Below are 137,220 nucleotides of genomic sequence, written 5' to 3' on the forward strand. Positions count from 1 at the left end.
GGAAGAGAAGAGAAGGAGAAAAGGAGAAGGGGAAGGACACAGAGAAGAAAGAAGAAGAAGATGGAGAAAGAGGAACAAGAAGAAGGAGGAGGGAGGAAGAGGAAGGAGGAGGGGAGGAAGAGGAAGAAGAAAGTAAGAGAGAAAGAACTAAAGGGCTAAAGGGCTAGAGGCGTATACGAGGAGAATCAAGAAGGCTCTGGTTGCTGTATGGGCACCGAGGTAATAGCCTCTAACTCAACAGAAACTTTGTGACCAGGAAGAAATTCCAGGAAGCAGGGCTCGAATGCTCAGAGGGCTGTTGAAACCACAGCTTTTATTTGGAACCAGAGATAAATTTAGGGGCAAGACTTTGATTCCTTGAAGATGAAAACAGGGAAGAAAATAGCCCTGGTTTTCATCTGGTGAACATAATAAAGGTGAATCAAATGTAAAATTGCACACATGGTTAGAGATGTGAGTGCTGTATTCACTGGGGTCTATTTTGCCAGATTATACTTTGTACCTTTATATTCTTTCACCCCGGTATCTTCTTAGACTTTGTTTTTGCCTTCTAAGTGACTGAGTGTGAGTAACCTATCGCAAAAAGACCCCTGTGGGAAGCACATGGCCAGGGATGTGGAGTATAATCATACTATATATATGCCTGTAGATATGCCTACACATGTAGATGTATCTGTATATATTAGATATGCATTTTATTGTGCTTTGCTGTTTTGCACTTCACAGACATTGCTTTTTTTTTTTTTTTTTTTTTTTGAGACGGAGTTTCCCTCTTGTTGACCAGGATGAAGTGCAGTGGCACAATCTTGGCTCACCACAACCTCTGCCTCCTGTGTTCAAGCAATTCTCCTCTCAGCCTCCTAAGTAGCTGGAATTACAGCCATCTGCCACCACACCTGGCTAATTGTTTGTATTTGTTTTTTAGCAGAGATGGGGTTTTACCATGTTGGCCAGGCCGGTCTCTAACTCCTGACCTCAGGTGATCCACCCACCTCAGCCTCCCAAAGGCTGGGATTACAGGCGTGAACCACTATACCTGGCCAGATATTGCATTTTTTATAAATTGAAGTTTTGTGTCAACCCTACATAGAGCAAATCCATCAGTGCAATTTTTCCAATAGCACATGTTTACTTCCTGTCTCTGTGCCATGTTTTGGCAACTCTCACAATATTTCAAACTGTTTATTATTCTTATATCTATTATGGTGACCTGTGTTGAGCGATCTTTGATGTTACTATTGTAATTGTTTTAGAATGCCAGGAATTGTGTCCATAGAAAACGTAAAACTTAATAAATCTTTATGTTTGGACCACTCTGCAGACTAGTCGTTCTTCCATCTCTCTGCCTCTTCTCTGGCCTTCCTATTCCCTGAGACATAACAGCATTGAAATTAGGCCAGCAAATCATCCCACAGTGGCCTCTAGGTGTTCACATGAAAGGAAGAGTCACATTTTAAATCAAAAGCTAAAAATGGTTAAGCTTAGTGAGGAAAACTTGTCGAAAGCTAGGCCTCTTGCACCAACCAGCCAAGTTATTAATGGAAAGGAAAAGTTTTGGAGGAAATTGAAAGTGCTACTTCAGTGAACACACACAAAAAAAATAAGAAAGTGAAACTGCTATATTGTTGATACAGTGGTAGATTTAGAGGTTTGAATACAAGACCAGCTAGCCACAACATTCTCTTAAGCCAAAACCTAACTCAGAGCAAGGCCCTAACTCTCATCAATTATATGAAGACTGAGAGAGGCAAAGAAGCCGCAGAAGCAAAGTTTGAACATGTCAGAGGCTGGGTCATGAAATTTAAGGAAAGAAGCCGTTTCCATAACATAAAAGTGCAAGGTGGAGCAGCAAGTGCTAATGTAGCAAGTTATCCAGAAGATCTAGCTAAGATCATTAATGAACGTGGTCACACTAAACAACAGATTTACAAGGCAGGCAAAATAGCCTTATATTGGAAAAATATGTCATCTAGGACTTTCAAAACCAGAGAGAAGAAATCAATGCCTGCTTTCAATGCTTCAAAGGACAGGCTGACTCTCTTGTTAGGGCCTAACGCAGCTGGTGACTTTAAGTTGAAGCTAATTCTAGTTGACCATCCTGAAAATCCTAAGGTGCTTAAGAATTATGCTAAATTTACTCTACCTGTGCTCTATAACGAAACATGACAGTAAATCTGTTTACAGCATGGTTTATTGAATATTTTAAGCCTGCTTTTGAGACCTGCTGCTCAAAAAAAAGTAGTCCTTTCAAACTATTACTGCTCTTTGACAATGCACCTAGTCTCCCAGGAGCTCTGATGGAGATATACAAAGAGATTAATATTTTCATGCCTGCTAAACCTTTCATTCTGTAGCCCATGAATCAAGGAGTAATTTTCACTTTCAATCTTATTATTTAGGAAATACATTTCAAAAAGCTATAACTGCCATAGATAGTGATTCCTCTGATGGATCTGGGCAAAGTAAGTTGAAAACCTTCTAGAGGTTTTAAGAAAATTTAAAAGAAATGATTTGCCATCCTAGATGCCATTAAGAACATTCGTGATTCATGGGAACTGGTCAAAATATAGACATTAACAGGAGTTTAGAAAAAGGTGATCGAACCCTTAAGGATGACTTGAAAGGTTCAAGACTTTAGTGGAGGGAGTAACTTCACATGTGGTAGAATTTCCAATAGAACTAGACTTAGAAATGAAGCCTGAAGATGTGACTGGATTGCCGCAATTTCATGATAAGATGTAAACAGATGAGGATTGCTTCTTATGGACAAGCAAAGAAAGTGGTTTCTTGAGATAGGATCCACTCTTGGTGAAGATGCTATGAACACTGTTGAAATGACGACAAAGGATTTAGAATATTACATAAGCTTAGTTGATAAAGCAGCAGGGGTTGAGAGGACTGATTGCAATTTTGAAAGATTTTGTAAGTTCTACTATGGGTAAAGCTATCAAACAGCATTGCATGCTATAGAGAACTTTTTAAAGGAAGAGTCCATTGATATGGCAAATATTATTATTGTCTTATTTTAAGAAATTGCCACGATCACTCCAGCCTTCAGCAACCATCATTCCGATCAGTCAGTAGCTATTAACATGGAGTCAAGACCCTCCACCAGCAAAAAGATGATGACTCACTGAGGCTTGGATGATAGGTAGCATATTTTATCAATAAAGTATTTTTAATTAATGTATGTACATTGTTTTAGACATAATGCTATTGCACACTTAATAGACTATAATATAGTATAGGCATAATTTTAATCTGCACTGGGAAACCAAAAAATAATATGACTCACTTTATTGCAATATTTACTTTATTATAGTGGTCAGGAACTAAACCTGCAGTGTCTTCAAGGTATACCTGTTTGGTTGTTTATATTTATTGTGTACATGGAATTCAGGGCCTCAGCAGGAAATAAATGGCACACTCAAACAATACTTGAGGAGAGTTGAATGAAGGGACAATTCACAAAGAAGAGGGCAGGACTGAGGTGACTCAGGGCGGTGGAGCACCAAGCAGCTGACAAACAGCAGGGAGCTGCCACCACCCCCGGGCCTGACAAGGCAAGAACAACAAGTATTTATAGAAATCCAGTGAGACCTAAAGTTGAAGAAAAGGGCTGTCCAGGCCCACCAGGAGCATGACCCCTGCTGACAACCAACAGCCCAGAAAAAAGAGTGCCTGGTAAATAAATACCCTGATCAGTTCCCTCCAGCCCTCTTATCTCTTGCTGGTGCCTCCCATTGGCTGAACTAAAGCAGATGCCAAAGGGCAAGGGAGCCTGGTGGGTTCAGTCCATAGATGTCAGCATCCTGAGACCCAGAGCAAGGGAGAGAGTGAAACTGGAGGGGGAGAAAAAGAACAGACAACACTGAGACACCTTCCTATGATCTCCTGCCATCCTGCATTCAAGGTGGGCTCTTTACTCTTTCTGCACACACCATCTCCCTGCTTGTCTCCATGCTGTTTTCTCTTTTTGGAGGACCCTGAGTGAGGCCACCTCCTTTGCATGCCTAAATCCTACTCAACCTGAGGAACTCTGGCTACACAGGTGATTTGCAGGAGAAACCTCCCATCTCAAATATAGCAGTTTTCTCCACTCAAATGGACAGTAACCTATTTAAAGGGAGGAATCATAATTGTCTCTAACTAAAAGAAGGCCATCTGTTTCCAGCAGCCTGTTCAGCAGAAACCACCAGGGCTTACACTCTGCATCCTAACAGTTTTCCATGAGACCAGAGAGAACAGCAGCATGCCAATGAGAACCCTGAGCTGCACATTGCATTTTTGTCCTGCATGCCTGTCCTGTATACCCTGCCCTTCCTAGCCATATGATTCTTGACCATTCATGGCACAAATCTAGCCTGCATCAGGATTTTTAATCTCTACAGTTCATCAACATTTGTAACTAGCTGTCATCATTTTAAATTCAGAAGATGCCACATAATCTGAGTGTACTGCTTATTTTTTAAAAATGTGACAACATGGGGTCTGTTCTCTTGTGACAGCAACCAGCTGGAGCTGAGCGGTGGCTTTCAGACTGAGCACATGCTGAGCAGTTGACTCACTACACACCCTATGCGGGATGCTTCACTCATGGACATCATCTGGCTTTTCCCTAGGACCATTCAACTTTCAGATCTATACTTTATAAGCATCAATGCTACAACTATCTCTTCCGAGCTTCCTGCTTTTTGAGTCATCTCTTACTAACCCATTTCTAATCCTTTCTGTTTAATTCTATGAAGTCATCACTCAATTATAAATAACTCACCTCTCCTTCAACCTCGTCATGCAATGTTGCTTCTATTCCTTTCTGCTGTAGGTTGAATTATATTCCCCAAAAATATATTTTGACATCCTCACCCCCTTCTATTTGAATGTAACTGAATTTGGAAATAGGACCTTTGCAAATGTAATCAAGTTCAGATGAGATCATACTGAATTAGGGTGGCCTTAAATCCAATGGCTAGTGTCCTTTCAAGGAGAGAGAGATTTGAAGACACAGAGGTGACACAGGGAAGAGAATGGAGGCAGAGATTGTAGTGATGCAGCTACAAGCCAAGGAATGCAAGGATTGCCGACAATCACCAGAAGCCAGGACGAGACAAGGAAAGGTTCTTCCCTAGAGCCTTCAGAGCAAACATGGCTCCACCAACATCTTAATCTCAAACTTTCAGCTTCCAGAACTGGGAAATAATACATTTCTCTTGTTTTAAGCCACTGAGTTTGTGGTACGTTATTATAGCAGCCCTAAGAAACTAATGCACCTTCCTTTAAGCGAAACTGGGATTTTCTCAGAGAAAATCCCAAGAGAAGGATGCTCAAGGATTAACCTCCTCATGTGGCCAGACTGCCTCTTGTCCATGCAGCAGTTTTCCTCATTCAAAAGCCCTTTTTTCTTCTTTTGAAGCCTGTGGCATTCAGCGCTTCTCACCATTGCTCCATCATTACCTCCTGGCTGTCATAGAGGATTTGGATCTCCTTTATTTCCATTCCAATTTTTGCCATTGCCTGTCTTCACCATGTGATTGATTGGGTCAGCTAACACTTGACTTCTGGGGTGCTGGGTACTTCCTTCTCTTCCTGTAATAGAGAGGCACAGTATTTCTTCCTCTGAGCTGTGGAGGTGAAGATGGGCACCTTAATACACAAATGTGGGCAAAGGATATAAACAGACACTTTACAAAAGAAGACATAAATGAGGCCAACAAACATATGAAAAAATGCTCATCATCACTGGTCATTAGAGAAATGCAAATCCAAACTATATTGAGATACCATCTCACGCCAGTTAGAATGGCAATCATTAAAAAATCTGGAAACAACAGATGCAGGAGAGGATGTGGAGAAATAGGAACACTTTTACAATGTTGGTGGGAGTGTAAATTAGTTCAACCATTGTGGAAGACAGTGTGGCAATTCCTCAAGGACCTAGAAACAGAAATTCCATTTGACCTAGCAATCCCATTACTGGGTATATATCCAAAGGATTATAAATCGTTCTACTATAAGGACACATGCACATGAATGTTCATTGTAGCACTGTTTACAATAGCAAAGACCTGGAACCAACCCAAATGCCCATCGATGATAGACTGGACAGGGAAAATGTGGCACATACACACTATGGAATACTATGCAGCCATCAAAAATGATGAGTTTGTGTCCTTTGTAGGGACATAGATGAACCTGGAAACCATCATTCTCAGCAAACTGACACAAGAACAAAAAATCAAACACCTCATGTTCTCACTCATAGGTGGATGTTGAACAATGAGAACACATGGACACAGGGAGGGGAGCATCACACACTGGGGTCTGTAGGGGGGAAATAGGGGAGGGACAGCAGGGGTGGGGAGTTGGGGAGAGATAGCATGGGGAGAAATACCAGGTATAGGCGATGGGGAGGAAAGCAGCAAATCACACTGCCACGTATGTACCTATGCAACAATCTTGTATGTTCTTCACATGTACTCCAAAACCTAAAATGCAATAAATAAATAAATACACAAATGTAAGGAGGCAGTAGTGCAAGAGACAGGGTTGTTGGAGGGAAAGAGAAGTGTAGTGGTCTGGTGGGCTATGGCAGGATGGCAAGGCTTATATACTTGCTGGGGGAGCAGCCAAAGAGAATTGACTCAAAAGAAATGGCCATACCTGGAGATGGCTCCTCTGTCTGCAAAATTTAAAGCCCCATGCCTTAATTATAATCACCTACTTCTACCATCACCTTCTTCCAACCAAGCCTGTCCATCTTCATTGAGACCATTCAGAGAAGCTTTTAAACCTGATCCCCTAGTTGGAGTTCAGGGGATCAGGGTTAAAACTAGGGATCTTGATTCCCCTACTTGGAGTTCAGAGAGCTTATGAATATCCCAAAATTATATGAAGATTTTCCCAAGATGCAGTCCACTGTTAGATAAAAATTATGTAATTCATGCAAATTAGAGCCACCATGACTGTGTGGGTGACTCACAGGGCCATCCAACAGTCTTCTAATTTCTTCTGAGCCAATTATCTTTGGCCTCTCCCCCAGCACATATACAAGCCTCACCACCTTGCCCAAGCCCACCAGACCACCACTGTCCCCTTTGTCTCCAACAATGCTGTCTCTTGCATCATTACATCTTTAAATTTGTGTATTACTGTGTCCATCTTTCCCTCCTCAGCTTGTGTCTCAGAGGAAGAAATGGCGTGCCTCTCTGCTGCAGGAAGAGAAGGAAGACGTCTGGTGGTGGTGGTCATCTCCTAGACAGCCTACTCACAGGACCAACTGTTGTGGTTGCCCTACAGAAGAAGACAGACCCTCCTACCCAAAATTTGGTTTAAATATTGAGAATAAGGCTGACGTGCAAGCACCAAGAGTATGAAAAGATTGATTACTCACATAATGAGGCTTTCTGGGCAGAGCAGGTCCAGCTTCCAAGAAGGTCTGAAACTGGCTTGAGAGGGCAGGGAAAGGAGATAGGCTTGGCTTCTATTTTGATTAGTAGCTGAGCCTGGGGTGAGGGCTCTCCTGAATATCCTGGAGCTTATGTGGTTTTAACTTCCCATCAACACCAAAGAAGGCAGCACCCGCGCTTTCTTACCAGCTTGCCCAGATGTGAAACGGAATGGAAAGGAAGGGTGGGAGGGCTTAAAAGTTGCTAGCAGGCCAGGTGCAGGGGCTCATGCCTCCAATCCCAGCACTTCAGGAGGCCAAGACAGGAGAATCACTTGAGCCCAGGAATTCGAGATCAGCCTGGGAAACATGGCGAGATCCTGACTCTACAAAAAAATTTTTTTAATAAACCAGGTGTGACAGCACATACCTGTAGTCCCAGCTACTCTGGAGACTGAAGTAGGAAAATCGCTTGAGCCTGAGAGGTCAAGGCTGCAGTGAGCCAGGATTGTGCCACTGTACTCCAGCCTGGGCGACAGAGTGAGAGCCTGAAAAAAAAGAAACTATCAGCAATTACAAATGGAGTTAGACTCCTTATTATACTCTCCAAGAAGAGCTGGACTGGAATTACAGTCTGTTACTTAATCACTGAATGATCATAAAAAGCCATTTAACCATTCTGAGCCTGATTTCCATACCAATTACATGAGACTAATAGCACCTTCCCATTGTATATTTATTTGTAGGAATTAAATGAAAGAACATATCCTCAGTGCCCAGCACATGGCAGATACTAAATAATGTTGGAGCTTTCTCCCTTCTACTCTCCCAGGCTAGCTTGTACCGTGTGCCCTAGATCCCCTTCCTTCGCACCTCTCTAACACCTCACTTATCTCTTTCTCTGTGTCTTCCATTTCTTCCTCTTCACTGCCTTCTTCTCTAACTATGAAACACATGTAGAGTGCCCCTATGTCCAGCAGTCACCTCCAACAACACATTTCAAACACAGACCGCTAGCTACCCTTCATGTTCCCATACTGCCAACTGCAAATCTTGTTAGTGCTCCAAAGATATTAGAGTTACCCTTAATATCTCCCTTCCATACTCTGAACATCTAATCAGTCAACTAATTTCATTAATTCCAGATCAGAATTTCTCCAACACTTTTATCTCTATTACCATTTCTTTGTCATTATCTCTCAGACTTTTCACTGGTCACTGTCACAACTTTCTTAAGATCCCAGTTTAGCTTAAACTACTCTGCTTAAAAAGCTCCATTGTTGGACCAGGTGTGGTGGCTCACACCTGTAATGCCAGGACTTTGGGGGGCTGGGGAGGGTGAATCACCTGAGGTCAGGAGTTCAAGACCAGCCTGGCCAATATGGTGAAACCCTGTCTCTACTAAAAATACAAAAATTAGCCAGGCGTAGTGATGGGTGCCTGTAATTCCAGCTACTCAGAAGGCTGAGGCAGGAGAATCGCTTGAACCCAGGAGACAGAGGTTGCCGAGATTACGCCACTGCACTCCAGCTGGGCAACAGAGCAAGACTTTGTCTCAAAAAAAAAAAAAAGCTCCATTTTTTTTACTGCTTGCATTATAGTACAAAGTGAAAAAGTACAAAAGCCTCATAAACAGGAGAAAACTGAAAGAGAATAAATTAAAATGCTAACAGTGATCTTCTCTGCATGATAAGATTATAAGTATTTTTTTCTTTGTGTTTTTGTATAGTTTCCAAATTGTCTACATTGAACATATGTTGCTTTCATACATGTTATTTTTTTTTTTTACTTTAAGTTCTCGGGTACATGTGCAGATTGTGCAGGATTGTTACATAGGTATACACATGTCATGGTGGTTTGCTGCATCCATCCCCACATCACCTACATTAGGTATTTCTCCTAATGTTATTCCTCCCCAATCCCCCCACCCCCTGCTATTCCTCCTCTAGCCCCCCATCCCCCAACAGGCCCCAGTGTATGATATTCCCCTCCCTGTGTCCATGTGTTCTCATTGTTCAACACCCACTTATGAGTGAAAACATGTGGTGTTTGGTTTTCTGTTCTTGTGTCAGTTTGCTGAGAATGATGGTTTCCAGCTTCATCCATGTCCCTGCAAAGGACATGAACTCATCGTTTTTTATGGCTTCATCATACTCCATGGTGTATATGTGCCACATTTTCTTTATCCAGTCTATCATTGATGGCATTTGCGTTGGTTCCAGGTCTCTGCTATTGTAAACAGTGCTGCAATGAACATACATGTGTGTGTGTGTGTGTCTTTATAATAGAATGATTTATAATCCCTTGGGATTATAAATGGGATCGCTGGGTCAAATGGTATTTCTATTTCTCAATCCTTGAGGAATTGCCACACTAGAAATAGGAATGTTTTTACACTATTGGTGGAAGTGTAAATTAGTTCATACATGTTATTTTAAATAACAAACTCCATTGACTTCCTCATGATTGCTTTTGAAAATCGAAACTCCCGAGCCTTACACACAGGGTACTTCACCATATGCTCTGTAGTAGCAGGTTTCCACAGTGACCCCCAAATGATTCTTGCCTTCTTGTATTCTCATATTATAGGGCTGACCCATGTAACCAATAGGATATTGTAGACATGGAAGTGTGTGACTTCCAAAACCGTTATAAAAGACATGGCTTCTGCCTTACGCTCTCTAGGATCACTTACTCTGGGGGAAGCCAGCTGCCACGTTCTGAGGACTCCTCAGCAGCCCTCTGGAATGGTCCCTGAGATGAGAAACTGGAGTCTTCTGCCAAAAGAACAACAATAAACTTGCCAGGCATGTGAGTGAGTCACCTTTGAAGCAGATCCTCCAGCCCCATTGACACCTTAAGGTGACTACAGCCCCAGCTGGTATCTTAACTGCAACTTCGAAACCAAAACACTCTGTTACGCTGGTCTCAAATTCCTGACCCACCAAAATAATGAAATAATTCGTTGCTCTTAAGCCACTAAGTTTTGAGGTAATTTGTTACACAGCAATAAATAAGTAATACAGTCCTCAAAATATCTTTCTAACTTCATCTCCCAAAACTCCCCTTTGTATACTATATGCCTACCATACTGAACTTATAACCAATTCCTAGATAATTTAAGAAATTCTTTCTTTTGCATTTGTTAATTCCACTGTTCAACCCTCTTCTTTATCATCCTTCAAAATATAGCTCAAACCTCACCTCCCCAGTGAAGCAGAATTAATTCCTCCCTACTTTGCACAGCCTTGACCCTTTCCTCTTAGCTCCATAATAGCATTTATCCTAGTCTGCTGTAATAAATCTAGGAGCATGTTCACATCTCCTTCTAGACTGAGAGGTATTCAAGGCCAGGGCTTTGTGTCTCCAGCACCTAACAGTGCCTGATACACAGAAGACAAAAATAAATGTTTGATGAATGAACAGACATCTGAAAGACTGACTGAATGAAGAATTACTGTACCAAGACGATTTTAGCCAAAGTAGGACACTCTTTGCATATTAGCTCTTACAAGACATTACAAAATATCTGTCAAAGCAATGACCCATAAATGAAGTTAACAATCCACAACCACTAAGTAATCAGGTTGATATTACTTGAGCTGTGAAGCTGGATAGTAAGGGAATGCCAAAAAATGAAATACAATAATTAGGCAAAATCTGAATTCTGAAAAAAACAGTAGAATCCTACTATAGCAGGGCTCATTCAAATGTAGATTTATATATCACTGAGACTGAGTTGTGTCTCGCAAAACACTGTAACTACCAAGGAAGGGACTAATATGACACATTTAGGCCACATGACTGATTCTGGTAATTTCTATGCAGTTTGTAAATATTTTGCTCTAAAACCAGTGGTATGAATTGATTAGTAAAGTTGGTTAACAAAGGACATATTTATCTGGAACACTTGCTCTTTTCAAACCAAAAAAAAAAAAAGAAGAAAAGAAAAAAGAAATGCTCCTGTGAGGTAGCCAGTACTTATTTTTAACAACTAAAACTGTGGCTCAACCACTTGTTTATGAAAATGCTTGAGAAGTCAAAAATTCAGTTATGTATCTCTAAGAGCCCACAGTATTATTTTTGAAGGGTTGAGAATTCAAGTAGGCCATGTCTAAGTTCATGCAGCCATGGCTTAATCTTGTCCACTAAGCAAGGCAATTTCCAATATGGACAATCAGTGTCACAGAAAAAGTGTGTATGACAACAGGATTATATGTTCTGTGTTTGCCAGCAGTCATCTGTAAAATCCCTGGGTCTGGTGGGGTGCCTCAGTCCATTTAGGCTGCTGTAACAAAACAGCTTAGACTGGGTAGGAAATAAACAACATAAATTGATTTCTTATCGTTCTAGGGGTTGGAAGTCCAAGATCAAGGCACTGGCAGGTTCAGTGTGAGGGCTCACTCTCTGCTTCAAAGATGATGCATCCTCACATGGAGGAAGGGTGGGAGGGACAAATAGGCTCCCTCAATGCCTTTAAAGGGGCACCAATCCCATTCATGAGAGTGGAGCTCTCACGACCTAATCACCTCTAAAGGCTCCACCTCTTAACAACATCACCTTGAAAATTAGGTTTCAACATATGAATTTTGGAGCCACACAAAAATTCAGACTATATCATAAGCTTTTGGGTTTTGTTTGTGTTTATTTGTCTGGAGGAGCTAGATATCAAATTCTTAACTACTGATTCAATTTTAGGTTTTTTTTCTTCTTTTTCTTTCTTTTTTTTGAGACAGAGCCTTGCTCTGTTGCCCAGGCTGGAGTGCGGTGGTGCGATCTCATCTCACTACAAAATCTGTCTCCCAGATTCAAATGATTCTCCTACCTTAGCATCCCGAGTAGTTGGGACTACAGGCATACGCCACCAAACCGGCTAATTTTTCTATTTTTAGTAGAGACAAGTTTTCGCCATGTTGGCCAGGCTGGTCTTGAACTCCTGACCTCAAGTGATTCTCCTGCCTCAGCCTCGCAAAGTGCTGGGATTACAGATATGAGCCATTGTGCCCAGCCTCAATTTTTCCGGTAGTTTTAGATCTATTCAAATTTTTTCTGTTTCTTCTTGTTTTTTTAATTTTACTTTTATAGATAATTGTCTATTTCATATTTTAAACTTATTGTCACAAAGTTGTTCACGGATGTTCTTTTTAAAAATATCCACTGGATCTATAGTTTTGTTCCCTTTTAATCCCTGTTATTGTTTGTTTGCTCTGTCTTTTCCTGTCAGAATAATCCTTGCCAGAATTTTATCCAGTTTATTAGAGTTTTTAGAGAACAATTTCAATTTTATTGAGCTATATACTTAAGATTTGTGCACTTTTCTGTACATTTCTTATAACTCAATAAACTTTTTCCAGAGAAAAAGAATGCAAGGGAATGCTAAACACGGGATTCAGAATGACAACTGCTCCGAGTTGAGGGAGCCAGGGGATAATGGGGATATCACATCTTTAGACTTAAGAGTGCTTCCAGGGTCCTAGCTTTTGATTTCTATTACATTATTAAAAATAAATACACAACTAGGCCATACAAAGACTAATGATGTCTCTGTCATGGGTCAAAGATTATAGTCACCCAGTTCTGTGAACCTAGGGTCCGAAGTTTGGTGAGGAGGCCTATTTGACTGGCGCAATAGTGATAGGGCATTGGTGCCTTCTAGCTGTGGCAGATGATGGAATGTGCCTTTTCTCTCTCTCCTGACCTGTTCTCTGGGATTCTCAGAGATTCCACTTCTGACAACATATATCTGCATATTGGTACACTGAGCAACCCTTCTCTAGAGGCCGCTCAGGAGACCCCTAGACCCTTGGTGTCTAGATTCTATATTCAAAATCTTCCTGCTGGAATTACTCCACTCTTCCAGGAAAAACCCTTTCTCAGATTTTCCTCACCCCACGATCCACATCTGGCCCACAAGAACATTCATCTTTACCCCCACTCCGTATATATGTACCTTCTCCCATTGTAACCACTATTTTTTCTTTGCCTCAGAGTGTCTGACCAGCCTCTTGCCATTCTATGTTTCCAAGCATAAATCAGATGCCAAGCATAAATTAGGACATTCCTACATCTCCTAAATTACAGATGATATGAGAAAACTCTCCAACTGGTTGTATATTTGAACCCTACCCCCAGCCCCATTTGGTTGAGAGAAGGAGAGGAAACACTTAGCTCATCTACAACTCTCTGACTCTAGAATTTCTCCTTATCAACATTCAAGCCTTCCTTTGCATACTCAGAGGGCAATTCAAAACTCGGCTTCATAAGTTTCACTTGCTCTTCATAGGTGCTATAACATGGGATGTGCTCAGTCTTGGGGGTGCCTGTCAAAATTCTAAGACAAAAGACATTGTGAACTGAACATGCTTTTATCTAAATTTGGATTGTAAGTTCATCTTCAGTGTGGCCTTATTTATGAGAATTCGGTGCAAAACTACTTTAAGGACTTGTCCCTCCATGGCACTCTCCGTTGCCATGGTATTACTGACTCCAGACAAATTTTTATGTTAATTTCTTAGCTGATGGCACAAATTCAAACCCCCAGTCAACAGGAAGCACAGGCTTGTCGTTAAAACTTCTCAGGAAGTTTTTCCACTCATGACAGGCAGTCTAGTCTCTCTTGTTGCCTCTCTGTATCTATGGATTATTTTCCTACTTCATACTTTTATTGACAGTATGGCCCTTCAAAGGTCTTGCTTTTATTCAAGAATCTCAGATCTAACTCATCCTCCTTCCTCATTTAGGCCAAACACTCATTGTCTAACCCCATGTGGATTCTAAAACACAAATCCCTAGATCACATAAACTGGCAACCGCCAGCTCCTCAACCCTATCGCTAAGACAAGGAATGTGCTTCTTGATCTGGATTTTAAGTTCCTCCTCATTTTTGGTCCCTCTGAATTTCCCTTACCTTATTCTAATAATGGTTCTGCCTGTAAAACAATGCCTGTCATCATTTCTTGAGAGCTGACAGGAAGCTAACTCACTCCAACCAATGATTCCCACACCCTGTAACCAGCCAGTCTGTTAGTGCCCAGTGGCCCCTCTCTGTAAGACATCTTTCCTCCCACCTGATCCTCTGCTGCAGAAAACCCAGAGCTCCCTAGTTCTGCTTATTAGTCTCTAAACACCAGTCTTCCCACACCCAAACCAGGCCTGAAGGTCCTGGTTAGAATTTAGAATGCAAAGGAATCCCTCTTCCCCCTCACCAAAATGGAGCAAGGCTGAACCAACCGGGGCTATCAGTGGACACTTTCAGATTCAACATAGTCCTGCCACTCTCTTTCCTACACTCCCCCAAATACAGATCTTATCCTTCGCTCAAGGCCAAACTTAGATCTCGAAACATCTGTGGAGTCTTTCCCCAATACTGGAGCCCACAGAGATGTCGCCTTTACCATAACCCTATGGCATTTTTTTATGCTACCTGATTATGTCTTGCCGTATACCATCCACTGTTTCATATGTTAAACATATAGCAGTTTAGTAATTTGCTTCGGTTTTAGAATGCATTGCATTCCAAGTCAAAATATTGTTATGAATTGAATGTTTGTTCCTCCTCCCCAAAATTTATACATTGAGATCCTAATCCCTAATGTGATGATATTAGTAGGTGGGGACTTTGGGAGGTGATTAGGACATGAGGTTGGATCCTCCATGCATGAAATTAGTGGCCTTGTAAGGAAAGATACCAAAGGTTTCTCTCTCTCTCTTTTTTTTTCTCTCTCTCTCTCTGCTCTTTTCTCTGCCCCTGTGAAAATACAAAGAAAAGATGGCCATCTATAAAACAGGAATCAGGCTCTAACCAAAACCGAACCATGCTGACACCTTGATCTTGGATTTCCCAGGCTCCAGAACTATGAAAACAAAATTGTTTAAGCCTCTTAGCCTATGCTAATTTGTTATAGCAGCCCAAACTAACTAAGACAAATGCAACTGATTTTTAAAGCATAATCAGAGCTTATGGATGTAACTAAATGTAGTTGCTTTGAAGAAAATATATATATATTTATATATGTATTATGTTCATATATATGTATTTTAACAATGTTATCATTGCTGACATTTTTCTAAATCAGACACATTTCTTTATGATAAAATCTCAAATACCTTAAATCTTCAGTAAAACTCTTAAAGTCTTAGAGGAAATGGGTTGGGTACTCATTTTTTAAAGCTACACACTCCTACCAGGCACACGCTGAAGTAGAGTTTAGGAGTGACATGCCTGGATGGGGCACGATGAAGGGATGGGAAACTGACGCAGGTCATCAAGGGACAAGGATCTGGCAGAGGGAAATGGCAGTAGGCAAGCTCTCATAAGGTGAGGCAGGTCTCAAGGAGGCAGATGTTGTTGCTGATGATTAAGTCTGTCTGTCTTCTGTATCAGCCATGTTCACCACAACATTGGAAACTGTTACCTAATCTTTGCTTACCTCCTTAGGGATCTCTTTTTTTATTTTGAGACGGAGTCTAGCTCTGTCGCCCAGGCTGGAGTGTAGTGGTGTGATCTCAGCTCACTGCAACCTCCACCTCCCAGATTCATGTGATTCTCCGGCCTTAGCCTCCCAAGTAGCTGGGATTACAGGTGCACACCACCATGCCTGGCTAATCTTTGTATTTTTAGTAGAGACAGGGTTTCACCATGTTGGCCAACCTGGTCTCGCACTCCTGACCTCAAGTGTTCTGTTTGCCTTGTCTTCCCAAAGTTCTGGGATTACGGGCCTGAGCCACCATGCCCTGCCCTCATTGGGATCACTTGAAAGACAAGAGCTCTCCGGGAAAATAAAGGGAAAGTATGTCCTGCTACTTGATCTTAGCCTTGTCGCTAGAGAAGACAACTGGAAGCACTCTGGCACTATGAGAAGACCAGGGAGCAAGTCCTCTGCTCAGATGTATCAGTGTAGAACACAGACTTGAAGACAGGCATTCATGAGAGTTTTGGTCCCTGCATCCCCAGCATTTCCACAGTGCTGGTACAGAGTAGGCATGTTGAGTGTTTGCTGAGTGAATGAATGTTAACAAGCTGGTGTCTTTCAGAAGCATGCTACCTTGTCTCTGGTTAACTGACCAGGGTTTGAGTACTAACTCACTAGACCTGAAGGTGATGTGAACTACATGCATGCTGACTTCAGTGGAAAATTTCATTTCTTGGAAATGCTGTGCACTGAAAAACAAGCTGCATGGTGAAAATACAGGAAAATTAATGGGCAGAATTGAATATAAAACAGTAAGACCTGTTCTTGAATGGACGGTTCTCTAATTTCTGCTTAAAACAGTTTTTTGTTAAAACACATTTTTGAATATTCAAATAAATACTTAAACACACCTTTAAGTATTTAAATAGACCTAGTTACCAGAAATGTCTTCTCTTCACCAAAGACTCAATGAATACACAAAGCCACATGGAAACAGGCAAAACCCAGCAGCAGGAGGAGGCTTCACTACGTCATCTGATAAGACCTGTGGCACTGAACCAAATACATTCCAAACTTAATTCCTTTGTTTTAGCTCATTACCAACTCTTTGGTAAATCTGAGAAGTCTTCACTACTTTCCAAAAGAATTATGAACACTCTATTAATTTAGACAATTTATTATTTCAGTATTTTTCGAAGCCACCAGCTTTGTTGTTATATATTCCATGGTACACAACAGAAAAAAACTTGTTCTTTCATAAGTATCAAATTGTAGTAAAAGGCATAAAATTCGGTGGTCTATGTAAGCATCAAGAGTTTGTAATATTGTAATAATATTATAACAAATATTCCAAAAAATATGTTTAATTGTGGATATTGTGCATAAAGTAAACACACTTTCTGCAGTACATGAAGGCGAGTAATAACTCTCTCAGAACTTATATTTGCATAGAATATAATCCCAATGGAAAGCCATGTTTAAATAATAAAAATAGTTTCCTATGAAGTTTTTGATAATGCCTAAGCCAAAAAGAACAGGACTCAGAGTGATGCAGCCAAAACAGAGATATTTTTCAAATACTTCTTAGAAAATAGTTTTAGTCCTAAATTCTGAATTTCTTTTATGTACTCTACTGTGACAACAGGGGTTATCAAGTGTTCCTGACTCTAGGTTCTGCTGCTGCAGACAGCCAGGCCTCCTAGAGGACTGGAACATAGAAAACTATTGGCTCAGATGACGATACCACATTAGATTTTGAGGACCCAAAAATGAGTAACAGCAATAAGCTTAATCCCTCTCCCTGGGAGCTGTCATACCTCAAGGGAGGATCATCCCCCTATGACGGCATCCTTGAAGAGACGTCAGGACCAGGCCCATCAGCCTTACACTACACTTTCTCTGTACCAATCCCTGTTTACCTAATTCTGACCTATTCCCTTCCCTCACAAATCCTTCAAATGGGCCCTTGGGTTTCCCAATCTGCAACTTACAAACTCTTCCATGTCATCTACTTGTTCTTGTGCCTTAAATTAAAACCTGGCTCTCTCCTGTAGACACACTCTGGTCCTCTTCCCTCTCAGCCCCTTGGAAGCAGCCTCACATACTCTAGTAGGGGTCTACTGGGTCTCCCATGACACTCCCATGCCACAACCATCCTTCACGTGTTCTTGATCTTGAGAAATGCTTGCTACTTTCTCTCTCTACTCACTGCTGACAGCTAATCAACCTGTAATCACATCCCTCATTTTTTTGAAGATTTGACTCCTGGCCGCAGAAACTTTTGGCATTCCAACTCATTATCATTCTCTGTGACTTCAACAACCACATGAGAGAAGCAAAAATACATGGCAAGAAGCTCAATGTGACTACTAATCAAGCAAATGCAAATTAAAACAAAACCTCATCAGTTTCAGTGCTCATCAGATTTGCAAACTTGCTAAAATTATAAGCTTGACAATGTCAAGTGTGTTGAAGATGTGGATGCACAACAGTTCTCACACACTGATGGAACTGTACCTTGGTACAGCCACAGTAGAGAGCAATTTTGCAGTAAAAGCCAGGTTAAAGATCAATATAGCCAGAAATATCTCTTCTAGTTACATGCCCACATGGACAAAGAAACCAACATTGCAAAGATGATTTCAGAATTGTATATTCATGCAAAACAACCCAAATATTCATCAACAGGTGAATGGAGAATTAATTGTGGCTTATTCATACACTAAAATAGTACATACAATTTAAATAAAATTAAAAGCAATAAAAACATAAACAGAGATAATGATTATCTCTGGAGTAAAAAAGAGGGTTGTGGGGCTTGAGACAGGCACAAATGGGTCTTCTTCTGTATCTATTTATTACATCTTATTTACTACATCGAAAAGGAGAGAAAGGGCCAGGCATGGTGGTTCACATCTGTAATCCCAGCAGTTTGGGAGGCTGAGGCAGGTGGATCACAAGGTCAGAAGTTTGAGACCAGCCTGGCCAACATGGTAAAACCCTTTCTCTACAAAAAAAAAAAAAAAAAAAAAAAAAGAGAGAGAGAGAGAGCAAGAAAAGAGAGAAAGAAACAGGAAACAAAGAAGGCAAAAGAATTCAACCTGAGTAACAGATAAATGTTTTTTTAAAAGATAAAAGTATTTAGCCAATTCTTCTTGGCAACAAGATTGGAAACCTTGGATAATGTAAGAATTTAAAATATCTCCTAGCAATATAAATGTCATATACATAGGAAAAAGGAAAGATATTTGGCAGTTATTCAATTAATTTTATTGGTATTAGACATCTAAAATTAAAATGTGCAGTAAAATAATTCATGTGAAGGATAAATTATTCTTAAATTTTTAATATTTGTCACAATTACCAAATAATAGTCAAATATCCACTACAAGTACACTTTGTAGTTTAGTTTATAGGGAAATGATCATATGCAAGTAAAAATCCTTAAAACGTTCAGCAAAAAGAAGCAATTTCTTTCTACACCTGGCCTTACTTAAGGAGAGTAATGCTTTATTTACTCAACATCATTGTGAAATGATATGTTTCAAATAATTTTACTCCTTTAAGTGCCAAAACATCTTTTTTAAAATAATTATAGACACTAGGATTGGAATCATCTTTGGAAAGCTATTACACACTTGGATATTTTTCTCTCTTTTTTAAGGCAATAGATAGAATATGATTATAAAGTTTTTGTGTTGACCTTGGATCAAGCTCAGTTAGACTGCTAATGTCATTTGTATCATAATTCCAAAGGACCCTTACCTTCATCTCCAGGAAATATACATAGCAGTAGTTCCCTTCATACTTTGGGCTATTAAACAACAGATGCTTCTTCTGACAATTGCTCTTTTTCATATCCAAGTTATTACTTCAGTCAGTTTCACTGAGCTTGAGTAATGTCTATTCACAAATACATATTTGCCAATATCCCTTTGTTTCCATGATGTTTCAGATTGATCTGGCCCAAACTTCATGATTACCTTCACCAAAATCAATAGCTGTAATCTGTACATAAGGACTGTTTGTCCCAGCAGTAAATGGCTGTAGGGTTGAAAGGTTTTAATTGTTGTGGTTTTTAAGTTCATGTCCTTCTTTAGTCTCATGCTGTCAGTTTGCAGCAACCACTTTCCTATTTCTCCTGTCTGATTTGCTGTTCCTGTCTATCCTGGACTAGGAAATCTATTTTAAAGTTATAATGCATGCACTGGGACTGACAGGCTAAAGTCTTTCCTATGAGAGGAGTGTGTAAACTTGGGTACAAGAACCGTTTCCTAAGCTCTGCATGTATGTCTATTTCTTGCTCCTCTGAAATGCCACAGAGTAATCCAGTTGCTAGAGGCTCCCTCTAAGTAGGCCATTGCTAAGGTTGGCACCATTGTCTGCAACTCAGAGGTGAATCAATTCTAGTGGCTTATTTGCACCATTATAGAATTTGCCCTTCTTTTGATTCCTCCTCTAGATGGATGAGATGGCATTAGACACCACTGCTTTTTTATTCTTGAAAAATTTCAGATCATATTTTGGTACTTGGGAAATTTTATTAAAGGACTCCTAAAAGACTGGTAGCAAAAGCACTCATTGTAATTACCACCCCATGCTGGATTTTGTAAGTGGCCTACCAGCATTCATCTAATTCCACTTATTTCCAAACCAAGAAAAAGTTTAAAGGAGATTGTTATAATTTGTAAGCCAGTTGTCAGCAAAGACCAGCCTGCAGGCCAAATGCTGGCAGTTTTTGCAAATACAGCTTTTTTCAAAACTCATTTCAATCGTTTACATATTATCTAACATTGCTTTCATCCTACAATATCAGGATTGAGTGGTTGAGACAAAGATTGTATGGCCCATGAAGGCTAAAGTACTTAGCTGCACCAATATAAGCTAACTAGTCACCTCACCTAAACAGGTTTACTTCCACAATGAGGCAAAGTCCAACAATATCTTTCTTCTTCTAAATGGAAAAGATGGTAAATAATCGATAGTCTACAAGTCAAATGCTTATTAATGAGCTACTTCAATGTTGTTGGTAAATTCTTAATGTCTGACATTTTTCCTATAGGATAAAGCAAGTTACAGGCAACAGTGGAGTTTATGCAAGTACCTCACAAGAATTCCAGTGATGACATCCTCTAATTGCAACAAAGTGCATTGGAGGGTGCACATCATAATTTTATTTGAGATATAAAATTAGATAAGAGATAGAACAATTCTTAAGTGATAATTATTATACAACACAAAGCATAATTGATGTAGTGTTAGACACACAGTTTGTAGAAAATTCTACAAACACTGAGAAATGACTGGTAATTAACAGACTGTAACGTCTTTAAGGCAACCTAAAGTTTATACTATTTTTAAAATAAGATATAAACATTATTTGGAACTACTTACATTTTGTCTGGGTTATATCACTACAATATTAAGAAAAGGAAATACAATTCCTTTCTAAATTTGATACAAGAAAATAGAACTAACCCTTATAATTTAACTATTATATTTTATGATGCATATCAAGGGCTTGCTTGCAAGATATAATTATAATGTTTGAGGGAACATGACTTGACTCATGTTAACCAAATCCATGAAATAACTGTTTGAATGTTATATGAGTTCCAGCATATTTATATATGTAGCACATATGTTTAATAAGCCCATTGGGTGGGATTTCATTAAAAATCAGCTTTATTTTTGTCTCCCAATGCCTTTAAAACTATGCAGTGAATTAAGCTTTGCTCCTGCACCAGATGAAAACTTAGCAGGTCTCATAAGTTTTCTATTCATTTTAAAGTAATGGAACTGCCACAGCCACTTAAGAACAAAATTCAGTCTCATTTCAAAAATTAAGCACCCAGGCCAAGACATTAATCAACATTTCAATCTTCACTAATAATTTCTTACACTCATGTGGTCCTTACTAAAAGCAGGTACTATATCAGGTATCTAACTTTAAAAACAACCTGAAAAGCTACAATAATCAAGACACCACATGATACCAGTGAAAGAGCAGAAACATGGATCAGAGCAGAGCAGATCAGAATAGAGAGCCTCAAAATAGACCCATGCAAAAGTGACCTTTGAAATAGAAACAAAGGCAATTCAATGAATAAAAGGATAGTCTTTTCAACAAATGGTGCTGGCACAATTAGATGCCCATATTCAAAAAATCAACCTAGGCCCAGACCTTATATTTTATACAAAAATTAACTCAAAAGGGATCACATTTAAATGTAAAATACAAAACTATTGAACTTTTAGAAAAAAATCTAGGTGACCTTGGGTTTGGCAATGAGTTTTTAGATTCATCAAAAGCAACACCCGTGAAAGAAAAAATAGATCATAAATTGTACTTACTTAAGATTCATAACTTCTACTTTGCAGAAGACACTGTTAGAGAACGAAAAGACAGCCAAAGACTAGACAAATCTTTGCAAAATACATTCTAATAAAGAACTTGTAAACAAAGAGCTCTTAAAATTCAGCAATAAGAAAACAACCTACTTAAATAATGGGCCAAAGATCTAAACCTGTACCTCACTGAAGAAGATATACAAACAGCAAATAGAATATAAAAAGATGCTCAACATCATTTGTCATTAGGGAATTTCAAATACCACTCCATACCTATTAGAATGGCTAAAATTTTTTTAAAAAATCACAATACCAGTTGTTAGTGAAAAGGGGGACAATGAGAACTCTCATTCACTGTTGTTGGAAATACAAAATTAAAGACAATTTGACAGTTTTTTACAAAGCCAAATATAGTTGCATGTGCTCCTAAGTATTACCCAATTGAGTTGAAACTATGTCCACACAATAACCTAAACACAAGTGTTTATAGCAGCTTTATTTATAACTGCCAAAAATTGGAAGCAACCAAGATCTCCTTCAATAGGTGAGTGAGTAAATAACTGTGAAACATTCATACAATGGCATAGTATTCAGTGACAAAAAGAACTGAACTATCAGAATCTCAATTTATGGAGGTGAAGCAAGAAGGAGGCATAGAAAGCTCCATAGATCACCCACCCCACCACTAGGACACCAAATTATCAACTATCTACACAGGAAAAACACCTTCATAAGAAACAAAAAGCAGGAAGTACTCATAGTTCCTGGTTTTAGCTTCATATCTCTGAAAGAGGGACTGTAGAGACAGAAAAAACAATACTGGGCCTCGTGTGGTAGTTCACACCTGTAATCCCAGCACTATGAGAGGCCAAGGTGGATGGATCATTTAAGCTCAGGAGTTCAACGGCCTGGGCAACATGGCAAAACCCCCATTTCTACTAAAAAAAAAAATTTTTTTAATGGCCCCAGGTGATGTGTGCCTGTGGTCTCAGCTACTCAGGAGGCTGAGGAAGGAGGATCACTTGAGTCTAGGGGGCAGAGGTTATAGTGAGCCAGGATCACACCACTGCACTCCAGCCTGGGTGACAGAGTAAGATCCTGTCTCAAAAAGAAAAAAGAAAAAGGAAAGCAATCCTGAATCTCTGATGCTACCACTTAGCAGCAGTGGCAGCCAAGTGGTGCTGAGGGCTTCTCTGGGCACTGGGGGAGGGAGAGCACAGCAATTGTGGGGCACCGAACTCAGTGCTATGCTTTTAGAGCAGAAAGGAAACCCAGATCAAACTCAGCTGATGCCCACCCACAGAGGAAGCACTTAAATCAGCCCTAGTCAGAGGGCAATCACCAACTCCAGTGGTCCAAACTTGAGTGCCCACAAACTTTGTCACCAAAGGCCAAAGTACTCTGTCTCTAAGTAAACTTGAAAGGAAGTTTAAAACATAAGGACTGCAATTCTTAGAGTCCTAGGACTAAACTAGGCTGAAAGACAGTGGGCGGGGTGGGGGCATGAGACATACTGAGACACCAGCTGGGGCAGCCAAGAGAGTGCTGGCATCACCCCTACCCCAAACCAGGCTACAGAGATCATGGCTCCAAAAAAGACCTCTGCCTGTAGCTTGAAGAGAGGAAAGTGAAGACAGGGGAGAACTTTGTCTTGCATTGTGGATACCAACTCAGCCACAGCAAGATAGGGCACCAGTCAAGTGAGGTCCCCCTTTCAGGTCCTAGCTCCCAGACCACACCCTGGACCAGAATAGAGCCCACTGACTTGAAGGAAAAAAAACCAGACCTGCCAGCATTCATCACCTGCTAACTAAACAGCTGTTGGACCCTGAATAACCAGCCGCAATAGCCAGGTACTACATCAAGGGGCTTGCTGAGCCCCTGAGACTTGCTGGCTTCAGATACCAATACCATCACATAGGGGTAGAGCACCAAGTGGGCTCTGGGTGTCTGCAGTTCCAGGATTTGACTCTTGGATGGCATTTCTAGACCCGTCTGGGCCAGATGGGAGCCCACTGCCCTGAAGGGTAAGCCCCAGGTCAGGCAGCACTCACTACAAGCTGACTCAAGAGACCTTGAGCCTTAACGGAACATTGGTGGCAGTCTGGCAGTACTCCTCTGACCACAAAGATATAGAACTTAAATTTAAAAACAAGAAGAATTTTGGAAAATATACAAATACCTGGATATTAAACAGTATGCTCCTGAATGACCAGTAGATCAATGAAGAAATTAAGAAGAAAATTTTAAATGTCTTGAGACAAATAAAAATGGAAGACAACATAGCCAAACCTATGAGGTACAGCAAAAGCAGTACTAAGAGGGACGTTTATAGCCATAAGTGCCTACATCAAAAAAGAGGAAAAACTTCAAATTAACAATTAAACAATGCCTCTTAAGAACTAGAAAACCAAGAGCAAATCGAACCCAAATTAGTGGAAGAAAAGAAATAACAACAGTAAGAGCAAAAATAAATGAAATTGAAATGAAAGAAAAAACAATACAAAATATCAATGAAACAAAAAATTGCTTTTTTGAAAAGTTAAACAGAATTGACAAATCTTTAGCCAAGCTAAACTAAGAAAAAAGAGAGAAGATCCAAAGAAATAAAATCAGAAATAAAAAAGGAGACATTACAAAATATACTACAGACATTTGAAGAATTATTAGTGGCTACTATGAACAACTATATGCCAATAAATTGGAAAGTCTAGAAGAAATAGACAAATTCATAGATATATACATGCTATCAAGATTGAACCAGTAGGAAATCCAAAAGTAAACAGACTAATAAACAAGTAATGAGATCGAAGTCATAACAAAAAGTCTCCTAGTAAAGCAATCTACAGACTCAAAGCAATCTCTATCAAAATACCAATGACACTCTTCACAGAAACAGAAAAGAATTCCTAAAATTTATGTAGAACCACAAAAGACCCAGAATAGCCAAAGCTATCCTAAGCAAAAAGAACAAAAATGGAAGAATCACATTACCTGAATTCAAATTATACTATAGAGCTATAGTAACCAAAACAGCACAGTACTGGCATAAAACAGACACATAGACCAATGCAACAGAATAGAGAACCCAGAAAGAAATCCTCACACCTACAGCGACCTCATTTTCAACAGAGGTGCCAAGAACATAGGATAAGGAAAAGACAGTGTCTTCAATAAATGGTGCTGGGAAAACTAGCACCCAAATGCAGAATAATGAAACTAGACCCCTATCTCTCACCACATACAAAAATAAAATGAAAATAGATTAAAGACTTAGATCTAAGGCTTCAAAACATAAAACCTCTACAAGAAAACATTGGGGAAAATCTCCAGGACATTGGTCTGGGCAAAAATTTCTTGAGCAATACCTGACAAGCACAGTCAACCAAAGCAAATGTGAACAGATGGGATTACATCAAGCTAAATAACTTCTGCACAGCAAAGGACACAATCAACAAAGTGGAGAGACAACCCACAAAATGGGAGAAAATATTTGCAAATTGCCCATCTGATGAAGAATTAATAATCAGAACATACAAGGAGCTCAAACAACTCTGTAGGAAAAATCTAATAATCCTGTCAAAAGACAGGCAAAATATTTGAATAAACATTTCTCAAAAGAAGGCATACAAATGGCAAACATGCATAAGAAAAGATGTTCAACATCATTTATCATCAGAGAAATGCAAATCAAAGCTACAGTGAAATATCATCTTACCCCATTAAAATGGCTTATATCCAAAAGACAGGAAACAAAAAATGCTGGTGAGGATGTGAAGAAAAGGGAACCTTGTACTCTGTTGGTGTGAATGTAAATTAGCATAACCACTTTGGAAAACAGCTTGGATTTTCCTCAAAAAACTAAAAATTGAGCTGCCATGTGATTCAGCAATCTCACCGCTGTTATATATTCAAAAGAAAGGAAATCAGTATATCGAAGGGATATCTGCACTCCTATATTTGTTACAGCATTGTTTACAATAGCTAAGATTTGGAAGCCACCTAACTGTCCATCAACAGATAAATGGATAAAAAACGTGGTACATTTACACAATGGAGTACTGTTCAGCCATAAATAAAAGAATGAGATCCAGTCATTTGCAACAACATGGAAGGAACTGGAGATCATTAGGTTAAGTGAAATAATCCAAGCACATAAAGACAAACATCATATGTTCTTGTTTGTAGAATTTAAAAATCAAAACAATTGAACTCATAGACACAGAGAATAGAATGATGGTTCCGCGTCTTTGCTATTATAAACAGTGCTGCAATGAACATACCTGTGCATGTGTCTTTATAATAGAATGATTTATAATCCTTTGGATGTACATCCAGTAATGGGATTGCTGGGTCAAATGGCATTTCTATTTCTAGGTCCTTGAGGAATTGCTGCACTGTCTTCCACAATGGTTGAACTTATTTACACTCCCATCAACAGTGTAAAAGTGTTCCTATTTCTCCACATCCTCTTCAGAATCTGCTGTCTCCTGATTTTTTAATGATCACCATTCTAACTGGCATGAGATGGTATCTCAATGTGGTTTTGATTTGCATTTCTCTAATGACCAGTGATGATGAGCATTTTTTCATATGTTTGTTGGCCTCATATATGTCTTCTTTTGAAAAGCGTCTGTTCATATCCTTTGCCCACTTCTGAATGGGTTTGTTTTTTTCTTATAAATCTGTTTTAGTTCTTTGTAAATTCTGGGTATTAGCCCTTTGTCAGATGGGTAGATTGCAAAATTTTTTCCCCATTCTGTTGGTTGCCAGTTCACTCTAATGATTGTTTCTTTTGCTGTACAGAAGCTCTGGAGTTTAATTAGATCGTATTTGTCTATTTTGGCTTTTGTTGTCAATGCTTTTGGTGGTTTAGTCATGAAGTCCTTGCCTATGCCTATGTCCTGAATGGTTTTGCCTAGGTTTTCTTCTAGGGTTTTTATGGTGTTAGGTCTTATGTTTAAGTCTTTAATCCATCTGGAGTTAATTTTAGTGTAAAGTGTCAGGAAGGGGTCTAGTTTCTGCTTTCTGCTCATGGCTAACCAGTTTTCCCAACACTACTTATTAAACAAAGGATCCTTTCCCTGTTGCTTGTTTTTGTCAGGTTTGTCAAAGATCAGATGGTTGTAGATGTGTGGCATTGCCTCCAAGGCCCCTGGTCTGTTCCATTGGTCTATATCTCTGTTTTGGTACCTGTACCATGCTGTTTTGATTACTGTAGGCTTGTAGTATAGTTTGAAGTCAAGTAGCATGATGCCTCCAGCTTTGTTCTTTTGGCTTAGAATTGACTTGGGTATGTGGGCTCTCTTTTGGCTCCATATTAAGTTGAAGGTGGTTTTTTCCAGTTCTGTGAAGAAGGTCATTGGTAGTTTGATGGGGATAGCATTGAATCTATAAATTACTTTGGGCATTATGGCCATTTTCATGATATTGATTCTTCCTAACCATGAGCATGGAACGTTTTTCCATCTGTTTGTGTCCTCTCTTATTTCCTTGAGCAGTGCTTTGTAGTTCTCCTTGAAGAGGTCCTTTACATCCTTTGTTAGTTGTATTCCTAGGTATTTTATTCTCTTTGTAGCAATTATGAATGGCAGTTCATTCTTGATTTGGCTCTCTTTAAGTCTGTTACTGGTGTATAGGAATGCTTGTGATTTCTTCACATTGATTTTGTATGCTGAGACTTTGCTGAAGTTGCTTATCAGTTTCAGGAGATTTTGGGCTAAGACAATGGGGTCTTCTAAATATATAATCATATAGTCTACAAACAGAGACAATTTGACTTCCTCCTTTCCTAATTGAATACCCTTTATTTCTTTTTCTTGCCTGATTGCTCTGGCTAGAACTTCCAGTACTATATTGAATAGGAGTGGTGAGAGAGGGCATCCTTATCTGGTGCCAGATTTCAAAGGGAATGCTTCCAGTTTTTGCCCATTCAGTATGATATTGGCTGTGGGTTTGTCATAAATAGCTTTTATTACTTTGAGATATGTTCCATTGATACCTAGTTTATTGAGTTTTTAGCATAAAGGGCTGTTGAATTTTGTCAAAGACCTTCTCTGCATCTTATTGAGATAATCATGTGGTTTTTGTCTTTGGTTCTGTTTATGTGGTGAATTACATTTATAGACTTGTGAATGTTGAACCAGCCTTGCATCTCCAGAATGAAGCCTACTTGATCATGATGGATAAGCTTTTTGATGTGCTGTTGCAATCGGTTTGCCAGTATTTTATTGAAGATTTTTGTATCTATGTTCATCATGGATACTGGCCTGAAGTTTTCTTTTCTTGTTGCTTCTCTGCCAGGTTTTGGTATCAGGATGAGGTTGGTCTCATAAAATGATTTGGGAAGGACTCCCTCTTTTTGGATTGTTTGGAATAGTTTCAGAAGGAATGGTACCAGTTCTTCTTTGTATGTCTGGTAGAATTCAGTTATGAACCCATCTGGACCTGGGTTTTTTTTTTTTGGTTGGTATGCTATTAATTCCTGCCTCAATTTCAGCCCTTGTTATTGGTCTATTCAGGGTTTCAACTTCTTCCTGGTTTAGGCTTGGGAGGGTGCAAGTGTCTAGGAATTTATCCATTTCTTCCAGGTTTACTGGTTTATGTGCATAGAGTTGTTTGTAGTAATCTCTGATGGTGGTTTGTATTTCTGTGGAATCGGTGGTTATATCCCCTTTATTGTTTTTTATTGCATCTATTTGATTCTTCTCTCTTTTCCTTTTATTAATATGGCTAGCCATCTGTCTATTTTGTTGATCTTTTCAAAACACCAGCTCCTGGATTTGTTGGTTTTTTGAAGGGCTTTTTGTGTCTCTATCTCCTTCAGTTCTGCTCTTATCTTAGTTATTTCTTGTCTTCTGTTAGCTTTTGAGGTTTTTTTTGATCTCGCTCCTCTAGCTGTTTCAATTTTTATGATAGGGTGCCAATTTTAGATCTTTTCTTGCTTCTCATGTGGGCATTTATTGCTACAAATTTTTCTCTAGACACTGCTTTAAATGTGTTGAGACAGGATTATGTTCTATCACACAGGCTGGAGTGCAGTGGCATGTTCTTAGCTCACTACAACCTCTATCTCCCAGGCTCAAGCAAACTTTCCACCTCAGCCTCCCAAGTAGTTGGGACTACAGGTGCTTGTCACCACACTTGACAAATGTTTGTATTTTTCTAGAGATGGGGTTTTGTCATGTTGCCCAGGGTAGTCTTGAACTCCCAGGCTCAAGCCATCCTCTCGTTTTTGCCCCCCAAAGTGCTGGGATTACAGGTGTGAGCTGCCACACCCAGCCGTGGAACTATTCATAATCATTGCTTTTGAAATCTTGTATTTTTTTCTCACACCTCATTTTGGCAAACCACATCCATTACCTCAGTTGAAACTTCAACTTTAATGCCTTGGCCTTTTTAATTGTTGTTTTTTAACTGCTACTTTAGGTTCAGGAGTATAGGTTAAGGTTTTTTATACAGCTAAACTCACATCACGGGGCCTGTTGTACACATTACTTAATCACTCAGGTATTAAACCCAGTACCCAATGGTTATCTTTTCTTTACCTCTCCCACCTTCCACCCTCCACTCTCAAGTAGACCCCTCACTCAAGTTGTTCCCTTCTTTATATTCATAAGTTCTCATCATTTAGCTCACACTTATAAATGAGAGCATGTGGTATTTGATTTTCTGTTCCTGCATCAGTTTGCTAAAGATGATGACCTCCAGCTCCATTCATTTTCCCACAAAAGACATGATCTCATTCTTTTCTGCATTAATGTCCAGTTATGTATGTACATAAGCACATATTCAGGGACCAAGAAATACTGATGAGATAACTTAGTTATTAAACAATGCTAAAGATAAACTTATAACTTTATATCTTACCTCTCTAACTATATTATAACCTCCTCTAGTGTTATAATCACATCTTCTACATCTTTGCAGTGTGTACACACATAAACACACAGGTATAGAAACATAATTCTATCCTAAAATTGACTCAATAAATGCTGGTAGTTGATTTGATGATGTATCTTTGTATACTTAATCCTACAAAAGCAATCAAGCATGAATCTGAGGTTAGAAACACATACTTTGGAGCCAGAATTTGAACTGCTGGGTTTCCAGCTAAGCCACTAGTAACCACCTGTAAAGCTGGCTTGGTTTATCATCAGCCACAGATTCAGACAAGTCAACCCTGAAGATCAATGGAATGCCAAATCTTGCATCCAGAGCAAACTGAACACCCAAATATACATCATAATACATCATCCAGGTCAAATATTATTTTTTACCTTGTAATTTATCTGAATCCGTAAAAATAGCATTATGAATTGGAAGATTATCCCCTCTAAAATTGGCCGCCACAGAGCTTAAAATTCAGGTGAAATGCATCATTTTCACCCACAAGCTAGCAAATCAGCTCTGTTCACTAAGTATGTAACAGTGGGAGTATGCCCATCGCTTCCCTGGTTTAAAGGAAAATCTTTTGTTTCTGAATGGTTCTGAACGGTTCTTCCTCGGCCAGTGATGCCGTTTTCCTTTCATTTCCTTTCATTACTTTGTGTAAGCTCCTCCACTATACAGTGTCTCAAGTTTTTCACCTTCTATGTAGGGCCTTACAGGGACCCAGCACTGTGAGACAACAGGCTGTGCATGGACAATGGATGGATTGGTGGGTATTGAGTACCACCCACTCACTCCATCCCCAGTTCTCACCAAGGCTGGGTTTCTTCCCTCCTCACTTCAAACACTCCAGTCTGCACTGTTTTCCCACCTCCTCTTAGTCTTCCCTATCCACTAGCTCCACGCTTACCTTTCCTTTGGGGATGGAAAATTCTAGCTAAATATAGGCATGCATCAGAGTTTTCTTTTCTCTTGTTAGGCCAGCAGCTCATAGGTATGTTTCTCCTTCTATACAGTTTGGGAGAGGACAGTTCCTAGGGCACCCATGAAAGCAGAGAAAGAAAGATACGCTGAACTTGGTAAATTCACAGATTAATACTTTGAACGATGGCTGTGCCATAAATGCTTTTCAATCAGTGCCTTCTCCCCTTTGCAAAAGATGCTTTCCTTATTCACTTCCCATGTTGTGTTCTTTAAAGGCAAAATGGTTTGAAAACAAAAAGTGGCACGATTTGAACATGTTTAACCAAGCTAGACAGCAGAGATTAATAAGCAGAGCCAGGATCATGGCCAAACAAGAGAATCTCATGTGAGGCTATGCTGAGAGCATGGGCAGGAACAGTACAAAAGGGAATCTTAGGCAGAGTTTAGATTACAGTTGGTGGCCAATGATCAGGCAAGGAAAGTAATCATCATGCAAGAGAAACTATGCCTGGTGCAACCCACAAGGTGGTAATCCACAATAACTAGGCACATTTTTCTGATTGAGAGAGGAAAAAGTGCTAAAGCTCTATAGCAATTTCTTAGATCCAAAAGAATTAACTGAAGCTCCTCTAGGTTGAATATTTGAACCAAATCAGTCAATACGGATATAGATTCTAGAATAGCTCCCAAGATGTTCCATTACCTACGTCTGATCTGAGAAGTTTTTAATAGACATGATTTTTGGATTCTTGGTGGACTTTGAGTTTACTCTAAGAAGGCAATCAATGGAAGTATAGACCGATAATCCTACGTCTTCATCTCAAAGTGCATAAAAATCTATTAAGACCCAACACGAAGTAATTTTTTGTAATTTGCTTCTGATTAAGACAGAACCTGATTAAGGTAAGAGGAAAAAATCTATGCTTTCATCCAGAAACTTTTACAACTTCTTACTGATAAAAGTAATTATCAGTCATAATTGCTTTTATACAATAAACTTTTCTTTTAAGGATGTAAGTGTCCCTTTCAGAACCAATCATGTTCAAAAGGTTTGTAACCAGTATATTGCTCTGTCTCAACTCAATGGTGTATGAACATGAAGCAGTTTCATTTTTCTCTAATTTGATTACTCCTTCACTCAAGCTCAGTCAGTTCTGCTCTTTGAATCTTTAATTGCATCCTAGGCAGATTTCAAAACTTTGTCCTTTGTTTTCTATTATTAAAACTCAGTCCACCACAGCTAACATCTTACTGAAAGAGGAAAAGCTGAAAACCTTTTCTCTAAAAACTAGAACAAGACAAGGATGCCCACTCTCACCACTCATTCAACACAGGACTGGAAGTTCTAACCAGAACAATTAGGCAAGATAAAGAAATAAAGAGCATTCAAATTAGATAGGAGGAAGTCAAATGGTCTTTGTTTGCAGATAACATAATTTTATTGACAGAAAAACCTAAAGATTCGACCAAAGAACTCTTAGAACTGATAAATGAATTCAGTAAAGTTGCTGAATAAAAAATTGATACACAACAATTAGTAGTATTTCTATACCTGAACAAATTAACTAGCTGAAAAAGAAGTCAAGAAGGCAATCCCATTTACAATAACTACAAAATAATACCTAGGAATAAATTTAACCAAGGAGGTAAAAGACCTTTACAAGGAAAACTACAAAACACTAATGAAAGAAACTGAAGAGGGTACAAACAAATAAAACATTCCATGCCCATGGGTCAGAAGAATCAATGTTGTTAAAATGACAACACTACCCAAAGCCATATACGAACTCAATGCAATCCCTATAAAAATACTAATGATGCTTTTCACAGAAATAGAAATAAAATCCTAACATTTGTATGGAATCACAAAAACCCCAAATAGGCAAAGCAACCCTGAGCAAAAAGAACAAAGCTAGAGTTATCACGCTTCTAGACATCAAAGTATACTACAAAGCTGTAGTAACCAAAACAGCATGGTGCTGACATAAAAACAGGAATGTAGACTGATGGAACAGAACAGAAAACCCAGAAATTAATCTACATATCTGAAGCCAACTGATTTTTGACAAAGATGCCAAGAATACTCACTGTGGAGAAGACAGTTTTTTCAATCAATGGTGCTGGAGAATTGGATATTCATATGCAAAAGAATGAAACTAGACTCCCCACATCTCACCCTTTACAAAAATCAACTCCAAATGGATCAAAGATCTAAATGTAAGACCTGAATCAATAAAGTTACTAGAAGTCAACACAGCAGAAGTACTTAGGCACTTTTGTCTGAGAAAAGATTTTATAAATAAGACCTCAAAAGCACAGACAACAAAAGCAAGAATAAACAAATGGAATTATACCAAAGTAAAAAGCTCTGCACAGCAAAGGAAACAATCAATGCAGTGAAAAGATAACCTACAGAATGGGAGAAAGTATTTACAAAATCCTTATCCAAAAGGGGATTAATCTCCACAATCTATGAGGAACTGAAATACCTTCATAGCAAAAAAAAAAAAAAAAAAAAAAAAAAAAATCCAATTAATAAATGGATCTGAAGAGACCTTCTCAAATAACATACAGATAGCCAAAAAATATATGAAAAAAAATGCTCAACATCACTAATCATCAGGAAATGTATAGCAAACCCACAGTTATGGCTATTATCAAAAAGACAAAAAAAAATAAATGCTGATGAGGATGCAGAGAAAGGGGAATTCTTATATACTGTTGGTGGGAATGCAAACTAGTACAGCCACTATGGAAACAGGATGGAGGTTCCTAACTACAAATAGAAAACTACCATATGTTCTCACAATCGCACTGCTGGGAATTTATCCAAAGGAAAAGAAATCATCATATTGGAGAGACATTCACACCGCCCTGCTTATTGCAGCCCTATTCACAGTATCTGGGATATGGAACCAAGCCTGGTGTCCAACAACACATGTGTGGATAAAGAAAATGTGATATATGTACACCATGGAATACTATTCAGCATTCGAACAGAATGAAATCCTGTTATTCGTGGCAACATGGATGAAATTAGAGGACATTACATTAAGTAAGCCAGACACAGAAAGTTAAACACCTCATGTTCTCACTCATGTGAAAGCAGAAGAAAGTTTCTCTCCTAGAAGTAAAAAGTAGAACAGAGGATACTAGAGGCAGGGAAGGGTAGGAGGAAGGAAGAGATAGGAGAGATTTATCAAAGGATACAAAATTACAGCTGGATAGGAGGAATCAGTTCTGGTTTTCACACCACTGTAGGATGACTATAGTTAATAATACAGAGTTTCAAAGAGCTAGGAGGAGGAAATTGAATATTCCCAACACAAATAAATAATAAATGTTTAAGATGAACATGCTGATTACCTTGATCTGATCACATTATATGTATTGAAAAATCAGTATATACTTCATGAAAACATAGAATTATTATTTGTTGATTAAAAATAAATAATTAAATTTTTTAAAAGCGTTGTGGACGAGGAATCAAGGCCTCAGATACAAAAAGTTCATCTCCTGAGTGAGCTGGTCAGGAAGGAAGGGCTAGTTCTCCAGCTAAGGAAATCGAAGAGCTGTTTAGGGGCAGGGAACAGATCCTAAGTCTTCAAGACCCTGGCACCTGAGGGGGATCATCTCAAAAATCCTGAGCTCATGTGAGACTTTATTTTCACCATTATCCAGTCCTCACTTACCCTCAACAGTCTGTCAAGAAGCCACTAACTGGAGGACAAATTGGAAGGACATAAAGCCCACGCAATTCAGAGAAGTTGGAGAGACCAAGAGTTATTATCAATAGAGTAGAGGTTACTCCCTCAGTAATTTTCAGAGTAAGCCCCTAAGAAGATGGGAATTTCATTTTAAACTTAGTAAAGGATAGAGGACCACTGTGTCCAGGGGACTGACTCAGTTCTCTCTTTTCACAGCTTGGTGCGTGTCTGATAGTTGCCCAGTGAATCAATGACTTTGCAGTCCCTACTGTTTGCAATGTAGAGATAGAGAGGAAAGCCAGTTCCCACCCCTAGACTGCTGGGAGGGAAGACACACACTCCAGTGACAATGCCCAGCAGATACAAAGCATATTGGCACAGTACCTGACCGTAAGAGCCACTGAATAAATGCTTTTAAACCAAACTGATTTCAAAGGTTTTAAATCAGAGTATCCAGAAATGTAAACCAGAGCAAAAATGCCAAGTTAGATGCACAATGGTTACAAGGGGAGGAAGAACCAATAGCAAGCTGATGGTGGGTAGGCGGGGCAGGGGGGCAGCCAACTTCTAGTTGGAATGCTGGAGTTAGAGTGTAGAGGTTCTGCCTCCCACTGAAAGAAGTTCAAGACCAGGAGAGCAGGTTAACAATCTTGTGATGGCTTTGTGGTCAGAAGTAGAAGCAGAGTTCTCCCGGTCCTGGAAGGAGAAGGCATGCCAAAGATCCTTCTTAGAGAAAGGACTAGAAAAGATGTGGACTCATATTCTGTCATGAGGGCCAGCAAGATGGCAGATGGAGCCTACCAAGGACCAAAGTTTGCTTGATTTGATCTAGTGTCTAATTGGATCACATAAATCTAGTGCTAATAAATAGCTACATCACAAGAATGGAACAATCCTGAGGCAGGCCAATGTCTTTCTCCCCATTTCTCAGATGAGGAAACTGAGGCATAGAGAAGTTATGTGACTCATCCATGTTCATATAGTTTATAAGGGGAACCAGGATTCGAACCTGACCCTGTTGATCCAGAGCCTGTGCCCTTACCCACATGGCTCTCCAAACTGTGGTAAACTAGAGAGTTCTGCATTGCCCAGACCACTCAGAGAAAGAGGCGCCTTCTCTATGAGCCAATTAGTTTGCGCTATGTAGTGATCCACAGCAAAGGGTGGGGAAAAAGAGTTGGAGGAATAGGCAGGGAAGGTCGAAAAAGGGCCTCCTTCTCTGCAACCATTCACGAAAGGAGCATTCAGGATGATGTCCACGATTTTCAGGAAGAGTACATTCCTTCCAGGTCACTGCAGTTCGCAAGAAAAAATCCTTGTTCTTGCCCAGCTATCCGGGTAAGCTTTTTGGTGAGCTGCAAATAGAGTTGAGGCGCCACCTAGTGGCTTAAACTGAAAATACTCCCAAATAAATGTCCCTGGTGAACAGAGGCAAGGAGAGAAATCGTGATCGGCCCAAGGCAGGAAAAGGGAATTGAAAGCAAAAACTACTCAGGTTCCAAGCCTCCTTTTTGTGTTGCTGTGTTCCCCTCTAGCCTACAGCTACGCATCATTCAAAGATGTCTTTTTTATGCCAGCCTGGTCAAGAACAATTACGTTTTGTTTTTGTTTTTGTTTTTTTTGTTTTGGTTTGGGTTTTTTGAGATGGAGTTTCGCTCCTGTCCCCCAGATTGGAGTGCAGTGGTGCAATCTTGTCTCACTGCAACCTCCACCTCACGAATTCAAGCGATTCTCCAGCCTCAGCTTCCTGAGCAGCTGGGATTACAGGCATGTGCCACTATGCCAGGCTAATTCTGTATTCTTAGTAGAGACGAGATTTCACTATGTTTGCCAGGCTGGTCTCGAACTCCTGACCTCGGCAATCCACCCGCCTCGGCCTCCCAAAGTGCTGGGATTACAGGTATGAGCCACCACGCCCGGCCAAGGACTATTGCTTGTACCCAGTGCATCAGGAACAAAGCACAAGCTAGAATCCAGGAGACCTAAGCCCCAGTCCCCAGTCGCTTACTCTCCAGCAAACTAAAGATTACTTCCTAAAATCTCCCCTCAGGATTTAGAACCATCCTGGATCTTTACCGACTTTAACCAGCCTCTGGGGAAAACTCAATATAGAGGTTGGTGGCAAAAAAAGGGGGGCAAGGACCGAAAAGAAAAATAAGAAAGAGAAGTTTCTTTCTTCTCAAAGAACAGATTCTATAGAGCTTACGCAGAAAATCAGAGTGAAGGGAAGGGCTGGAAAACGGCACTGTCACTGTGCCCTTCCTTCCATGTCGTTTGGAGAGTCGTTAGTGGATGTCTCGTCCCTGCCCCTTACTCAACACATTCAAGGAGCTGCCCAAGAAGACTAGACAAAGCAAAAGTGATGTAGTTCAACTGAGACTGGGGTCAAGCACTTTTTTGGTTGTTTTTTTTTTTTGAGACAGTCTTGTTCTTGGCGCCCAGGCTGGAGTGCAATGGCAGGATCTCGGCTCACTGCAACCTCCGCCTCCCGGGTTCAAGTGATTCTCCTGCCTCAGCCTCCCAAGTAGCTGGGATTACAGGCAAATGCCACCAGCCCCGGCTAATTTTGTATTTTTAGTAGAGATGGGATTTCTCCACATTAGCCAGGCTGGTCTTGAACTCCCGATCTCAGATAATCTGCCCGCCTCAGCCTCCCAAAGTGCTGGGATTACAGATGTGAGCCACTGCACCCGGCTGGGATCAAGTACTTTTATGCTAGAGAGGTTGGCAGGTCAGGTCAATGGATTTCAAGACCTCTGAAAGAACTATAGTCTAGATTAGGGATGTGAACAAGGAGAGTTATGGGAAAGGAGGGCAGCTAGGAGATTCAGTCTGAAGGAAAAAGGTTTAAACACAGCTTCAAGAACTCTGAACAATGTTCATACATTCATGTCAGGTGCAGATGAGGCTGTCGATTGGTGAAGTCAATTCAGGATGGTTGATAAGAAGGGTTTCTGCCAGGGCCCATCCTCAGGAAACCAGGCAGCTGATTGGGCCCCCTCACCCCACCTCTAGAAACCCGGGGAGATGAGGAAATTTCAAGCATTCAAAGGATCAGACAGGAGAGGTCTAAAACAGATAAAATCAGATCCAGGAAGTGGCCAAATTTAGTGTAACTTATGCCAGGATGAATGACGGTCAGTCTGTACAGATTTTGTCCCAAGTCTGTTGAGATTAGCAGCGTGCAAGGTGTGATGGAGCCCTTGACCCTGCAGGCATCGATATTCTGTTATGTTTCCTAAGAATAATACTGTAGATGTTCCTCTCTGCCCCTGGGCTTTGTTACATCTGCTTTCCAGGCACCCCAACCCCTGCAAGCCCTCAGTATTCAGATCAAGGCAGAAAAGTGCATTTCTTCTATTTGACCATCAAGAACTTGCCCTTTGGACATATCAGGACTGACATTGCAACTTCCTCCTTCATCTTTCCTTTAGCTTCTGTAACTCAGGTCCCTAAAGTTTCAGGCTCCCCTGCCTCTGTTCTCTCTTTTCTATTTTGGCTCACCTTTATTTTCACTTTTTACCGTTGGCTGTATTCTTGAATGACGTGTGACTTTGCCTGTTGTTCTAAGCTGAGCTCAGGACTCAGTCTCACTAGTGATCGGATAGTTTTGCTGGTTAGAGTCATGTCAGGAGCCTCTCCGCCCTATCTCAGATTCTTGTCACAGCTGCCAGACTGCTGTTTCTTCTCATTGCAAAGGCTCAGACCATTGAAGAGCTCCCTAAACTTATGTAGGCTAGAGGGATCTCCCTTGGGTCTTTGTTTATTTATCATACAGAACTGATTAGCATCCACAGAGATCAAAGAATGAGTGAGCCTTCCTCTGTCTATGTTAGTGGTATATTTATGTCATAACATAGTCATGTTTCCCACTGTATTTGCTTGAAAGGCTAAACTGCTGTAACAGAGGCCCTGAATTACAGTGCCTTCAAAATAAAGTTTCTTTATCTCTCATGTTACAGTTCAGAAAAATATCAAGCTATTTTTCTGGGCACAGTCACTTGGTGACTCTTTCATTTCATTTCTTCGCCACCTTTTAGAGAATTTTCCTATGTTCAATAAATATTTGAGCACTTAATACTTAAAAGATTCTGGGTCACATTTTCCAGGAGTTAGGTAGTTCAGCCTTCCTAGAACTCATGATCTAACAGGAACACAAAGCAAGTAAAGGAATAAGTATAGTTCAGAGAAGAAAAACAAGCATAATAGAGAGATCTCCAGAGATCAAATGAGGAAGGAATCACCTTCAATTCAGGGACAACAGGAAGGTCTTCACAGAGGACATGTGTATAAGAAAAGATTGGAGGGATAAATAAAATTTCAGTAAAGAATGGAAGAAAAGGTTACCAGTGGAGAAAACAGTATGAACTAAAGTTTGAGGATTAAAATATACGTAGAAATTCTCCTAAATGCCCATTAAGGACAGATTGGACAAAGAAAATGTGGTTCATATACACCATGGAATGCCATGCATCCATAAAAAGGAACAAGATCATGTCCTTTTCAGGAAGATGAATGGAGCTGGAAGCCATTATCCTCGACAAACTAAAGCAGGAACAGAAAACCAAACACCACATGTTCTCACTTATAAGTGGGAGCAGAATGAGGAGAACCCATGGACACACGTTGGGAACAACACACACTGGGGCCTGTCGGAGGCAGTGGGAGGAGGGAGAACATCAGAAAGAACAGCTAATGGATGCTGGGCTTGATACCTAGATGGTGGGGTGAGCTGTGCAGCAAACCACCATGGCACACGTTTACCTGTCTAACAAACCTGCATATTCTGCACATATACTTAAAATAAAAGTTGGAAATATAATAAATCAATGAATAATTTTGCAAAAAACATTTTAGGAAGAAATGAGGAAAACAGAATACGGCATTGGCAGAATACAGCTTTGAGAGAAGTTAGAGACTCGTTGTGGAGAACTTGGATGACAGGTGAGGAGCCCGTCCTTCGCTGATGGGCCAGGTGCAGTTGTTTGAGATTTCTAGTTGGGAAGGAAACGGTCAGAGCTCCAACATTAATCCAGATGGACTAAAATGGAGACTCTGAGCACAGGGAAACTGACAGAAAACCACCATCAGTCAAGGAGACAGCACAGGCTGGATTCAGGTCATGGGTGCAGACAAGGAACCTGAAGGGAAACCCACGATGAAGGCAAGACCGACAGCTGTGGAATGCTGGAAATGAAAAGGGGAAATTAGGCGTAACTCAGAGTTTTCAAGGTTTAGACACTCAAAAAATGGTGATGCTGCTAACTGAGAAATGGAAGTCAGAGCATGATCTGAGGTTGGATGAGGGTGGGAGGGTGAAGACTTCGGTTTCAAGCTTTAAATTCCTAACAGACACAGATGCAACTTTCTAGAAGCAGCTCAAAATGTACATCTGAAGCTGAGAAGATAAAGTTGTTTCTTGTATAAGATATGAATGTAAAAGTAGTCTGTGTGGGAGCTGGGCGTGGTAGCTCATGCCTGTAATCCCAGCACTTTTGGGAGGCCAGGGCATATCATGAGGTCAAGAGATCGAGACCTTCCTGGCCAACATGGTGAAACCCTGTCTCTAAGAAAAATACAAAAATTAGCCAGGTGTGGTGGGACACGCCTGCAATCCCAGCTATTCAGGAGGCTAAGGTGGGAGACTCACTTGAACCTGGGAGGCAGAGGTTGCAGTGAGTCAAGATTGCACCATTGCACTCCAGCCTGGGTGACAGAATGAGACTCTGTCTCAAAAAAGAAAAAAAAAAAAAAAAGTTCTCCGTAGGGAAAGAGGCATGAAGAGGAAAGAGGTTGCCAAGGAAGAGAACACAGAGCAAGGGACTGCGGAACATTAGAAAACTCTCACACATTAAATGTAGGGGAAGAAGCTTCAGAGAAAGAAGAAGGAAGAAACCATATCTGAAAAGCCAAAAAACCAGAAGTATGCCATGTCCTTGGAGAGAAAAATAATTCTTAACAAGGGTCAACTACGTCAGAAACAAAGAGAACTGACTAGGCAGATGGAAGAAAAAACATTGAATTTGATCACTAGTTTGTAAGTTACAACTTTCAGGATGGTAGTTTGGTAAGCTGAGAAGGATAAAAACAAACAAATCAAACAGTGGTTTAGGGAAATTAGGAAACAAATACAGAAAATTAGGAAAGGAACAACAAAATCAACCAAAAGGAATCAGAAGTGAATGATTAATAAAGCACAGATTAACGAATTAGAAAATAGCACTAATAAATACAAAAGCTGTATTTAAAAAATGAATTATCAGCTAGCATAGTTTTAAAAACAAAGCACGACATATCTAAAAAGAAATACGTGGCCAGGTGTGGTGGCTCATGCCTATAATCCCAGTACTTTGGGAGGCCAAGGTGGGTGGATCACCTGAGGTCAGGAGTTCGAGACCAGCCTGGCCAACCTAGTGAAACTCTGTCTCTCTAAGAATACAAAATTAGCCAGGTGTGGTGGCACACACCTATAGTCCCAGCTACTAGGGAGGCTAAGATAGGAGAATCACTTGAACTCAGGAGGCAGAGGCTGCAGTGAGCTGAGACTGCAGCACTGCACTCCAGCCTGGGCGAGACAGAGTGAGACTCCATCAAGAAAGAAAGAAAAGAAAGAAAGAGAGAAAGAGAGAGAGATAGAAAGAAAGAAGGAAGGAAGGAAAGTAGGAAAGAGAGAGAGAGAAAGAGGGAGGGAAGGAGAAAGAGAGAAGAAAGGGAAGGGAAGGGGGAAGGGTAGGGGAAGGAAGAAAATAAGTGAGGCACTCTAACACATAAATAAGAAATTAAAAGAATCATAATAGACTGCTTTGTTCAACTCTACACAAATGAATCTGAAAATCCAGATTAAAAGGATCATTTTCTATGGCTGTATAATCACCAAGAATATCCTCAGATGATATAATGTATATTTGGAAAACACAATATAAATTACTATAAAACTACTAGAAATAATAAGATATTCTGTACTGCAAAGGAATGACAAACTAATATACATAAATCAACCACTTTCATATACACAAACAATAATGAGTGAGAGTATAATGGAAGAAAAGACTCCGTTTTCAATATAAACAAAATAGACAAAATCACTGTAATAAATTTTCACTTCTGTAATCCCAGCACTTTGGGAGGCCGAGGCAGGCAGATCACGAGGTCAAGAGATTGAGACCATCCTGGCCAACATGGTGAAACCCCGTCTCTACTAAAAAAAAATTAAAAAATTAGCTGGACGTGGTGGCGCGCGCCTGTAGTCCCAGCTACTCAGGAGGCTGAGGCAGGAGAATTGCTTGAACCTGGGAGGTGGAGGTTGCAGTGAGCTGAGATTGCGCCACTGCACTCCAGCCTGGCACCTCGTGACAGAGCGAGACTCTGTCTCAAAAAAAAAAAAAAAATTAGTAAGATGGATAAAACATATAAATAAAATTTAAAAACTATGAAAGGATATAAAATAATACCGGAACATATTAAAAATCACTAATTTGCAAATATAACACGTACTCAATTAATGAATCTACTAGAAGAGTTGTTTTTTCCTTGTTTCTTTTCTCTATCTTTTTTCTTTTTGTCGAGACAGTTTAATTCTAAAGTTCATATGAATAATTAAATAAATTATTGGAATAGTAGGGAAAACTCTGGGAAAAATTAATGAAGAGAAGGGACTGGCCCTACCAGATATTAAAATGTTAAATCTCAGTGATTCAGTGATGTCATTTTGGTCCATAAATAGGCTAATGGAACAGAATAGAAAATCAAGATATACACAGAAATTTATGTGTGAATTTGGATTATGATGTAAGTGACATCTCAATCAGTGTGAGAAAGATAAAGTATTCGAAAAATAGTTTTGTTGTCTGGGTTCCAATTGGATGTAAGAGTTAAATATTTTTTTAAATAATAATAAAAATACTAAAGGAAAACAAGGATAATTTCTTTATAAACCTGGCATGAAAAAGACTTTTTCTTGCTTCGATTCCATAAGCAGAAATCCTGGAAAAAAGACTGATATATTCAGCTAAGTAAAAAATAAAAACTTCTGTACAAAACAAAAAACTACAAATATTAGACACAAACAACACCAAAATATAAATGGCAAACTAGGGGGAGTTATTTGCAACTCCTACTACAGAAAGAGCCCTAATTTATAACATAGTCCTAGAATTTGATGAGACAAAAGCCAATCAACCCAAGATAAAAGTAGACAGGTCACGGGAAAGGAGATATATGTATAAAAAGATCTTTGATCTCACTCATAACAGGAGAAATGCAAAGTAAAACTACACTGAGACCATTATTACCTTCAGATTGGCAACGGTCCTTAACTTTGATAACATGATGTATAGTTTTCAATTGCTGCTGTAACAAATCACCACAGACTTAAAGGCTTTTACAGTTAAACACAAATGTGTATCTTACAGTTTTGTAGGTTAGAGCCCAACTCGGGTCTCACTGGGATAAAATCAAGGTGTCAGTGGGGCCGTGCTCTGGAGGCTCCAGGAGAGACTGTGTCCTTGCTCTTTTCAGCCTCTACGAGCTGCCCATCTTCCTTTGCTCGTGGTCCCTTCCTCCATCTGCAAAGGCAGCAGCGTCGCACATCACTGTGTCTTTCTTCTATCATCACATCTTCTCCAATTGACTCCTCTGCTGCCTCCCTCTTCCACATTTAAGGACCCTTGTGATTACACTGGATAATGGTCAGCTGATTATCAACCTTAATTCCTCTTTGTCATGTTACCTAACGTATTCCCAGGTTCCAGGGGTTAGGATTTGGACATCTTTGGAGGCCACTGTTCTCCCTACCATGCACGCTGTCAGTGAGGTTGTGGGAAACAGACACTTTCATCACTCCTAGTGGGAGGGAAAATTCCCTACAAGGACTATGTAGGCTAATTTGGCAATATTTATCAAGATTTAAAATGCACATAACCTTTGATCCAACATTCCGTCCTGAGAATCTAGTCTACAGATATACCTACTTGCACTAGATGAAATGATGGATGTCCAAGATTATTTACTATAGCAATGTTTGCAGTAGTGGAATAGTGTAGTAATGTTTGCAATAGCAATTCGAGTTGTAATAAACAACTCAAATGTTTATAAGTAGGAAACTGATAGGATTAATGATCAGGCATTCATACCAAAAAACGCTATGCAGAAATTTAGAAGAATACTCTCCAAGCTAATTAAGCTAGGAAGAATAAAAGGAAGGAGGAGTAGAATAGCATATAGTGTGCTAACTTTTTTGTAGAAGCTGGGAACCAGATAAGAATTATCAATTGTTCTATTATAAAGACACACGCACACGTATGTTCATTGCGGCACTGTTTACAATAGCAAAGACCTGTAACCAACCCAAATGTCCATCAACAATAGACTAGATAAAGAAAATATGGCACATATACACCATGGAATACTACGTAGCCATAAAAAATGATGAGTTCGTGTCCTTCATAGGGACATGGATGAATCTGGAAACCATCATTCTCAGCAAACTGACACAAGAACAGAAAGCCAAACACCATATATTATCACTCATAGGAGGGCGTTGAACAATTAGAACACGTGGACACAGGGAGGGGAGCATCACACACTGCGGTCAGTAGGGGGGTTTGGGTGGGACAGCTGGATGGGGAGGGTGGGGAGGGATAATGAGGGGAGAAATACCAGATATAGGTGATGGGGGGATGGGGGTATGAAGACAGCAAACCATCTTGCCATGTATGTACCTATGAAACAATCCTGCATGATCTGCACATGTACCCCAGAACCTAAACTGCAATAATAAAAAAAGAATTTATATTTGTAGTTACTAGTAAGTACATAAAGAAACCCTTGAAACAATACACAAGAAACTAATAATGACTGTCTATGGCAGGGAGAAGGGGTACGTAGGAGACTTAATTATATTCCAAAACACTTGGGTGCACATACACACACATCTGGCAGCCAACTTCTCTAAGAGACCTTCCTCTTTTCTGAACCCCTTTTCTAGGCCATTTATAACTCCCTAGACATTTGTGTCATATTAGGGCTCCAGCACTCTGAATTACCTTAATCTGTGCAGAACTAGAACAGCGATTTGAAGAAAGACAAAGAGGAAGAGGACAAGAAAACATGAAGAGGAAGAAGCCACTTTCTGAATCTTTAGGAGGAGTGGATTTTAATGTTTATCAAAAAGAAACATGAATTTGTAAATGGTTGAGAAACACTATCTGAACTATAAACACGTGGGAGGCTGGGATAATAGTCTCCAAATGGCACTTCTCACACTGCATTCTAATCATTCATTTATGTCTGTCTTCCCCACTAAATCATCAGCCCCTTAAGAGAATGGATTTTGCAATTTCCTCACACACAGTAGGTGATCCATTTGAAAGACTGAATGAGAATTCACTTCTATTCCTTACTAGAGGAAAGGGATGACAGCTTGAGAAAATGAACCCTCAGACACATCAATTTTAGAAAAGTTCTTTCTTCTCCTATGGACTGCAAGAGACCTATATTTTTACACAGGTGTCTTTTACTACATTCAGTATCTCTGAAATGGAGTTGTAACCACAGTCACTGTTGTCCAAGCAATGGTTATGGCGTAGTTGTCACTGTCCCTATCATGACAACTCAGACATAGCTGTTTATGCTGTCACCTCCATTGAGGTATGTGCAAGACAACCACATAATTTTATCCTCCAAACTGACGCTCTTTTGAGAAAGAAAAGGGACACTAGACAGATGGGACGCTATGACAAGAGTAAACCTAGACTGTCACAGGCAAATGTGGACAGATGCGGTGCCTTGTTAGTACTGCCTATGTTGGATTTAAATGTCATTCAAAATGTCTTCAAAAAGAGTGCGCTATGATAAGCATTTAAATTTAAAATGACCACATCCACAAAAAGCATGAACAGCTCCGAACATAAATTTGGTAATAGTAAAACAAATATTCATTTTTGGAGCAACGGCCACAATTCCACGTTTTCTTACAAAGCAAACACCTAGTGTTCATGGAAACTAAGTAGATACTTACAAATATACAAAGGTGTGTTACATCATTTTGGTAGGAAATATGCGAAAGGGTTGCCTTTTAAATGCCAGGCAAGGCAACTGAAAGCAGGAGAAGTTGCCAAGTCCCTCAATTGAATTGATTTTTAAAAACCCTCCACAGCAAGGAGAGGCTCTGTGACTAATCCATGTTTCAGGGCTATTGCTAGGCATTATGACATAGTCTAAAACGGCTTTTCTCTTCTTTCTCATCGATACATAAAATCACAGTGTGTCTAACAATCAGTGGCACCTTAGCTTCAGTGAGATACCATATTTTGTCTAGATCAATAAGAAAGGAACCTTCTCATCAATGCTTACCTGGCTGTATCTGGAAAGAGACTATTTCTGAAGGTGGTTTCATCACATTCCCTCAGTCCTTCCTGGAGATGCGCTCAAGCCAGGCTTCAAGCTAAGCCTCCAGCCAGAAAGCAAGAATCCCTGAATGGACATGCCTAGCTCTTTTACCCAGATATGTTTGCTAACACTCCAGCAGAATTAAAAGATTATAAAAGCTGTCTTTAGCAAGCCATAACATCTGAATCTAACATCTGGATCTGGGTACCATTTCACGTTACACCACCAGTACCCCTGCCCATAGGTTGCATAATAATGACACTACCGAACACAGTTACTCTGCAATTGTGCAGTGATGAGAAGTCTGTGGACACAAGGCGTCAGCTATTTACAATATCACAATGTTGCAGAGCAGGTGAGCACAACACATCTGGCCAAGGCCTCCTACCCTTTGGCCAGTCTGCTGCCTTCCACCTCCCTACTTCTTTTTTTTTCTTTTTTGAGACAGAGTCTCGCTCTGTCACCCAGGTTGGAGTGCAATGGTATGATCTCTGCTCACTGCAACCTCCACCTCCCAGGTTCAAGCAATTCTCCTCCCTCAGCCTCCCAAGTAGCTGGGACTACAGGCATGTGCCACCATGACTGGCGAATTTTTCTAGTTTTAGTATAGACAGTGTTTCACCATGTTGACCAGGCTAGTCTCAACTCTTGGCTCAAGTGATCTGCCCATCTCAGCCTCCCGAAGTGCTGGGATTACAGGCATGAGCCACCATGCCCAGCCTAAAATCTCTATTTCAATAAAATTACTTGAATATGCTTCTTGACTTACATAGTCAAAATCTTCAAATGTCATATTAAGTTATGCATATACATATATATACATATACACATATGTACGTATATATGCCAGGATTTTAGAATCATGAGGTTCCTATGTACATATTCAGTTATACATACATATAGACACACACATATGTATATGTGTGTGTCTATATGTGTATACACATATATGTGTAGGTGTGTGTATATATGTGTACATACACATATATAGCTATGTACACATATATAGCTATATACATATTTATATAGTTATACATATATAAAAGTATGTATAAAAAAGCATTTTATACATATATAAAAGTTATACATATATAAAATTTATATAGTTATACATACATACAAATATGTATATTATACATATATATGTATATATGTATATAAATATGTATATTATATGTGTGTATGTATGTTTAATATACATATTTATATAGTATTATACATATTTGTATGTATATATGTATACATATTTATATATATATTTATTCCTATATATATTCAGTTATACATACATATGTGTGTATATATGTATAACTGAATATATATATATAGGAACCTTATGATTCTAAAATCCTAGCATTTTTGATAATCCAGGACTATCTCATAGTTGGGAAGAGGATTTTTTTGCCCTTAGCATCTCTGCTTCTTTCCTTCATGACACCATAGTTAAAGGGCCCAGAGGCAGACTCTTTACTGAAGGAAGAAGTATTGGAGTCAAGAGAGAAATGATCAGGCAGGCATTCACCTTCAAGACCACCAGCCCAGATCACTCAGCTTTTTTACCAATCTCTAAAACTCCTTCTCTCCCGGATTCCGAGAATGGGCTTGGGGAACAGACTGATTTCTCTAAGTGTGAGGCCGATGGACCAAGGCCCTACACACTGCTCAGAAATAAATCCATCCATCTTCCCTGCCCCAAACAAATACTTTCAGCACTCTCATTGCTTCCTGGAGAGCACATTGGGTGTCACAGAATAGTGTCGCCTGAGAAGTAAAATCACTGCATCCCAAAGGTTTCCCCAGCCCATCTCATTCATCCTCTCCCATGTTATGAGCCAGACTCCCCCTGGAGCATGTCTTACCACCAAAGTCATACCCCTCAGGTGGAGCCCTAGACCCCAAATGTCTGTAGCTCCAATGTAACCAAACAAAATGCCAGGGTCAATTTAACCATTTCCCCAGTGTTGGTGATTTACTTTGACCCAGCAGACCTAGGACTGGATTTTCTTCCATGCAAACCAAGCTGTGGGATCTCAAGTGCCCCTTTCAATGGAAACAGTCTCTGATCCACATTTTATTCTCCAAATCAGCTTCCATATGCCCAAATGCCATGGTATTTAAAAGACAGCTGTTTTTGGATTCAAGGGAAAGCTGGTGGCCACAAAACTGACCGCACATAGAAAGATCCAGATGGTAAGTACCCAGGTCATCCCATTCCAAATCCCAGGGCTGTGACAAATCCCTTTAAGTGACAGTTTCATTGGTTTGGAGTAGCCTCTCTGGCACCTTTCCTGCCCTTTGCACCCTGAGTCGGCCGCTGGCTCTGTCCTCAAGCCATCTTCACTTTTGCATGCAAACTGTGGTGAAAAAGCCTCTTCCCTCTGCTCATGCTTCACCAGAGGTCACTGTGCACCCCTCAAAGAAGCCTGTGGTCAATGGAGCAGACCCAGAAACTTGAGTTTGTGCCACTGGAGCAAACACAGCCACCTCTTCAGGGGTGCTGAGTCAAAAGCTCTTCACATCTCTCCAGTATAGGGAGGAGAGAAACTTTTGTCTGCATGTGAGGATCCCATTGGGCCCACTGTGCATGCACTTGTTCATGCCCACTCTGTTCTCCATTTGGGGGTATCTCTTTAGTCATCAGCATATTTCTCCTCTGCCTCCTTATGGATCCTGTCTCACCTGTTCCTGGGTCCCCATGCACTGTGCCAAGGGAGCATGGCATCAGCCTACACCACTGAACAGATAGGCCTGGGAAATAGGAAAGCCTTAGAACAAAGGCAGAATAAGGGAAACAGAAGGTGCCTTGGTTCCCACCCTGTTGTGCCTGCTCCAGGGTCCCTCACACCTGCTCTCCGCACCTTTACCTTCACTGTATCTGCCTCTTAGCAAACTTGTCGACAAAATCCTGCCAAGTCATCAGGAGCAGCTACCCAACCCACAGAGCAGGTGCCCAGTCCTGGAATGAATAAGGAGGCTGATATAGAAGTGTTGTGGTTGGGAGTATCTGAGGGGTGTTCCCAATACAAGATAAAGGGGAAACTACCAATCATGTCTCTGCTCTGTAGATCTGTGTTTATTCTAGTCAAACTTACCCTTGTTTTCCCTCCTTCTTAACAGAGTGCCCCAGACCATCATCAGACCTTACTGTGACCCAGCAACCTGCCTGATAGCCCAGGTACCAGGCTTTTGAATCCCTCAGCAACTGAAGCAAACACAGCCAAAGCCACATGTATCCAGCAGAAACCATTCCCCCAGTTCTATGGAAGACTTGTGTCTTTGGTATAAGAAAACAATCTTTTCTGAGATTTTAAGAAATATATTTAATTGTGTGTAATCAATTTTGGAGTAAGTAACTGCATCTAAGCAAATGCAGCACATGCACTAGAGGGTATTTTGAAGAACAGGCAAGTGTTTATTGCAAATCAGTTTCTCAGTTTCAAGGTATTTCATCTCTTCCAATGACATCTCATATCTCAAATGCTTCTGCAGGGCACTAAATCTTTTTACTTCAAACTTCATTACATCTTTGAGTTTCAGACATAGTCCAGCCCACAGGGAGATGGGTACAAACTCTTCAATGCTCTGTTTGGTTTGTGGAAAGGCAAATATTACTCAGTAATGCCCCCTTATCCACAGTTTTGCTTTCCAAGATTTCAGTTACCCATAGTCAACTGCAGTCCAAAATATTCTATTCTGAAAGAGAGATAGAGACCACATTCACCTAACTTTTATTACAGTACATTTTTTAAATTATTCTATTTTGAGTTATTGTTAATCTCTTACTGTACCTAATTTGTCAATTCATCTTCACCATGGGCATATATGTATAAGAAAAAACATAGCGTATTCGGGGTTTGGTGCCATCTGTTGTTTTAGGGTTCCACTGGGGGTCTTGGAACATATCCCCTATGGATAAGATGGGACTACTGTACTCATGTCTCTTTACCATGATGGGTCATGTTTCTTTACCATGAAAAATTTACCAGATTCCCCCTTGATATACTTTATCATTTATATATTGCTGCTTACCCAGAAACCATCATCTCTGCGCATGTGTTCAGCATGGCTGGTCCTCACTGTGGCCGTACTGTGTGCACAGCACCATAAATACAGTGAAGTGCTGTGGGACTGTAGAGAAGAAAAGAGAGAAAGAGACAATATTGTTGCAGCTGGGGGGTGGATATGCAAACCACTGACAAGAATGGAAAGCAGCATGAAATCAGTGCCATTACAGAGATTCATGCAAGGAGCACCGTGAAATGGGCTATTAACTCAATCTTGGTGAATACACAAGAAAACTACACTCTACATAGAGAAGGTAGTATTTGTGCTGAATCTTGAAAGATCTATAGAACTTTAATTTTGCAATTAATCTGGCTTGCTTCAAGCACAGGTTATCTGACATGATCACCAGATATTCTGATACAGTCAATCTGGGATAGACTGAATTTTATAAGCATTGCAGGTGATTCTGAGGCAGGTGGACCAAGACCATACTATGAGAAACCTGCACCAGGGCACAGGCTGCCTGGAAAGAAACAAGGACAGAAAAGGTAGAAAGGTTAGATGGAACCAGGTCACAGAGAGCCTCAGGTGCCACGCTGCGAATGTTCATCTTTATTCCATCAGCAATGAGAGCATATCTGTGTTTTTAAATGGTTCCCTCTTCTGCTTGAAAGGTTTAAAAAGTTCTAGTGTCTTTTAAAAGCATAGTACTTTTAAAAGAATCCACATGCTTTTTAGGGATTTACTATAGAAATTGTAACTAGTTCATTTAATAATGTTATGTTTTATTTGAATATAAAGCTTTTGGCATGAAGAGTTAGCAAGAATAGATTGAGGTGACTCCTAGGGCTCCCCTGCTTGGAAAAAAATTACAAACCTTGGTGGCTGCTGGGTCAGCATGTCCATTCTTTCCTTTTCTTCTCATTTGCTTAAAGGAGTGAAGGAAACGTATGGAAAGCTGGGGAATAGAGACAAATGTATTTTGGTATTCTTGTATAAATGCAGAAACCAGAAGAGGTATATTCTACTAGAAAGAGAAGTGCAGCCACCTTCAAATTTGTAAATGAGAATGCCCTAGAAGCGCTTTTAAACTACAGATGTCCTTGAGATGCAGTTCTCAAACATTCCCATTTCAAGACTCCTTTATTCTTCTATAAATTATTGAGGCTCCCCAAGAGCTTTTTTACTTAATATGAGTTATAGCCACATTATTTATTATATTAAAAATCAAAACTAAGAATTTTGAAACTATTCATTTTAAAACAATAATAAATCATTACATGTTAACATAAATACATTTTTATGTAAAAAATATATTTCCCAAACCAAATAAAAATTAAATGAGAAGAGTGGAAATGCTTTGCACTTTTGCAAACTTTCTTAATGTCTAACTTCATAGAAAACAGCTGGATTTTCATATCTGTTTCTCCAATATCTGTGTAATATCTCTGAGTTTTCTCTAGAAAACTCCCCTGTGCCCTCATGAGAGAAGGGGAGAGTAGAAGGCAAATGACTTACTAGTTTTATTGTGAAAATAATTTGGACTTTTGCAAAACCCCTTAACCAGTCTCTAGGACTCCACAGTCTCTAGAACATATTTTGATTCTAGAGTCCATTGGTCTGACATGGGGCAAGAGCACCAGAGGCACAGCTAAGCTTGGGAACCACTAGATGATACCCACTGGAAGTCCTGAAATACCACGTGTTGTACAAATCCAGAATGCCTAGGAAGATGTCCAGGACTTCTAACTCTGTTTAGGACTGGGAGATAGAACCAAAATCAGGTTAAGCAGCAACTGTGAGTAGTTGAAAATGAATGAGAGGAATGTCAGAAAGTACCTAAAAAATGGTTTTAAAAAAATTTTGCTCTAGAACAGTTAACAACACTGACTGTGTATCAAAAAGACTCTTTTTTAAAAAAAATGAGAAAGCTTGTTTTAAAACATAGCTATTCAGGGTCTACTTCAAAAGATTCTGAATTCCACAGGAGTGGGAACTGGACAAAGGTATTTTTAACCAGTTTCACAAATGATTATGATGTGCTAATAATGAGGGAACTCTGCTATACATCATATATTTATGTTTTAGACATAATAAAAAGGCAATCCAATTGTATTAAAGTGACATTCATTGTCATTCCTATTCCTAAATGAAAGCATTTTCTTAGAATTTTCATCTCCACCTGAAAAATGCCTATCTCTTAAAAACCATGGACCCATAATCTAAGTATTATAGGCATAGTACATACTGGAAAATATGGGCTTTTGCATACATACATATATACAAATATATTATTTTTTAAATCTAATTCTAAATTAAACATGATGGAAAATTCTACTGCTATTCATAAAAGAAATAATAGATTCTCTGTTTTCATAATAAACTTATAAGATAGTTTGTTCCTAATGGAAACTCATTCATGGGGAATAAAAATCTTCGTAGGGAGGGAAAAAGTACCATCATATATCATCTACATTGGGGATGCAAATTGTAGAGAAACGCACACCAAAGGATTTGCATTTAATCAAATCTGGAGCAAGTCATTTCAAAAGCATCACTACCGTGTGCAGAAGGCTTTCCCACCAGAGTCAGGCTGAGCTTTCTAGAAGACCAGGACCCCTTACCAAGGAGTGAACACCATTTGCAAGAAAATCTGCACTGCTGTTAAGAAGGAAATCCACCAGAAACATCCAGAATGGAAAGTGGTAAGTCAACGTCAATTTTTATAATTTTTAAAAATTTTAATCCTAATTTTCATTTTTGATAACACAAATTCATAACATAAAACAAAGGTTGAGGAGAAATATCACTAACTCTGGCCTAAAACATATAAAAATACAAAACACAGATCAAGCACCAACTATTTAGAACTCTTGGTAACATTTTCCGAATTACAGTTACATTTAATTGCTAATTGTTAGATTTTGTTTTGCTTCCTAGAGTTTACAGAGATATTCTGGAAGATCAACTCAATTGAACATTATTTTCATTAAATGAGGACTTGAATATCAAAGCCTTTTTGTCCAATATAGTGAAATTTTATGTTAATAATTTTCAGTAAGCTCTCAATTATAAAGAAAGTGCAGAAGAAGAACTCACATTCATATAGAACTAGAATTATCTTTTATTCATGAATCTTGCTTTAGGCTTTTAAAGCTAAGAAGCAAGGTCACTCTATTTACATATGGCAAGGAAGAGTCTAAGCTGTTATTTCATGAATTCAGACTATATATAGATCTTTCCTGGGTTGTTCATCCTAGGATATAAATGTGAATGGTCAATAGAGAGCAAAACCCAACCGTTCAGGAACAAATTTAAGATTGAAAAAGTCAGCACTTTAAATTTTAATCAATGATGACAGAGGAAACATTTTTAAAATGCCCTGTAGAGTACCTTAAAAGAAAAATTAATATTTTTTAAATGCTGCAATTCTTCAAAGTCTGATCTCGAAAGATAAGATGATATAAAGAGCCCTCAGAGCATATATCTGCTGCAGCATGAAATTGGTTATTATCAGTGGCACTTTTAAAACAATAATAAATTGTATTGTGTATACTTGAGATTCACAACAGTTATCATATACATACAGATAGTAAAGATGGTTACTATGGTGAAACAGATTAATATATCTATCATATCACATAGTTACTTTTTTGTGACAAGAGCAGCTAACATCTACCTATTTAACAAAAATCCCTAATACATTGCAATTTTATTAACTGTAGCCCTTACATAGTATATTATATATCTAGACTTTCATCCTACACATCAGCTACTTTGTATTCTCTGATCTACTTCTCATTTCCTCCTCCACCCCAATCCTACCTATGGTGACCAGTTTTATTCTTTATATATTTGACCATTTTATTCCCCCTAGATTCCACATACAAGTGAGATTATGCAATATTTTTTCTTTCCATGTCTGGCTTATTCCGCTTAGCATGATGTCCTCCAGTTCCAACCAAGTTGTGGTACATGGCAGAATCTCCTTCTTTTTAAGTCTGATTTTTATACATTCATACACAGAGAGAGAGAGAGAGAGAGAGACCATATTTCTTTATCCATTCATCCATCAACAGATGGCTGTTCAGGTTGTTTCTGAATCTTGGCTATTGTGAATAATGCTGCAATGAACATGGGAGTGCAGCTATTTTTACAAGGTGTTAATTACGTCTTCTTTGGCTATTGGATTCAGCTATGAAGGTACATTGGGAGGGGTTTATGGATACCTACAGTGTGGGCAAATCAAACTTCAACAAAATCCGAATATGTTAACTGATTTGACCTTGCAACCTTTAAAGTTAGTCTTTATTTCAAATTTAAGATTTCATAAATAGGCTGGGCGAGGTGATTCACACCTATAATCCCAGCACTTTGGGAGGCCGAGGCAGGCAGATCACGAGGTCAAGAGATCGAAACCACCCTGGCCAACATGGTGAAACCTCATCTCTACTAAAAATACAAAAATTAGCTGGGTGTGGTGGCATGCGCCTGTAGTCCCAGCTACTCAGGAGCCTGAGGCAGGAGAATCGTTTGAACCTGGGAGGCGGAGGTTGCAGTGAGCTGAGATTGCACCACTGCACCCCAGACTGGCAACAGAGCAAGACTCCATCTCAAAAAAAAAAAAAAAAAGATTTCATAAATAATGTGTATTATTTTCTGCTTAATAATTAATATTTTGAATATTTCAAGATTCGTTTATGACCTTGGAGACTGTATATGGCCTTTTCTTGTATTCTCCTGGTGGTTTTCCACAATATAACTAATACATCACCTCCCCAGATTAAAAGTAAAACCACTAACCCTGAGTCCTAGTGGGCTTAGGGGTTATTATTCATTCCTGATGGGTATCTGCCTTCCCCTCTGTGAGAGGACTCTGATCCTCAGCAATGCAGACTGAACTAGGATAGTGGGGCGAAGGGAGGGATGCCCACAGCACCAGAGCTGGCACCTGAGCCAGACGGTGACCCAACACACTATATTGCCACTGGACTCTCCAGGACCTGATTCTTGGCATTTCCCTGACAGGCAGAGAACAAAACAAACATAGATCCATCCACCAATGACCCATTCAGGATTTTAATTCTACTCTGTCTTGAGTGACAGTGCAGCTACATTCCAATGTCACAAGGGACTATAATTCAGAGAGGCATTCTACTATCTTAATTATGTCATTGTCCAGTCACATAACTCAGAATATAAATTCTTTTTTTCTAATATTATGGGATGATTTTGCTTTTTCTTTCTTTTTCTTTGTTTTGAACTATCTCTTTATTTCCTTACATGAAGTCACAAACACCTGCTTAAAAACATGAAATAATTTAAAAACAGTAACAGGTACCTTAGAGAATGTCATCAAAAATGGTAAAATAAGAAGGCGTTTTAAGTGCCATAAGTGTATTTGATATTTAATAACTGAAACAGTGTAAAAATCACCTGCATTTTAAATGTTAGATTAATTTCAGAATATTTGAAATTAGTTTGATTTGATGGATAAAATGTTTAATTTTGAAAAACAATATTAAGGCAACATCACCATTAAATCTACTATGGATTAAATTCTTCATCATTAAAATAAATGAGAATAAGGAGACGATGTAACTGAGACAATTTGTTTCATAGACATAAACACAGTTCTACAATACAAAAAACAAATACCTTTTTCCAAACTCTAAAGAATGAGTTGATTCCTAATAAATTTGCTTGTGCTTTCTTTCCGGAATCACATGTCTTTGTTTTCTCAACAACTGATCTGAATGCAAGTTTGTATCTAGAGTATTTGAATAAAAACTCTTAAGCTCTCCTGGTTTATGCAGGTGTGGATTCTTTAAATAGACACAATGCACAGGAGAAAAAAAAATGTTTCAGAGTAGAAATCCTGCTAAAAATTTGTAAACTCTAAATATCACTCCTCTCCAAAAAACAAAAAGAATGTAATAGGTTAAGAAACTTTCAGAATTCTCAAAAATATGAAGAACACTCAGCATGATATTTTAAAGAATTTGTACCAGTTTCCATTGCTTTGTTCAAATTTACTTTAATTCATCTTTTGTGCTGTTGCAAAGTGTAAGCATTCACTTATCTGTACCCCCGCTTCAGAGCTCCGTTATCGCACTAGTCCTGCTTTGTTACACCCAAATGCCTGTGAAACCCCAGAGAAAGATTTCATCCTCACCTCTTAGGAAACTGCTCTTTCCCATTTTCTAAAGACCTTCATCTTTCCAAACTCCACATTCTTTCTCACCTTCATTTTCCTCAACATCTCTAAGGCATTTCGTTTATTTCATAAGTATTTATTGAGCACCTACCAAACACCAGATACTTGACACCACCAATCATTCCTTTTTCTCTCCAACCTGCTTTCCTTCATTTTCCTCATGCTACTACTTTGGTACATTCCTACATTTCTGGCCTCTCCTCCCTGCACCTCTCCTCCTTGAAGTCCTTCTCTGGCCCCTCTATTCCCCTGGGCATCAGACCTGTAGCATTTCCTAAGACTTCTGGCTTGAATGTCTACTCTTCTCTTGCTACAAAGTCTTCTTTGGAGAACTTTATTTTCTTAGCTTCAATTACCATAATTCTAAAGATGTTTCTTAGATGTATAGTTTTTTTTACCAGGTCCAGGTTCTCCTATCTCCAGGATATTTTCATCTTTTATTTTAACATGTCACCACAACCACAAAGTCAACATATTCAAAACTGCATTCTTCTTCCCCCATCAAAACCAACTCTTTCCCCGACCTTCTTGATTTCTCTTAATAATCATAGCACTGTTTACTGGTGTGTTTGTGTGTGTGTGTGTGTGTGTGTGTGTGTGTCTGTTTTCCCTTGAAAGGTCTCTTAAATCTGTCCCGTCCTTCTCATTTCCAGTATTTCTGGCTAGCCTCCGTTTTACCATTTCCCACCCTCTCAGTTTCCTCATCCTCAGCCTATTCTAGGATCTACCAGACTGATATTCAAAAAAAATATGGTAAGAGCCATAATACTCTTCTGATCTTCCAAAAAATATGATAAGAGCTATAATAGCCTGTAATCCCAGCACTTTGGGAGGCCGAGGCGGGTGGATCACGAGGTCAAGAGATCGAGACCATCCTGGTCAACATGGTGAAACCCCGTCTCTACTAATACAAAAAATTAGCTGGGCACGGTGGCGCGTGCCTGTAATCCCAGCTACTCAGGAGGCTGAGGCAGGAGAATTGCCTGAATCCAGGAGGCGGAGATTGCGGTGAGCCGAGATCGCGCCATTGCGCTCCAGCCTGGGAAACAAGAGCGAAACTCCGTCTCAAAAAAAAAAAAAAAAGAGCTATAATAATCTTCTGTTCAAAAAAAAATTAGTGGTTTCCATACCTTATAACACAAACTGTAAATTTTTACAGCCAAGTTTTTAAGATCTTTAATATGTCCATCATTTACAACCAAAAACAAATGTTTTCAACAAATATTTACTGAAAGCTCCCTGTGTTCCAGGCACGAGCATTTGGGATGCGTCCGCGAGTAAAAACAGGCAAAGCCTCCCACTTCGTGAAGGTTACATTCTAGCAAGAAGCAAACAGAAAATAAACAATAAATGTACTCCACAAGGAAATGGTGGGAAATGGTAAATTATAGGACATAATAGAGTGACAAGTGATGCACAGACAGAAAAACTAGAGTAGAGGAAGGAGATCAGGAATATTTTCTGGGGAGGATGCAACTTCAAGTATGTTCTCATTGAGAAGATGACATTTGAGCCAAGACTTGAAGGAAAGAAGAGCATTTCACCTGTGGATAATGGGGAAAAGAATACTCCAGACAGTAGAGACAGCCAGGGCAAAAGTCTTAAGACAGAAGTGTGCTTGAGGCACTTCAGAACCACTAGGGTACAGTAGGCAAGGAGGTGAGTCTTAGGAGAGGAAACCCTGTTTCAGGGAACAGGGTCATGTAAAGCCATTATAAGGACTTGGTTCTCCCTGTGAGTGCCCTAGTGGACCATTGCAGGGTTTAGAGCAGAGCAGTGACACAACTGAACTTGCTCTTTCACAGGATCACCCTGTCTACTGTGTTGAAACTAGACCAGGGCAGGGTGAAGGTGGAAGCAGGAAAACCAGCTGGAAGTCTGCCGCAGTAATCTACATTACTATAGACATTGCAGTGGATATTAGCAGAGGAGTAAAGAAAAGCCTGGATATTAGCAGAAGAGTAAAGAAAAGTCAGCCTACTCTGGATGTGTTTTGTAGGTAGCACCATCAGGAATTGCTAAAGGATGGGCTGTGAAAGATGAGAGAGAAAAGCCTAGAATGACTCTACAGATTTGGGACTGAGTGACTAGAAAGACGGGCTGCCATCCACTGAGATAGGAAAAGTTTCAGATACAACAAATGTGAAAAGGAAGCATGAAGTTTATATTTGGACGTGTGGAGTTTGAGATGTCTACTAGACCTCCAAGCATAGATGGATTTTTTAAGACTAAAGTCCAAGTCTGGGCTGGAGATATCCATTTGAAATTCAATTACATCTATATGGCATTCAAATCTACTATCTCCAGTTGTACTCATTCCTTCCCCCTGCACACATCCTTTCTGCTTCCTGCCTCTTTGTTTTTGCTCACAGATGCCTGCTGTCTACAAGGCCGTTCTCCTTCCTCCTAACCTGTCCATTTGCTTCTCAGTCCAGTCTACTTCCCATCCTTCCCACAAAACTTTCATCAACAATCCAAAGTGTACTCTTCCCCCTCTCCTGCTCTTTCACACGTGAATGTCTGATTTCTCTCACCAAAATAGGATCTCTTTGAGGACATCTGTTATATGTTCTAAAGTTATTTTGCATCCCCTGTGGCATATAGCCCCATGCTTTGCACTAAGTCGGTGCCAATTAATACATAAGACTGTGTTTTTATGACAAAACTTCAGAAGTTTTTATGTGAGTATTTGCCATCTCATGAACTTTATTCCTCTATTAATTACATGTGGTTATTTGTTAAACTTACTTAGAATAGGTATACTTCCCCTAGGCTTTTTGGCATACACATAAAGCATAGATTGCTAATTCAGATTAAAATCATCAATTAAAAATCGCTTAAAAAAAAAAAAGCAAAGCAGAGACAGTCTGCAAATACACAAAGGATCCAGCCTAGACCTCCTCAACTCCCACCCCCTCCTCCTTCCCAGAGCTGTCTACGTCCACACCCACCTCAATCAGTTAGATATTCCCCTCCTTGCTCAGCCAGGACTGTGTAGATTAGAGTCGACCTCCCCACCTCCACAGGAACCTTCTAAAGGCCTTACTCATTTGTATATCTGTGGTTCTCCAACTTCAGAGAACATCAGAATCACCTGGAAGCCTGGACCCCACCCTAGGGTTTCTGATTCGATACATTTGGAGTAGGGCCTGAGAATTTGCATTTCTAGCAAGTTCCTAGCCAATGCTGATGCTACGGGCCCAGGGATCACATTTGAGAATCATTGATGTATATTCTTTGACTTCTCTGTCTGGCTTTGACCCCTGCCTGGTTCTGCCTGGTTTTCAGTTGCTCTCCTATGCCAGCCTGCTTGATGTGCACTAGAGCCGTCGTAGTCAATGGCCATACCATCATTCCACCTACACCCTGACTTTTTGTATTTCAGTCTCAGAAGTTGAGGTTCAATTTGTGCCCTTGACCTCAATTTTTTCTTCCTTTTCAAGACCTCATTCCATCATTCTGTCCCTCTCTTCTAAACCATTAGTCTTCCCTCTGTCCTGTTCAAATATTCTCAACTCTCTCCCACTCATAAATGCATAAATAGACATAAAAACATATGCACACCTCTCCTTGACACCATGATTCTCTCCAATTATCACTCAATCTCGTTTCCCTTTCTAATTCAAACTTCAAGAAGAAATAGTCTCTCCTTCCTGTGTCTACTCCTCCCTTGACATTATTGTCTGGCTTCCAGCCACCCCACACTTGCAAATTACTCTTGCTAAGCTCAATACCAACCACTGAGTTGAAAGCAAGCGATGTTTTTCTGTACTTACCTTCCTGAACTACTCTGTTGCCTCTGATTTTTTTTTTTTTATTTCTTTCTTCAAATCTCTTCCCCAGAATTCTATGGTGCCTTATTCCCCTGGTTTTTCCTGTTTCTTCTCCAGTTAGTCGTTCCATATCTTCTTCATAGGGTTCTCCTCTCCTCTGACAACCACTCAAATGTGACTGTTCCATCTTTAATAATTTAGTCCAGAGCTTCCAAACCTGTGTGTCAGAAATCAGTGTTCTAGGCATTCCAAAGATACTGATCCTCTCAGCTCTTGGAAGTAGACTGGCCTTTTTACCCCAGGATGCCAGGTGCGCATTATTATTTTCTATGTGCGCCACCATGCGACTTTATCTTTCAAACACTCCCCCAAGGGATTTCATCCTTTCTCTTGGTTTCATTACCATCAACATCATGATGATTCTGAAACTTACGAACTGAGAGCAATTCCATAGTGGAAACTTGAGATTCACCCTTGAATCTTCTTCTCTGTCACATCTAAATAATGTTCAAACCTGTCTGATCCTTGCCCTCCCGTCCACCACTACTCAGACCCCATTACCTCTTGCCTGGATTATTCTTGCCTGGATTATTCTAGAGCCTTCCTGACTGATCTTCCTGCAGCTTTGTGAGTCTCAAAACCACCACCATCTCAGTTGCCAGAAAAGTCTGTCTAGAATGCAAATTAAACTAGGAATTGCTTTAAAGCCCCCAATGGCTCATTGCCTACAGGATGCATTCCAAACTCTTTCCCCTACTCAATTCCCCAGCCTCACTTCCTGCCACTTCCTCTTTCTGTCCTTGCCTCCAGGACTTTGCCTGTACTGACTTCTACACCTGTAATGTTCCTGCCTATTTGCCATCATCACACACACCCTACCTTGCTTTAAGCCCCAACCCAGGTATCATCTTGCCTTCCCTGAGTCTCTCTCTCCCACACAAGGAAGTGATACATTCTGGGTTTCTCTGGCTGTCCTAGGTACATTTCTGTTCTTGCACTTAGCACATTGCATCGTAATTATTTCATTTTAAAGTATTTCTCTCCCCACTAGAGAGCCATGTTCTTTTGTATCCCCAGTTGTGACACACAGAAAGCACTTAAAAAATAATTGATAAATCAATGTGGCCTTTGACTTTCCCAAAAATAAAGCATCATACACAATTCTAGAAGCAACACTTAGATTCCTTTGGAACAATCATAAGGTCAGTAAGCTTTAAATTTGAGGCTGATTTCAAAGAAGTATTTCAAGCCTCTTTAATTATAACATATATAGACCAAATCCTGTCAAAATTAGACCCAAATGATGATTCTAGTAATTTTGTTTTGCTGAAATAAGGCTGCATGTGGCTTTATTTGAATTAAATAATACATTGTCTTGGAACGTGGATTTTTTTTATTCTTCATTTTGTATCAGTGTTTTGTGTGAAGCCTGTTAGTTTTCAGGGGATTTTCACATGTATTTCCTATTTTTTCCTTATAAATCTCTGAAGACAGCTAAGAAGAGGTGATTATACCCATTTTACACATAAGGAAAATGGAGCTGGGAGATTTTGTTCCAAGCCAGTGACTAATGTGTAGCTGTGAATACCAGCAGCCTCTTTTCTCCAATGCAGCATTCTATCTCTGGTTATATCTTTAATTTCTTCCTTTCTTCCTTCCTTTCATTCTTTTTACAATGCAATTTTACTCACAAATCAAATATATTCTAGACTATCTACAAATTCAAACAGATTAGAGAATCATTTTGGTTATGTGCCTCATACATACATTTGTTTTTATATTCTGCCAATACACACGGAGCTGAATTCTGTGCCAGCTGAATTTACTGGTAAGCCAGCAACACCTCGACTATAATGGGTTTAATTTTAATTAAATGGAAGTTGTCTAACCTACTACAGAACAGCAATTATAGAGGTAGAAAACATCTTAAAATTCCTCTAGTGAAACTGCTAATTCAGTGCATAAATGCTTTCTAGAATAGGCCAACCAAAAGGTTCTCTTATTATTTCTTCATCATCCTCAGTAACAAGGCTCTCACTATCCCTAGAAGCAATGCTGTAAATTTTAGAACCTTGGGGAAACGTTTTTCTCTATAGTCTGTTATCTTTTTTGTAATTCCCTCATGGTGAAAACAGCAAATTTTTCTGGTTGTCGATGTTACAAACTGACCTAAGTCTGGATTCCAGTTCTATTGCTTATTAGCAGCTATGAGACCTTGAAAATAACTTAGTCCCAGACCTCAGTTTCCTCATCTGTAAAACAGATCAAATGAAGTAATACGTGTAAATTGCCAAGCACTATAACATCTTCAGTAAGTGAATATAGTAAGTGCTCAATAAATATTCGTTAAATGAATGCATGACTCTTTATTTACCATTGGCCTTATTTCAAAGCAGTAACCTCTCGTGTTGAATCACTGATTTTCAAAAACAAAACATATTTATTTAGTGTAGTAAACCAATAACAAACAACTTTCTTCTTAGGAACATAATCTTCTTAAAACTTCTGTTGACCTGCTCGCTCTCATCAGGTATAATAGGGCAGGAATACTGTTACTCTGTAACCTGAATCGTCCAGATCTAACTTCTACCTCATGTATTTAGAAGCATCATTTCAAGTTGCATCTAATCTTTAGTCTTCTGATTAAAGCATAAGTTGTAAATCTTGCCTGAGTAAATCTTGACAAGTCAGAATATAAGAGAAGCATTTGAAGAGCTGTTGTGTAGATGATGGAATGGTGTTTCTTTCACTTAGTAGAGTTTAGATGAGTCTCTATCAAAAACCAGGAGACAGGACTCTATTGAAGTCACTCTATCAAAGCCACTTCAAATCCAAGAATTCTATCATTTTAACAATAAAATGACATCACGATGACCAGCCCCTAAATATGTCCTTTGGGAGGTTAACCTAATGACTCCCATTCCTTATAACTATCCCATCTGCTTAAGTCCCAGGAGACTACAGCAAACGAGTGTATCAAGGCGTGAGAGTGAAGCACACAGTCAAAGATCTCCTGGCAGAAAAACGATCCAGACAAACAAGTAACGCAAGACTTAATGTAAGTCCCAATTTAATACCTTCTGAAGTGCTTGTAGGTTCTCTCTCCTCCCCCTTTATCCACACACCAATCCTCCACTTCCTGGGTCTGATATTCTCAAAACAAAGCCTTCCTTTAACTGGCACACAGTATAGAATTACGCCATGACGGACAATCTTTCTCTCACTTAGTGGTGCCAGCATTTGCACCTTAACTTACACGCCCTCTAATTCAATCTCATCCTCGTCTATTTTGTGTTGGCTTTCAAGCCCTTTTTGAAAGAGTTTTCATGTCTCTATTCATCTGCTATTGACTATGTGTCCTTGGAAACAGAATTCACATTCCCTCATAACTGGATGTCACAGAAATCACATAAATCACAGTCAATAAATGCACTCCTCCTGACTGAGGAGCCTGGTGGAATGGAGGAACATCAGTAGAGAGGGGCCCTGGCCCTTGCCGGGAACCAGCCATGTGGCCCTGGAAAAGTCACTTTACTCCTCTGGGCCCAATATGAAATGAGTTAGGCAAAATGATCTCGAGGGTCCCTTCCAGCTATAAATATCTCTGACTGTCATTAAGTTTATGGCATGTGTGTTAGCAGCCAGCAAGAGATCCAGGAGCTCTGTGGTCTTACTGGCTGGCTACTGTGGTTCATGGCAATTTAAAGATGGTGTGTCTTGACTTTTTCATTTCCCCAAGCTATAGATTATCAAGAGCTTGTTTGGTAGGATAATACTCACCTTCATCCACATGTTATTCAAAACCCAACAGAGAGAACTTATAAAAATCTTCTCTGTAACTTGCAAAATCAGATTTCAAAATCCTAGTAGGAGATGTTCTGAGTCTAAAATCTTTTTTATTATTATTGTTATACTTTAAGTTCTGGGGCATATGTGCAGAACATGCAGGTTTGTTACATAGGTATACACATTCCATGGTGGATTGCTATATCCATCACCCCATCATCTACGTTATGTATATCTCCTAATGTTATCCCTCCCCTATCCCCTCACCTCCTGCTATCCCTCCCCTAGCACCAGACCTCCAGAAATGATTCTAGAATGGTACTATCATTTGGTTACCAAGATTAACATAAAAACACCTATTATATCAAGTAAAATATAATCACATGAATGTCAGGCATCTGTTGGAACCTTCTGGGTGCAGGGCATGAGAGCAGATGACCAGAAATAAATGAGGCAACCATGTCCAGTGCCTAGTGCAGGGGCTGACACATAGCAGGTACTGGTTTTTCCAGCCTATCTGCTGAAAATGTTAGCACTGTGTTCTACTCTGCTCCAAAATCAAACTACTGAGACATGTTTCAAGTGAACGTTCAATTTCCTCCCATCCAAGAACACCTTTTATTGCATATTTTATGTTATCCTTTTTTTTTTTTTTTTGAGACCGAGTCTCACATGGTTACCCAGGCTGTTATGTAACCTCCACTTCACAGGCTCAAGTGATTCTTCTCCCTCCGCCTCCCAAATAGCTGGGATTACAGGCGCCTACCACCATGCCTGGCTAATTTTTTTTTTTTTTTTTTTTTTTTGAGACAGGGTTTTACTATGTTGGCCAGGCTGGTGTCAAACTCATGACGCAGTGATCCACCCACCTCAGCCTCCCAAAATGCTGGGATTACAGGCATAAGCCACCGTGCCCGGCAGTTATCCTTTCTTTTACGCCACCTCCTCTCTTCTAGTTCAACAAATGGAGCTTAGCTGCTACAGAGAAATCTGAATAATTGGCTCCTTTTCTGCTCCAGTTCAGCACTTCTCACAGTGCCTGCTCAGAATCATCTGGGGTATGTGTTAAAAATATCAGTACAGATAGTCATCCATTCTTAAGGACCTGTTTCTGTCCCTGTTGCAAATGCCCCAGTAAGCAAGAATCATGGAGCATGTTATGGGAGACGCTGTGGGGCTCTGATTCCGTGACTGATACCGAGACCACCTCCTTTTTTTTATGCCAATGCACTAGGACACAATGATTCTCCTATCTCAAGTAAGTTCAGATAGAGAAGTCATTCATTAGACATGCTCAAAATTTGCAGCTGACAGCATGAGTAATGACCAGTCAGAGGCTCTACCATGTGGTTTACCATAAGCACATTGTGGGAGGTTGAAAAATGGAGCCCCAAGGATCCCATGTCAAATCCTTGGGACCAGTGAATTCCGCTTTATATGGCAGAATTTGTGGTTAAGTGAAGTATCTTTAAAAGAGGCCCTTACCCTGCATTATTTAGGTGAGTTCTCAGTATAATCGCATGTGTCAAGTATCCTCCCTCACAAGGGGGAGTTTTGAGAGAGAAACACACACACAGAGGAGAAGATACACGAAAGAGGAGGACACAACGTGACCACTTAAACAGAGATTGCAGTGATGAGGCCACAGTCAAGGAGTATCTACCAGCAGCCACCAGAAGCTTGAAGAGGCAAAGGCAAATCCTCCCCTAGAGTCTGATGGGCACGCAGCCCTGCCAACACCTTGATTCTGGACTTCTGGCCTCCAGAATTGTGAGAGAATCAATGTTGCTAGTTTTAAACCACGCTGTTTGCAATAATTTGTTACAGCAGTCCTAGAAAACTAATACACACATATTCTGAAAACTATGTCCCCCTGGATAGGCGTACTTGAGGAAGTAGCTATTTGATGCCCAAATTGCTGCTCTTTTATTTGTGACAACACTCCGGTAAATTTACACAAGACTCTGTTGATCCATCTTTACCACGGTTTCCCTCATGAACATCTGGTTTTGATACCATGAAATGTTTTTTACATCTTTGCAGTAGAAACAAGAAAAAATATCCCTTGCATCAAGAGACTTTCACCAAAGACTAGAAATTAAAACCACTTCTATACATTTTGGCTATAATTCTGTGGTTTCAACTATTGCTATGTATATTTTTAAATAATGGCTTTTCTTTTTTCTTTCTCAAGTTTTTCGTTCTTTGCCACACTACTAGATCTTCTACCAGAATATATAAATGTGAGCTATTTACCACCACCTAGTACCAAATACACACACACACACACACACACTCACAATTACCTTCTGATTGCTGCATTTTTTTCAACTACACTATTTCAATTGAGTTCCATAAAAGCTAATCATTAAACTATTTTCAAAAAATAGTTTTTTGAAAAACTATTTCATCACAAAATTCAATAAACTCTTTTTTTTTGAAAGAAAGAAAGAAAGAAAAAGAATAAAGAAGAAGAAGAAAAAGGAAGAGAAAGAGAGAGAGAGAATGGGAGTATTGCTTTCTTGCCCAGGCTAGAATGCAGTTTAGTAATAGGTATTGAAAACCTCTTTTATACCAATAATTATACTTGATGTAAACAGGAAGGAATAAGGGAAGAAAATAACAAACGAGCAGCCAACCAATATTTCATTTAAACCTATGAAATGCTATGCGATTACTGAGGAGTGATTTACTTCCAATTATGTAGTCACTTATGGAATAGGTGTGAGGTGGTAATGTATGTTTTATGTATTTGAAGTGAAGAGTTCTATAAATGTTTATTAAGTTTACTTGTTCCGGGTCTGAGTTCAAGTCCTGGATGTCCTTGTTAATTTTCTGTCTCGTTGATCTATAAAATCATTAGCTCTTCTTGTTACATTGATCCTTTTGCCATTATGTAATGTCCTTCTTTGCCTCTTTTGCTCTTTGTTGCTTTAAAGTCTACTTTATCAGAGGCGAGAATTGCATCTCCTGCTTTTTATTTATTTGTTTATTTTTACTCTCTGATTGGTTGATAAATCTTCCTCCTTCTCTTTGTTTTGAGTCTTTGTGTATCGTTGCATGTGAGATGGGTCTGGATGCAGCATACCAATGGGTTTTGGCTTTTTATCCGATTAGAATATATATAACTTTAATACTGGCATTTGATGCTAGCTGGTTGTTTTGCCCATTAGTTAGTGTAAATTTTTCGTTGTGTTAATGTTCTTTTCTTTTTGATATATTTTTGGAAAGGCTGATATTGGTTGTTCCTTTATATGTATAGTGCTTCTTTCAGAAGCTCTTGTAAAGCAGGCCTGGTGGTGGTGAACTCTCTAAGTACTTGTTTGTTCACAAAAGATTTAATTTTTCCTTCGATTATAAAGCTTAGTTTGGCTGGATAGGAAATTCTGGGTTGAAAGTTCTTTTCTTTAAGGATGTTAAATATTGGTCCCCACTCTTTTCTGACTTGTAGGGTTTCTGCTGAGAGATCTGCTGTAATTCTGATAGGTTTCCCTTTATGGGTAACCTGACCTTTCTCTCTGGCTGCCCTTAGTATTTTCTCCTTCATTTCAACCCTAATAAATCTGGCAATTATGTGCCTAGGGGTTGGTCTTCTTGAAGAATATCTTTGTAGTGTTCTCTGTATTACCTGGAGTTGAATATTACCCTGCCTTGCCAGGTTGGGAAAGTTTTCCTGAATGATATCCTGAAGAGTATTTTCCAACTTGGATTCATTCTCTTCATCACATTCAGGTACACCTATCGAACGTGAATTAGGTCTTTTCACATAGTCCCATATTTCCTGGAGACTTTGCTCATTCCTTTTCATCCTTTTTACTCCAATCTTGTCTTCTCGTTTCATTTCACTGAGCTGGTTCTTGACTTCTGATATCCTTTCTTCTACTTGGTCAATTCGACTGTTTAAACTTGTGCATGCTTCGCGAAGTTCTCGTGTTGTGTTTTTCAGCTCCATCAATTCACTTATATTCCTCTCTAAATTGTCCATTCTCGTTAACATTTCGTCAAACCTTTTTTCAAGGTTCTTAGTTTCTTTGCATTGGGTTAGAACAAGTTCTTTTAATTCACAGAAGTTTATCATCACCCACGTTTTGAAACCTGCTTCTGTTGTTGGAACACACTCATAATCTATTAAGCCTTGTTCCGTTACTGATGAGGAATGGCGATTCCCTGTAGAGGGAGAGGCATTCTGATTTTGAGTATTCTCTGCCTTTTTACGCTGATTTCTTCCCTTCATTATATATTTATCCGTCTGTTGTCTTTGTAATTACCGACTTTCTAACTAGGTCTCTGAGCAGACATCCAACTTGTTGATTCCCAGCACCGAAATCTGAGCAATCCACTGCGCTGGCCAAAATAGCGGTGTTAAGATTGATGGTGCTTTTCTGCCCGGGAATCTCCGGACTCTGTACCAAAAATTGGCACGCTAAGGCACCAGCAAAACTGCTGCGCCAGCCACAAGAGTCACCCTGGCGACCCGTGGGGCTCCTCTGCTGGGAATCTCCTGGTCCGTGAGCAACAAATATTCGTCTGAAAGTGTGGCGTCCTCTCGTTCTCTGCGCTTTCACTGGGAACTACGAGCCCGAGCTGCTAGTGATCAGCCATCTTGGATCTCTCTCTAACCTCTTTATTATCTGTAGGAAAAAAAGCAATAAGCCTAATAGCCACAATTTTTCAGTTTTGTTTTGAAAGTGACTGATTATCAGACCACTGTTTCTTTTAATTAAGCTTTTCTTAAGCTATCTTATGGATTCATTTAAATTGCTGCATATAAATCAGCTGGCATGAGGGGGGAAAATTATAAAAGTTGCCGTGTAGGAAAAGGAAATCAGGTTGGAATTGTAACTGTGGGGGAGATAGGGAAATGCTGTGTAGTGTAGGGGAGGTTAAGACTGACCCCAGGAATCAGGGTTTGATGTTCGATTTATTTTGTTGATTTATGGACAAAGTAGCAGCTCTCCTGCGCTGCTCATTCATCAAAATACTACAGCCAGGAACAATAAGAAAACAGAAATGAAAGTTCCTTGAGGTTAATATCGTACATAAACCTAAGGAAAAATAAATGAAGATTTCTGATTCTGTTTTTAGAAACTCTGAATTGAAGAAAATGTTGAGGAGAAATATCCCAAGTGGGAAATATATTTGGATTAAACGGCCTTGGTTTTTACATGCTCTGCATATAGAAATCAAAAGTGGACTATTTCTACACAGTATGACTCCTGCATGCCAATCTCAAGTGTTTGCTTTTTAAATCAGAATTACTTGCATTTATTTTCTTTCTATACATTATCCTAAATTCTTACATTTAAATCGGCTGCTAAAATCTCTACATCAAGGGCATACAGGATAAGGCCACATTGTCAGTTGGGTTTCTCGGTCAATAATCTTTCCTGATTATTTTGGAGGGTTAATATTATAAGCAATGGAAAGAAGTATGACAATAGTATGTGTTCGATGGGAAATTCTGGAGGAACAGAAGGTGAATAGGAACCATTGGTGTTTTTATGACATAGAATAATTGCCATAAAGTTGGGCATACTCTAACTATAGAACAGATGTGCATTGTCTGTCTTGATCCCTGAAACCGTCTGTCCTTCCAGCAGGACTGCTAGTTGGATGTTTGTTTAGTTACATATCCAGCTGCTGCTTTGCTACACCAATCACATGCAGAATTCAGTTACCACCAAGTGTAAACATTGTGATGTCCAAATCTGTGATTTGCATTTGGATTTCTTCTGAAGTATTAGGAGGAAAAAATACACACAATTGGAAGCTGTATATTCTATCATCTCAAAGTTTCTTTGATTTCCCTGAAACTTTTGGTAACCCATCTCTCCTGCACCAAAAGAGAAACTGCTTCTTCCTGCTTCTGTTTGAACCCCTCCTTCTGGCTACAAGTGATCTTGAGTAATTCCCTTCTCCTCTCTGAGCCTCAGTGTCCCTGCCCATAAAGGCAGAGTTGGGCCATATGTCTAAGATTTCTCTAGTTTCTGTGTTCATTTTTTTCAAATAAATATTACTGTGTATAATTGATGTTTGCAACAAGACTTTATGGGATACATATAGATAGTAAAATTGCCACTATAGTGAAGTAAATTAATATATCCCTTATCTCATCAGCTCTGATTTATGCATACTGTACAAGTGTGACCAGAATTTAATTATTTCCAAGTGGTCTGGTTTATTTCATTTCAACCTCAAGTGTTTGCTTTTCTAACCATTATTACTTACTGTTATTTAGTTACTTTTTGCTGCAAAAGCTACTAAAAATACTTATTTAACAAAATCCCTAACACAATTCAACTTTATTAACTATAGCCATCATGTTGTACATTGTATCTCTAGACTTGTTCATTCTACATATCAGCTAATTTGTATCTTCTGAGCTATATATATCTCAGTATTCACTTTTAGGACTTAAATTTTTAAATATTTATTCCATTTATTTATCTTTGTTATTTTCATTAGTCATACTTCAAAATATTTCCATTTCCTTAAACATTTAAATCCTAACCTCACTGTTTAGGATTTAAAACAGACCTGAGTCTCAGACAACTAGCTCTTACCCAATTTGAAGCACCATTGAGCTGATGTTTCAGATTACTCTGTTGTCTGGAAACCTACAGCACTTAGCTTTACTGAAGTTCATATTCTAAGACATAGAAAATACAGCATAGTGAAGAGTTTGGGCTCTAGATCCAGATGACCTGAATTCAGATTCCAGCTCTGCCATTTGCCATCTGTGTAGTAATAATAAAGTTACTTAACCTTGCTGCTAAAGGAAGATAATATAACATCTACCTTGCAAGGTTATCATAAGGATTACATTTAATATTTGCCAAGCATTTGGCACATATTGGTGCTCAGTCAATGCCATTGCTATTAAACACTCAACTGCATATGAGGAATGATGCTTGTTAGAATTCAAGGCATTATAAGAAATTCATTGCCCTTAAGAAATATACAGTTCAGTTGCGGGGAAAGAAATTATAAGTGATTAAAAATAAAAAATGGCTTTGCTCCAGGTGTCAAAAGAGTGAGTGTGACCATCAGCAAACATGAGGGAGGTTCAGAGGAGAAAGAGCAAAGCATGGAGCACGTGTGTAGAAAAAGACTTCTTGGTCCGGGCACGGTGGCTCACACCTGTAATCCCAGCACTGTGGGAGGCCGAGACAGGCAGATCACTTGAGGTCAGGAGTTCGAGACCAGCCTGTCCAACATGGTGAAACCCCATCTCTACTAATAATACAAAAATTAGCCAGGCATGGTGGCACATGCCTGCTATCCCAGCTACTCAGGAGGCCAAGGCACAAGAATCGCCTGAACCCGGGAGGCAGAGGTTGCAGTGAGCCAAGATTTCGTCACTGCACTCCAGACTGTGTGACAGAGCAACACTACATCTCAAAAAAGAAAAAAAGAGGCCAGATATAGTGGCTCACGCCTGTAATCTTAGCACTTTGGGAGGCTGAGGAGGATGGATCATGAGGTAAGGAGTTTTGAGACCAGCCTGGCCAACATAGTGAAACCCCATCTCTACTAAAAATACAAAACATCAGCTGGGTGTGGTGGCACATGCCTGTAGTCCCAGCTACTTGGGAGGCTAAGGCAGGAAAATAGCTTGAACCTGGGAGGCAGAGGTTGCAGTGAGCTGAGATCACCCACTGCACTCCAGCCCAGGCAACAGTGCGAGACTCCATTCCAAAAAAAAAAAAAAAAAAAGACTTCTTGGAGGAAAGTATGCCTCGAGCTGGGCTTTGAAGGAAGAAGATGACTCAGGTGAGCAGTGAGCAGGAGTAGAGTCCAAGCAGAACACACAGAAGGGGCAAAGGCGCAGGGGAAAGGAAGCATTCTGCCTGTGACGCTCAGGGGGTGGACCAAATTTGTCTGCAGGGTAGAGAAGTGGAAGAGAAGGTTGGGAGGCCTGCATAATCCTTCAAAATTCAGTTCTAGTCTTGCTGTTAAGGTCTCCCCAACACTCCGCTTTGCTCCCAAAGCCTCCAGCATATTTTTCTGCTAAAATACTCATTACATTGCACTGTCACTTCTTCTCTTACATCTGTTCTCCAACTGGCTAACGTCTTGCAATTTCTGTTTGTTCCTTTTGGAGCCTCCAGCCCAGGAAAAATAAGTGTGATAAAGTGGTTAAGTGCCTGAATATCAGAGTCACAGACGGAGGTTCTGACTCTTCTGTGTGAAACTGATCTCACTTCTCTGGGCCTCAGTTTCCTCCTATGTAAATGGAATGGTGAAAGTTACCGTGGAAGGTGGTGTGAGAGTGAAATTTGCTAATGTCTATAAAGCAGCTGGTACAGCACATGGTATGTTGTAAATGCTCAGCAAATAGCAGCTTTTATGGTTTTTACAGTATCTGGCACATAGCGGTACTTAATAAATGTCACAGCAAAGGTGTGCCACGCTAAGGTAGATAGGTACTGGATTACAGGGAGCTCTGGATAGCAGCCTCGAAAGTTTGATCCTCCTGTTCTCACCACTACTAATTATAATATAATGTAAATAAGTGAAACCATTAGAAAGGTCACTGGGTAACTTTTGTAGGTTTGAAAACTTTATTCCTAGGAATGAATGAAACAACACAACAGTGGAAGTAGTAATTACCCACTTGAATGATATGCTGACGGAGCTCAGCCACTATCCTCCATCTTACAGTCAAGATGGCTAGAGTTGAAACTCCAACCTGGTGCATTGAATTAAGATAATTTCTTTTTTTTTAATTGTATTTTAGGTTTGGGGGTACATGTGAAGAACATGCAAAATTGTGGCATGTGTGATTTGCTGCCTTCCTCCCCTTCACCTATATCTGGCATTTCTCCCCATGCTATCTCTCCCCATCTCCCCACCCCTGGCTGTCCCTCCCCTATTTCCCCCCAACAGACCCCAGTGTGTAGTGCTCCCCTCCCTGTGTCCCTGTGTTCTCATTGTTCAACAACCGCCTATGAGTGAGAACATGCGGTGTTTGATTTTCTGTTTTTGTGTCAGTTTGCTGAGAATGATGGTTTCCAGGTTCATCCATGTCCCTACAAAGGACACGAACTCATCATTTTTGATGGCTGCATAATATTCCATGGTGTATATGTGCCACATTTTCCCTGTCCAGTCTATCATCGATGGGCATTTGGGTTGGTTCCAGGTCTTTGCTATTGTAAACAGTGCTGCAATGAACATTCGTGTGCATGCATCCTTATAGTAGAACGATTTATAATCCTTTGGATATATACCCAGTAATGGGATTGCTAGGTCAAATGGAATTTCTGTTTCTAGGTCCTTGAGGAATCGCCACACTGTCTTCCACAACGGTTGAACTAATTTACACTCCCACCAACAGTGTAAAAGTGTTCCTATTTCTCCACATCCTTTCCAGCATCTGTTGTCTCCAGATTTTTTAATGATCGCCATTCTAACTGGCATGAGATGGTATCTCAATGTAGTTTGGATTTGCATTTCTCTAATCACCAGTAATGATGAGCATTTTTTCATATGTTTGTTGGCCTCATTTATGTCTTCTTTTGTAAAGTGTCTGTTCATATCCTTTGCCCACTTTTGAATGGGCTTGTTTGTTTTTTTCTTGTAAATCTCTTTTAGTTCTTTGTAAATTCTGGATATCAGCCCTTTGTCAGATGGGTAAACTGCAAAAATTTTTTCCCATTCTATTGGTTGCTGATTCACTCTAATGACTGTTTCTTTTGCTGTGCAGAAGCTGTGGAGTTTGATTAGGTCCCATTTGTCTATTTTGGCTTTTGTTGCCAATGCTTTTGGTGTTTTGGTCATGAAGTCCTTGTCTACGCAAGATAATTTCAACTGCTCCCATTCTGTAGTCCTAAATATCCAAAAACCCAATCAGTCTTGGATAACAAACCTGTAATTAAACTTATCCATCATGAACTGCCATTTAAAAAAGAAAAAAAAAACAGCTTCAAATGACAAGAAGAAAGGAATAGAAGTCTGAATATTTTGATCAGGATCTGCCACCAGTTTGCTGACCTAACAAGGGATATGACTTTCTGAAGCCTATATTTCCTGAATTTAAAAAAATCTTCAGAGTGGTGCCGATGGGAAAGGGTCAGCATTCAGCATTCTCTGTGTGTTCCCCCTGCTGGGTGCAGCTGTTTCTCCTCCTGACTTAGTAGATTTTCCCAGACCTCAGAACATGTTCCATCTACTGGCACCCCTACCCCCAACCTCCAAGGCCAAGCTGAACCCCCTCTGTATTCTGAGAAAGATAAATTCCCTTTTTTCTAGTTCAACTAGAGTTTTGCAATCTGAGCTAGCCAGGAATATAGGGAATAGATAAATCACATAAAGCACAAGAATGATTATGTAGCCTACAAAAGTTCTGATGCTAACATTAATATTGGGTCAAAGATGGGCATGAGGGTGCCATTGAGTTGATGTTTAGGCCTGAGTCCTCTTCCCACCTGCTCATTTCTCCCTGGGATAAATAATAACAATAACTATCACTTACCGCTGGGCTCTGAGCAGAAACTTTACAAATAATTTCATTTCTCTATTTTAAAATATATTTCATTTATCGACACAAGCACAACAGCTTTCAGAGGGTGGTGCCCATATCTATTTTTCAGATGAGAAAAATAAGAATCAGATAGAAAGTAGTGGGGCTTAGATTTGGAACTAGGTTTGTGGGCCTCCAGGTCTTCACTTCACCTGCCCTATTGCCCTCTTACATTATGACTCCAGCCCAAGGATGGGTGAGCTTTGGAGTGGTCACTCTGCTTCAGGCCCTCCTGCTCAGCTCTCATGTCACCCTCCAGATTTCATGTGTGATGTGTGGCCCCAATTATGACTTTTTCTCCCTCTCAGGAACACATTTGTCTCCCCACTCACCTCTGCAGTGTGTCTGTAGACTGTTCAAGAGATGATGCCAAACCCAGCCCGAACCAGCACCAGGACCTTTTTGTCCTCTGATACTCAGACATCTTAGAAAACAGTAGACCCAAGAAGTTTTCAATTTCCTTGTAGAATTTATCTCCAGTTTTGTTCCAGAACCTGCTTTCTGTCCCAGAAATAGCTGCACCCAGCAGGGGGAACACTTGGAGAACACTGAATATAGTCCCTCTTGGTCATTCCCCACCACTCCTAAACCCTCTGGCCTCATGGGGCTCTCCATGGCACCTGGCGCCCTCTGTATAAGAGGAAATCACTTCCTGAATCAGAGTCAGAGTATGCCATACTGACCTTGCAGAAGCCTCTTTTCTGTTCTCTAGTGACCTCTGGGGCCTCCTCATGCGACCCATTTCTCTCTGAGCTTTTCTTCTTATTTGAGGCTTACTCCCCTGGCATGTCTTTGGATTTCTTTTCTGAATATTGCCAAGTTATTTGAGAGGCTGGCATCCGTGGCTCCCTCATAGGACTGGATGCAGAATGCCACTTCCTCCACTTTAGAAGACAGAGACCCTATCAGCCCCCTTTTGAGGGCTGGAAGAGATTCCTGAGCCCAGTGAAACACAGAGTTTACCAGCTCAATTGACCTGCTATCTCTGTTGACCCACCCCTTCATTGCTCTCCTAACCCCAAGGTGTCTGGAATTCTCTCATAGTCGTACACACTGTGGAATCTTACACATATTCTCAATAAATATAATAGCTGATAAGGAAAGGGGAGAATAATTTCCTTATGGCTTTACCTTCTTATGAAAGTATGAGAAAAGATGGGGAGAGGAAGACCACCAATACTCTCATTTCCTAGATACTAAGCCGATTTTTAGTATTCCATGCCAGAAACAGACAGAACCCTTAAATAACGTAGAAATCTAATACTGTGCTACTTCTCTTTGGCATTCTAATGACGGTGCTAAACAACAAGAAAAGGCCAAAAAAAGAAGTTGAATACAAGTAAGAGCAAAAACTGGTACACAGGCCTTAACATTAAGGAGCTGGTCATATATAAATCCAAAGAAGAAATAGACTCCGCAGCCATCAACGTATTGTCACATCTGAGAACATAACACATGGATGGTATACTGAATCTGTGGTTAGAAAACGGGTAAGGTTTGGACCGAGGCATCCTGAGCGCTGCAGGCATGAGTGCAAAACAGTTGGCACCACTGCAATTACAGGAAATACTCATGCTCTTCTCTGATTTCTTAAAATTTACCATAGAAATTATTTTCCACCTCTTCAACCCATAACCTGAACCTACCCTACAGCATGTTTTGATTTTAGTAAGATTGTCATGTTTGCCTGGGCGCAACAAATGGGCATCAGGTGCCCCAGTGTGTGTTTTCTTACTTTGTTATTGCTTTTTCTTTTTCTCTTTTTTTTTTTTTGAGACGGAATCTTGCTCTGTCACCCAGGCTGGAGTGCAGTGGCACAATCTTGGCTCACTACAACCTCCGCCTCCTGAGTTCAAGCAATTCTCCTGTCTCAGGCTCCCAAGTAGCTGAGACTACAGGCACACACTGTCACGTCCAGCTAATTTTTTTATATTTTTAGTAGAGATAGGGTTTTGCCATATTGGTGAAGTTGGTCTTGAACTCCTGACCTCAGATGATTCACCAGCCTCAGCCTCCCAAAGTGCTGGGATTACAGGTATGAGCCACCGCGCCCAGCCTGCTTTTTTTCCTTATCTACTCTTAGCTTTTTATTTCTTTCCATATTTATTTTTCTTAAGTTTTTAGAAATACCTGTTGTTCTCTTTGTGTTTGACTGCTAAAGCTCTTAAGAAACCTGCAACTTTTCTTTAATAAATATATCTTATTTACCCTTGCTACTTTTTCATGAAGGCCAGCAGAAGAATCCATTTGTCATTTGAAATTGTGCAAGGTTATTGATAAAGGGAACCAGTGTTCACCCTGGGAACATCTCCCTGTACTTTCTGCTCAGTGGCCTAGCACGGTGTTTTGCATATTGCTTGTTAACATGGCCAGCTAACCCCTTCCACTAGCCTACAAAGAATTAAAGAAGAAAAAAGAACGAAAACATTTTCTGAGCAGGCAGTGTCTAGTAAACTCAACACCGGTGTTTGAATACAGAGGTACACACTATATTCTTGGCATTCATTTGAATGAATGCTTTACTAAGACTTTCTAAATGGTCCATTGTCTGACTTTAATTACCCCACTATCCTGCCCTGTTTAGAGATCTGAACCACATTCCCAGTGCTTTCCATGTTCCACACCCAACCACCTGCACCTTCACAATCACAGAAATTTTAAAAATAATAATAAAGGCAAACCTTTTGCAAGCAACTTATTTTTTCAGCTGCTCTATTGGTTTTGCAGGTTTTTTAAAATGTCATAAAATTTAAAATAATTCCTGGTGGTGAATGCTTTCATGCAGCTTGCAAAAATAATCAGGTTTTGCAGCGGAACAGCCGTGGCAAGTCCATCTGGCAGAACTGAAGTTGTGCAGATTCTGTCCTGACCAAAGTGCATCTCAGTGACTCCTGTTGTTCTAACTTTGCTACATAAATACAAATAGCATTCCAAAGGCATGCCAAGATCCAGGGGTAAAAAATGTGTTTCACTTTGTAACTTAGGCAACAGAAATCACTTTCTCGCAGAGACAGCCTGGACATCATTTTGTGCCAAGCAGGAGAGTTTCAACAATAAAATTTTAAGAAACTATCTGAAAATGGGGATTCTGCAAGCATCTGAGCTTTCTAAATGACATAAAATAGTTTATATCCCAGCAGTTGAAGACACTTGACATCACAGTTTTCAAAAGGTTTGAGATTTACAATAAATATACGACCTAAAGTCTACTTATTGATTTTTGTAAAATAGTTGCTTTAATTACAAAAGGAATTCAGTGTAAAATTTCAGACAGAACAAGAGTGAAAGTGAAAAGCAGAAGCTCACTAAAGTCTTCCCTGCCCCCAGTTCTCTTGTTCTACATCTCAGAAGCCACCCCAGTGAGTTTCACGTAAATTCTTCCAGAAAATTTGCTATGACATTTTATTAAAGAGAAAGTAAGTTGTTGGACCAGCAAGTTAATGAATATCAAAATTTATTAGATAATTACATGCAGTATTCCAAAAATGCATAAATTAGTGTTTTGGTGGCAAAATCCCTTCCAGAGAGAGAATTTAAACATGGCTTTTAGTCTTCATTTTACCCCTATACATTTGAAAGTCTTTGGCAAATCACTTAATCTTTTTAAGTCAATAACATAGTCCTTACCATCACCTGAGGCTAGTGATAATGGAGATAGGGTGCACAAAACCAGATGAACTCTTTCTTTGTGAGATAAATGTCCTATAACCTAGGCTTTGTAGACAGAGGTTAATGCTTTTGAGGATATATGTTTCAATATTCACTCCTCAGTCAAAAGTTATTCTTGGCCTTAGGATTGGGCCTATACCATGTCCCACTAAATTAAGTCATATAAAAAATAGGGTTTTTTCTTTGCAAGTAGGTCAATGTGAGGAAGACCTGCCAGCCCTCTCTCATACAGGTATCAGCAGGAAGATTGGTGATAACAAAGAAAAGAGGAAGTGAGCCCTGTAAATTGTACAGCATCCCGGACAGGTGGCCAACAGCAGCTATGGGAGAGTATCAGCCCTTGTTGATAATCCTCTAAAAGGATGCCAAATAGAGATGAATAGAAATGGCACCTGCTGGCCTTCTGAAATCCCAGCCCTACTGAGAGCCATCAGACCTTCATCACTGGGCTCTTTTCACCTATAATAGCCCATACTCTCACCCCATCAGTCATTTCCAACCTGTCATTTTAGCACTAGATTAAATTTCCTTGGGCATCATTTTCACCATGTCTACACTGCTAAGAAAGTTCAGGGTCAGGTATGGTGGCTCACACCTCTAATTCCAGCACTTTGGGAGGCCAAGGCGGATGGATCACCTGAGGTCAGGAGTTCAAGACCAGCCTGATCAACATGGTGAAACCCCATCTCTACTAAAAATACAAAAATTAGCTGGACATGGTGGCGGGAGCCTGTAATTCCAGCTACTCGGGAGGCTGAGACAGGAGAATCACTTGAACCTGGGAGGCAGAGGTTGCAGTGAGCCAGGATTGTGACACTGCATTCCAGCCTGGGAAAGAAAGGAAGAAAGAGAGAAAGAGAAAGAGAGAAAGAATAAAGAAAAAGAAGAAAGCAAGAAAGAAAGAGAAGAAAGAATAAAAGAAAGAAGAGAAAGAGAAAGAAAGAAAAAGAAAGAAAGAAAGGGAAGAAAACAAAAGAAAGGAAGAGAGAAAGAAAGAAAGAAAAAGGAAGAGAGAAAGAAAGAAAGAAAAAGAAAGAAAAGAAAGAAAGAGGAAGGGAGGAAGGAAGAGAAAAGAAAAGAGAGAGAAAGAGAAAGAGAGAGGGAAAGAAAGTTAGTTATGAAGGATTACTGCCTACTACCAAAGTCTAAGTTCCTTAGGGTGGCTCAAAAAAAGCTCTTTTTATTTCTTTTCTTTTTTTTTTTTTTTTTTTCTGAGACAAGGTCTCATTCTGTTATCCAGGCTGGAGTGCAGTAGCATAAATTTGGCTCACTGCAGCCTTGACCTTCTGGGCTTGGGAGATCCTCCTGCCTCAGCCTCCTGAGTAGCTGGGCTCTACAGGCATGTGCCACCATGCTGTTATGTGTGTGTGTGTGTGTGTGTGTGTGTGTGTGTGTCTGTGTGTGAAGATGGGAGTCTCACTATGTTGCCCAGGCTCGTCTCAAACTGCTGGGCTCAAGGGATTCTTCTGCCTCTGCCTCCCAAACTTCTGGGATTACAGGCATGAGCTACTGTGCCCAGCACACACACACAAAAAAGACCTTTAGGCCAGGCGCAGTGGCTCACACCTGTAATCCCAGAAGTTTGGGAAGCTGAGGTGGGTGGATCATCTAGGGTCAGGAGTTCGAGACCAGCCTGACCAATATGGTGAAACCCCATCTCTACTAAATACAAAAAAAAAAAAAAATAGCCACGTGTGGTAAAGGGCACCTGTAATCCCAGCTGCTAGGGAGGCTGAGGCAGGGGAATTGCTTGAACTTGGGAGGCAGAAGTTGCAGTGAGACAAGATTGTGCCATTACACCCCAGACTGGGCAACAAGAGCAAAACTCCATCTCAAAAACAAACAAAAAAAGACCTTTATAACCTGGCTTCTGCATCTTTCTCCAGCTTCTCTTCAGCTTTCTTGTCCTCACATTTCCTGCCTGCATTTCCAGATATGTGACATGCTGTCCCTCACATTTGAGCCTTTGTTATTCTCTCCAGTAACAATACTCCTCAATTTCACCTAGCCTTCAAAACCAGACTCAGATATCACCTATGTTTTGATGTGCTAAATCACATTCCCTCAAAACAGTAAATCACCCCCCACAACCTTCGTCCCTGCCCCCACCCCCATACCTGCACTAAATCAGGCTAATTGACAATTCAGGCTATGTCACTTGGCAGCTTTGGAACCTTGGACAAGTCCTTCAGAAAAGTCTATTAAGTTTCCAACCAATAAACTAGGGATTATAACTTACAACAATCTATCTCATTGGTTAATGGTGGTAATCTAATGAAATAATGCATGGAAATCATCTCACACTCTGCAGAGTACATAAAGCACCTAGATATTAGTTGTCGCTAAAGATGATCACATAGACACACTAGCATATGTAAAGTGCCTGGCACAGAGTCTGGCGGGAAGTAGGCACCAGGAAATGCTAGTCTTCTCAACTTCAACCCTTATTTCTATTATTGCATTAATTACACATATACTTATGCAGCTGTTTTTGCTATGAAACTGTGTGCTCTCAAGAATACGATCTATGTCTTACTCCTCTTTGCATTTCTGGAAACTACCACAGTCCTGGTGCAGAGTAGGCACAAAATACATTTTAATAGAATGAATGAAATGAAACTTCTGCTCCAGACAAGCCAATTTGCTTATTATTCCCTGAAGAAGAGCTGTGTTTTCCCACCTGGTGTTTGATTCACAAAATTCCTCCTTCCTGGGAGCTTCCTTTCTCCTCTCTGCATCCTCTCAGCTTTCAGCACCCAATTCAAATCCTCCACGCATTGACTTTCCCCTTTTCTGATGCATAGTGGATGCTTATAACTGTAGTTTATATTCATTATAGAGTATTTTTCTTATGATTAACTATATAAGTGGCCTATAAATCAAAACCTGCTTCAAACTTTGCAAAAGTAACAAGGTTTATAATAATATGTTTTGGGGGCCGGGCGCGGTGGCTCACGCCTGTAATCCCAGCACTTTGGGAGGCCAAGGCAGGTGGATCACGAGGTCAGGAGATCGAGACCATCCTGGTCAACATGGTGAAACTCCGTCTCTACTAAAAATATAAAAAATTAGCTGGGCATGGTGGCGCATGCCTGTAATCCCAGCTACTCAGGAGGCTGAGGCAGGAGAACTGCCTGAACCCAAGAGGCGGAGGTTGCGGTGAGCCGAGATCGCGCCATTGCACTCCAGCCTGGGTAACAAGAGCGAAACTCCATCTCAAAAAAAAAATCATAATAATATGTTTGGGATAATTTAGCCAACGCACGAGATTTCACAGCAAGCAAAATGCTCCTGGTTCTACTATATACGTTTCCTATTAACTAAGGTGTTTAATTCTCTACACCCATTTTTTCCCTGGGGAGAGGAAGATGTTCCAACCTAACATCTTTATAACCTGGCTCCTGCATCTTCCTCCAGCTTCTCTTCAGCTTTTTTGTCTTCACATTTCACACAAACACTAGTATCCATTTAAAGGCTAACTGTGTTAACCATCTGGCATTACTTTTCCTTTAATTTCAAAGTTGGAGGAAAATCATATGACCTATGGTGGGCCTAAATGTAGACATTAAAATACGGTGTCCACGTGTCTAATATCATCAGCTCCACCTGCCTCACAGTCACAGAAATGATGACGATGAAAATTTAAACCTATAAAATACTATGAATGCCTCAAAGAGAGATATCACCTATTCACAAGTGGCTATGATCATTATTACTTAAGCATTAGTAGCAATATCTTCAAGTTTGAAGAGACATTTTCTAAACTAAATTTTATCTCTTAGTTTGAATTAGGAAATAAAATTATACAGCAGTATGAAACATGTCATGCTAGTCAGAGATCATTTCCTTAGAACATTTCAATATGTCCTTCAACTAGGTTAGCACCTAAAATTGTTATTATAGGATCATAAAATGACTATAAATGTACTCAAGGGAAACTCCTAATCTTATCACTTTACTACCTTGGTGACCTATTAGTTCAAATTAACTCATTTTCATGGAGGGGCTTTGGGGGCAGCTGTGAGGCTGCCGTGTTAGCTGCAGGAAGTTGCAGGCTGGCAAATTTCATTCAAATATAAACCTCTAAATTTGGCTAGCTGGCATTGCAGGATCCTGTTGTTTGCAGTATGCAAAATAAAAATTATATACCATCTCACTTGGTCAAAAATTATGGGCTCTTCAATATTAATTTCAATACTACTTCTGGAGGATTTGCAGGATAAGAGGCAACTGTGTGAATACAATATACTGAACCAAGAAAGAAATGTAAGATTTCCCTTCACATTGGAAATGACATTAAGTGTGCATGCTGAAGGACCCTGGTTTAGGCCATTCTCTCCCGACCCGTGAAATCTGTAAATGGGATGGAGAAGCAAGTGGCAGTTCTGACATCTTCCCAGTGGCATCCTTCCCAGCCCCATGGAGGCCCTTTAGGAGTCGTCTAGGGTCTGTGATACGAACTGTACAGGTCCATTGTCATTGACTTTTGTGTTTATCTATCAAAATATTTCCCAGGTCACCACAGAGAGGGCAGCACTAATTATAGCTATAAACTGACTAGTCTGATGAGAGGTTTTACATCATGATTGTGGTGGGAGGTCATCAAATTTTGCTAAAATTCATCAAATTGTACCCTGAAATTTTGTGAATTTTATTATATGTAAATTATATCTCAATAAAGCTGACCCTCAAAAGTAGAATGTCACTCAAAGGATTAAGGATGTGTATGTGTCTATGTGTGTGTGTGTGTGTCTATGTGAGAGAGAGAGAGACAGAGAGACACAGGGAAGTATCCCACCTGATCCTCTTTGTGAGCTTTTATATAATTATATGATCACTCTGGATGTTCCTAAGTCTCCATTACACTAAATTTTTTTAAATGAGGATGCTTTTCAATTTTTAATTGCTGAGTTAATAAAAAGCTTGCAAAGCAGACTGTTGTGGTGGTTAAGAAATGGTCTCTGATATCAGAAAGGCCCTTGTCTAATTCCATCCACTATCACCACCACCACAACCAATCCTCTCCTAGAAGGTAAATTAGGTTATTCTCTCTATGCTTCGGTTCCCTCATTGGCAAGATGAGAATAATATTACTTATATTCTGGGTTGGTCTCAAGAATTAAATGAGATGCTACATATAATACAGTTGGCCAAAGCAATGCCTACCAATGTGTTTATGAAATTACTATAAACAAGTGCTTATAAATTACTTCTGTTATAATTTAAATCTCTGCTGTATTAAAACCAAGAAGGTATCTACATCTAGACTCAATATTTACAGATTCAATTATGGTATGGGGGTGAGAAGAGCTCTCCCACAACAGAACTGGATCTTGCATAATACAAATTTTAGTGAGTTGTTGAGCTAGCAGAAAGTAAGAGAAATCTCCAAAGCTAGGGGTAGGGTCAGGAGTTAGCATGAGAGATTGAAAAAGGGTTTGAGCAGAAAGTAAAGCATTGAATGATGAGAAGGTGATCATGCCAAAAAGGCAGGTTTCCTGAGGACAGGTGTCCAATTGGCTTTACATGGCTCTTGACCTGCTACCAAGGTTGGGAAGCTGAACCTTGTACTCCAGGATGAATGTGGGCAACCTGGAAGGCAACTGGCTTCCCATAGATATAAACACAAATCTTTTGGAGGAAAGCAGCCTCAATTCAGGACCCCAAATCTTCACAGATTAAGGTCAACAAAATGTGAGTTTCAATCAAAGATCACCCATGCATAAGAAAACAAACCACTATGAACAAGTCTGCATAATAGACAATAAATTTAAATTCCTGGAACTTTCATATATTAGGATTATTGAATACAAAATACATAATACTTAATACATAACGAGCACTCAACAAGAGGCTATCAAAAATTACCAAATAGATTCAAAAATCAAATGGAATTTATAGAAATGAAAAAATATAAAAATTCAATGTGTGAGTTAAACAACAAATTAACTATAGTTGAAAAAAGAATTAGTGAACTGAAAACACATCTGAAGAAACCTATGCCAATCTCTACCAAAACATAGAACAAAGAATTATGGACACAGAGAAAATAGAGGTTAAGAGATTTTAAGGATAATAGCAAAATGTCTAACGTATATCTAAACAGAGTCCAAGGAGGACAGAACAGTCATAATAAAGACAAGACAACATTTGAAGAGATGATGGGTGCCGTTTTTTTCACAATTTATGAAAGACATGAATCCCTAGATACATGAAGCCTATCCTACATCAAGCAAGAGAAATAAAAAGAAATCTACCTCTAGATAAAGTGAGGTGAACTTGAAGAACCTCCAATGGAGTATTTTGGAAACAGTCAGAAATAAAGAAAAGATCGTCACAAAGAACAACTGTAACACCAAAGCAGACACCTCAACAGCAGTCCTGGAAGCCAAAAGACAGTGAAATGATGTCTTCAAAGTGCTAAGAAAAAAAACTATAAAATTAAAATGGTAAATCCAACAACATTATCTTTCAAGTACAAGGTCAAAAGAAATATTTTCAGATAAATAGAAACTGAAACAGTTTGCTCTCAACACCACTGACACTTAAGGAATTTTCCAGAAAATTACTTCAGAAGAAGGAAATGAACCTAGAAAGAAAGCTTGGGGAAAAAGTAAGCAAAGAAAATGGTAGACATTTGAATCTTAATTCAAATTTGTAAATCTAATACAGAATGACTTAATTAAATGATGATATGTGTGTGTAATTTCCGACATCTTATTAACAAGAAACAAGCTAAAGAAAAGAGAATAGCACACACATAAATTAGAAGAGGGACAATTCTTATCCATCAATTGTAGGTTTAAGACATTGTTTGTAGGTTTTTTTAAATATGCATGATAAAATTGTGAGGATAATCATAAAGAATGAAAATAGAGCATGCCATTTCCATGGCAGGTAGAGGACAAAATCATATAGGAGGCAAAAGTACAAAAAGCTTCATCAAATAATAAATAAAATCAGCTAGACTTTTAATTGTGAAATCTTTGTAGAGTCTTCAGGTATAAAAATTAGGCTGAGGAGACGATACTGTCAGTTCCACAGTAATAATTAAGCCTGAGCAGAAGATGGAGGAGACATCGTAGAAGATGCTGAAGATTGCTGGCAGTGGAGGAGAAAGACAGAAAAACTTTTAAAGCAGAGATGTCAAAAGGTGAAGGGGGCTGTGTCAGCCACAATGTCATAGACTGGGCTCTCTCCCTGCCTGGGGCAGAGGCAGGAGGCAGAGTCATTACAGCTGATGAATAAATGGCTAACATGCTGAGGGCAAACAGGGTAATGATGCTGATGCTCATCAGATTGGGTAGGTGTGCTGTGTCTCACAGGGGCCTTGATCCTGACCCCAGCCTTGGCCAGAGCAGTTTAAGGAAAGCAGGCAGGAAGAGAAGTGGGAGAACAATGGGGCATCTCCGTAGGCAGCACCCAGGACAGCTACCACCCCCTGCCACATCCTAAGTACCCTGGAACGAGGCTGAGGCTGAAGCTAAAAGGTATATGCATTGGCAAGGAAAGACCCAGCCATACCACAGAGCTAGAAACGGGAGGGTAACACTGGGTAACAGGGGCACCTCCAACATGAGACTATGTGGCCAAACACAAGTGCTTCTGTGGTTTAATCACTGCCCCTTTCCTTCTCGTAGAAAGAGACCATTACATGACCAAGAGTTCCCTTCTGCCACTTAAAAGTATTAAAGTATTGGAGAGAGATCCAAGATGGCTGATGATTAGCAGCTCGGGCACGTACCTCCCAGTGAAAGCGCAAAGAACGAGAGGACGCCACACTTTCAGACGAATATTAGTTGCTCACGGACCAGGAGATTCCCAGTGGAGGAGCCCCACGGGTTGCCAGGGCGACTCTTGTGGCCGGCGTGGCGGTTTTGCTGGTGCCTTAGCACGCCAGTTCTTGGTGCAGAGTCCGGAGATTCCCGGGCAGAAAAGCACCATCAATCTTAACACCACTGTTTTGGCCGGTTCAGTGGATTGCTCAGATCTCGGCGCAGGGAATCAACAAGTTGGACGTCAGAGACCCAGTTAGAAAGCCGGTAATTATAAAGACGACAGACGGACAAATATATAATGAAGGGAAGAAACCAGCGTAAAAAGGTAGAGAATACTCAAAATCAGAATGCCTCTCCCTCTACAGGGGATTGCAATTCCTCATCAGTAACGGAACAAGGCTTAATAGATTACACGTGTGTTCCAATAACAGAAGCAGGTTTCAAAACGTGGGTGATAAGAAACTTCTGTGAATTAAAAGAACTTGTTCTAACCCAATGCAAAGAAACTAAGAACCTTGAAAAAAGGTTTGACGAACTGTTAACGAGAATGGACAATTTAGAGAAGAATATAAGTGAATTGATGGAGCTGAAAAACACAACACGAGAACTTCACGAAGCATGCACAAGTTTAAACAGTCGAATTGATCAAGCAGAAGGAAGGATATCAGAAGTCGAGGACCAGCTCAGTGAAATGAAACAAGAAGACAAGAATGCAGAAAAAAGGATGAAAAGGAATGAGCAAAGTCTCCAGGAAATATGGGACTATGTGAAAAGACCTAATTTACGTTTGATAGGTGTACCTGAATGTGATGAAGAGAATGAATCCAAGTTGGAAAATACTCTTCAGGATATCATTCAGGAAAATTTTCCCAACCTGGCAAGGCAGGGTAATATTCAACTCCAGGTAATACAGAGAACACCACAAAGATATTCTTCAAGAAGACCAACCCCAAGGCACATAATCGCCAGATTTATTAGGGTTGAAATGAAGGAGAAAATACTAAGGGCAGCCAGAGAGAAAGGTCAGGTTACCCATAAAGGGAAACCTATCAGACTTACAGCAGATCTCTCAGCAGAAACCCTACAAGCCAGAAAAGAGTGGGGACCAATATTTAACATCCTTAAAGAAAAGAACTTTCAACCCAGAATTTCCTATCCAGCCAAACTAAACTTTATGAGCGAAGGAAAAATTAAATCTTTTGCGAACAAACAAGTACTTAGAGAGTTCACCACCACCAGGCCTGCTTTACAAGAGCTTCTGAAAGAAGCACTATACATATAAAGGAACAACCAATATCAGCCTTTCCAAAAATATATCAAAAAGCAAAGAACTTTAACACAATAAAAAATTTACATCAACTAATGGGCAAAACAGCCAGCTAACATCAAACGCCGGTATTAAACCTATATATATTTTAATTGGATAAAAAGCCAAAACCCATCGGTATGCTGCATCCGGGCCCATCTTACATGCAACAATACACAAAGACTCAGAGAGAAGGAGGAAGATTTACCAATCAAACAGAGAGTAAAAATAAACTAATAAACAAAAAGCAGGAGATGCAATTCTCGCCTCTGATAAACTAGACTTTAAAGCAACAAAGATCAAAAGAGGTGAGGAATGACATTACATAATGGCAAAAGGATCAATGTAACAAGAAGAGCTAACGATTCTATAGATCAACGAGATAGAAAATTAACAAGGATATTCAGAACTTGAACTCAGACCCGGAACAAGTAAACTTAATAAACATTTATAGAACTCTCCACTTCAAATACATAAAACATACATTACCACCTCACAGCTATTCCAAAGGTGACTATATAATTGGAAGTAAATCACTCCTCAGTAATCGCATAGCATTTCATAGGTTTAAATTAAATATTGGTTGGCTGTTTGTTTGTTATCTTCTTCCCTTATTCCTTCCTGACTATATTATTAAGTATAATTATCAGTATAAAAGAGCTTTTCAATACCCATTACTGGATTGCATTCTAGCCTGGGCAAGAAAGCAATACTCCCATTCTCTCTCCCTCTTTCTTTTCCTTTTCCCTCCTCCCCATTCTCTCTCTCTCTTTCTCTTCCTTTTTCCTCCTTCCTATTCTCTCTCTTAAAAAAAAAAAAAGAAGAAAGAAACTGAAGCGCTTCCAAAATAATTCACTGAAGTGTTTTCAATTGAAATGATATTCATGGAAACAGTTTTCTTCTCTACATGAAAACTTCCTTCTGCTCACATGAACCTAAGTACAATGACCCTGAGCTACTGCCTGAAACTGCCCTGTGTGCAGACGCCTCTCTTTCCTCATCTCTATCCCAAGTCTTCTCCTTCAGCTCCTGCCCTCCTGTTTACTGTGTTCACAAAAAAAAAAAAAAAAAAAAAGTATTAAAGTATTAAACAGGAAAACCCATAAATCAAAACATTTGGAGAAATATACCACAGATTTGAAGGAACCAAAAAATGCGTAATGATAATAATAGCTAAGGCATGTATGCTGTTTACTCTGTGGCAGACACTATTCTAAGTGTTTGATATAATGATCTCATTTAATCTTCATGTGCCCAAGATCCCACAGCTAATGAGAGGTAGGGCTGGGATTCAAACGTAGTCACTCTGGTTCCAGAGGTTTTACTCCTAATTACCATGCTGCTTCTGAGTTGTTGGAGGATATTTTGCCTGGAGAAGATGGAATTCAAGGTTGATGCTACAGATTGCGATTGCAAGTTTGCATTCCCCTAAAATTCAAATGTTGAGGTGCTAATCCCCAATGTGATGGCATTTGGAGGAGGGGCCTTTGGGAGGTAATTAGATCTTGCAGATGGAGCTCTCGCTAATGGGATTAGTGTCCTTATAAGAAGGGACACCAGAGAGATGATCCCTCTCTCTCTGTCTCTCTCCCCTTCTCCCTGCCTTGTGTGTGTGTGTGTGTGTGTGTGTGTGTGTATGTGTGTGATGTGAAGACACAGTGAGAAGCCAGCTCTCTGCAAACCAGAAAGAGGGCCTTCACTAAGAACCACACCATGATCTCAGACTTCAAGTCTCCTGAACTGTGAGAAATAAATTTTTGTTGTTTAAGCCACCAAGTCTATGGTATTTGTCATAGGCTTGTCTTCAAATATTTGAAGGGCTGTGTATGTAAGAAGGGTTAAACTTATTCTATAAGGACCAAAGGGATTAGAACTAGGAAAGTGATTCTTTTCAGTCAACTTTGTAATTGGTAGAGGTTCCTAAGGAAGAAATGGGTTTCCTCAGAGGCTAGGCTCTCTGTCACTGGATATTAGATGCACCTGATGTTAGTAATATGGAAAGAATTTAAGCGTTGAATGAGACAGTATAAAATTTCTTCCAGCTCTTGAGGTCTATAGAATTGTGAGAGTCGCTGCAAAAGAGCTCAGATTCAATGAACTTGATGTTGAGAATTCTTAACTTCCATAGAAGCTACATCCTCTCCACTTAACTTTGCTCCAGAGCATCCTGGAGCCATGTTTTGCATTTGTGTATGTTAAGACTCTACATGTCTAGATACTCTTCCTTCAGAAGTCAGCTTAGGCATTGCATCATGCAAGTTGCGTCCCCCACCCCATCCCTAACACCTGCTTAGGTGCTTGCATCACCCCATCTTTCCCTGATCCTGCCACTTTTCACACTACATGAAATATTCTGTTTTGTCATCAGTCACCCCTGTGTTGGTTTCCTAGGGCTGCAGTAACAAGTTACCACAAATGAGATGACTTAAAGCAACAGAAATGTATCATCTCATAGTTCTAGAGGCTAGAAGTCTGAAGTCAAGCCGTCAGCAGGACCATGCTCCCTCTGGAGTCCCTGGGGAGAATCCTTCCTTGCATCTTCTGGCAATTGTGGCCGGCAATTATGGCCAGCAATCCTCAGTGTTCCTTGGCTTAAAGTTGTATCACTCAAACTGCTGGCTTTGTCTTCACATGACCTTGTCCTGTCTGCATCTGTGCCTTTCTGCATCCTTCTCCGCTTCCTATAAGGACATCCTTCTCCTCTTCCTATAAGAAAATTGGTCACACAAGATTTAGGACCCACCCTAATTTAGTATGACCTCACCTTATTTTAAGTAGTTACATCGTTAACAGTCCTATTAGTAAATACTGTTACATTCACAGGTACCAGGGATTAAGGTATCAATACACCTTTTGGTGGCTCATGCCTGAAATCCCAGCAGTATGGGATGCCAAAATGGGTAGATCACCTGAGGTGAGGAGTTCGAGACCAGCCTAGCCAACATGTTGAAACCCATCTCTACTGAAAATGCAAAAATTAGCTGCATATGGTGGCGGGAGCCTATAATTCCAGCTACTCAGGAGACTAAGACAGGAGAATCGCTTGAACCCATGAAGCAGAGGTTGCAGTGAGCCAAGATCATGCCACTGCACTCCAGCCTGGGCAACAGAGTGAGTCTCCATCAAAAAAGAAAAAAGAAAGAAAAAGAAAGAAGGAAAGAAAAGAAAAGAAAAGAAAGAAAGAAAGAAAGAAAGAAAGAAAGAAAGAAAGAAAGAAAGAAAGAGAAAGAAAGAAAGAAGGAAGGAGAAAGAAAGAAAGAAAGAGTCAACCAACCACATTCCCCAGCCTCCCCTGCTCTCTAGCCTGTGGGTTCTTTGAAGATTGTGCCTTCATTCCACATATTTTTCTTACGTCTATTATGAACTACACCTTGTTCTAGGCACTGAGGACACATCACAGTCAAGGTCCCTACACTTGGTGGAGCTTCTTCCTCAACGTGGAGTCAGACAGTAAAAAGTGGCCCTTCAGTGCTGAAGCCAACACTAAGTGCATATAGGTGCGCACATACACGCATACAGGAGGTGCCTCTTAACCACGGTTTCCCTTTCTGAGGTTTCAACTACTCATGGTTAACTGCAGTCTGAACATATTAAATGCAAAATTCCAGAAATAAACAATTCCCAAATTCTTAAATGGCACGCCTTTCTGAGTGGCACGATGAAATTTCATTCAGTCCCACTCTGTGCTGCCTGGGACCTGAATCCTACCTTTGTCCAGCTGATCCACACTGTCTACACCACCTGCCTGTTAGTGTCTCAGTAGCTGACTCATCGATCGGATTACCTGTCACTGTATGACCGTGCTCGTGTTCAAGTCATCCTTATTTTATTTCATAATGGCCCTAAAGCACAGGAGTAGTGATGCTGGCAATTTGGATATGTCAGAGAGAAGCCGGAAAGTACTACCTCTAGATGAAAAAGTAAAGGTTCTCAACTTAATAAGGAAAGAAAAAAAATGTATGCAGAGGTCAGACATTGGTGGAGTAAGAATAAATCTTTTGTCTGTGAAATTGTGAAGAAGGAAAAAGAAATTTATGCTAGTTTTGCTGTTGTACCTTGAACTGCAAAACTGTGGCCACAGTGCATGACAAATTCTTAGGTGAGATGGAAAAGGCATTGAGTTTGTGGGTGGAGGACAAGAACAGAAACGTGTTCTGGGACTGATGACAATCAGGTGTGGTACTACGCTCAGTTTTAGTAACCCACTGGGGAGTCTTGGAACCTAATCCTCAGGCTACTGTATATGCATATATATAGTTACTTAATATATATTTGATGAGGGCATGTTAACTGGAACAGTGGAAAATGAAGGATAAATTATTCCATTTCATGCAGACAGTGTTTTCTGGGATGTTTATCAAAATTTAAAAGTGTGATTTCTCTTTGACCCTTGTAAAAGGACTTTGTTCTATGGTACTTTAATTCTTATCCTCAGTTGACCTGAGGATCAATCCAACTTTCCAAGCAATATTTCTGGATATCATAAAACCAAGCTTATAAGGTGTATTCCTAACTTTTATTAAAATCAAACTTACAACTAACGAAAACACTTGAATTCTGTTTACCTTCCAGGGCAGCGTCAGTTCCTCTCAGTCTCCATTTGTGCAGATGCCAGGTGAGTACTTTAATTCAATAAGCAATTATTCTCTTTGGAATTTAAATCAAGCTGCTGGGCTTTCATGCTTTTATAATGACCTTACATCACTTCCAAAACTCTGCTCCTTTAAAAAGTTTATGTCTAAAATACAAAATCAGCGAAGAATAGAACTCATTCAGTCATTTCTGAATTTAAAATTCATTTTGTCTTGAAAGCAGCCTTTTGATTCCAAGCATTTTGGCCAAAGGCAATAGAAATTATGCCCTCAATACAGTTTTAAAATGTTTAAAGTTCTGAGACCATGATCTGATAGATGAGGCATCTGCTTCCAAACAGAAAGAGGAAAGCAGCCTGAGAACAGGGCAGCGGGGGATGCTGGGGGGGCTGGATGCTCTCCATAGGCAGGCACTTGCTTCAGCATTTTGAATTGATTTCAATGCCTATGTCTCATTAAATACTCCTGTGGGGATGTAAAAGGGGAATTCCTAATAATAGTGTTGGACATTCTCATATAAACACACCCACACAGGCAAAGACAAACTCATCTAGTCTAACTTAGAAGTGTTACAGTTCCTAATAGTTTTATCATCTTCAGAGCTGGGTAAAGGAAAGGAATAAGAGCAATAGAGGATCCCAAATATTTAAATGTCTGTATGTTGTTTCCCAATCATATATACTGTCATTGAAATTTGATTGCATCTCCTGTCTTCTACAGAAAAAAAATTTCTGTAGCTTCTCTTTATCTAAAAATTATTCTTTATCTTTGTATGGAGAAAATACATGCTAAGGGCCAGGAGTGGTGGCTCATGCCTATAATCCTAGCACTTTTGAAGGCCGAGAAATGTGAATCGCCTGAGGTCAGGAGTTCGAGACCAGCCTGGCCAACATGGTGAAACCCGTCTCTATTAAAAATACAAATATTAGCCGGGCATGGTGGCCTGTGCCTGTAGTCCCAGCTACTCAGGAGGCTGAGACAGGAGAATCACTTGAACCTGGGAGGCGGAGATTGCAGTGAGCCCAGATCATGTCTTTGCACTCCAGCCTGGGCAACACAGCAAGACTCCATCAAAAGACAGAAAGGAATGAGGGAAGGAAGGAAGGAAGGAAGGGAGGCAGAAAGGAAGGAAGGAAGACAGAAAGGAAAGAAGACAGGAAGGAAGGAAAGAGCAAGCATGCTAAGAGAGCAGAGGTTTTTTTCCTTCGTGGTTTTGATTTGGAAATTGGGAGTATAGACATGAGAGCCTGAAAACCTTATTTACATATTCTCAACCATAACCACTCTCATAAATATAAATTCATTGTATGAAACAAAACCTTATTTCTTTATATTAAGGTTCAGTTGCACAGATTTTTTCCCAAGGAAGTACGCTTATAATGAAAACCCTAACTGCAGCTTTCAAATGCATGAGCAGGTTAGAAGTTCTAGAATGTGAGATGAAAGTGAAGTGAGTAGGATCATGCTATAGGCTTTGATGAGGAATTTTGATTTCTTCTGGGTGAGTAAATTCACATGCCATTATTGAACACAATGTTATACTACTGGGTTTAAAGAAAATGTATAAGGCCTGAGTTCTGCCACCGTGGGGCTCGCAGGTTGACTGGAAAGACCACTGTGACTCAGGTGAAAGAGGAACGAGCATAATACAAAGTGCCAGGTCCTGTGGAATAGGCTGGAATTCTGTCTATAGAGTCAGAAGCTCAGAAGCAGTCTGCTGTGGTTGGCGGGAGGTAAGGAAGACAGGCACTTGCATCTTCTCCCCAGCTCAGCCTTTTCGTGACCCGTGACCTAAGGGTGTTGGTCTTGGCACTAGATCACACCCACGGCCAGCCAGAACATTAAACCATCAGCTTTATAGACCTCAAGTCTACGCCCTCAAACATGTTGTGAATGATCATGTGTTTTCTGCTACAACTGAGCTACGGGGTCAGAAAATGTTGAGCAAACACATCTTTTTCTTTGGAAACCATTTCACTGGGCTTATCTTAAATGAGGCTCTTATCAGTTTCAGCTGTCCCTCCCTCTCTCCACCAAGGGAAACCTTCTGTGCCAGGCATTGTCTTCCTAAACTTGCAGGGCCCTGGTGAGCTGAGTGAAGGATTCCGTGAGACCACAAGAGGGCAGCAAATAACATGAAACTCCTCAAAGCCTTAAAACCACAGGCCTCTAACATTGGCTTCTGTGTAGCCATCTAATCCTAAAGCAAGTCATTTATTGATGTCTGCCAGGCGTGCGACCCAGTGTAAGGTCAATATGCGAAGAATTAGAAGACAGAGTTCAGCCTGCCTCTGATTTGAGGTGCGGTTATATGTGTTTCCTTACCCAGAGATAGTGATCACAGGTAACAGCCCAGGAGCAGTCTTGTTAACAGTTCTATATACAGGGAGAGGTAGCTCCAATGTTGCGGAAAAGATGCTTCCTTCCTTAAAATGTGAATGCCAAGAGATTCTTTCATTTACCTCTTCCCAGCACAGCGCCGGGCTCATGGAAAGTACTCAGTAAATATGAGTCAATGAACAGATACTGCGCTGTCTAAAATGAACTCATCCCTAAAGGCAGACTGAACTTTTAAAACATATTAGTTATTTGGGCTAATGCAGGAATAATTCGTGCTTTTCAAGATATTTGTCTATTTCCATGTTAGCGTTGGAGTCAGGCACGCGTTAGTCACATAGTTTCCCAGGCAGAGACTCAGCTGCCACGGAGGCCTTGACCGTCCTGGGAGGAACTTTCTGCCCATGTATTTTTCATTTGGCAACAGGTTCTCCAGTCACGTCAGGTTACTACAGTGTCAGAAGATCTTTCTTATCTGACTCAGACTTCCACAACAGTAAACAGTTTTCAAATGACGTCTACACCTCCAGCGTGGGGAAGCCGTTTCCCTGTGAGTCCTCCGCAGGGCAGAGCCACGCGGCCCTCCTGGAGCCCTACTTCTCCCCGGAGCCCTACGGAGACTACCGGCCTCCGGCGCTGACGCCCAACGCGGGCTCCCTGTTCGGCGCCTCGCCTCTGCCTCCGCTCCTGCCGCCGCCCTTCCCTGGAGACCCCAATCACTTGGTATTTGTGAGTATGCAGGGACCTGACTTAGTGGGAGGGAGTAAAAGAAGGGCAGGCTCACCATCTGGCCCAGCCCCTGTGCTTGGCTTCCGGCTTGAAGCCAGGTCTGGCCCACCCTGGAGACCCCTGAGGCTGCTTTGCAGCTGCCTGGAGATGCCAGGACACCCTCCGAGGGAGCTTTGGTCAAGGATCCCTGTTAACCATGACAGCCAGGAGCGTCTGCGCTGGGCTTGGAACCGGGAGGACTGTACAGCAGGATTTATATCCATTTTGTTAATGCTCTACTGATATTCGCCTGATGTTCCCCCGCCCTGTTAGTGCCAGTCATCATCATTCCAGCAGCCCGTAAGGAAAGAGCATTGAAGCTGCACCCCAGACACGGCTAGGCAGTACGAGATGGATCGTAATCTCCCAAGGAGGGTACACAGGGCTCCTCTTTCTTTCCAAGTCCGCTGCCTCCCCTTCCCTACAGTTTTAGCCTAAAAAACCTGGTTCTCTCTCAATCCTTCCAAACAGGTGAGTTCATAAATAGCTGAAGAATGCTAATACTCCTAGAGAATTGTAAAGGTTTCCACTATAAAAGAGTGAATCTCTTAGGACAGGATTTTAGACAAAAAGGAGAGAATGAGAATTCACATTATTAAGTACCTACTCTATGCCAGGAAATGTGATGTGCCTTTGTTCATTCAATACTTGCAACAACTCAGGATATATTTATGAATTCCCATTTTACAAATGAGCGAAGTCAGGCTCAGAGTCAGGAGGAGCCATGAAGAACCCTAATCTTTCTAGTTCCAAACCTATGGGATTCCTTTCTCTTTCCTCCGGCCTTACTGAGGGCAGAGTGGGCGCCTGAGTCCACTCAAAAGCTCACCACGGAGTTGAAGGCCTACTCCTTCGAGGAGTGGGCCAAGTGTTGACCTTCCCCACTGTGCAAAGGGCATTCTAGGACCCGGACTAATGGGAGACTCAAAAAGAATGCAAGACAGAGTGCATCGCACACAGTAAAATGTTGCATTGATGTGCATTTTATTAGTCTCACATTTCACTCATTTTATGTTGTCTTCTGGGAAAAAGGAGTCTCAGTATCTATAGCAAATCTAATTGTGGAGTAGGAAGGAAGGAAAACTTTCACTGCTGGTTCAAACACCAGAGGGAGGAGCAGCCTGAGAACCAGGCTTCAGGCAGCAGAGAGAGGGGACCAAGGCTGCCCCGAAACCACAGTCCAGCAGCACACAATGTATCATCAGAGTGTCTCCTAGCGAATAATCCCAGTGGCCTTTCCATTCTCCTCAGAGGGACTCATGGGAGCAGACGGTGCCTGACAGTCTCAACCAGCCTGATCCTGTGTCTGCCGATGCCCTGCAGACCTTGCCACCCAGCACAAGTTGCCTCTCCCAGCTCGAGTCCGGGAGCACCGCCCAGCACAGGGGCTCCAGCTGGGGGACCTCCCTGGCTGGGGCTCAGTCCTATTCACTGCATGCTCTGGAAGATCTGCACCACACTCCGGGGTACCCCACCCCACCGCCTTACCCCATCACCCCTTTCATGACGGTTTCAAATGACCTACCGCCCAAGGTGGGGCCACTCTCCCCAAATGAGGAAGCAGACACCTGTTCCCTCCATGACCCTTCCCCTTGGGCAAAAGAAGATGGGAGCATCACCTGGGGGTCATATGAATGCCGCAGAGCTTATTAAGGGGAGGGCCAAAGGACTTCTGGGTTTTTCTTTAACTCGAGGTGCGTTCCCAAGATCGTTTTAGGTGTGTCAACTTGTTCAGGACTGGATTTTCAGAATAAGCCACAATGCTGCCCTTTGTTAGTGGACGGTGGCATTTATTTGCAATCCTCTCCACCACAGCCCCACTGAATTAAAACAGAATATTAAATGTACCACGGACCGTATTCTAGTAAGATAACCTTACAATGTGGTCTTTTGGGAACTGCTGTAACCCATTACATTCCGATTCTTCTGTTATCTTTGACGTATCATTTTTGGCACTGATTTTTTTTCTTAAATTGCATTAAAAAGTTTATGCAGATCATAAAGATACTGATTTTCCTGTCAAATGTTTGTTAGTTATAAACTATGTGTATTCTTCAGTAAAAGACTATGGATAGGATATAATATAGATATGAGTACATAAAACAAAACTCATTTTATAGCATGTGACTTTAAAGAGTGAAGTGTTTTATATACATATATTTATGCCTTATTACAGTGACTTGTAAAAGCCAAGTAAATATATGGCACAAACTATAAATATGTTATTGTCCATAAAACGGGATGAGATCAGGAGACTATGGCTTTGTAAAAAACATAGTTTTGGCTGTATCCTAAAGCCCAGGATGTCCTAAAGTTAGTTAAATCCAAAAAAGGCCCAGAATTTTATTTGATTAATGATAGCCTTAATTAAACCAGACATTGTCCCTCTGATGGAATAAACCTACAGTTATTAGAGTGAATGAGTAAAATAGGCATTCTGTAATCAAATGGAAATTTATGCTTTTTTTTTTTTTTTTTTGAGACAGGGTCTAACTCTGTTACCTAGGCTGGAGTGTAGTGGTGCAATCATAGCTCACTGCAGCCTCAACCTCCTGGGCTCAAGCAATCCTCCTACCTCAGCCTCCCAAGTAGCTGGGACCCAGGTGTATGCCATCATGCTTAGCTAGTTTTGTTTTTTTTTTTTACTTTTTTTTTAAGTTTTTCTAGAGACAATATCTTACTATGTTGCCCAGACTGGTGTCAAATTCTTGACCTCAATCAATCTGACCACTATGGCACACCAAAGTGTTAGGATTACAGGCATGAGCCACCCTGCCCAGCCAAATTCATACCTTTTAAAGAAAATACAAAAAGTAGGACTAAGCTTTCAGCCAGAAACAGACCACAAAACACCAAGAAGCAAAAGGGCTTTGGAGAAGGACATATTACCATATGTGAGCCAATAGCATGACAAACAGCATCTCCTATCTGGTGGCTTACTGATTGGAAATGTACAGCTCTTACTATGTGTCAATGAAGATATTGACATCTGAAGCATGAATCTGTCCATGTTTCATTGGTGTGAGTTCCTTTGCTAATTAAGCTCCTAGTATAATTCCACTATGGCCAAGTCCACCATATACGCCTGGTACACACAGGCTTTGCATATGCGTGAGTGGAGGCCCTGGATTGTACCTACACCCTTCCTCCTAGTTTCCTACCACCTGCCTTTCTGCCCTCCATTCTCACGTCTTTTCCACCCCTCTGGTCCCTCCTGATCCAATGCCATTTCTCTCCATCTTCTAGAGGCCAAGGCCCGCATTTTCCCCCTAGTCGCCCAAAACCCCTCAACACAATCTCTGTCACGTCCTCTGTGACAGTGTCCCATACTCTACCTCATCAAGGTAGAAACCCAGAAATTCCAATAAGTGGACTAATTCACACTTAGAAGCAAATAATTGATATTCCTTTTTCTCCAGGCCTTCAGGGTATTTTCTGGTTAAACAAACACACTTCTAGTTTGTGGAGTACCAGGAGAAATGCTTGAGTAGTGATAACAGGCATAAGCCACCCTGCCCAGCCAAAAAAAAATACAGAAAGTAGGACTAAGCTTTCAGCCAGAAACAGACCACAAAACACCAAGAAGCAAAAGGACTTTGGAGAAGGACATATTGCCACGTGTGAGCCAATAGCATGACAAACAGCATCTCCTATTTGGTGGCTTACTGGTTGGAAATGTACAGCTCTTACTATGTGTCAATGAAGATATTTTTCCTTTCCTTCACCTCACCATTGTGGCCCCCTCTGGCAAAATGGCAGAGCATTCTTCAGGCAGCAGATGAAGAGTGAACACACGGGACCCTCGGTTCCTAGGCAGCACTGCCAGGCCCTTGCCCCACTTCCTCCCCCTCCACTAGCTCCTCTGGGCAGCCTGACCTTTGTTTTGCTTAGCGTTTGCTCTTCAGTGAAAAGCTGCAATGTTCACTGTGAGAGGAGCTGTTCCTTCCTAAATACAGCGTGACTTGCAACCTCAGTCCTGGTTCCCAATGTGGCTGGCAGAACCATCTGTCATTCAGCAGTTACTCATACCTGAAGAGCAGGCCCATGCTTCCGAAAGAAGAAACCTGGCCCTCTCTGCAGATACAGAGGTCTTCACAAGGGTCTCAGGGTCATTTTCCTAGATTGGTGTTGTAAAGTTTAAAATGATTTGTCCTCTGCTGCTTACCATTTGTCAATGGGTATCAATAGCACAGTAATGGCTGTGTAAATCATAAATATGTGTCTACATAACTTTAACTTTCCTGTGATTATGACACTGAATACCAGGCATGTTCAGGCGTTCATTCATCTCCTTACAACTTGAAGATGTACTGGCTCTCAGACAAAGAGATCTCAACAAGCAGACCTTGGAACAGAGGTAAATGTAGGGAGCATGATGCTTACCTTCTTCTTAAAGCATCCAATCCCTTTCATAGCATTTGACTAAATTAACTTATAAAAAAGAGACACACCCCCAGCCCCACATACGCCTGCTAGTGTCCACTTCAGTTATCTAGTCTAAAAGGGGTTGGGGGAGTAGAGCTGGTGCTAATAATTCCAAATAACAAATGATCTTTAAGAATTCTCTGTAGTTTGACAATGTGTCTCTGTATGACATATATTTTAATTTGAGTTTGTTTTATTGTCCAGGGAATGCTTTGTTAAAAGGTGAAATCAAGCTACAAAACTATGACAAGAAAATTAATTCTACTTCCCTATCCCATCCCATTTTTCTTTCAAGTACTCTCTGTTCCTTTTCCTTTTTTTTTTTTTTTTTTTTTTTTTTTTTTGAGACAGGTCTCACTCTGTCACCCAGGCTGGAGGATGGAGGGCAGTGACACAATCTCAGCTCACTGCAACCTCCGCCTCCCAAGTTCAAGCAATTCTCCTGCCTCAGCCACCTGAATAGCCGGGATTACAAGCAGGCACGACCACACCCAGCTAATTTTTGTATTTTTAGTAGAGATGGGGTTTCACCATGTTGGCCAGGCTGGTCTAGACTCCTGGCCTCAAGTGATCCACCTGTGTTGGCCTCCCAAAGTGTTGGAATTACGGGCATGAGCCACCGCGCCCAGTCAATTTTCTACAATATGTGAAGACTAACTGCACCTTTTCAGAACAATACACCATGCCAGCTTACAAAAAAAGGTGCATTCTTCTCTCCCTCACCTTCCCTAAATTTGTTGTTATTCACTGACTTACAACTTTCCTGAGAAAGTCAGAGGAAATTAAAGAGTTCAGTTCAATGCTATCTCTTTCAGGTCCTATAAGGACACAGGATATAGTTAAGATTTAAAGTAATCAGAGATGGTAAGTCAAGTTTAAGCCACTAAAAAAATCTAACTAGATGATAATGCCAAAAAGAAGTCGAGCACAATTTGCCCATGCAAAAGCTGTAATATAAACAATCATCCCATGAAACACACGTACTGTGTAATTGAAAGTATTTGCATTCCTCTTACAATGTTATACAAACCCCAAAAACAGAGAAAGGAAAACTACACCTTTACCTCATTTATTTAATAGATGATTTTAAATGGTCATTATGACTTGCTATAGCTCAATTAATAATACAATATCATGGTACTACTGGGGTAGGAGGAGAAGACAGAGGTACTCTAATAGCAACTGCACAAAGGGAAAATAATTACCAACACCCATAGTAAAATATATATTAACATACATGCATACATATATGCATATATGTATACACATGTAGAAAAGTATTATAGTATCTTTGTAATCAATTTTTCAATATTTAATCTAAATAGCTAAATAGTATAGTCATAAGGAATAAAACATCAAGTATATTTAAAGTACAAAAATAATGATTGATGCCTAAGGTTTAAGTCACATTACATTATAGTGAGTCTACCAAACACACAACAAAATTATACTCTTTAAGTTCCATCATTGGGTCCGTCTACAGTATCCTCTCTATGCAAAACAATATTACACTGTTCATCTCACACACCATAGACTCTAGAGAGGTTAAGTGCAAAATCACACACTCTAGACAAAGAGTGCTTCTCCAGCTAAAGAGACTCTCGGGGGGGACTCATGAGTGGCTCGCCTCTGTGTCCCAGCACCTGGCTCAGGGCCCAGCACATTGTAGATGCTCAGTAAAGTTTTGTTAGATTGAACTAAAATTACACCATAAAGATGAATAACTTTTTAGCCCTTGGTTCTATGGGTGACAGCTCTCTGAAGCCAGTGTATGAGAGGGGTCTCACCATGTTTAGTATCCAACATTAGCCATACTCTCTCCAAATTCAGACGGTAGGTGGATATTGGTTTAGTGGTAATATATTTAAGATGATCGGTTTAGTATTTTTAAATGCCTTTATGAAGTAAAATTACTGAACCTTTGAAATAGCACAGAAAAATGTTGATATATTCATGTAGTAGATACATGTACTATGATCTGTTGCTAAGAAATCTTATAAACAAAAGTTATTTAATGTTTGATCATTATCCCTGGTGTGATTAAAACAAGTATGATAAATAAATCAGGACCTAGAATCCTCAAAGTTCAAGCTAAATAAACTTTAAAATCTTCTACGGTTATTTGCAAATGATGACATTTTATTATATTTGATTTTCGATATGGAAGTATCCTCTGACCAGGTGTGGCAGTTCATGATGCCTGTAATCCCAGCACTTTGAGAGACTGAGGTGGGAGGATTGGTCAAGCCCAGGAGGTCAGGGCTGCAGTGAACCATCACTGCACCACTGCACTCCAGCCTGGGTGACAGAGTAAGACCCTGTCTCCAAAAAAAAAAAAGTCCTCTAATTATAACCTCTGATAAATAGCATATGTGGGTTTGCAATATGCAATGTCATTGTCAGTACAATTAAAAAAAAGAGAACTGTAAAAAATTTTTAGAAGTTCCAAGAGGATAAAAATGTGGACCAAACATACAATATCTAGGAATTAGCTCTTTTGCATTAGGAAAATTGATAGCTCTCCCTGCTAAACTTTCCACTAAGATATTATCTTAAGAGGAATAATCCAGAGGTTTTAATGTTTTTAATAAGTTAATTTCATCATAAATAAAAGATTGCTCAGCTGTTTTGTTTCTTCAGCTTGAAGTCTCAGATTTTCATCACGGTGATGTGATAAAATAACATAAAAAACATATTCTTTATGTTTTTGTATGTCTTAAATATTGCACAATAAAAACATTTTAAGTAATAGAAGAGGAACCCTTTAAGCAGTGTACCGTGGTGTTTTTCTTAGTTAAATGATGAATTATCAAATGCTTGCTCTTCATGGAAGCCTCTTAAGGAAAAGTTAAAACTTTCAATATGTCTTATGGGAAGAGACTGACATAGCACAAATCATTAAAAAACTTTCACCTAATAGTCTTCCTGGTCATTTTCATATGGACCAAATATTCACTCTAGGGACCAACAAGTATTGTTTCCTGCATGTATTCAATCTTCTGGAATTTGATTCCCACAAGGTTTGGTAACAGTGTCCCAAAGTCAAGGTGACAAAAGAACTTTGCATTAATAAAGACAATTTCAAGCATAGTCAAATTTGGAGGGAATAAACTATCCCTTTTCCTTATACTTGAAAGTCTTTTTAATATGCATGTGCCTAAGTTGAATAAAATATCCTACGTAGTAGGGGAAATACAACGCTCTGCAGTGTCATTTGCATACAAAAGACTGCCAAAATTTTTCAGCCAAAATATTCAGTCTAAAACCTTAAAAAGAAATCTATTCCCATCACTTTGCCTGCAGACTGAGTATAAGAATGTCAAGGCCAAATAAATACAGGGTTTCTGAGATCAGTGGCAAGGATAGCCAGAGATCTGAATAAAAGTGATCTGAGAAGAAATGGAGAAATTGGTTGGGATTCTCAAAAAGAGAAGGCTTGGGGTGGAGATGTGATGGGCCTAACTTCTTCAGGTTTAGCACTGAACCCGGTCAGCATAGCTAATTAGTATATGATTGTTGAATGAATGAATGAACCAATGAATGAACTAAACAAACTCACAATAGAGAAGTGGTAGTACAGAAGTAGGAGAAAAGAGTAATTGATGGCAGAAATCAAGGTCTACTTATTTTTGTACTCCTGGTGCTTGATACCATGCCCAGGAAATAGTTGGTGCTCAATTAATACATGATTGGATTAGGATTGTAGCATAATCACTGACCACTACATTTAAAGCAGTCCAATAGTGGAACAGGCTGCCTCACAAATAGTGAGCTCTCATTTCTGTAGAGGAAATGAGAATCACTTCCACAGATTCTACTTTGGGTCAGGATCTCATCCTAGCAATGGAGCCAGAGGCTGGAAAAACACCAGCAGAGATTTTGGAAAAAAACTCTGTCCCTCTCAGCACCTCAAAGGTCCCTTCCAACACCCAAAGATCAAAATCCTGTGTTATATTGCCAAGCAAGGGTACCTATTAAAGCCTGTTGAAACCCCACAAAAATTTTTTCAGTCTTTTGTTAAAACCCCAAAGACATTATCAGGACTTAAGGACGAACATCCTAGAGGTAGCAATGCCCCCAGCAACAGTGAGGAATTCTCAGTCTGAGAGTCAAAAACAGTAGTGTAATTAAGAGCTTACCCTCACCTTTAGCCAGCCGCTTCTTCGGGGTTCTAGTGTTTCCAGTCCTTACAGAGTACTCTCAAATCAGCAGTCTGCACTGTCTTAGTCTCCTTGTACATACTGATAGTAAAACAGATAGCACCCCAAAACATTTCCACATGCACAAACTTCAAACGTGTGTTCGCATATCTTACAAGCAGTATTTTTCCAATGCCACTCACAGCCTGTTAGTGGGTCATTAAATCAACTTAGTGACTCCCAACCAACATATATTTTCCACAAATAGAATGAAATGGAAAAGATGGACTAGAACAGAAAATATCAGAGTGCCTCACATCGTAGGAGTACACTGTTTCATGAAAAGTTTGTTTTAGAAATATAAATGTTGTTATAGATATACATGAACACATAAAACAGATTTCTAATTGTAGGTTAAAGTCCAAAAAGTTTGAAAGCTTCTGGTAGAGAAGATCAGGAAGACAACATCAATAGCTAAGAGCAAAGGCCAGGCGCAGTGGCTCACGCCTGTAATCCCAGCACTTTGGGAGGCCGAGGTGGGCGGATCATGAGGTCAAGAGACGGAGACCATCCTGGCCAACATAGTGAAGCCCTGTCTCTATTAAAAATACAAAAATTGGCTGGAAGTGGTAGTGGGCACCTGTAGTCCCAGCTACTCGGGAGGCTGAGGCAGGAGAATGGCTTGAACCCGGGAGGCAGAGGTTACAGTGAGTCGAGGTCACACCACTGCACTCCAGCCTGGCTACAGAGTGAGACTCCATCTCAAAAAAAAAAAGAGCAAGAGCTTTGGAGTTAGACCTATCAAAGTCTTAATCCTAATTCTGCTACTGATATGCTCAAAGATCTTGGCATGTCACTTATTCCTCTGAGCCTGTTTCTTCACCTGTGGAATGGGAATGCTATACAATACAGCACCTGATGTCCAGTAAACAATAATGAGTCTCCTATGAGTCTCCTATGAAGATGCCAAAGCTATGGGCACCTAGAATCTCAGGGTTGCTCTGGGCCTGATCATCCACTCAGATCTCTAAGGAGGATTCCCAGGATCCACTTAGAAAGATTTTCCCTTACTTCCACAAGCACGGCCTTTGGCTCTTAAATACCTGTGCTGGAGTTTTATAATTATAGAAACAAGAAGAACCAAAACTCATTAATGTTGGACTAAAAACCAGAGGGAAGCTTATTTCTCAAAACAGGGCTCAGGTCTAAGCAAATCTAGTTTTCTGAAATTGCTAGCCAGCAATAGCACTGGGCATCAGGTGCTGCACTGTATAGAGATGGCCATCCCAGAAACAAGGCCAACACAGAAGCATCCAGGAAGGCTGCTAGAGGTTGGGACAAAGAGATTCTTGCTGTCCCTCTAGACCCCATGACTTCCAAGGAGCTCCCCTCTCACCCAGCCTAGCCTGTCTTTTCCACAGGGTAGCCAATCATCAGCATCATCTTTGATGTTGTTGCCAAGGGAACTCAATGCTCCTGCCCTCCCTGTCCATCTCCACATGAAAGGAGAGGTTAGGAAGGAGAGGAAGCCTGAAAGCATTGGGAGGACACCCCAGCACAGGAAAACACAGAGACATGTGAAGCCAGGGAGAAGGCCAGTAGTGCAGACAAGAAATGGAAGAAAGCAGAGACAGGAAGAGAGACAAAGAAACACGGAAAGAAATAAACAAAAATGCAAACAAAAAAGAAGGTTTTATGAAGCAAACCAAAAAATAAGATCATAACAAAAGGGGGAGAGCAGCAAAGAAAAGTAATGGAAGAAGCTATGAGGACAAGAGACCATCCCTAGGTTATAAGCTGCTTGGTTCACTGTTCCTTTAGAGGGGGCAATGCCTGGGCACTTCCCAATCCTCTGGGAAGAGGGTATGCAGCGGGGGGGAGGAGCTTTCTCCAATCCCATTGTCCTTCCTCTCCTCAGGTCTGGTCCATCATGGAAACCTAGGACACAGGCTCAGGGGCATTTCCAGAAAGAGGCTCCAGAGGCTGTCAGATTTCAACACATCCATCCTGCCCTCCACTGCCAGGTGCCACCTCTAGTGTTCCCAGGCCTGCTCCTTTCTCCCCAGAGATGTGAGCTGCCAAGCAATTCCTATCTGTCTTGTCATTCTCGGTTGCCCTTTCCCTAAGCTCTGTGTGTTTACCCCATACCTGACACATTTGGGCACCCCAATCTTTTTCTAGAGGTCTTTGGGGCTAAACTACACTTTTTGCATTTCCGAGAACTCAGGGAACAAAGAGCAGAGGCCTCAAACTGTGGCCTGGTCTGGCATCCTGGGAATATCTTGGTTATTTGTAAAGGGAACTCCACCCTGTCCCTCTGTCTTCTCTTGCTGCCCCCTTCCGTGGAGGGAATAGACTTGGCCCAGCACTCTCTCCTTCTATGGACTATACCTGTCTCCTCACTTCCAGATCACATGGAAGAAGCACAGTAAGCACTCAGAGAAGATAACCCAGTAGAATCTCAAGTCATTAGTGAGGGGCTCGGGCCTGGACCAAGGCGAAAGCCTGATTCCAAGTCCCTCTCCCTTCTCACCACAATAGGACTTGAACCCACATCTACATCCTTTCAGCTAAAAGGAGCAGGAGCCAAACTGGACACTGTTTCCTAACATGTGCTCCTACAGCAAAAAGGCAGGGGTGACTCTAGAGGGAGAAAAAGCAAAGAGGGCACTTCACAGTGCAGTGGTGAAGCCCAGAGTCAGAAAGTCTCCAGAGGGGGAGGCTCCAGGCATCCTCAGGTCTGTAGAGAGAGCAAAGGGTCTTAATGGGCAGGCATTCTGAGCGAAACCCCAGAGTGTCCAGCCCAGGAAGAGCCGATGCAAGGGGGAGGGAAGTCCGCCGGTGGCCAGGCCTGGCCAGAAAAACAGGAGGCGCAGAATGTAGGCCTCTGCTGGGCCTCTGGTCTGCCACCTGGGCCCAGAGCGACTTCTTGCTGTGCCACACCCACTGGCTGCCATGTTCACTCCCCAAAACCTGAGATTTCCCCTCAAAACACAGATGGGGTATGCGGGAATCAGTCCAGCCAGCCAGTCTGGCTCTGACGTTCATCGAGGGTGCAGCCTAAGTCACTCACGGCTCCCTAGCTGCCCTGAAGGCTGAAATACAGAGCATCTTTGAGGGCATCTGCTCTATCTGTGCGAAGGGGGACAAAATGCTCAAAATAAAATAAAAGCAAGGACCAGGACCCAAAGGGGTCTCACTCCCTGTTTCTCTGGACTCTCTGTGGGGTGCCTTTGTGCAGGATTTCTGCAGAAGATAGTCCATTTTGTTAAGCCTTTGAATATTCAAATTGAAAGTATCGCGCAATCATTGATTGTCAAATCATGGGTTTCTAGAGGTTTTAAATACTTGGCATGAGGGGGAAAAAACTCAAACCTATACCCGAAGGTATAAAACATTAATTCTGTTTGTCTCCTGCTCCAGGGACCTGGGTGCAGCCGGATGCTTTGTGAAACTTTAAAAATGTTGCATCTCTGCTTCTCTCCCTGCCCAGGAGCCCTCCCAGGCGCTGAGTCCCTGCAGCTGCAGCATCCAGCCACCGACCCAGCTCCTGCTGACCACGATGTCGGGTAACTCGGCTGCTTCTCCTGGGGTCGGGTCAGGCAGGCCAGGGGCATTTCAATCCGAGTGTGTTTCCACAGCTTTTCCTGCATGGAACAGAGAGGCACAAAGTCAAGGCATGAGAGTAAGGGCCGGGGATCCGGAGAGGGCGCGGGCCACGCTGTGGCCGCTCCCACTCAGCGTCTGTCCCGGAGGGCAGAGGCCCAGAGGCCGAGCTGGCCGCTCCGGACGTCCGCGTACCCCAGGCCCCCGGCCACCCTTCCACTTTTCCGCTGTTGTGTCCTTGGACTTCGCGGCGCGGAACCTGCGCGCCCAGAAGCCGCGACGGGGGGAGCTAGAGGCTCACGGTGAGCCTGGGACGGGGGCAGAGCGCGCCAGCTGCACTGAGCCGAGCTGTGGCGGTCCCTGCCCGGACCCCAAGGGACGCCCGCTGCCCGCAGAGCCCGGAGCGGATCGAGGAACTGGGTGGTGGGGCGGCGGTAGGCTGGAGCGCGGAGAGGGCGCGGCGCGTGGGCCCTGCCGGCCGGGCACAGGATTCCCTGGGTCTGGGCTAGGAAGAGCGTAATCCCCTTTCCTGGGGAGACCCTAGCTCCTGGAACCCGGCTTGAGGGGATCCCTGCTGTCCAGCTGCGGTCCCCGCAGTAACCAGGCGAGGCGCTGGCATCCTGGCACTATCGCCAGGCACCCAGGCTGAACGCGCGGCCACCCCCGGCCGCCGCGCCCAGCTCCTCCCCGCACGATTCCTGGGCGCTCCCTGCAGGGTCGAGGGCCGAAGCCGCCCCGGACTCCTGTGGCCACCTTCACCTTGAAAGCTCGCCTGGCCTGGTTTGGCCTAACAGCAGGTCCCCAACCTACTCACTGCGGCTCTTCGGGGCCCAGGGCGGAGGCTGTCCCTGCTCCCTGCTCCCAGGGTCCCTCCCAGCGAACCCCTCGGGCGCGCGCGCCCGCCAGCTCCCACGAGCCGGGGCAGTCCGGCCGGGCTCCGCCAGCCCCAGGGAGGCCCCTACCGAAGGGCGGCCTCCCGGCGGAGTGAGCTGTCCTGGGAGCCCGGGATGGCTTTCCCCAGCTCGCGCTGCTCGGACTCGCCCCGAAGCCTCAGTGCGCCTTGGAGAAACGCCTGCCCCAGAAAGGGAGGGGGTGGGGAGAGAAGGGAAGAAGGGGAGAGCAGGAGCGGGGGCGAAGGAGGGAGGAGGGCAAGATGGAGCTCGGAAAAGGCGGAGAAAAGGGACGAGGGAGAGCGGGCAGAAGGAAAAGACAGAAGGGAGAGAGGGAGGGAGTTCCTCGGAGGCCTGGCCCCTTTACTAGGTTCAGTCTGGCAGGTCCCTCACTGGCCCAAGACTGGGCTAGCCAAGCCTCACCACTTGCCCTAGGGCTGGCTTCCAGACCAAGGGCATGCAGAGGTCAGAGCCTGTCCAGAAGCCACACCTGGCCAGGTGGAGAAGGAAGGGACTCGGGACTTCCACGCCAGTGGGAACATCACAGTGGGGTGGGCTAGGTCAGCCGCCATAATCAGAGAAAGCCCCCTGCCCCAGGTCTGGTCCCTCCCCAGGTCCATAATACCCTCTCAGCCGGCTGGGCCCTGAAGCCTAGGTTCCCCCGACTTAGCCAAGGTGGTGGGTTATGGGGCACTGATCTCCACATTCCAGAGCAGCAAAACCCCGTGCTATTGGCCTAGGACTGAGGCCCAGCCGAGGGTGGATGGTCCCACAAATTTCCATGAGTTCTGTTCCCACTGGGACCCTGAAACCTGCTCAGCCACTCTTCATTCTTTCAAGTTTGCGATGTTTGGGTTTTTACCATCTTTTGACATTTGTGTTTGTGTGTTCTCTGAACTTAGAAACTTGGCTTTGGGTGCCATCGCCTATAAAAGGGGCCTCCACTCTGTACCCTGACACCCAGACCTTGGACTCAACCACTGACTCAGTTGCCTTTCTCCAGAAAAACCAAAGGTGTATCAAGGTGTCCGAGTGAAGATCACAGTGAAGGAGCTGCTGCAGCAAAGACGGGCACACCAGGCGGCCTCGGGGGGAACCGTGAGTATAAACCCTTCCCTCCCTCGCCAGCCCATGCTGGGCCTCTTTCAACCCCGTGTCTGCAAGGTGTGGAGGCCACCCAAGGCCCCACGCCCTCACTATCCCCACACCTGGCCTTCCTCCACTGTTCCTATGACTTCTGTACCCAGCTGCATCCCAATCGGGAAGCCACAGAGGACAACTGGGGCATGTTGTGTGGCTCGGGATTTGGGGGAGCCCATCCATCCCCCATGGATAAAAAAGTATAAAAGGTGTGTTGGTCCTCTGCAGGGGAAGGAGCAGCCAGCAGGTAAGTAGACATCATTTTGTTAGGAAGACAGTGTATGTATGTATAGCCATCGCAGACCCATAGAAAATCTCTCCCAGAAATTCACCTCATTTTACGGGCCCCTTCCAGGATAGCATCTGTGTACATCCTTCCTTCCCTCTTCCTTCTTCTAGAACTCACCCTCTGAGATCACTTGTCTGTAAATCATCAGTCACCTAAAGTCTCCAGCAGAAGAGGGCCCTGTCTCTGCAGAAGAGACAGCTTGGAGTACAGAACCACGTCCTTAAAATGTAACAAAGCCTTAAGCAGTTCCAGGTTATTACAAAATTGAACTGAGCGATCATAAGGGTATACCCTGACACTTTATACACCTTCCTGCCCCTGCTCCCGACACAGTAGAACCTTAGTAAGTACTATTAAAAGCACTCAGGCCAGCAGCAGAACCAAACAAACTAGCTGGGATTATTGCCCAAGAGAGGGCAGCTCATCCCTAAAAACCCTCGATTGTACAATTGCTTGGGGGTTGGCTTGGGTGTGGACGTAGGATCTGACAGCTGGGGCTCGTATTGCCTATGTTAGGATTGGTCCTTCTCCAGCCCATTGGCATCTGCCCCACAACAGTTTTTGTGCCCTATGCTGTTCATGTGCAATGCATGACATCATGAAATAGGCCTTTGGCAGTGGGACTTCATGAAATGGGAGGGGGCAAATGATGTAGCAGAGGTAAACACAGGTTCCAGAACCAGATGGACTGGGTTCAGGTCTCAACTCCTCCATGGTGTGTATCCTCAAGCAAATTACTCAATCTGTCTTGCCTCCATTTACTCATCTTCATATTGGGGATGACAGGATTTTGTGAGGGTTAATCAAGTTATTGCATACAAAGCCCTTAGAAGAATGCTTTCCACATAGTGAAAATAAATGTTCAATAAATGTCAGTTGTCATTATTTGAGAAATAATACTATTATTTGGTGAAAGCAACTAAAATAAAATTCTAACCAAGGGTTGAAAGCCAGCTATTTAGTAATGTTCATTCACACCCTTTGCTCAGAGTTTAGAGTTCAGACTTGAACTAGCTGCAATTTGGCATATACAGCACATGCAGCTAGAAAAGTTAGGACCTCCATGTGCAGAATTTCAGGTAACACATTAACAGTCCCTTACGTTTCTAGAGGGCTTCAGAGTGGTTCTATTTCAGTTAGCCACTGTTTCATTTAGTGTTTATAACAACCAGCAGAGGTAAGTAGATCAGAGATCTGTACCTCAATTACAGGTAAAATTCAAAACTTTGAAGTAGCTCATGGCTAAGCTAAAAGTAAGACTAAAGCCTTATTCTTAGTATAATATGAAAACCTTCCATTGGCTCTCTACACTCTAAATTCATCATTCTGCAGATCTGACCATACTAAGCAGGTATCTGATACCCTCAACCCCTTCAGTTCAGAGATGGTTATATAATTAATAAAACCAGGTACAAGGGAACTGGAAAATGCTTCTGGAGAAAAACATCATCAGGACATTCATAATAAAATGTAACCTTTCCTGAAGGAGCTTTGGTACTTCATAGACTTCTGCTCAGCTGCACCTGGAGAAGTCCCATGTGAGTGTGGCACTTCCGAGGCTGCTGGGCCCTTACAGATGGGTCTGGCCACTGTTCCCTTCTTGGCTCACTACAGGAGCTAAAGTCAGGGTAGGACATTTCACTTGTGTATCTGACCAGTTTCCGTTCCCCAGAGTAGTTTGACTTACTTAAATTTTTCTGAATTCCCTCCTGAGAAATAAAGCAGGACTTCTGAGCCAGTGTCTTATAGGAACCGGCAGAGTAAAGCCTGCTTTACTTTGCTTCCCAGAAGACTGTATCAGCCTATCCTCTCGCAAGCACATAGAAGTAACATGCATATAATTTAATTACAAGAGCCAAATGTAAAGTCCCTCACTGGAAACCATGGGAAGGATCTGGGATTCTAAGGAAGCTGTGAGAGCCTACTTAGTAGGCAAGGGTAGCAGGTGCGAGGGGATGACGTATGCCCACTTCTTAGTGTAGACCTTGCTGGTATAACAGAGATGATCTCCAATTTGTTCAATTGTTTAAGGATGCCTCTGGGTAACTTTAAGCCAAGGAGAGAGTTAATTGTATCAAATACTACAAAGCAGCAAGAAATCTATCTTAATTTGTTATAAAGTCAGAGTAGTATCCACAATTGAAATTTTAAGAAGGGAATCATGAATGGAAGTTATAGGTTGAGACAGATATTCAGTGAAGAATTCAAATATTCTTCAAGCAGTGCCAGAGAAACTGTGTGTATGCCAGATTGAAACACTTGATTTTAAAAAACTTATTTCAGCCAGATCAATTTGCAAACACACACACACACACACACACACACACACACACACTTGCCTTTAGGGTAAAAGGAAACTTGAGTTAGTCGTTATCAAAAGATATCACTTACCTTTCTTTTTTTAAATCATTAATTTTTTAAACAGCCTTGATGTGTTTTTTTATAAATTGTAGATTGTGAATTTTTGTGCTGTTTGAAATCTAAGAGAGAGGTGCCTTTCTTTGTGTTATTGGAGCAAAGCAGAAAGTGAACCCACGACTAGAAAGATAATATCAAGTAGGATAATGTAAACACACCTCAGGGAGATAACAGGGGGAGGAGGCAGACAAACAGGCCAATCCGGGGGAGGAATGGGGTTAAGGAAAGCTCTACATGAGGCAGATTTTTTAATACCCACTCTTTCCAAGTCCTTCAGCTCAAGCTGCAGCCAAATATTTGCATAAAGAATTGCTAAAGGATTCCAGCTTCCTGGTTCATGACATTACAGCATGGATCATTTTCAAAATTAATACTGCCTCCTGTTTCAGCAGTGGCTGCCTGCACAGCTCTCCCTGTGGCTCAGAGTACGGGAGTGAGTATCCCTGTAACCCAAAAGAGGTGTGGTGAGCTTGGCTTCCCAGCACAGAATCACAGAGTAACGCAGGTCCCTTTAAACTTTAAAGCCACCACCTGAAATTAAAAAAAAAAAAATCCTAAATTACTCAGTTAGTATAATTGTCAACTCAACTGAAAAATGCAGGCTGCTTTACTTTAAATACTTTTTAAAAAGCAGTCTCACAAACTTTTAAGTATTTAAATACAGTAGTTTAAATAAAAGCAACTTTTATAGAAAATAGTACAAAACATGCAAAATACTGGAATAATTCCCAACCATTAACTAGAATATAAGTAGGTTCTGACTCACCAACTACAGCCTTAAGAAAATATTCTCTATTTTAATATTTCATGTATACTAAGAACATGTGAATATTTTTAGCTACTCAGGATTAACAAAGTTAGGAATTGTGTTCTTTGGAGAAATGAATCCCTAAGGCTAAGTATTAGCCAGATGGTATATGAAAATTTTGAGAAACATAATTGAATAAGCCATAGAGAGTTGGGATTAAATGAATGTTAGTTTTTATTAATTTTAAATTGAATAGTTTAATAGGATACTTTTTGATGCATTTTCTCAAATTGTTACATTTTTGCCTCATAAAATTATTTGCATTAATTTATTAGTCAAAATTAATTGCCTTTAAAATTTAAGTAGAAGAATTTGATACTGGGAAAAAATTCCCAAGCAACACAAACATTGAATCTAAATAAAACATAACATTGGTTGTATTTAAGAAAGCAACTTTTCTGAGAAGGAAGAATCTGGCTTACCTTATAGCAGAAAGAAGCATAGTCCTCATTAAAATGTCTTAGCTTTCCTTTTAGAGCTTTTCTTTCAGCCTGCTTCACGGTGATATTCTTGCTTTGACAGCGGTCCGGAGGCAGCAGCGTCCACCTTTCAGACCCAGTTGCACCATCTTCTGCAGGTCAGTACAGCCAGCATTACAGTTCCCTCAAACACTCTTTCAAAAGGCCATCTCGAAAGTCTTTCAGTGCTTGATTCAGGGGTTAAGATAGGCACCACCATTTAATTGGAATCCAACCAATCAGAAGGTGAAAAAGGCATAGTCACTCCACATGCAAGCCCAGCAAGGAAACAAGCGCAAATGTCCTCATTTCTGAACTCTCTACTTTCTGCTATTTTGTCCCAAGAGTTTGTTCCTCACATTTATTCCAGTTCTTCATCGCCAGGTAACTAAACTGAACTACAAAATCAGAATTGTTCTCAGGAACTTATCTTTTTTTTAGTGTACTATTAGATGGAATACAGAACATCCCGAGGCACTAGAATAATGCCTTTGCTCTGTTCCTTTGGTTTCCAGCGGACAGGGGCTTCCCTCCCCTTCTCTCTTCCCAGAAAGCAGTGCAAATAAGTGTAGGTTTTCTCAGCCCAATAAGAATAACTCAATTACATAAACATTCCTACCTCTGCTACTCAACAGCTAAGAGTTTAAGGAGGTCGTATATAAGGAAATCTCTGCCTATGGCTGCTCCTCACTAAATGCGTCACTGTAGCTTCACTTTAAAGGAACTTGACACCTCAAGAAGAACCCAGTGTCGTTTAGTCCCTTTGATGAGCACATGCTAATCCTCTCTTCTTCCAGCATTTACAGATAATTATCGCAAATTGGGCCTATTAATAATAAAATGGAAAAGGAGTAATGTTTTCTGATCATTCTTGTTTGAGATTTAACAATTTACTTTGACACATTATGTTAACATGTTCACTGAGAAAACATTTTGGCTTTTTGTAATTTCGAGCCAATAGTGCTAATTGGTACTCTATGTTCCTGGCTTCCATGATTATCATTTGCATTCCCATTTAAATCACTTCTCAAAATTCTCTCCTCCTAACTTAAGCTACTAAGTAAGAATGAAAAGCTCACCCTAAGTCAAGAGAATTATTTCCCATAGCATCAGAAGTCTTCTCAAAGCCTCAACAACTCTGTCAGTTACTTCTGAGAGGTTTACGTGAACTGCCAGTAGGGGCTGGATTTCGATGGTTTCAAAGCCCAAGAAAGAGGAAGCTTGAGCCATTATTTGACTGTGACACTGGACACAGATTGGGTCACCATCCTTTTATTTTTGCCCTAACCACTTTTACAGCCAATTTCCACCTTATTAACCACATTCATTTCCCTGGAGCTTGAATTAGCTAAGACAAATAAAAAGTCCAAATTGCATTCCTGTTTACTTTTCTGGACTTGGTAAGCCCTTTTCCCCCTAGACATAGTAAATATTCAGAGTACAGATCTCCATTCACATCTATGTTTTGCAATTTTTATGCAAAAACCTGTCTTTTTCCTTTCTCCTCTAGGACTGTATTTTGAGCCTGAACCAATTTCTTCCACGCCCAATTATTTTCAACCTCGAGAATTTTCCAGTTGTGTTTCATGTGAAGAAAACTCAAGCTGCCTTGACCAGATCTTCAATTCCTACCTTCAGACAGAGATGCACCCGGCAGAGCCTTTGCTCAATTCCATTCAAAGTACTCCACACCATTTCCCAGACAGCTTCCAGGCCGCCCCTTTCTGCTTTAACCAGAGCCTGGTAATTTATCTCAGTTCTCTATATACCTGATTTTTGCTAATTATGGGGTAATAGTGCTTTGTGAGTTTGCACCATCTCGTGGGAAATCATACAAAAGCTATCAGCAAGGAAATCATCCAAGGAAACAAGTAGAGAAGAATTTAAAAGTCAATGTATAAAGTAGCCACACACTGCAGGGCGTAAACCTTTGGATACACACAGAATTTAGATTTCCCAAGTAGATCACCAGATAAGTTGGTGTGTAGCAATAAAAAGAGGTTCCTGGCAATATTCATCTAATGTTTTTTAAACTGTGAAGTCAAGATACCTACTAATTGGAAGTCAGTGGTTTAAAGAATGGCTCTTGGATTTTTGGATGGATTTTGAGTTCTTGAAAATGGAATTAAGGTAGTGTATATATGGTACCAAACTTCATTGCATTGGGGGGGTTTGTTTGTTTTGTCATTGAACTGGCTAACTGATGGCTTTAGTCTGCTGTAAGCACAACAACTCTTTGGGTCTGAGATGGTTAGTAAAAATGAAGACCTAATCTTTGAAAAAAATTAGATTGACTGTTCTTGATGGATCTCAAATGTTTGAAAATGTGTTATCCTTTAAAATGAAGGAAAGTTTCTATTAGTGGAAACTAGTTATTTTAGTTGTCTTTTAGAGACTCACAGGTTTTTTTGTAAACCTTAAATTGTAACGTTTTCTTTTTTAAGGAATGTAAATACTTTTCGCTTTTTGCCAAAAGTCTGTGTGGGCATCAGACTAAATTTTAGAGGGGATAGGAAATTAACTCTGCAGAATATGCACATTGTCACGGGGAAAATATGGGGCCCCAGTGACCCAGTTCCTTCCCTGCCTCCAAGTTAGGTTTTCTCATTAACAATTGTAGACTTGCTTAAGAGAAAACAGACAATAGCTCTCACTCAAGGGAACAAGACTTTAGTGACCGGACACGTAGTGACTCATCTTGGCATATCCCAAGGATAATTCAAGATCCTTGAGGATCCAAGTTCTGCCTTTGCACGTTCACCTGGTTCTCCGTGGTGAGGGTGTGGAGAAACATCCAGAGTGCCACCTGCAGCTTAGATTGTGGCATACAGCAGGGTTTGATGTGCAGGTGACTTGAAGCACAATGGGATTTTGTGGTTTCAGAACAGAGCACCCTCTAAAGTCGGATTATAACAAAGGAAACCAGTGAAGCAAGGCAATGCATTATTGGGAAAGAAATAGGTAACTATAGAACGTGGTGTCATGAAATCATGTAGTCAGCAAATAAAATTACTTCTGCAGACGTGGGTTGGGTGTTGCTAGGTTTGGTTTGGTTTTTTACCTCTAATTTTCTCACTCTGTGTTGGTAAGTCCACACTGTTCAGTTCTTTTGATCCCGTCTAAGTTATCAAGCTCTTTGTTTCTTGGTTGTCCTTTCTCTAGATCCCAGGATCGCCTTCAAATTCCTCCACTCTCTCTGGCTCCTTAGACTACAGTTACTCACCAGTTCAGCTGCCTTCATATGCTCCAGAGAATTATAATTCCTCTACTTCTCTGGACACCAGAAACTGTGGCTACCCCCCCGAAGACCATTCCTACCACCACTTGCCCTCGCACGCCCAGTACAGCTGCTTCTCCTCGGCCACCTCCTCCATCTGCTACTGCGCATCGTGTGAGGCGGAGGACTTGGATGCGCTCCAGGCGGCAGAGTTCCTCTACCCGAGCACAGACTGTGTGGACTTTGCCCCCTCGGCAGCCGCCACCACTGATTTCTATAAGAGGGAAACAAACTGTGACATCTGCTATAGTTAATAGAAATTACAGTAATTCGGAACATGGCATGGGTATATCTATTTTTCTACCACGTCTAGATGACGCTGCAAAATACGCAACTTGGTAGCACAATATCCCAAGCACAGTTTACACGTCACTATTTCCAATTTTCTGATGCGAACCTAGCCATATGAAGTCCTCGAACCAGGTCATAGTGCCACTCCTACTTTGTTTGCTCATAGTTTAAATTTTTGAGACAATTTTCAATTGTTTTACCTTTTTGTGTAACGAACAAATGCTCTCTCCTTTTTTACTAATAAATAATTTTGTGTTACTAAATGTTGTATTTTTTTTAATTTCCAGCAGTCATTTTTAATTGATTTGAACATTAGCCATTAATTCTGGAAATTGCAGATTACTCTCAAGTGGTTTAATCTTATGGATTCGTGAATTTAAAATTATTTTCATTTGGGTCAGACGCGGTGACTCATGCCTGTAATCCCAAAACTTTGGGAAGCTAAAGTGGGAGGATCACCTGAGGTCAGGAGTTCAAGATCAGCCTAATCAACATGGCGAAACCCTGTCTCTACTAAAAATACAAATAAATTAGCCAGTCATAGTGCCACGATCCTGTAATCCCAGCTACTCAGAAAGCTGAGACAGGAGAATCACTTGAACCCGGGAGGCAGAGGTTGCAGTGAGCCGAGATCATGCCACTGCACTCCAGGCTGGGTGACAGAGCAAGACTCCATCTCAAAATATATATATATATATTCACGTAAAATGCTGTGAGATGCCTTGACTTCCATGGGATGGAGAGTAGGCACAGCTAGCATGGTGGAAGAGGGAAGCCCTGCCTCACCTCTAAAGGAGAGGTTACATCTTGGAGCAACATCAGAAAAAGACATTTATGAACGATTAATTTCTCTTATCTAACATTAGTCAGTAAAGTGTTAGGATGACCAAAAAGCACATGTTGCCTACAGCTATGTTAGCCTGTAGATCATTCTTTTTCCTTTCCAAAGCATTGCTTTGGAAACTTTCTGAGCAAATAGTTGAACTTCTTTTTCTTGAGAGCTGCCATATAGGTAATGTAGCCCAAAGTTTAGAAGTCATTATTTTCTATTTCTGAATTTTTGGCTTTAGAAAGTATTTAAATATACATCACTCATGTTTACACATTGATTTATAAGATTGACTATGTTGTTTACACTTGAACTTTAGAGTTTACTTCCTCTGATTAATCTATTTGAAGAAGCCCAACTGTCTTTCAAGGTATAGAGGAGTTATTCAATACACGTATGCTGGATTAAACTGTTGAATCTTGTTTGCTGAGGTCATTAAGGCACAGGACTTAATCCCTGAAATGAAGTCTGAAGAGCCTTAGCCATGTCTAAAGTTCCAGTACAATGGCAGCAATACTGGTGCCTTCAGCACTGGCCACAGGTACCATTTTCTGAGCACTTCCTATGTGCCAGAATTATCTAAGGGTGTTCTCACACATTATCTCATTTAACATTCACAACATTGACAGCAAAATGAGGACTCTGAGGTTCAGGGAAGCTAGTTCACCTGTCCAGTGTCACCCAGCCAGGAGGCACCCAAGCTTGGGTTGGAAAGATAGGAAAGCCCTGTCCCTTCCTCTCCAGTGCTGAGAAGTTTGAACCACCATTTGTAAAAGACTGTTCAGGAACCCATGGCATCCTTAAATGCCAACTTTCTCATATACACAAAGGTGTGTCCCAACCGTAACTGAGTCAGACCTCGCCAAAAAGGCTAGATTGTCCACAGGACGCAGAGATGCCAGGCACAAGAGCTACCAGACTATAGGTCCTGTACTCTGGAGACTTAGGAAGAAGCTGACTCACTGCCACTTCAGTGAGTTTCTTCCTACCAGGAGATGAATATGCTTTGGAAATGTCACCATCTGACCGTCCTCCTTGGGGACTCAACGAAAGCTTGGGCAAACAGGGCAAGTTGCAACCTGCCTCAGGGGATAGTCATGCCAGGAAAATAAACAATTGCTGCCTTTCTGAGATGCCAGTAAAACTAGATTTTTAATGTCTTGAAACCAGCCTCTTGTCAGCAAGTACCTATTCACACAGACCAAAGACTCTTCATAGTGTCCACTCACCACCTCATCCCCAACAGCTGTTCCCCAGAAATAGAGAACAGAGAATCCAAAGATGTCCGGTGGTTGGCATTGATATACCCCTTTTCTAGATGCCATCCTTTTTTTATTCCCCATGTCAGTCCTCTGGAGCCTGAATCAATTGTCCTGCAGCTCGAACAGAGAACATTTTTCTACCTTCTTAGGATTTACTCTTTCTTCGCACACTCCTAGTTTTTGCCTAAATCTAGTGAAGGAAAGGATTCATGGAGGAATGTGAGACAAGGGCGATTTCAGCTCCAGTGCATCACGATGTATAACTCCACCTTAAAGCCGTCATTAAAAACTTGCCAGAAATTTGGGCCAGTGGGTCTCCTGGTGCATTCCTACGTGGGTGGAAGCTGCCCACTCAGTCTCTTAGCTGCTGCAGCTCACACAGACCAGCTCAGGAGCCCTGTAGCAGCAGGCAACACATCCGTCACCAGCACATCTCATCAATATATACTATGGCAGCCGGTAAAACCGGGGTGCTTACACCTCTCTGTGAGAAAGAGCAATTCAGTAAGTCCAGGGTGGGGCCCAGGCATCTGCATGATCTAAATGTACCTAAGTTGGTTATTTTTGTGTATGTGTGATGGAGTCTCATACTGTCACCCAGGCTGGAGTGCAGTGGCCCAATCTTGGCTTATTGAAATCTCCACCTCCTGGGTTGAAGTGATTACCCTGCCTCAGGCTCCCCAATAACTGGGACTACAGGTGCATGCCACCACGCCTGGCTAATTTTTGTATTTTTAGTATACACAGGGTTTCACCATGTTGGCCAGAATGGTCTCGAACTCCCGACCTCAGGTGATCCACCCACCTCAGCGTCCCAAAGTGCTGAGATTACAGGCATGAGCCACCGTGCCCAGCCTGAATGTACCTAAGTTAATTCTGATAGAGATGATCTTATGTTTACACTTGAAAAATGCTGACATAATCAATGTCTGAATTGTTTGCTTGAAGGACCAACAGCACAATAATAATAGCTTACATGAATTAAGCTCTTTCTATGGGCCAGTGATGTGGAGATTATCTCACTTAATCCTCAAAAAATCACCCAAGATATATATTATTATTGTCCTCATTTTTATGGATGATGAAGCTGAAGTTTGGGGAGATGTGATAACTTGCCCAACGTCACATCTCTGATATACCAGGGAAAGAGTTCTCTAACTCAGGTGGTCCAGTGTTACTGTCTAAACTTCCAATAGCCTCAATATACTTTCCATGCATTATACATGGAAGAATAACCTTCTCTGGAATTTTTTTTTTTATTATTGCATTTTAGGTTTTGGGGTACATGTGAAAAACTTGCAAGGTTGTTGCATAGGTACATATGTGGCAGTGTGATTTGCTGCCTTCCTCCCCTTCACCTATATCTGGCATTTCTCCCCATGCTATCCCTCCCCAACTCCCCACCCCCCTCTATCCCCCCCTCTCCCCCCCAACAGACCCCAGTGTATAGTGCTCCCCTCCCTGTGTCCATGTGTTCTCATTGTTCAACACCCACCTATGAGTGAGAACATGTGGTGTTTGATTTTCTGTTCTTGTGTCAGTTTGCTGAGAATGATGGTTTCCAGGTCTGATATCCAGAATTTACAACGAGCTAAAAAAGATTTACAAGAAAAAAACAAACAAGCCCATTCAAAAATGGGCAAAGGATATGAACAGGTACTTTACAAAAGAAGACATACATGAGGCCAACAAACATATGAAAAAATGCTCATCATCACTGGTCATTAGGGAAATGCAAATCAAAACTACGTTGAGATACCATCTCACGCCAGTTAGAATGGCGATCATTAAAAAATCTGGAGACAACAGATGCTGGAGAGGATGTGGAGAAATAGGAACACTTTTACACTGTTGGTGGGAGTGTAAATTAGTTCAACCATTGTGGAAAACAGTGTGGCGATTCCTCAAGGACCTAGAAATAGAAATTCCATTTGACCCAGCAATCCCATTACTGGGTATATATCCAAAGGATTATAAATCGTTCTACTATAAGGACACATGCACACGAATGTTCATTGCAGCACAGTTTACAATAGCAAAGACCTGGAACCAACCCAAATGCCCATCGATGATAGACTGGACAGGAAAAATGTGGCACATATACACCATGGAATATTATGCAGCCATCAAAAACGATGAGTTCGCGTCCTTTGTAGGGACATGGATGAACCTGGAAACCTTCTCTGGAATTTTATCTTTTGCCTTAAAAGTCACAGGTATATCTACAGCCAGTTCCTCATACCACAAATGTGTTTGATAACATTATAAATGGAAGTTTACATGAAGAAATATATTTTGTTATTCAGAACCATTATCGAAATCAATAATCCAAATGTGAATTTAGTGCTTACTGTATGCAAGACTGATTATATGTTACATGCCTTCAAAATGCAAAGCCAAAGGTTAAAAGGGGATGTAATTTTTAAAATGTAAAACTATGAGGATTTCAGGTAGGATGGGCATGGACTGATTTAAAAATTCTTAGAAGACTTTAATTAGGAGTCAACTCTTGAAGCTTGAGAGAGAGGAGACAAAGCTGAAGGTAATAAATATTGGGAAACTATTACCTCAAGCAATTGCCAGAGCATGACATCTTGGCAGCTGGCTTAAGCCAGCAGTTGAACACTTAGGAGCAAGGTATAGACAGATAAGGATAACTGAAATGATGGAGTCAGGGAGGGGAGAGTACCTGTGAGTAAAAAATGCTTTTAAAAATCACTCTTAGGCCTGGTACGGTGGCTCATGCCTGTAATCCCAGAACTTTGGGAGTCCCAGGCAGGTGGATTACAAGGTCAATAGATCAAGACCATCCTGGCCAACATGGTGAAACCCCATCTCTACTAAAAATACAAAAATTAGCTGGATGTGATGGTGCCTGCTTGTAGTCCTAGCTACTCAGGAGACTGAGGCAGGAGAATCACTTGAACCCAGGAGGTGGAGGTTGCTGTGAACTGAGATCATGCCACTGCACCCCAGCCTTGTGACAGAGCGAAACTCCATCTCAAAAAATAGAATAAAATAAAATCACTCTTTACTCCAGAAAGATGAAGGCTGAAAGGGTTAGGATCAAAGCCAATGAAATTATGAATAATTAGATTACAGTAAGCATGAACTTACCATAATCTCCAAATCCTGACAACCTATATAACTAACCCCATAGCAACCCACTGGTGAGGCTTTTCTGAGCAGCCCCCTTCACAGTTCCCCCCTCCTCCTACAGGTGACAGTGTGGCAATGCCTTGCTAATAGCATTATTTGGTCAGTGGGATATCTCAGAGCCCTGGGGGCTAGATTTGAGGGTGGCCAGAGGGTGACCATCCAGGCCCAGGTGGCTCTGTGCTTCAAGACAGAGTAATCGACCTCATTTTCTATGCTTCTATAAGCCTCTGGGAAAGATGTAGAGGCTGGAAGATGAACAAATCTGAGACAACACAGCTATGTATGGTAATAAAGCACCAAACTCATTGAAGACAGGAATCTGCACCCATTAGGTCATAATTCAGGAAAGTTTCTTTTACTTAAAATGGATAGAGAACATACAGTTGTTATTTGAGAAATATGGAAATGTGTGTGTGTCTGTGTGTGTGTGTGTAATGTCTTTTTCAGTCTTTTTCAGACAAACAAATGCTGAGATAATTCACCACTAGAAAGCCAGCACTACAAGAACTGCTAAAAGGAGCTCTAAATCTTAAAACAAATCCTGGAAACACATCAAAACAGAACCTCTTTAAAGCATAAATTTCACAGGACCTATAAAACAAAATACAATTTTTAAAAATCAAGGTATACAGGCAACTGTATGGTGCTTCACACCTCAATATGAATGGTACTTCACATCTCAATGCTGATATTCAATATAAATGGCCTAAATGTTCCACTTAAAAGATACAGAATTATAGAATGGATAAGAATTCACCAACCATCTGCCACCTTCAAGACACCCACCTAACACATAAGGACTCACATAAACTTAAGGTAAAGGGGCGGAAAAACACATTCCATGCAAATGGACACCAAAAGTGAGCAGGAGTAGCTGTTCTTATAACAGAAAAAACAAACTTTGCAGCAACAGCAGTTAAAAAAAAGACAAAGAGGGACATTATCTAAAGAAAAAAGGTCTTGTCCAACAGGAAAATACCACAATCCTAAATACATATGCACCTAACACTGGGGCTTCCAAATTTATAAACCAATTACTAATAGACCTAAGAAATTAGGTAGATGGCAACACAGTAATAGTGGTCTTCAATACGTCACTGACAGCATTAGACAAGTCATCAAGACAGAAAGTCAACAAAGAAACAATGAAAAGTAGAGAGAAAATCCAAATAAGCTCAAAAATGACGCAGGAGATATTACAACTGACACCACAGAAGTATTCAAGCTACATGAACACATTTATGCTCAGAAACTAGAAAACCTAGAGGAGATGGATAAATTCCTGGAAAGATACAACCTTCCTAGCTTAAATCAGGAAGAGTAAGATACTTTGAGCAGACCAATAGCAAGCAGAGAGATTGAAATGGAAATTTAAAAATTGCCAGCAAAAAAAGTCCAGGGCCAGAAGGATTCACAGCAGAATTTTACCAGACATTCAAAGAAGAATTGGGAGGAATCCTATTGATACTATTCCACAAGATAGAGAAAGAGGGAACCTTCACTGAATCATTCTATGAAGCCAGCATCACCCTAATACCAAATCCAGGAAAGGACACAACCAAAAAAGAAAACTACAGACCAATATCCCTGATGAACAACCCTTCTAGACCTTGGCTTATGCGAGGATTTCATGATGAACAAAAATAAATAGCTGGGACTTAATTAATCTAAAGAGATTTTGCACTGAAAAAGAAACAGTCAGCAGAATAAACAAACAACCCACAGAGTGAGAGAAAATCTTCACAATCTATACATCCGACAAAGGACTAATATCCAGAATCTACAATGAACTCAAACAAATTAATAAGAAAAAAAAAACAATCCCATCAAAAAGTGGGCTAAGGACATGAATAGTCTTCTTTTGAGAATACGCAATTCTCAAAAGAAGATATACAAATGGCCAAAAAACATATGAAAATATGCTCAACATCACTAATGCTCAGGAAAATGCAAATCGAAACCACAATGCTATACCACTTTACTCCTGCAAGAATGGTCATAATCAAAAAATCAAAAAATAATCTATGTTGGCATGGATGTGGTCAACAGACAACACTTAAAGGCTGCTGGTGGGAACGTAAACTAGTACAACCACCATGGAAAACAGTGTGGAGATTCCTTAAAAAACTAAAAGTAGAACTACCATTTGATCCAGCAATCCCACTTTTGAGTATCTACCCAAAAGTCATTATACAAAAAAGATACTTGCACACAAATGTTTTATAGCAGCACAATTCACAATTGCAAAAATGTGGAACCAACCCAAATGCCCATCAATCAACAAGTGGATAAACAAACTGTGGTATATATATCTATATGATGGAATAATATTCAGCCATAAAAAGTAATGAATTAATGGCATTCACAGTGACCGGGATGAGATTGGAGACTATTATTCTAAGTGAAGTAACTCAGGAATGGAAAACCAAACATAGTATGTTCTCACTTATAAGTGGGAGCTAAGTTATGAGAATGCAAAGTTGTAAGAATAACACAATGGACTTTGAGGACTCGGGGGAAAGGGTGGGAAGAGGGTGAGTGATAAAATACTACAAATTTAGTGCAGTGTATACTGCTCAGGTGATGGGTGCACCAAAATCTCACAAATCACCACTAAAGAACTTACTCATGTAACCAAACACCATCCGTTCCCCAAAAACCTGTGGAAAGAAAACATAATTTAAAAAAGAAAAGTTTCTTTTGCTTAATATGGATAGAGAACATACAATTGTTATTTGAGAAATATGGAAGTGTGCGTGTGTGTGTGCGTGTGTGTTCCACTAGTTACCACCTGGATAATCAGGAGACATCTACCCCTTAACCTGTCACAACTGGACCTGGAATGCCAACACTCACCTGGGACCGTCCTAGTGAAGCCACCACTTTCCCTCCTCCGTTGTGTAATTCTTGGTTGATTATCTCAGATTTCAAGAGAAGTTCCTCTGTGGATTACTGAAGTTCTAGGATTGTCCTGATGAACAAAAGGGGTGTGCATCCTTGGGAGGGATCAATTTGGAGATAGATATCACTTTCCCTAAAGGGGGATAGGGTGAAGAATTTCACTGTGGCTGTACAAACAAAGAGTTCTCTGAAAGGAGGACCCATCAGAGGACATGTAGCTGAATGAGGAATTGGAGTGCATCCTTAAATGGGCTCCCTGTGATTCTGGTATACCATAAGGCTTTCAGTGGAATTACAGAGAATGAAGTGAAGAAATTGCAAAGGGCAGCATGGCCTTCCTAGTTCATTCCACTCTCCTGAGAATCATAGGGAGCTGGTAGCATCTTATTGCAGGGCGTTGCAATCGAGGGATCATAGAAAGTGATCAGCAGCCAGCAAGGGGTGGGTGGCCCATGGAGAAGGTCAGAGTCATGGCAAAGGGCATCCATTGAGAAGCTGCAGACCCAGGACACAGGTACAGGATGACAATTATTGGGAATGAAAGAGACTAGAGCTTGGGTCACTCAAAGAGGGGTGACTTTAGGACAAATTCAAGAAAGTTTTTATACAGCAGGTAATAAACTTAACATCTTACCCATGCACGCTGAACATGTAAATAGTTTCAAGAAGGGTTTAGATAAATTTGACTGATAACATTTTAGGGCTGGAAAGGGATACAGAGATCACCTAGTTTAGTAGTTCTCAACCATGGCTGCACATTACAATCACCTGAGGAGGTTTTAAAAAGCACTGACGTTCAAGTCCCAGACCAATGAATCATAACATTTGGGGTGGAACTTGAACATCAGGGTTTTTTTTTAACTTTTTATTTTAAAATTGTAGGAAGTTGCAAAACTCATACATACAGTCTCATGTACTCTTCCCCCAATGGTGGCTATCATCAAAATCAGGAAGTTGACGTTGTTACAATGCTATTAACTAGACTACAGATTATTCACTTTTCACCATTTTTACATGTATGCATTTATGTGTTGTAGGGGTATGTGTCTCTACACGATAAAATTAGTATTTTTCACAAAATAAAAGAATGGAGTAGCCATTCTTTTATTCCTTCACTTTCCTAATAAATTTGCTTTCATTTTACTCTATGGACTTGCCCGGAATTCTTTCTTGCACTTGATCTAAGAACCTTCTCTTGGGGTCTGGATCTGAACCCCTTCTGGTAACACTTCTACATACCACCATACCACGTTTGCCTGAGACAGAAAAATACAGCAAGGACATCCATCTAAACTTTGTCTGGAATCTGGGCCCAGGGGAGCTGCAGTACACAGAGGGTCTTTGGAGTGGGTATGGCAGGTTAGAACTCTTCAGTGCCTAAGCTCAGCTGGCTTTTGCTTTCCTCCTCTGCCTCTGTTCCTGGGACTTGCTCAAGACTCACAAGGCTGCTTCCCACTGTCAGTTCATCAAAAATAACCAGTTAGAGTTGGTTAGGTGTGAGGATGAGACTATTCATGAACAGCTTGTCCCCCGTGCCACGGGCTTATTAAGCAGAAATAGACATAGACAGCTGGGTACTCTCTGGGCAGCTCTTTTAAATTTCTCTTTGGAGAATGTTAAGCATTCACCAGCAGCCAAGGTTACAAAGCGCAAGTTTTCTCTCCATCCCCAGCATTTCCCAAGGGGGTAAAAGGAATGGTCGAAGCTATAATGGGTTTGGCTGACCTTCTCCAGGAATAGCTGGAGGACAACTTCTGCTTGGTGAGCAGCCATTTATGCCACCCTGGTGCTGGCAGGTCGCCTCTCCTGAGCTGGGGAGCAGGAGCTCAATTATTTACTAGAGGGGGCCATCTCTGGAGGATACAAAGAGCCTTCTGATCTGGTTAGCCATGCAGATCTGAACCCGAATGTTCCTTCCCATTCCACATCGAGAGAAAGGTGGGTTCATTTCCACAATTCTCCTGCAGCAGGAAGACAGAGTAGAAACCCAACTTCCCAGTCACCAATTCCATTTCCATACAAAGCAGTACAGCTCAGACCTAAGGGTTCTGGAGCCAGACAGACTTGTTTTGAGTCCTGGTTCCAACACTTATTTTTTCTGGGACATTGGGCAGGTGCATTAACCTTCCTGCGGTACAACTTAGTGACAGAGATGAATGGAGTAAAACCTCATTCAGAAAATCCTTTCAAAACTGATGCCATCTGGGAATAATTTGCAGAATTATATTTTTCTTGCATTGATCAAAAAGAGGTTAGTTACACTACGTGTCATCCCAGGGAATCAGGTCCCATCACATGGCGCACACTACAGGAGACTTTCTCAGATCCTCTAAGATGTTGAGACAAGAAGCCATCTGCTCTTTGAGGGAATGGAGATGGTGAGAGCATTGTCAATGACATGGAAGTCTGAGAAGTGTCCTATTCATGCCTTTGGAAAAGACTTTTCTGCCTGTCTGGTTTTTATGTTCTCCCTACACTTTACGAGAAAATAGTGTTTTTGCTGACTTCATCTGGTCACCTCTGCAAATCCCCCTACCCTCCATTATTCTGTGTCTGCTGTGTACCAGATCCTCTGCTAGACTACCTACATGCACTATCTCATTTTGTTCCCATAACCAAACCAATGGAGTAGGTATTATTATCCCATTTTATACATGAGAAAACCAAGATTCAGACAGATTGAGTCAACTGCCCAAGCCAGTAAGCTAAAGCACAATAATTAAAACCTAAATCTGTGTAATTCCACAGCCTATTCCATAGCCTATGTCTGCTTCCCCTAGGAAAGTTCCCAGATACTTCTGGAACAGAATTCTCCTGGGGTGGGTGGTTCACACAACTGACCCACTTCAGACCCACTCAGCAAAATGAGAACACCATTGACTCACAACAAAACGCTAAACTGGAAAGCTCTGCAGTAAAATGTGGTGCAGAACAGAGAAAGAACTACGATGTTCTGCACACAGACGGTGTCATGCCCTCTATAAGGAAACTACTCCAGCATAACTGTGTTTCAAATGATGCCTTTGAACTATTTATTTTAAATGCCCTAAGAAAAATGGAAAGGCTTCTTCATAGAGGAGAGGGCTTGGCGTTGCTGGGCTGTTCTGCATTCAGTAGGCATTTATCGTGCAGCTACAAAATGCTGTACCAAGCCCTTGGCAGTGGAAAGGTGATTAAGACACGATTCCTTTGACAAAACCTCAAAAGCCCATGTGAAGTTCTCTTATATACAGTAAATCAGAAAATATGAAAAGTTGAAGAACGAAAACAAAATAATAGAAATGCAAGTAAAGTGCTGTTGACTGTAAACAGAAGCAATTAATAAGTGGTGGTTGTTTCTGTTCTTCTCTCTAATAAGTGTATACAGTTGGCTAAATGCTTTTGTTGAGCTATGAGGACCTCATTCTGTGGAGTGACTCAGAAAGTCTCTAAGTGGTAGCCTGGAAACAGGTGATGTTCAGTGGATGCAGTGCTTCAAGTGTTCCCAGGTATTTAGTTTCAGGTAAATTTTACTGTTTAAAAAAATTGTTTTTACTTGCTATTAAGTGTGTTGACCTTGGACAATTTACTTAGTCTCTCTATTCCTTGCTTCCTTTTCTGCAAAATAAAAGTAAGAAAAGTGTTTGCCTCATTGGCTTTTGTGAACATTAAATGAGATACTATGTGGGAGAAAAGACATTTTTAAGTAATCAATTCTTATCAGTTGGTCATTGTTATGAGTTACATCATGCGTAGTTAAGTATTTTTTAAACAATCAAAACTTATTTCCCTATAGGAAGAAGGAGGGACTAAATTGTGAATCCATTATCTCCGCTTTCAGTTATTTCTACTCCTGAGAAAAAGCGCTTAGGCTTCAGAACCACATCTGAAATCTGTGAGCTTTTTCCACATTTTCACATGAGTAATGAATCACTTTTGGGTCTCGTTCAAGTGGAGATTCTGACTTGAGAGGTCTGGGGTAAGACCTGAGACCTTGCATTTCTAACAAACTCCCAGTTGATGCTAGTGCCACTGGTTCTGAATTAAGATACTTGTTTACCTAGTGACAGCAACAAAAACTGTAGCAATGGTGTTCAGAAGAAAACAGCATACTTTTATAGGGCTAGTCTAATGAACCCAAACATACAAAATAAAGGCAAACCTCACAATCTTCTTGCAATGATTTATTAATCCGAGAGCTCATTTTAGGTTGGATTGTCTTCCTCTGGAGCCTTATTCCTAAAAGCTTTCTATGACTTTGAAATGATCATTTTCCTTTTGGAGGTAGCACAATATAGGAGCTAAGAAGAGAATGAAAACTGGGGTCCCTCCCAGGTTTGCGTCTCTAGATATGTAAGCTAAGGTAAACTACACAGCCTTTCTTAAGCCTCGGTTTTCTCATTACAAATGGGCATATACTGAACATCAGCTAGCCTCCTACAGTTGTTTGAGGACTCAGTGAAAATGTTCGTGAAGCAGTTATCCCAGTGGCGGTGGCTGGCAGGTAGCAAGGGCACCAGCAACATTAGCTACTTAACCTTAAGGTCTTAAATCCACCCTTCCCTGGAGACTTCTTGTTCCCTACTCTCATGCCTCTCCGCATCATGATCATAATCCACAGTAATGAAAAGCCAAGGTTTCACTCTTTGAAATCTGGATAATGGTATTTGTCTGCAATAATATCCTAGGAGTAGAGCTAGAGAATTTGGTTTTGGTTTTGTTTGTTTTTGTTCATTTTTCAGACACGGTGAGTCAGAAACATAAGGTTCAGAGATATTTTTACTTTTTCCAGCCACTAAGAATTCTTGTTGCCAGCAGGGGAATAAAGAAATGCAGAGAAGGGGGAGTGCTAGACTTGCCTGTTTGCTATCAAAAACCACTTCTTTCCTTTGAAAAAGGGTCTGTGCAGCCAGAACAAGCAGCTGCGAATGCTAACACTGGGCTGAGAGAAGGCACCAGCCATCCAGGAAAGAGACAAGGCGACCATCGGCCACCAAAGCTGCTTCAACAGCAGACAGCTCAAAGAATCAAAGAATGCATCCCAGGAGTGCTGGGTGAGGAAAGACGGTGCTCTTGCCTTGGTATTTGCAGCAAAGTCACAGGCCAGGAAGGTCAAAACCTCACTGAGAACCATGTGGACAAATGTCCAGGACCTGGTCACTGGCCTCAGAGAGCCCACAATTTTATTAAAGAAGCAAGATTGTCAGAAGCAAGGACCAAGGCTAGTGGATACACAGAAAGGTTGAGAGAAAAGAAGAGGAAAATCAAAGAGGCAGAGGTTGAAGGAAGGAAGGAAGGAAGGGAGAGAAAACAAAAGAAAAAGAAAGAAGGAAGGAGAGGGGGAAATGTATGGACTCTATTTCATGATCACACGTTGATTAAACAAGAGAAATCTGTGAAGATGCAAAAGCAGGCACTGTGGGTTGCATCCTGGCACCCCTGGCAAAGGAAACAACTCACTTTAAAAGCCACAAAGAAGAGACGCCCACTCAGAGAGAGACACGATGGGTTTTGGCAGCTTGCCATACTGGGAAGGGCAGAATAGGGTTACACTATGGTTTGAATATACCCCCTCCTACAAGTCAGCCAATGTGATAGTATTAAGAGATGAGGCCTTTAAGAGGTGATTAGGCCATGACAACTCCTCTCTCAAGCTTGGAATTAAATGCCCTTATACAGAGGTTTGGCACAAGGAGTTGGCCCCCACTTCCCTGTTCCACCATGAAAACACAATGTTCCTCTCTCTGGAGGAAGCAGCATGAGGGTGCCATCTTGGAAGCACAGAGCAGCCATCACCAGACACCAAACCTGTTGCCGCCTTGATCTTCCCAGCCTCCAGAACTGTGAGAAATTCCATTCTTTACAAATTACCTAGTCTCGGGAATTCTGTTAGCACAGAACAAAAGGACTAAGGTAAGTTACCTTTTCTTAAAGGAAAACTTTGATAAATATTCTTTGTCCTCTATTCCTTTCACCTATACCCCATGAAGCTGGGGGTCAGGGAAGTAAGAGGAGGAACTGAAACTAAGAGGTCAGCAGCCCCTAAGCCCCAGTCAGAAGCCTCCAAAACTGTCAATCAAACAACTGTGTCTCCAGCCCTGGGCCTGACTCAGGCAACCATCACCGGCCTCCTCTCCAATCTCCTCTCTCCATCCTTGCTTCTGATGTAGTCATGGAATACATCCCGTGCTCTTTTTCCGCCTCTTTCCTCCCCCTTTTTCTTTTGTTTTCTTTCCTTTCTTCCTTTATCCTCCTCTGTCTCCTTGATTTTCCTCCTCATCTTTCCTCTCAACCTTTCTCCTTTCTTTTTATACACTAGTTTTAGTCTTTAGCTCTAACAATCCTGCTTCTTTAACAAAACATTAAACTGAGATCCCAGATTGGCACGCAACCTGATTACCAGAAACCTGCTCTTCCTGGCCTAGTGCAGTTCATCATGCAGCCTTTCTTCCTCTTCTCCCAGCACCTCACAGCAGTCAGCATCCACGTGCTCCTGTTAACAAGTGCAAGGTCAAATGAAGAAAACACTAAGAATGCATCCACAAGATCTACAGCATCTCCTCCAGCCACTTCGAATTTTCCCCTCACTTACTGAGGAAAATAAAATTCCCATTTGATCTACAGGCCTGCCACCTCTAAGGAGTCGTTCCATTTTCTGAAACCGAGAATTAACCAGAACTGCCGTCCCCACTGCCACCCAGTTCTGTGTTGTGTTCATCAGAGCTGTTGGCTGGTCAGCCAGGTTTTTGAGAATAAAGTTGATTTCAGGCTGAAATCATCAAAATTAAAACCTCGGGCTCTTTGAACAATTCTCTAGTGACTCTTCATAAAACCCAATAAAGGTCTCCATAGAAACACCTTGCAGCCCATTTAGGAGCGTTTTTAGCAATAGCTATCCAGAAAATGTTTACACCCTCCTGAAATAGTCAATCTAACCCCTCTGCTCCATAGCAGCAGACCAAAGGTGCCTCATATCATTAGCCAGCTTCTCATAACACACCAGGGTTTTAGCCTGAGATTGTTCTCTGAGAAACACTATGCAAATATCCATTTGGTATCACCAGACAACAGGAATTCAGTTTGGAAAAGCATAGGGATTGAGAAGTCAGAGGAAGGGCTCAGTGTCTCCAACTGGACAGCCAGCTCAGGACTTCCTTGTCGGAATCCCAGGGGACCTGGCTGAGGTTTTCAACAGGTGGGGCTTGATCCTAGTGCATCACCTTGTTCTTACCCTGGGTCTCAGGTGAGTGACCTTGGCCAAATCACTTAAGTGATCTGAGTTTGTTTGCTCATCATGATAATAACCATAATATTGTCAACCTTACACGGCTGTTGCAAGTGCCTAGAGAAAGAAAAGGTAAAGGAATGTGACCCTCCCGACATGCAGGCGACATGCTGTGGTTTAAATCTCAGTGTGTCTGACACATATTGTGTTCTGTTTCCACTAAGCCCTGGATATAAGATGAGAAACATTATGTTTATTTGCATATTATTATGCATAATATGCAAATGTATGCTTTATTTGCACATATGATTACTACAGTCTGGGATGCAGTTCCCAACTGGGTAATACAATTGAGTTAAACTCTCCTCAAGCCCAGTTTCAGCCCAGCAGAGAATTTTTAGGGGCAAAGTCTCATCAAAACACACAGCAATCAGGTGAAGAAACACAGAGTTTCAAAAAGCCTAAACTTCACTCAAATTTCCTCTGGTAGCTCAGGATGGGAAGCTAGGGCTCTTCCAAGGGTAAGTAAGTCAGGCTCTTCATGATATTTAATATTCAACATGAAACTAAAAGTAGAATTTATTTTGATTTTTTTTTTTTTTTTTTTTTTTTTTTTTTTTTTGCCATTCCCACTTTCTGGTCAAGGAATTGGAGGCCTGGAGAGATGAGGTGACTCACCTAAGGTCATACAACAAAGAAAAGTAGGACAAGATTCAAACCTAGGTCCTCTTACACCAGACCCAGTGCCTGTCCCAAAGTGCCATCAGTCCCCTTGCTGCTGGAGGGCAGCGTGGGTAGCACACCATCCTGCTAGCCCCCCTGTAGCCAGGCCAGACTCTCAAAATGCAAAACTTGCCAGACAGGCAGGAATGCAAATGTGCACACAGCCTGAAGTAGATCTGCCCTGACAGAAAGTCACCCAGGTGGCCACTTGGCCATGGAATGTGCCCAGCTTGATAAGAAGGCAAATGCCTGGCGTCTTGTGGGGCCAAGGTGCATATCAGGTTTCATTTCTGAGCTGTGGCAAGGCAGAAGCTATATGTGGTCTTTGCCTGCCAGGACTGGCTGGCCCTGATGCCCACAGCCTGCCTGGCATAACAAGTCTGGCAGTCTTCCTGAAGGGGGCCTTCTCTTGCCTCAAGCAACAGTCCTAATGTCTTCCCAGTTGGGCACAGTTCCACAGCCCCATAAAGCTGCAAACCAAGGAATATAGCTTCCTTTTACCTCTGTCTTTCTGAACTCTGCCCTTCTTTCAAGGTCAGCTCAAGCCTACACCCCCATGTTACAGGTTCAAATGCCAATTTTAGCTGTATGGCCTTGGATGACTCATTTCATATCCCTTAGTATCCTTTTGTGAATAAAATGGGGGTAATGATGTCCACTTCCCAGGACTATGGTAAGGATTGACAGGCCCAGTGAAACCTGGCACATGGTAAATGCTCAGTAAATGATAGGCAGCCCCCACTTCTCATAGTGACCTCTCTTCCCTGCATTTCAATGCATCTTGTCACCCGCCTAATTCAACTTAGCATTTTATTAAACACTGACTCACATCTGTTTAGCTAATCATTTTCTATTCATGTGTTAGTCTTGTTTCTCTCTGAGTGCTTTTGAACCAAAATCCAGGTTGTTTTCTCTCTCATTTCACCATATACCACCAAGCACAGTTTGGAATCATATGACCCATCAGTTGCTGCTGGTGGGTTGGAGCTCCTAAGTATATTGATAATACAGATTGAATATTCCTAATCCAAAAATCCAAAATCCAAATTTCTCCAAAAGCTGAAACTTTTTTTTTTTGAGATGGAGTCTTACTCTGTCACCAGGCTGGAGTGCAATGGCGTGATCTCAGCTCACTGCGACCTCTGCCTCCCCAGTTCAAGTGATTCCCCTGCCTCAGCCTCCCAAGTAGCTGGGAGTACAGGTACACGCCACCACGCCCAGCTAATTTTTTGTATTTTCTTAGTAGAGATGGGTTTTCACCATGCTGGCTACGATGGTCTCGATCTCCTGACCTTGTAATTCGCCTGCCTTGGCCTCCCAAAGTACTGGGATTACAGGTGTGAGCCACTGCACCTGGCCCAAAATCTGAAACTTTTTTGAACACCAACGGGATACCCAAAGAAAATGCTCATTATAGCATTTCAAATTTCAGATTTTTGGATTAGGGATGCTCAAAAGGTAAGTATAATGCAAATACTCCAAAATCTGAAAAAATCTGAAATTCAGAACATGGCTTATCCCAAGCATTTTGGATAAAGAATACTCAACCTGTCCTACTAAACATTCTGTAGGAGTTTGTAAGTGTTATTGCCATTCTGTGTGATTTACATAATTATGTCTTTAATCCTGGCAAAGTGAAGCCGGTGCTTTTTTTATATTCATCCTAGAAATAACCAAGTCTTAGGGTGGTGAAATAAAGTGTCCGTAGTCACAAGGACTGCAAATGGAAAAAGTCAAAATTTAAATCCACTTTAGTTCAACTCTAAAGATCATGCTTTTAATCATTATCTTAATCCCCATAATGTAGTCAGGTCCCATTCCCCTATTGGAACAGAGTGTCCCATGAAAAAAGAAAAGCACACAAAACGTTAGAGGAAAAAAAAGAAAAATTAGACAAGGAAACACCAAAACAAGCCCCAGGGCAGGCCCAGAGTTGGCTGGCATCTTCTTCTCTGATCTAAGACTGACCCAACTATCACCCAAGCAACAGCCCCCAGTTCATTCCTGCTAAACACACTCACAGAAAATATTATGTCATATTCAAAAGCAGGAAAATAAAGTTTCTTCTTAAAATGTTCTTAAATGTTACCTTCTTCAACATCACAGCCTAAAAAGACCACCAGATGGAAGAGACCTAAATGATTTCCACAGGAAAAAAATCATCTTGCTTTTGAGTTTTCTGCTTCATGGCAGGAACTACCAAGAAAGCGCTGGCTTCATTAGTGTTATTTCCACCTGTCTGCTACACCTCAAATTAAAACCATTTGCATATTGCTAGAGGGCTTTGAGATTTAGAAATCCATGTGCCATGACTTGAAAGCCAAAAAAATCTATCAAAGCAAGCCAGGACTCGTTCCCGGGAGATATAACTGAAATTTACAAGAATCTACCCCAGTGGTTCTGGGTACTTTCCATGCAGAGACTGTTGCTGCCGCCTGGGTCTCAGCCCAGTCTGGCCCCTCCTCCCAAGGCTACCTGGAAGGGGAGCCTGGCTAGGCTTTGTCAGTCACTCCGACTCTAAGCATAGGACCAGCTCCAGGGTGCTTTGGGTCCTTCCTGATGCTTTTAGACTCAAGGAAGACAAAGTAGACTTTCAGAGAAGGTGACCTTAAGACCAATGTCTTAATCAGACAAGGAATAATTCCAAAGAGAGGTAAACAAGAAAAGGAACTCCTGTTGTACGTCCAGCCTTTTGACAAATGTGAGCACCTTTAACTGAACCACCCACAAGCCCTGAGACCAGTATTATCCTCATTTTATAGAAGAAGAAACTGAGGTGTAAAGAAGTTAAAGTGACTTGACCAGTGTCATCAAGTTAGTAAATGGAGTCAGAGTTTGAGCCCAGGTTGACTGGGCCAGAGTTCATGACACTTGGCTGCTTTCCCTTAAATGCCATCAGAGGCCAGAGCACACCCCATTCAGGCCTGAGCAGAAGCATTGCCTGCACAAACCTCAGCCTGGCAGCTCAATCGCTTTATCCCAGGTCTGAGGACAGATGAGACCATAACTGGGGCAGAGGGTCAGGTCTGAAGTCCTCAGGGATCACCGTCTGACTGGTTCCATGACCTTATGATGATGCCTGGTATCTGGCAGCCCAGATAGGGGCTGGGCACTTCCAAGGTCACAGTCCAGGGAATAGTGCACACTCAGAAAGGCCTCTGAAGCCACCTGTCCCCTGGCTCCCTCCCAGCTACAGGAACCTGAACTTGACAGGCCAGCCTGGGCCCTGTTACCTCTCTCCAGGCTCCTAAGCCTGTCTTGGGCTTGGCCTTGTCTGGTCTGGAGATGACACAGAGGAATGCAGGTGGCCGCCCAGCTTCCCCACCACCACCATCGCCATCAGCCTTCCCCACCACCACCACTGCCCAGCCTCCCCACCACCACCGCCGCCATCAGCCTTCCCCACCACCACCACTGCCCAGCCTCCCCACCACCACTGCCACCATCAGCCTTCCCCACCACCACCACTGCCCAGCCTCCCCACCACCACCATTGCCATCAGCCTTCCCCACCACCACCACTGCCCAGCCTCCCCACCACCACCATCGCCATCAGTCTTCCCCACCACTACCACTGCCCAGCTTCCCCACCACCACTGCCGCCATCAGCCTTCCCCACCACCACCACTGCCCAGCCTCCCCACCACCACCATCGCCATCAGCCTTCCCCACCACCACCACTGCCCAGCCTCCCCACCACCACTGCCGCCATCAGCCTTCCCCACCACCACCACTGCCCAGCCTCCCCACCACCACCATTGCCATCAGCCTTCCCCACCACCACCACTGCCCAGCCTCCCCACCACCACCATCGCCATCAGCCTTCCCCACCACCACCGCTGCCCAGCCTCCCCACCACCACCGCCGCCATCAGCCTTCCCCACCACTACCAATGCCCAGCCTCCCCACCACCACCACTGCCCAGCCTCCCCACCACCACCATCACCATCAGCCTTCCCCCCAACCACCACTGCCCAGCCTCCCCACCACCACCGCCGCCATCAGCCTTCCCCACAACCACCACCGCCATCAGCCTTCCCCACCACCACCGCCGCCATCAGCCTTCCCCACCACCACCATCGCCATCAGCCTTCCCCACCACCACTGCCCAGCCTCCCCACCACCACCACCGCCATCAGCCTTCCCTACCACCACCATCGCCATCAGCCTTCCCCACCACCACCACTGCCCAGCCTCCCCACCACCACCATCGCCATCAGCCTTCCCCACCACCACCGCTGCCCAGCCTCCCCACCACCACCGCCGCCATCAGCCTTCCCCACCACTACCAATGCCCAGCCTCCCCACCACCACCACTGCCCAGCCTCCCCACCACCACCATCACCATCAGCCTTCCCCCCAACCACCACTGCCCAGCCTCCCCACCACCACCGCCGCCATCAGCCTTCCCCACAACCACCGCCGCCATCAGCCTTCCCCACCACCACCGCCGCCATCAGCCTTCCCCACCACCACCATCGCCATCAGCCTTCCCCACCACCACTGCCCAGCCTCCCCACCACCACCGCCGCCATCAGCCTTCCCCACCACCGCCACTGCCCAGCCTCCCCACCACCACCACCGCCATCAG

General features: G+C 41.2%; 2 protein-coding genes and 1 long non-coding RNA gene across 4 annotated transcripts; 2 read left to right on the forward strand and 1 right to left on the reverse strand.

Annotated features, from left to right (window-relative positions):
- The first annotated feature begins 52,626 nt into the window (after nucleotides 1–52,626).
- Nucleotides 52,627–96,810, forward strand: POU2AF2 (POU class 2 homeobox associating factor 2). Its single transcript, XM_012470586.2, has 5 exons — nucleotides 52,627–52,765; nucleotides 62,999–63,108; nucleotides 91,687–91,729; nucleotides 94,471–94,772; nucleotides 96,063–96,810. The coding sequence occupies exons 1-5, from the start codon at nucleotides 52,756–52,758 to the stop codon at nucleotides 96,462–96,464; spliced, it is 867 nt and encodes a 288-aa protein (XP_012326009.2). The 5' UTR covers nucleotides 52,627–52,755; the 3' UTR covers nucleotides 96,465–96,810.
- A 9,194-nt stretch (nucleotides 96,811–106,004) lies between these two features.
- Nucleotides 106,005–114,713, reverse strand: LOC105729636 (uncharacterized). Of its 2 annotated transcripts, XR_001110282.3 has the most exons (4): nucleotides 114,617–114,713; nucleotides 112,949–113,172; nucleotides 111,978–112,249; nucleotides 106,005–107,022 (listed from the first exon to the last, which is right to left on the reverse strand). It is a non-coding gene; the product is annotated as an uncharacterized LOC105729636 (long non-coding RNA). The 2 variants fall into 2 exon arrangements; XR_001110281.3 differs by lacking the exon at nucleotides 106,005–107,022 and having other exon boundaries at nucleotides 111,860–112,249.
- Nucleotides 108,771–116,814, forward strand: POU2AF3 (POU class 2 homeobox associating factor 3). Its single transcript, XM_012470583.3, has 4 exons — nucleotides 108,771–108,969; nucleotides 113,049–113,103; nucleotides 114,495–114,727; nucleotides 116,147–116,814. Exons 3-4 carry the CDS (start codon nucleotides 114,629–114,631, stop codon nucleotides 116,513–116,515), a joined length of 468 nt encoding a protein of 155 aa, XP_012326006.2. The 5' UTR covers nucleotides 108,771–108,969; nucleotides 113,049–113,103; nucleotides 114,495–114,628; the 3' UTR covers nucleotides 116,516–116,814.
- Nucleotides 116,815–137,220: the final 20,406 nt, after the last annotated feature.

Source organism: Aotus nancymaae, unplaced genomic scaffold (assembly GCF_030222135.1).
Source record: "Aotus nancymaae isolate 86718 unplaced genomic scaffold, 86718_ANA_hifiasm-v0.15.2.pri h1tg000012l, whole genome shotgun sequence".
NCBI lineage: Eukaryota > Metazoa > Chordata > Mammalia > Primates > Aotidae > Aotus > Aotus nancymaae.

What these genes read in the sequence shown, in the direction of transcription:
- POU2AF2 (XM_012470586.2), top strand. An exon ending in CAAGTAACGCAAGACTTAAT is followed by an intron (nt 63,109 to 91,686) that starts GTAAGTCCCAAT and finishes TTTACCTTCCAG; the next exon opens with GGCAGCGTCAGTTCCTCTCA. An exon ending in ACCCCAATCACTTGGTATTT is followed by an intron (nt 94,773 to 96,062) that starts GTGAGTATGCAG and finishes CATTCTCCTCAG; the next exon opens with AGGGACTCATGGGAGCAGAC.
- POU2AF3 (XM_012470583.3), top strand. Translation starts at nt 114,629, where the DNA reads ATGCACCCGGCAGAGCCTTTGCTCAATTCCATTCAAAGTACTCCACAC. An exon ending in TCTGCTTTAACCAGAGCCTG is followed by an intron (nt 114,728 to 116,146) that starts GTAATTTATCTC and finishes TCCTTTCTCTAG; the next exon opens with ATCCCAGGATCGCCTTCAAA.